The sequence below is a fragment of the Lepeophtheirus salmonis genome, chromosome 5 (genome assembly GCF_016086655.4).
Source record: "Lepeophtheirus salmonis chromosome 5, UVic_Lsal_1.4, whole genome shotgun sequence".
NCBI classification, from domain to species: domain Eukaryota; kingdom Metazoa; phylum Arthropoda; class Copepoda; order Siphonostomatoida; family Caligidae; genus Lepeophtheirus; species Lepeophtheirus salmonis.
This window is the reverse complement of record NC_052135.2, coordinates 22,906,405-23,028,300: the sequence shown is the minus strand read 5'-3', so window position 1 is coordinate 23,028,300 and position 121,896 is coordinate 22,906,405. Positions and strand designations below refer to the sequence as shown.

At 33.1% G+C, this 121,896-nt stretch overlaps 10 protein-coding genes and 1 long non-coding RNA gene across 33 annotated transcripts in view; 9 read left to right on the top strand and 2 right to left on the bottom strand.

The window, feature by feature from the left end:
- The first annotated feature begins 1,441 nt into the window (after positions 1-1,441).
- Positions 1,442-5,011, top strand: LOC121117094 (uncharacterized). Its single transcript, XM_040711390.2, has 5 exons — positions 1,442-1,579; positions 1,641-2,284; positions 2,361-2,794; positions 2,847-3,161; positions 3,246-5,011. Exons 2-5 carry the CDS (start codon positions 1,651-1,653, stop codon positions 4,896-4,898), a joined length of 3,036 nt encoding a protein of 1,011 aa, XP_040567324.1. The 5' UTR covers positions 1,442-1,579; positions 1,641-1,650; the 3' UTR covers positions 4,899-5,011.
- A 70-nt stretch (positions 5,012-5,081) lies between these two features.
- On the top strand, positions 5,082-7,216 carry LOC121117096 (triokinase/FMN cyclase). Its single transcript, XM_040711392.2, has 3 exons — positions 5,082-5,678; positions 5,736-6,455; positions 6,525-7,216. The coding sequence occupies exons 1-3, from the start codon at positions 5,232-5,234 to the stop codon at positions 7,164-7,166; spliced, it is 1,809 nt and encodes a 602-aa protein (XP_040567326.1). The 5' UTR covers positions 5,082-5,231; the 3' UTR covers positions 7,167-7,216.
- A 112-nt stretch (positions 7,217-7,328) lies between these two features.
- Positions 7,329-10,340, top strand: LOC121117095 (uncharacterized). The gene is made up of 2 exons (XM_040711391.2): positions 7,329-7,773; positions 8,106-10,340. The coding sequence occupies exons 1-2, from the start codon at positions 7,506-7,508 to the stop codon at positions 9,908-9,910; spliced, it is 2,073 nt and encodes a 690-aa protein (XP_040567325.1). The 5' UTR covers positions 7,329-7,505; the 3' UTR covers positions 9,911-10,340.
- A 1,937-nt stretch (positions 10,341-12,277) lies between these two features.
- btv (dynein cytoplasmic heavy chain beethoven) lies at positions 12,278-34,103 on the top strand. Its single transcript, XM_040712007.2, has 7 exons — positions 12,278-12,527; positions 13,273-13,455; positions 20,581-20,830; positions 20,895-21,097; positions 21,675-21,948; positions 22,003-24,920; positions 25,180-34,103. The coding sequence occupies exons 1-7, from the start codon at positions 12,303-12,305 to the stop codon at positions 33,877-33,879; spliced, it is 12,753 nt and encodes a 4,250-aa protein (XP_040567941.2). The 5' UTR covers positions 12,278-12,302; the 3' UTR covers positions 33,880-34,103.
- A 14,715-nt stretch (positions 34,104-48,818) lies between these two features.
- On the top strand, positions 48,819-57,714 carry form3 (formin 3). 4 transcript variants are annotated; one of them, XM_071888407.1, is made up of 15 exons: positions 48,819-49,142; positions 49,218-49,462; positions 49,532-50,646; positions 51,142-51,330; positions 51,422-51,772; positions 51,909-52,035; positions 52,112-52,385; positions 53,559-53,689; positions 53,779-54,203; positions 54,279-54,701; positions 54,778-55,056; positions 55,132-55,611; positions 55,679-56,712; positions 56,784-56,925; positions 57,000-57,714. In XM_071888407.1, exons 1-15 carry the CDS (start codon positions 49,076-49,078, stop codon positions 57,361-57,363), a joined length of 5,646 nt encoding a protein of 1,881 aa, XP_071744508.1. In that variant the 5' UTR covers positions 48,819-49,075; the 3' UTR covers positions 57,364-57,714. The 4 variants fall into 4 exon arrangements, with proteins under 4 accessions (XP_071744508.1, XP_040568629.1, XP_040568628.1 ...); XM_040712695.2 differs by having other exon boundaries at positions 56,781-56,925; XM_040712694.2 differs by having other exon boundaries at positions 48,831-49,142; positions 52,112-52,400.
- On the bottom strand, positions 57,556-82,984 carry LOC121118151 (C2 domain-containing protein 5). Of its 18 annotated transcripts, none has more exons than XM_071888418.1 (11): positions 82,925-82,984; positions 82,246-82,722; positions 81,951-82,167; positions 81,754-81,882; positions 79,925-80,091; positions 65,264-65,419; positions 64,203-65,188; positions 62,912-63,052; positions 58,709-59,038; positions 58,477-58,602; positions 57,556-58,112 (listed from the first exon to the last, which is right to left on the bottom strand). In XM_071888418.1, the coding sequence occupies exons 2-11, from the start codon at positions 82,697-82,699 to the stop codon at positions 57,900-57,902; spliced, it is 2,919 nt and encodes a 972-aa protein (XP_071744519.1). In that variant the 5' UTR covers positions 82,700-82,722; positions 82,925-82,984; the 3' UTR covers positions 57,556-57,899. The 18 variants fall into 18 exon arrangements, with proteins under 18 accessions (XP_071744519.1, XP_071744517.1, XP_071744509.1 ...); XM_071888416.1 differs by having other exon boundaries at positions 82,246-82,735; positions 82,925-82,964; XM_071888408.1 differs by lacking the exon at positions 79,925-80,091 and adding an exon at positions 80,683-81,470 and having other exon boundaries at positions 82,925-82,955.
- Positions 82,985-83,719: 735 nt separating this feature from the next.
- shu (inactive peptidyl-prolyl cis-trans isomerase shutdown) lies at positions 83,720-85,667 on the top strand. Its single transcript, XM_040712704.2, is given in 4 exon segments — positions 83,720-84,515; positions 84,638-85,053; positions 85,245-85,337; positions 85,339-85,667. Coding segments are annotated over 4 exon segments (990 nt in total). The 5' UTR covers positions 83,720-84,214; the 3' UTR covers positions 85,519-85,667.
- Positions 85,668-85,678: 11 nt separating this feature from the next.
- On the top strand, positions 85,679-93,501 carry Sbf (SET domain binding factor). Of its 2 annotated transcripts, XM_071888406.1 has the most exons (4): positions 86,082-86,214; positions 86,265-88,034; positions 88,098-88,380; positions 88,436-93,501. In XM_071888406.1, the coding sequence occupies exons 2-4, from the start codon at positions 86,401-86,403 to the stop codon at positions 93,083-93,085; spliced, it is 6,567 nt and encodes a 2,188-aa protein (XP_071744507.1). In that variant the 5' UTR covers positions 86,082-86,214; positions 86,265-86,400; the 3' UTR covers positions 93,086-93,501. The 2 variants fall into 2 exon arrangements, with proteins under 2 accessions (XP_040568639.1, XP_071744507.1); XM_040712705.2 differs by having other exon boundaries at positions 85,679-88,034.
- Positions 93,502-93,850: 349 nt separating this feature from the next.
- On the bottom strand, positions 93,851-95,850 carry LOC121117720 (uncharacterized). Of its 2 annotated transcripts, none has more exons than XM_040712201.2 (2): positions 95,704-95,850; positions 93,851-95,621 (listed from the first exon to the last, which is right to left on the bottom strand). In XM_040712201.2, exon 2 carries the CDS (start codon positions 95,552-95,554, stop codon positions 94,019-94,021), a length of 1,536 nt encoding a protein of 511 aa, XP_040568135.1. In that variant the 5' UTR covers positions 95,555-95,621; positions 95,704-95,850; the 3' UTR covers positions 93,851-94,018. The 2 variants fall into 2 exon arrangements, with proteins under 2 accessions (XP_040568135.1, XP_071744521.1); XM_071888420.1 differs by having other exon boundaries at positions 95,708-95,813.
- Positions 95,851-106,513: 10,663 nt separating this feature from the next.
- Positions 106,514-110,387, top strand: Mlp84B (Muscle LIM protein at 84B). The gene is made up of 10 exons (XM_040712381.2): positions 106,514-106,710; positions 106,759-107,563; positions 107,854-108,010; positions 108,160-108,462; positions 108,538-108,673; positions 108,731-108,891; positions 108,951-109,080; positions 109,151-109,359; positions 109,485-109,758; positions 109,824-110,387. Exons 2-10 carry the CDS (start codon positions 107,449-107,451, stop codon positions 109,875-109,877), a joined length of 1,539 nt encoding a protein of 512 aa, XP_040568315.1. The 5' UTR covers positions 106,514-106,710; positions 106,759-107,448; the 3' UTR covers positions 109,878-110,387.
- An 11,150-nt stretch (positions 110,388-121,537) lies between these two features.
- The window catches only part of LOC139905561 (uncharacterized), an 828-nt gene continuing 469 nt past the window's right edge, over positions 121,538-121,896 (top strand). Inside the window, exon 1 of the long non-coding RNA XR_011780428.1 lies at positions 121,538-121,896. This exon is cut by the window's right edge and continues 91 nt beyond it. This is a non-coding gene — a long non-coding RNA (uncharacterized lncRNA).

The following is a 121,896-nucleotide window of genomic DNA, read 5'->3' as shown; positions in this document are numbered from 1 at the left end:
CTTTGTCAAATTTTACTTTTAAACTTAAATAAATAGTATTCAAATTAGAAATAGTGTCAGCTTACATAATTTAAAAGAAGCGGCTATAGGGGCTCTAAAAAGTCAAGGATATTGACACAATTAAAACGCTAATATACTGAATTTGTATTAGATCTGGTACTTGGAGTGCCATTTTGTTATAACAATATTGGCTCACTGATGCAAGGTGACGGTATATATATACATATAGTCACCTTGTGCTGATGGTGTACACTCCTATATCCCCCCCCCCCAACTAAAATTTCCCTTTATTAAAAAGTTATCAAATTTCTTAGCTAAATTCCAAACAAAAAAATTCTGCAAGCAGACAGTACCATAATCACAGTTTTTGTCTTTGGAGGGGGTCTGAATAGAGTGACTATTGATGAGTCACCATTAATAGAGCCAATAAATACTAATAATGAAAAAATTATTCGGTTCCTGGGTAGTGCATGGGAATTGATCTGAAAGACATTTTCAGTTTTCATTTTTATAAGTCGAAAAAGTACTAAAAAATATCAAAATACCGATACCAATTTTGATAACGTAACCAGTATGAAAATATTGATATCGTGACAACACTAGTTGGTAGTTAGACAAATTTTCTCCAACTACCTATATAATTATTATTAAGTATGATTGTCATGAATTATTCCCAGCTTCACGAACGGTGAAAAATTTTATGTACTAGTAAGTTGTTAAATGAGTCTTGCAAATTTTGAAATCCAATGAAGTAGGCCAATAATTATCTTAGTCCTGGGATCTTGACACATTCTTTACTCATGAATCATTTATCTGACGTCATTCAGGAAGATTATTAGCATTACTCATGGATCCTAGGATTGGTTTTGTAAGTGTTATTATTCATGTACGTAAGAAATGAGTCATGGAAATGAACTTAGAGAGTGAAGAACTTTAAAGACAATCAAATAAATTTGAACGAATGAATCATTCTCTACATATTATTTAATGTATGTACATTGTATATACCTTTTTTAATAAGAATGGCAACACTCGGTCGTGTAAAGTACATTAGTGTATTTCTTATTAAAATGATATAAATTGGAGGCGTTATATAATCAATTAATCAACTCAATACCTAAAAGGATATATTAAATGTACTAATTGACAATCTCCTCTGTTTAAATCTACACAAGATATTGTGAATACTTCATACTTAATTCACTTATGATTTTAAAATTCATTATAAACGATTAAGACCAATCGACAAGTACTTAAATACATATTACTATTAGTTATATGTAACATAAAAAAAACTTAGATAATAATTGTTGCAACACTTTGAAGCATAGTTATACGTAAAACTTACTTTAGTACGTAATGAATGTTAAAATAGTATTCTAATCCAAATGGATTTGCAATGACAAAATGATAAGAGATGAATAATTACTGAAATAAATAATATAAATTTGCGGGATCTAATTACAATATAACTCCTCTACTATTATTATTAAAATGGAGTTTTATTGCAGATCGGTCTATTGCTCTAAAATATTTATGTAAATATAATTAATAACACTAGTGGATCAGCTTAATATAGGTAATTTTCCAAACATATATCCTCAATACTTTGCTCTTAATAACTTCAAATGATTGCACAGTTTCAAAAATATGAGAAGAACGGCTCAATTATTAATAACAATTTCTTCATTCTTCTGGACTGTAATTTTCTGTGAGCTTAAGTTCGATTTGGATGGAAATTTATTAGATGATGGGCTCTCAAGAGCATTGTCACATTCACCGGAAGGATTTGACATCGTGATTGAAGAGGCATCAGAGCCCTCATCTACAACAAATTCAATTCCCTCTATGTTTGCTACTGCTACTAATTCGAATTCTAATCTTTTTGATATAATTAAAGAAGACGGGAAATCTCACGATAATAATGTTCTACTTACAACTCCAGAACCAGAAAAGGTCCAGGGGGGATCAATAGTAAAAATTGTTCCAGGGGGAAAAAAGATTATTGTTCAAAATATTCATCAAGATAACTTAGTGAAAAAAAGAGAAAAAGAAATCCCACTTTCTTCTAATTCCGACGACTATCAATACCTTTCATACCCTCAAGATAATGATCAAGTTAGTGTAGCTGTCCTACAGGCTGACTCTACTCAGTCCATAAAATCCAAAATGAAAAAATTTATGAAGCAAGTCATTGAAGCGAGTGACACAACGCCGCAAGAAGTCCAAACCACTACGACTAAAGCGATGTCTTCCACGGAGCAAGAACCTACAACGACGACTCGTAAGATCTATATCAAACAAACCAAACTAATTATTTCTTATAATATATATTTTGTTTGTATATTCTGTTTTTCTAGTACTTTCTGACTCCAAAGAATCATCTGAGCCCAAAAAAGAACTCACAAAGAAAATGAGCATAAAAAAGGACCAAGAACATACAATTGATTCAATAATTCCATGTACTGATATAGATGAGGTTGCTTGTCAATCTTTTAAACCACTTTGTAAAATCGAAATCGAAATAGGATTTCGTCGTTGTCAAAAAACATGCGGTTTTTGCAAGGGGAAGAGACTTATTTATGAGGCCAAAATTTCAAACGGTGTTGAAGGACTTGTAGAATTTCAACAATTTTATCCGAGACAGCCTGTATATATGGCTGGTTGTTTTGAAAAATCTGGTATAAAAAACACAATTACTCCACACGCTTTTGTTATTCATGAAAGAAGTGAAGAACCTTCAATGAAGGATTCCAAATGCCCACATGCAGGAGCTCATTGGAATCCGTACGGGGTATGTATGTTTAAAATATATAGTGTAGTTTTAACTTCTTTTGTGCATTTAGTCTCTTCATGGGGATCCACATAGTCAAGGATACCATCATCAAGGAGATTTAGGTAACATCCTCATAAATCGATCTTCAGTGCCTCCACCACAGTCTTGGCCAGAAAATGGAGCAATTTGTTCAGAAGATCAAGCGTCCGCTTATCAAATATACTACCACCTGGATTTTTTCTTTAATCCACCAGAGGGGCTCATTCTTTCTATACATAGCAAGGATGATGATTTTGGTAAAAATTTCTTTAAAGCAGAAAGTCGAAAGACGGGTCAAGTTGGAAATTCTTTGGCTTGTGGGATTATTGAATATAAAAGTGATACGGTGTGAGCAAATACATATAGTTTTTAATTCGCTTTTATTTTGAACATAATTTGTAGTTAGATACGAACAATTATTTTATTTCAGGAAGATGATGCTGCAGTGAATGAACAGGACACGCCATCAACAAAGAAGGATAAGCCTATAAATGGAACATCAAGTATTGTCAAAATTGAGAAGAAAAATGCTCCTAAATTGGGTAGCAACGTGACCTCAGATGCTGTTCAATTTGAATTCCGACAAACGACAACCCTAAATCCGAAAATAATTTTGGAAAATAAAGAATTGCCCACAAATATCATTGACACACCTAATATAAGTGTAGACAATAATGGGATTGGACTCACAGCTCATCTAATCCCGAATGAAATCAATCAAATACGTGAAGAAAGAAGAATTTTAACTGACACAAAAAAAATCGTCAGTATGAACAAGAATAATGAACCGTTACAAATAAATGAAAGCCCCTCTCCTGAAGCAGTTCGAGAATTTCCTTTAGGAGGGTTTTCAAGGGGTAATCAAGTTAAAATATTGGAAACCATAGATAACAGTCAAAAAGATTCAAATACAAGAGAAAAAATCCAAGACATGTTGAATAATCTAAACGCTCAAAGATCCCTCAGTCCAGGGCTTACAAACTTTCAAAAAAATGATGGAACGAGCCTCAATAAGTTTATTATAGATCGCTCTCGTACTATAACATCAGATGATGCTACCAAAAGTGAAGAACAACAGCTTAGTGGCACAAAGATTATGAATAGTATTGTAGCCGATAATAAAGGCAAACACCTCGACATCATTGATAGTAATAACAATATGAATATAATTGATGGCCATAAATTTCTAGGGGGAGGTACTACAGAGCAAAATCAGTTAAATGGCAAGGTTTTACTGAGCCAGCAAGCCCTCATAAGTCCAAAAAATAATGATAACAGTTTCAGATTGAAAGCAGAAACACTTTCTGACATTGATCAGAAAAAAATAGAAAATGAAATAAATAATCCTAAATTAAACATATCAACTCAGAATAACAGTGAGATAATAGAACCAAATAATGACAACTTGGAAGTAAATGAAGAAACCAGTAGAATTAATCAGACAGCGTCAAATATACTCAATCAATTAAGAAATGCCAACATTAGAGAATTGTTAAACAATAGAAAAATAGATGAAAATGAAACAGAGCTTATCAAGGAGAATATGAATAATAAACAATTAGAACCGAGCGAAGATAAATTGAAAGGAAGTGATGAAATTGAAGAAGGAGTAAAACGCCAATTGATATTAAGTCGGGAGAGTGCGAGTCGTTCAGGTGGAGTTGAAGAAGTGGAAGACTTGGCCCTAAAAAATCATGCTGGGTCTAATGATAAAAGTATAAAATTTCTACCGGACTCTCAAGATATTGATCAAGAAACGTTAAACTCTAATAATATGGATGAATTTAAAAATAAAACTACAGAATTGCCACACAGAAGATCACCAATCTTAATCAAAAGAAATAATTTTGATGGTTCAAGAGAAAATGAGGAAGTTACAAATTCTAATGGAAATAGAAAGCCAATAATGCAAACAAAATTGAGAAATTCCTCAAGATCCAGTAAACTATTAATAAATGAAAATCCTAGTGACACCAAAGATAACAATGATACTAATAATAAACCCACTAGATTTTTTAGAATGAGGAGAAGAAAACAAAGAAATTTAAGAAATCGGCCGATTCAGAGCGTTGAAAAAGTGTAAAATAATATTAATAAATAATATTTTATGTATGTAATGCTTACATATATTCTCATGGATTCTCTCCAAAATCTATTGATTATTGAAAGTAATAAAACGTACTTTATTGAACTTAACCTTTATTTTGTGAAAAAAGAGAGAATGTTCTTTTATTTTTTTGATGAGGTAATGAAAACAAAATAGAGTAAAACTATTGGATGGATCGGAAACTAATTGAGCTCTCATTGGTGTATTCTGTCATTTCTATTTACGCTAGTTTTAAATCTCTCTATTACCAATTCTAATTAACTTAATAGTAAATACTAATTTAAAGTGAATGGAGGATTGCAATTGGGGATGAGCGCTCCTTGTATGCTGGGTTCGGATGGGTCAGTGGATGACTATTTGGACAACTTGATCCGTTGTTCTCGAGGGAGATTGATTCGAAATGAGAAATGTAGCCGTGTGGTATTTCGGGGGGATATAGGGGGAGATGATCTTCGTGAGAGGGTTGCATTGATATCTGGTGGAGGATCCGGACATGAACCCAGCTTTGCAGGCTATGTAGGTCCAGGATGTTTGACAGCCGCAGTAGTGGGTAATCTCTTTGCAAGTCCACCTGTGGATCATATATTAGGTGCCATGAGAGGTGTATCAACGGGAGCCTCTGGAATACTTCTTCTACCCATGAATTACACCGGGGATCGGCTCAATTTCGGAATGGCTCTTCAGAAGTTTAAAAGCTTGTTTCCTCATATTCCTGCAGAGATTATCCTTGTCGAAGATGACTGTGGAACATCGGAGGTAGCATATCATTAACATGTCATATAAAAAGTGTATAGTCATTAATGCTTCACTTAGGACAGGAGAGGTGTTGCTGGAACAGTTCTAGTTCATAAAATTGCTGGGGCAATGGCAAGTCTCGGAAAGCCACTTCAAGAAATAGTTCATTTCCTATCTTCAAAGATTCTTCCTAAATTGGGCTCTATTGGCCTAAGTCTTTCTCCTTTACGACTTCCAGGTCGAGAAGAAGACTCCTTTAATTTACATTATGGAGAAATGGAGTTAGGAACAGGGATTCATGGTGAAGCTGGAGTGAAGCGCTTGAAATTGCAGTCTGCAAAAGAATCTACTATGCTCATGTTTCAAAAGTTTATTGAAATAGATTCGATGAAAAAAAAAGAATCCGTTGTACTTCTCGTCAATAATCTTGGTGGAACAAGTCAGCTGGAAATAGGAGTAATGACTGGAGAAGCGATTAAATTATTAGAAGAAAAAGGAATGAAAATAGAACGAGTATATGCTGGAAATTTCATGACCTCTTTACGAATGGTTGGCTTTTCCTATACTTTGCTTAAGTTGGGAGTGAATCCTGATGAAGCACTGGGTGGTGTTTTTGCTACGACCAATCCAGAGGTTCTTAGGTATCTTGATGCTCCAACCTGTGTTTTAATGTGGAATGGTCCTTCGTGGAATTCTCAGTCCATGCAGTCTCATCCTTCTGCTAAAATTGATTTCGAAATAGATTATGAAAGTAAATTGGATTTTGGTCCGAAATTGAAGTCAACGTTAGCTATTGAGGTACTATACGAAATATCTTGATGACAAATATTATCATCATCCTTCGTAATTTATAATTATTTTATCTAGGGTTTGAAAACATCCTTATTATTTGCTTGTGAAGCACTATCTTCTTGTGATATACAATTGAATAGGATGGACACAGGAGCAGGAGATGGTGATACGGGTACCACATTAAAAAATGGCGCTGATAAAATTCTTCATTACCTTTCAAAAAATCAAATAGACTCCACATATCCCATTAAATTACTCAGAACTCTAAGTTCAGTAGCTGAAAAGGATATGGGAGGGACGTCAGGTGCTTTTTATTCCATATTTTTCTCAGCTGTGTCCCATCATTTTTCTACTAATGATATCAATGGTGATTATTCTCTTTCAAAATTAATTGAAGCACTTGATGAAGGGACAAAAGCCATTTCGAAATATGGAAAAAGTCATCCTGGGGATCGAACAATGTTGGATGCTTTGGTCCCCTATATATCGAACTTTAAGTCTTCTTCTGATGAAGTTAATATTTTGCTACGTTTTGATAAAGCAACGACGGCGGCTGAAGAAGGTGCAATGAAAACATTGAAAATGAAAGCCAAAGTTGGAAGAGCCTCTCGTGTTGCTGTGAGCGAGCTAATTCACTCAGATCCAGGTGCTCATGCAATTGGAATTATTTGCAGAGCTGTTAATGAAGCCTTAAAGAGGGTTTACTCTAAGATATAAATGTATTTATAATACTTGGCTTTAAATATATGATAATATGATTGATAAAATGTTATACGGAATACAAATGATTATTGCGTATTGATAAGTGCGCGGAAGTATTTGACAGTACGTAGACGAGTTGTTACTGTGCCATTCTAGGCATAGATGTCTCTACTTGTCAGTCCACTTTCATCATCTCAGCAGTAGCAGCACCGTCGCTAAAGAAAAAAAGACTTACTACATATTATATAGAATAGCAAGAGAAGACTGAAGAGGGATTGGATTGAAAGAAAGGGACATTTAATATAATATACATACATATATATAGATATATTAATATATACACTAATTGTAAGAATGAAGTCGTCGTCGGAAGAGATGCGATCTAAGCTCAAGGCTTTCAAATTCGATGACGCGGATCGTCGATCTCGTCCTGGAGGCTTTCCTCTTCATCATTCCAATAGTTCATGCAATAGCATCAATAACAGCAACAGTCACCTCCGATTCGCTTCTTCAATAATTGAGCAGGAGTCCAAACTCAATGAAATCATGAGTCATACGGGGCTCCTCCAGACCCCCGAAGGAAATAAAGTCAAAGCATACATCGAAGACTTTGAGTTATTAGGTTCATTCATTAATTATATTATTCATCATTTTTTGATACCCTCTAGATTCTAAAAGGTTGTCAACTTGAACTCAACGTACATTTAAATGATTTGGAATATCTTTTCAGTCATCCAATTATTAATGTAGGCTTGATTTTTAAAAAGAATGACTTATGAACTTCGTCATTTTAAATAAGGGTTAGGTGTATCCACGTATTTTTAGTTATAAATACCTATAAATCATTATTTGACTGTTTTTTTTTAAATGAACTATTATTAATGATTATTATCTGATATAGAGACTGTGAAGCATTCATATACATACTTATTTTTTTTATACTTTTTGTTGTAGGGGATTTGGGAAATGGAACTTGTGGTCACGTAGTTAAAATGCAGCATAGACCAACCGGTCAAATCATTGCTGTCAAACAAATGCGTCGTACTGGAGACGCTGACGAAAATAAACGAATTATAATGGATTTGGATGTTGTGCTTAAATCCCATGACTGTAGGGAAATTGTGCTTTGTTTAGGTGCCTTTATCACAGATTCAGATGTATGGATTTGTATGGAGCTCATGTCTACTTGTTTTGATAAACTTTTAAAACATATTAAAGCTCCCATTCCAGAGGACATTTGCGGCAAAGTCTCTGTAGCTACCGTTAATGCTCTCAATTATCTAAAAGAGAGACACGGAGTCATTCACAGAGATGTCAAACCCTCTAATATTTTACTTGAAGCTAGTGGATGTGTTAAATTATGTGATTTTGGGATCTCTGGGAGACTTGTGGACTCTAAAGCTAAAACAAGAAGTGCAGGTTGTGCAGCATACATGGCACCAGAGCGTATTGATCCTCCAAATCCATCACAACCGGATTATGACATTCGAGCAGATGTTTGGAGTTTGGGAATCACACTAGTTGAGTTAGCTACGGGATACTTTCCTTACAGGGACTGTAAAACAGATTTTGAAGTTTTAACAAAGGTCCTAACGGATGATCCTCCTCTTCTTCCAAGAAATGGTGGTTTTTCTCACGAGTTTCGTTCTTTTGTGAAAGACTGTTTGATGAAAAATTATAACGATAGACCCAAATATAAAAAACTCTTAACTCATCCCTTTATTCTCAAGTACGAAGAAATGGATGTCGACGTTGGAGCTTGGTATAGGAATAAAACGGAACCGCATGAAGTAAACTCAACTCAAAATGTGTCCCCTTCCACTGCAACGGTTTCCGAGCCCGTGACGTTTAAACCCCAACCTAGTCCAAGAGTTGTACGATCATCCAGAAGACCCCCTCAGTCTCCAAGTGGATATCCTTCTGCTATGAGTCGATTAACCGCTTCTCCGACTGTATCTACCTCGTCCATAACGACTTCTAACTCGGCTTTCGATCCCACTTCAATAAAACACCACTATGACTCTCGACGTTATCCTTCCAATGGTGGGACTTCTTCTTACTCATCTCTTCTAAACACTTCCTCTTCTTCTAATCGATCTCCTCAATATTTATCATCTTCTTCAGGCCCAACTTCCCTACCTGAAGTTTTATCTAGACCCTCTATAACTCCCCGCTATAGAGAATCTCCCAGGATGCCTCGTAAATTTGATTTCACATTCCCTACAACCCTTTATAGCAGTACTAGTAATAATCACACCAGTAGTGGTAGCGGCAGTGGTTCTAGTAGTAGCAGTAGTAGTAGTAATAAGCATCCCGGAGATCACCTCATGTCTGCATATATTTCCCATAACTACATGGGAGCCCAAAATAGTAGCACTGAGGATCGGAGTGGATATCCTAGATTTAGCAATAGAATGCATCATCATCATCGCCCCTCTCTTGGAGGAGAACAACCTTCCTCCCTATCCAAAAATAATCCAAGATCTCCGTCAAACGAAAGAGCTTCCACTACCCCAGGAGGAGGAAGAGCAGGCATCCATTCCAACGTACCATCATCCAGTAATACTACTACGTCTACTACTAACAGTGGGAGTGGATTCTCATGGCGCAATATCCTACAATCTCCAATGTCTCTACGGAGGCTTAGGACTTCTAGCACAGACAGGAGTTCAGCTTTCGATTCTGCTAGAAGATTTCAACCTAGTTACAGAAGTTGGAACAACGAAAAAGACAATTATTTCAGTTCCATGAAGAGATAATAATAAATGTTCTTTAAAAATTCCAATTTTAATCGACCCTCACAAAAAAAAAAAAAAATCCGCATTATCGCAGCGTGTTTTTTTTTTTTTTTTTTTTTTTTTTTGGATACATACATATTTACAATGTATTAATTAATTATTATGAATTAAATACCGTAGTATAAACGGTAACTCCCATAATTATTATTATTTATCATCTCTTTGAAAAAAGTGTTTTTAGTTATTATATCCTTTAATTAGTTATTGTTCCCAATTATTATTATTATTAATTAAATCCATCTCTTAAGAGTGCCTGGTCATAAAGTATCTTTTTATCATTATTAGTTTGTAATTAAATTAATTACTGTACACGCAGATAAATAGGTTCATATTTTTTTTACTTTTTTTTGCCTGGCTAACTAAAAAATTAATAAAAATAATAATATTCAAATTTCTTGATTATCTGATTATTCATATCTCTGTACATGAAACAAGGGATTCATACATAATCGTATGTTGGTACGGATAAATTCTTACTTTATAATATATATATATATCCTTCTTACACAAGTATGTAGGTACATAATAGTGCATTAAATTGAGTCATCCTCATCCTTCCATTCTTAGGAGGGGGTGAAGGATATGCTAATTCAATAATAAGACATCATATTTAATTTCTATAGAATCTGTGGGCTATTTTTGACTCAGAGCAAATTAGATGTTGTTCATCATTATTGTTGAAAACAAAAGTAGGTACTTTAGAACTCTTCATCATATTATGATGATATGAGATATTATTGCATGCACATGTATACATTTGAATATATTGGGTTAATTAATTTATCTTGACTCGTATCTTCTTCTTGCAGCTGGTTTCTTAACATTGTAAAATAACAATAATAATATTACGGCCATGGATGCTGCAAGGAGGAGTGGGAGCTAAGTAATATTATATAACAACATCATAATATCTAGGTCTCATGGCATCAATAAAGGGAAATTGAATGCTATGTAGTGTCTAATTACTTCATTAAACTACATAGTTTACAAAGAGCACTTAATTCCTTGGGAATAGTTGTAGCATTGTTCTACTACAGAGGTATAGCAGTAGTGACTGCTTCTAAATGGGAATTCTACGACATAGTTAAAAATATTCTTCATGAACAAATTAAAAAATTATAACAACTTATGTTTGAATCAATATTATATTGTGTAAATCATTTCATAGAATATTTTTTTTTTCTTCGAATCAACTGACGAACATGTGTACCAACTATATTTATGGATAGTATGTATGTAGACAATAGAAAACATTTGGATTTGTATACATATTTAAGGATGCACTAAGAATGACTTGTCATATTTGTTAATGAAATTTATAGGTACTTAATCTAATATACTATTAAATCCAAAGTTGGACCTGTACATGTACATATTTTAAGATAGTTTTCAGATCCCGAAAAAAAGTTTTAGCCCACATTAAACCACCGTCATCACCAACAGTGGCGACCAATATGTACCTATGTAATATATATTTTTGTTTTGTTTTTATTATTACGTACTTGATAGAAATTTTTTATGTTCGTTATGTTTATTTATAATATGAAGGTAATTGCTTCTCAGATAATAATATGAAATTAATGTGTGCATAAATAATTAATTGGGATATGCATTTGCTACCGTATTTAATGTAACCATAGTCAATAATTATATATATACTAATAATTATTGTACTTGAATAATTATTATTACCATCGCTAATTAGGAATAAAATGATCACTAAGTAGAAGTGCTTTTATTCGTTGTTAGTTTTATAGATAAGCATTTTCATCTGTAAGAAAAATTTGAAACAGTAGGAAAAGATTAAATTTTATTGTTCTTGCTTTTTGGAGAGAATGGATATAATGAGATATTATGCACTATACAAACCAAAATGTTTGTGATGACATGATAAAATATTTACGTACATACTTAAATGTGTTTAAGCATCTGTCAGTATTTTAAAACGAACAAACATTTCAAATTACGTCATGACTCTGCAGCCAATCAATGAGGACATAAAAAATTGATTGGTATTGGGTAGATATAATGAACACCTACGACATCTGTTGTTCAAATGATTGAGCTCTAGCAAGGTCTTGGGGCTTAGTCCTTGATCAAATGATAAAGTTTTTTTTTTTTTAAATTATCATTGATAAAAAAACAAGAATAAATGTATAATTAATAAAATATAGGACCTGGCGAGGTAAATTAATTAACTATGTTGCATGAGGTTATGCGAGGGATTATTATATCCCTATACATAGGTACAAATTAAGGAATATTTTACCTGCTTTCCAAAATGCTCTATTTTACCCCTCTCCCCCTTACCATTTATATATTAGTCTTTGACTATTACGTAGAGATAAAAAGTATGAAATTGGACTCTGAGGATCTTCGTAAAAATTACATTTTGTCTCAAATCACAAATCATTTTAATTTAGAGAATGTACAGGAATTAAGAGACCTTCTGTATCATGAGAAACTCAATGAATTTCTAGATGATGGGAATACCATGGTTCTCTCTGCAAATGCAGAGTCCGCAGATTCAAAAATATATTTGGACTCTAAACCTCATATAGACAATGACGGATCTCAAGTAAGATATTGTAAATACATATATTATTTACACGAGTGCTGAAAATCGGTATGAAAAAAGTAGCCGTCTAGGCAGTTATAATTAAGTGCCTTGGAGCCGACCAAATCAAAAAATTATATATGTAATAATTTTAAATGAGCGTTATGGGTAATAATAAACAAAAATATTGTGTAAATTTGCTAACACATATAATATTTTACGAATGACTTTAAGTAGCAAAATTTCTTAAATGCAGTTTAATATACAATCAGTGAGTGAAATAAATCAATTGATTAAAATTATCGTCAAAAAATGATGAGCATTTTTAATTTTTATTCTTAAGAAAATGCCAGATTATAAGTAGAATAAAAAAGTACTTCATATTGCATTCATCGAATCATCAGTAGTGATTGTCGCTTATAGGAACGGGCACTTTGTAAATTACAATATGAAGGCAGGAGTAAGACTGCACAATAGAGATGATACTTTGCATATAATATTCTATTATTATCTTCTGACTGGAGTTACTATGTATGACAAATCCTTAATTGGTCAATAATTACTTCAGCTGAAAACATTATGGGACATTATAAGGCCAAACACCCCTGGCCTTACCCAGTGATTATAGCTCTGAAATAATTAGAAATACAATAGATGTCTACAATTTTTATAATAGCCTGTAAGGCACTTATTTCTACTGAAAGCCACTGTGCGCCTTCCAGCATTGTTTTCAAACACTATTGATAACTAATTATTGTTCTTCCAGGTTCTACTATTTTTCAAAATGAAACCAACGGTGATCAATGAAGATAATTTAAAGAGTGAGGTATTTACCTCTTCCATGGTAAATTCACCTGTTTCGACTCTCTATTACACTTTGCACTCAGTATATAGTCCTCTTCTTCTCTCAGACTCTAAATGGAGCAACGATTTTGATCCTAAATTACAGGTTGGAGTCCATTTTTGTTATGACATTTCTATTACCAATTATTCTTTCGTTAACTTAGCCCAAAGTCGGTTTTAGGTAAATACCTTGACAAAGCCCCACGCTAGATTGCCTGCATATTATGTATCTACATATTAATATATCAGAGTTTGTTTGTCTGCCTGTCTTTGGAGGTCTCATTTTAGCTCAATATCTTAGAGCTGTGTTACTACTTGATCTAAAAAATAACACTCTAGCTACGACGCTCAGTGCGACATATTAAAAAAAATCAATTAAAAATATTCCAAAAGAAAATAGAAAAAATAATACTGTTCAGTTATTCGACGTTGGATTTCAAAAGTTGACAATAAAAAGAAGGCTATATATATATCTTAAAGTACTAAGACTACTGTTTAAAAAGAAGTATCTGTTTTTCCAATTTTGAATAAATTTTTATAATTTTATATTAAATATCTTTTTAATTTTAAAATGAAGGCTTAAATTAAAATTTATTCATAGATATCAAAAACATGAATTTTTTCACATTGACTGTATAACAAAGTTACTTTGTGTTATAGTTCAAAGAATAACTCCGAGAAATGCCCATACACCCTCTAGTTTTTAATAAAATTATATTCATTTTACATAAAATTCCTATAAAACAAATATTCGGTTTATATAAAATATAAATTTATTTTATAAAGAAACATCATTAAACAAAGAAAGTCTCTCAAAATATGTATCAACCAATTTTTTTTAAAAATACATCAATAATGTACTTTAACAATAAAAAAGAGATTTACCATTTTGTTTTAGATTAGTTCCCACACTTTAAAACTAAAATAGGGGCTCCATGTGATTTTTTAACTAAAATAACCACAAAATTCTAAATTAAATTCAAATTTTAATCGTTTACTGGCCGAATTGGCTTATATTTTGAAAAAAAAGTAATAATAATTACAGGAATGTTACCTTTATTGACTGTTTATTCAAAGTTTTATTTCAATTTTCCTAATTTTGTGACATCAGGATTTTATAAAGAAATGTATAAATTTTTAAAACATTTATTTGTACTCGATTCTGTACGTTAAATGATATTTGAATTACAAAAATTATTTTTGAAAGACGTTTATCTCACCTGAAAACGATGTGAAAAATGAAATGGTTTATCAAAAATAAATATTGTTCCACAACTAAACAATTTTATGCTGTTAACGAAATTAAATCTGAATCAAATGTGTACTTAACTTAAAGAGATGGAGTTGAAATGATTTAGCATAAGTAAACATTATAGTATTACTATTACTCTATCTAAGCTAGGAAATGTCTTTGCTTTCCATATACATAGTGTATATTTCCTTCTCTAGGAGCGACAGCAAATCATACCTACACACATTGATTTCAAGATTTATACCAAGTCCGGTGATAAAAAAAAGAATTCCAAACATTTAGTTTTGCTTTATGTCTCACTTACAATAAACTCGCCCTTGACAAAGTCACTTCCTATAGGTGTTATTAGGCGTCGAAGAACAGACATATAATTCATTAATAAATCTAATATATAACTTAACTCTCCAACAAATCATCAATGTTATTCTTCGTTTTTCATGAGCACACTCAGACATACATAGTAAGTAGATACTCAATGCTTAGATTTTCTCACATGAAGAATGAAATATTAATGAAAACAGCTTGAGATTTTTTTAAAAAAAACATTGATAAAATTACAACAACAGCAAAACTTGCACGCTAAAAATACTCAGGATTTATAACGCTAAATATGTACATGTACTCCCCTTTCTTTTTTTCTTTTTTTAATATGATGCCCTGACGTTTAGCTACATACGTTCATTGCTAAACCAGATGTAAAATCACATTCATTATTTTATGTTTTATATATGTTCTCCGCTTTTTTTTTCTTTTTTAATTTGAAACACTGAGCTTTAGCTACACACACTCGTTGTTAAAATGGGTCATTCACAGACAAACAGAAAAACTTTGCATTAATAATATACACAAATATTGAAGAATATTTTTTTAATAAATGAATAATTTTCATATGCATTAATTCTTACGTGAAATAATGGAATAAATCCAAAACCTAACCCCTTTATTCCACACAAGAAATACAAAATACTAGTATATTTAAGTATATATATATATATATTTAGTATATTTAATTAAAAACTTAAATACAAATATTTATTAAATTTTATTAAATCATTCATCATCGAGTAATTAGTCGTATCGATAAATATACATTTCATTACAGGTTGATTCAAATAATGGTTTATCTTTAGAATGCCATTAATGAATACTATTATAAGTAAACTATAAATCTATCTAGAGGGAGTTAGGAACTATGTAGTTGACACAAAATTCAGTTTTCGGGATATTAATCATCTTGGAATATTGATGTGATAGTGAGAATTGATTTTTTTTTTCAAAGTTCAAAACAATATGGAACTTTTGCCATCAATTTCCTACCTAAGTTTATGGTATTTTAGCTATAGTTTCTATTTTTATTTTGGGATGTCTTTGGTCTTCACAAGCTCCATTAATGGGGCACGTTGAGACAATAGCACTTACCACTACTTATAAATATAAAGTAATAGTGGTTATCGGTTTAATTTACACAAAATTTTATGTAATCAATAATATATTGATTCGTGATTTTCATATAATTTCTAAAAATGTCAACAATTAAGGTTAAGGGACTGTTTTCTAATCAGAACAAATTGGGGGAAAAAAAAATATAGTTCCTCTTTTGATAAATGTTTCAAGTGTGTATCAACTTGCTCCTCAGTTACTCTTTGACTACAAGCACTAATGTATCACCGAACACTTAACTGATCAACTTTATTTAACCTTAAATTAACCTCAATTTTTTTGATAATCCAAAACAGGTTTAATAACCTAAGATAATACTTGAGTTTCAAAAAAAATTTAAGCTCAAAAAATGAGTAAGAGTTCAGGATTGAGTCTACTCAACAGTCTTAAAAAGCAGTAGCTAGTGCAACACTCATAGATGGTTATTTTAGTATAAAATTGCTAAAAAATTGAATTGTGAGAACTAATCCGTGTTACAACTAGGACCTCCACATACTTATATAATTAATAAGCAGTGGTATATACAATCTTTCCTGCCGGTATGTAAAAACTATAAAACCGAAAATGAGTGTGATAATCCTCACAATTTGAAGAATGTTTGGAAGGAGAGCAGCTAATGACGTTTTATTATATCAACTGGAAGTAGTCGTGAGAGGAAGGAAATAAACACAAATCTGTCATTCCTTATATAGAAAGGACATTTAGGTTGGAATTACTATGGGGTCTATCATAAATCCTAATCCGATTCCAACAATGACTTAGACATATAACTCGCAAGCAAACCTTTATTGTTACTCTCTGTCTTTCATGGGCACACACTAGTTATTTCTGTAGACGTTCCCTTATGAAGAATTAAATGATAATTGCTTTAGAAGACGAAAAAGTCTCTTAAGGTTTTAGCTACAAAAAAACGCTCCCCTTTCTAAGACATATTTTATTCAACTCTACTTATAAGTTATATCTAGAGATGTGAATATTGGCTAAATAGCGGTGAGTATAAATATCTAAAAAGTATATATATAGCTAAGAGCAAAATAAATATGTTGTTATTAATTATTCCTCCCTATTTTGAAAATGAATTGACTCAACATAAAAATAGATTAGAACAAAAATCAAAAAAATGAGAAAAATCCCAATTTATGATTTTAAATGGATATATAAAGCTCAAAATTTCATAGACACATTTGAGTCAATTATAGGCTTTCCATTCAAATTTGTGGGATGAGTTGAGAAACTTAATCATTTTAGCTATAGTTTGAAACCTTTGTTTGATGTATGAGACATATATATATTGGCCCTGACATAGTCTTTCAACCATAAAATCTATCAATTTCTCAATCTTTTATTGTAAGGATTAATCTTGGGTACTTTAAGTGCAATTTGCGGCACACCCAAAGGGTTAGACGGAATAATTTGCATAGAAATTGATGATAATTTGTAGAAGAATTCGTTGAACATACAAACATTGCTTTAATAATATGGAAGAGAACTCCCCCATCAAATCTTTCGTGTTACTCTCCGTTTTTCATGAGCAAATTCACTCGTACTTACTCAATACTTAAATGTTATCTCCTCAAAAATAAAATAATAATAACAGCTTGAAAAAAAGTAATATTTTTGAGTCACATTTTGATGAGTAAGTTAGCTTGTTGCTAAACCTCATCCAAGGTCCCATTCGTTTTTCAAAAAATATAAAGTATATATTATCTACCATTGTTAGTCATTAAAAACGTATTTGATACAGTTGTATAATATGAGTTGACCTAAACACCTGCGAGATTTAAATCATTTTTACATAGCTTTTACACCCTTTTCTTTTTTAATATGACGCGCCTGCACGCTATTTTTACACCTATTTTGAAAATTCAAACGTATTTATATTTATCTATGTTAGCAGATATGTCAAAGTTGCCGAGATGTACTTTTCTTTTTAATTTCTACTTGCGGGGATACAATTTTCACATCCCTATTTATAGGGACCTCTATCAGCAGATATGTCGTCTCTCAAAGTCAAAGTTACCATATTTTTATGATATTCTCTTAGGCGTGGGTTTTACACTTAGCTCAATTTAGAAAACATTATCATCCCTACTTATAACTTCTAAGTGATTAAGTATATATACCTTTAGAAATGAATTGTAATCTCATATTGAATTTACCTATGAAATGTAATGTTAAGTTTTCTTAATTATTACAAAGGGGCTTTGTTTCTTTGCATGAAGAGGTGTACTACAACGTTCATATGTAGGTAGATATTAATATAAACTAATCCAATTCTCTATGAGACTCAGTATTGTTAATAATTGCACATACCTATTTATGTATACGAAAATAAATATCTATGTATGTGCATTCTAGGTACGTTGTTTAACTTAAACGTTATCAATTTATTAAAATTTAACATTATACATACTCGTACAGTAGAGGAAATAAGTATTTGATCCCTTCTCGATTTTTTAAGTTTGCCCACTAATATAGATTTTCTATGGGATTGAGGTCTGGAGACTGGGTAGGCCAATGTATGACCTTATGGGTATCTTCTTGAGCCACTACTTTGTTGCTGTGAACGTATGTTTTGGTTCATTGCTAGAAGACCAATTCACTACACATTTTCACAGCCTTGCTCTGAGGAAAAGAAGATTTTTGGCCAAGATTTCCCGAATAATGGACAATCCTCCCTTTGATTCGGGAAAGAAGTATTCATTCCCCTGTAGCAGATAAACACTAACAAAACAGAATGTTTCCACCCCATGCTTGATGGTTGGGATGGTGTTCTTGGGGTTATACTCAGCATTTTTCTTAGTCCAAAAACAATTTTTGTTCATATAATGTATCTCACTGTTCCAATAAACCTACCCTTAAAATCGGCAAGGGATCAAATACATATTTTCTCAACTGTACATGCAGTGCCAGTCTAGAAGAGTAGCCCCCCCCCCCTATATTGTACATAAGGCAGCGGCTGTGTGTCAAACTTTTAATACATTTGTCAATATAATATAGTTATGTTGTCTAAATATTTAACAGTAGGTCAAAAAGCTTTTGTAAAAAACTTTAATTTTTTTTTCCTAAAAAACGGTCAAATTTTAAATTTGTGCTTAAAAAAACCTTATACTTGTCCCATTTTTTGTCTTTACATCTAACTCCACTCTCGCTAAACACGCCCAGCTCATGTCATCTACACAGGGTGGGTTATCTTGAGTGAACTTTGGGCAATGATAAATGTTTCTTTTTTTAAAGAAAATAATTCAATATCCCTGTTTTTTATTTTCAAAATAATTTCACACAGTTACCTCAATTTTTTAAATTGTAGTGCAGGACCTAGGTTTTACAAAAACAAAATATTATGTCAGATTTTTATTGTCGAAGTGACATTTAAATACTATTTTATTACATTATATTTTTTATTTTTTTGTAATAGCATACTGTGCTCTAATAACATTTCTTAGAAAATACATTTCTAATTTTTCCCTATTGCCTTTTTTACAAAGAAGAATATTTTTTTTTAGAAATGATTTTTTAAAATAATATTATTCATTTGTTATTATTTTAATAAATCATGGATTACTTAACAGGTTAAGTAATCCATGATTAAAGTTACATTGTGCATGATCCCACTTTGTTACTATCAAGCGTGGGCCACAGAGTAAGTAATCCCATTTCCCCCAATATGCCTCTGTATAAGACCAAGACTGCAAAAATAGTTAAATATTTCAAAAAAGTGTGAATATATATATATATAGTTATTATCCAGGCTGTTCTCCAATTACAGAGATGCACCTACGAGTATACATATATGGTGATTAGGGCGACAATAATTTCAACTTTTTAAAGTAGTAAATAGCTTAAGTTAAAAAATGATTTTTAATTATACAAAAACATTTGAAAAACTTTGAAATGTTCCTAAAAAAATATTTAAAGGTAGTTCAACGGCCTTAAAGTCTTGAAAGTTTATTTTTGTAAAGAAAAAACTGATTATTTGCTTAAATACTGTATATATATTTGAATTAAACGTAGTTTATAATTTTGATATTTATCAGTTGGGAAATGTATGGAAAGAAAATAGATGAGGGGTCTGAGCGAAACTTCAATTGACGTTATTTTGGACATATAAGTATTATTTTTTCCAAAATAATTATACAATTTATTTTATTTTAAATTTATTAAGCTCAATTTATTATTTAAAAAAGCTTTAATTTTAAGTATATGGAGAGTATTCAAGCAAAGACTCGGTTTTTTCTTCAAAAAATGTAAATTTTCAAAAATTCTATTATGTTTTAAAACATTTCAAACTTTTTGAAACGTTTTTTGTACAATTAGACATCATTTTTTCTACCAAAGCCTATTTCATATTTTTTACCAAAAAAATTAAAAAAAGTTATTCTCGCCCTAATGTTGATATTAATAATATGTAGGTGTCCAGTGGCTACATTATTTATTTTCCATAAACTTAAAATTAGTTAAGCCTTTGCATTTACAACATAATTGCATTTCGTTTGTATTTTGTTATTGAATTACTCAATTCTCTCCATATCCCTTCAGAGCTTATTATCAGAGTTAGAGAAGGGCCTCGGTTCAATTGTGAGACAAGGCGAGCACAACTATAATAAAAATGATTCCCATGAAATCCCATCTGCCTCCATACTTAGTCCGTCTGATGAAATCCAATATTGGGAAGAGTTGAGCCAGTATGCCAAACGACAGGATCTTCGATCCATGGGAGCACACTTTCATGAAGTTTTGGAGCCCTTAGGTCGGGAATTCGATAATTTAAAAAACTTACAGATTGAGGGTAAGATGTCTTATATATTAAACATCAAGGTATAATAAAAATTACTATAAATTGGTACTTTTAGAGGCCATTGATGTTTTGGAAAGTTGTCATGCAGTCTTAGATGATTTGTGGAAGGTAGAACAATGGAATTATCCTCAGAAGAGAATGAATCATTTATTTGACATAATTGCAAATTCCATGACTCGTTTTATTCAGTTCAAAATATCTTCTAGTATTGACATCTGGAAGGATCCCTTCTCCAAAGTTGAAGCACTTCTTCAAGAGGTATTTTTTAAACAAATGCATAAATTTAAGTTAGGAATAGTATATGGAACGAGGATAGTTTTAACACTTTTTGCTTTTTACTCAATAACTCAGTTTTGGGTTGACTCAGACACGTCAAAATTTAAGAAAGAGCATCAACATGTGTCCCCTGTTTAATTATACAATGTAATCGTTTTTCCACAAATTGTATTTGTATGCAACCTAGCAAATGTTAAAACTGTCCCCGTGTAATAACTGACAGAAAAATAATCAGGCATTTAAATTATACACTTTACAATAGAAATAAGGAAAAAATGACTGCGGTATTACAAAAATAATACTTTAAAAAAAGTTGACTTAATATATATCAGTCAAAAAAGTTTTTATTCAATATCTCGTCGAAAAGTTGACAAAAAGGATTTATTTTACTTAAAAATAATCTGCATTAAATCGTACAATTTGAATGTAAATTTTGCGACTGTTACATTTTTGATGTTTTAGAAAAAGGGGCTTTTGTTACTGTCCCCATGCCTACCTTACCTTTATGCAATTATAATAGCATTGATGCATATGCATATATTGGTAATTTTTTTTCAAGGGAGTTAATATCTGTGATGAAGTCCATGATCTTTGTACAAAGTTAACAACCATCTATTGGCCAAACTATGGACCCTATCAGTGGAAAGGAGGGTCATATGCACCTGAGAGAACAAAGAAAATGAAGAATCGCCTGACAGAAATACTCTCACTGAGAAAAACGTATAAGCAAATCACTCAGTTACTCTCTGAAGATGAACGACTTGAGTTGCAAACATCGAATATCTTTGAGCATTTTGAGGGAATGAATCCTATCCATTACAACCCTTATACCGGTACTTAAGTGAGATAAAAATATGTTCAACTCATAAATTAATTTTCTTTTTCAGATTCTCAATGGCGCTCACGAGTTCAAAGATTTGAAGAGGGTCTTTCACCCACAGAAAACCTTGTCAGTGATAAGCTAAAACATTATTTGAAAAAAGCTCATTCCTCACATGCTATTCAAGCCTTACAAGAATTTAAACGTTACAAGGAACTCATTAAAAGAAAGTCGATTGCTAAAAATCTGGATGTTGAAAGGGAATCTCTTCTCAGTAAATTACAAGAATATCTACGCAAGGAGAAAGTAAACTTCAATGATGGAAATCCTAAGGTCCCTTCTCTGAAGGACGTTCAATCACCAACAATTAATAATGTATACTTTATTCGTCAACTTCATGCCAAATTAGAGGACATTCAAAGGACTGGAGAGACAATGCTCTTAGACCTAAGTTCCTGGAAATTATTTGATGAACAGCTTAAACAATTTATCGCGGAACTTTCAGAGTATCAAAAGGATCAATTCGATTCTTGGGTTCGTGATAATACTGAAGCGATAGAGGAGGAAGACGGCCTCTTCTTGAAGACAAGCCAACAAGTTGTTTATTTTGAGGCGGGAAAAGACATGAAAGTCAGTTATAATCCTCGACTTATTGGCCTTACACGTGAAGTACGCATGCTTAATGTTTTAGGATTTGCAATTCCACATAAAATACAACTGGCAACGGATTTAGCCAGGAAATTTAGTAAGCAAGCCCAGCAATTGGATCAAATAGCAGTTTTTCATAATACTATAGGAGATCGCATAATTCAATCTCAAAAACCAATGATGCTTGACTCTGCTATAGACTTGGCAAATTGCGTTAGAGATCAAAGCAACATGACGTGGGATAATTCTGATCTGATTCAAAGTTATATCAATACACTCAGAAGTAAAGTGGATGATTTTGCAAGACTCAATAATCGACTTTCCTCATATCACAAAAAAGTTCGTGATATAGTTATCAAACTTATGGATACAGATCTTCTTAATGATAACGAAATATGGAAAGATTCTCTTAAAATTATTCGACAAGTTTTTAACGATGTTGAGCTCTTGGGGTTGAACAATTTAAAAAGTTGGCGCTCACATTGGGATCGTCAGCTTTTTAAAGCCCTGGAACATCAGTACCAAATTGGACTGGAAGGACTTAATGATCACTTACCAGAGATTAAGGTCGAACTTACATATAGGCAAAGAGTTGTACAATTTAAACCATCTCTTGAGGATATAAGAATGAATTATTACAAACAACTAAAGAAGTTTCTTTCTATACCAAGATCTTTCAAGGGTGTTTCTCTTGAAGACTCTTCCATTTTTTCTATCATGGTAGACCAAAATGCACATCGATTCTCGCATTTATTTGAGAAAGCTGAAGAGCTTTTTAAAAAATTAGAACAGGTTAAGAATCGATTTGAAGAATGGGTGGCTCTTGGATCTATTGACTCCATGGAAGAATTTATTCAATCTCATTGTCATACTGCAGAAGATTTTAAGCGAAATTTTCAAGCATCAAAGGCCAAAGCCCAGGAAATTGGTCGACTTTCGACGAAAACAGAGGAGAAAATTGACTGCATTCTTATTTTATTTGGTCCAGTTCTTTCAGAAATCGAACTTTTAAATCGAAAATACTGGGATTATTTGAGCCTCGTACTTCAAAAGTCAGTAGTGAATGATATTGATCAAATTGAGACTTTTGCTCAAAATGCAATACAATCTCTAGGGAAACTTCCTCAAACTGTGGAAGAGATAGGTGAATGTAACACGAGGCATCGAGAGTATGTTAGAAAAACCCCTGAAATCATGGACTTATATAACTCGGCGGACACCAAGAACCGCATTCTTATTGCATGGACAAATGAGACCATGGATAAAATATCAAAGGTTGAAAACATTTGGAACAACTATTCATCTGCAATGGATAACTACGAAACCTCAGTTTCCCATCAAATGGAGTCTGTTAAGGCAAATCTTCAAACTCAAGTTGATAACATGAACCGTGAGATAGAGCACTTTAAGATACGGTGGAATCAATTTAAGCCAAGGGAGGATGTGATAGAAGAAGCAAATAAATTTCCAGATCGGGTTTCGAAGGGTTTGATTTTTATAAAAGAGAAAGAACAGGAATGGAATGCCCTTATGGAGAGAAAAGAAAAGTTACAAAAGGATTCTGGACATTTTGAATTAAATACAGAATTTCCTCTCTATGAAGAAATCAACAAAGATTTGGAACACTACAAAGGCATGTGGGCCCTCTATGAGGATTTTCATCAATCAAAAAATGAATTGGCAAATGAAGAATGGATTTTATTTCGATCCAAAATGTTCAAACTGGAGGATTTTCTAAATTCCTGGTCAGATAAGCTAACGGGTTCCTCAGAAGTAAATTCGATTAGTATACAAATTTTGAAGGAGATCGAAAATTATAATGCTCTCGTACCTGTTCTTAAATTTGTTAAAGGAGAGATATTCTCTGACATTCACTGGAGTGAAATGTTTAATCTGCTTTCCATGCCTCCAAAAAGCATCGAAAAGCTCACTCTAGGTGACTTTTTAAAAGTTCACCAAGTCATCATTGAGTATTCGGATGAATTAGCCGAGCTCAATAATCGAGCTTCTGGGGAAGTTATTATTCGACAAACTCTGAATGAGTTAGATATTTGGGAGATAGAGTCGAAATTTGCATTTTCTGAGCATTTGGCCTCCAATGGTGAAAAGGTCCCATTAATAAAGGATTGGAACGACCTTTTAAGTAAAGTCGGTGATAACCAAGTTCTTTTTCAATCCATCAAAGGATCCCCTTATTATGAACGATTTGGAGATCGAGCAACATCCTGGGAGATTAAATTGGCGGATTTGGATGAAGTCCTGAATAATTTAAATGGTGTTCAGAGGAAGTGGATTTACTTAGAGCCATATCAGGAACAAATGAAATTGAAAACATCTGTAAGTTATAATAACGGCTTTGTCTTTGAATAGTTATAATTATTCAAGGTTTTCAAATATTATTAAATACATACGTATATTGGTCCTTGCCAACAGAGTTCTTAACAACTTTATCAATTACTCTTGAATAAGAATAGTAATTAATTAATATATTTGTATATTAATTAATACATTATAAGTATCTATGTAGTATATATATGTATGTAAATTAATGTTTCACCTCTTTCCATTAATTTCCATGACTTTTTTTTGCTTCTAGGGTTTCAATTATAAGGAGGTATTTAGAAAAATTGATGATGACTTTCGTTTAATTATGTCAGATGCCATTCGAGATAACCGTGTATCCTCTCTTTTAAAAATCAGCTCCATTAAAAGCATTTTGAATTCAACCATCGATAGATTGGAAAAGTGTCAACGGAGTCTGAATGAGTTCCTTGAGGAAAAACGATCCCTTTTCCCTCGATTTTATTTTATTGGAGACGAGGATTTACTTGCCATTTTGGGTCAAGCCTCCAAACCTGAAGTGATTCAAAACCATTTAAGGAAATTATTTTCCGGAGTTCATAGTGCAACTTTTACTCAAGATTACGGGTCTATAACAGCCATTAACTCTTTAGAGGGGGAGGAAGTTACTTTGCTTAATGCTATTCAGATCTCTAACCAAGCTGAAGTGTGGCTTACACTTTTATCAAGAGAGATTGTGCATACCCTTCGACAGCTTTTATCTGAATGTCTCTTTGATTCTATTAATAAGGGGAGTAGTAGTCAGAAAGGACATGAAATGGACCCCCTCAAATATCCTTCACAGGTTCTATGCTTATCTGATTCCATTCTTTTTACAAAGAAAACTGAGGAGTCCATTCGGAAGCGCAACCTCGAATCCTATTTGAGGTCTCTCAAAGAGCAGCTTAATTCATATACGTCCGTAAAACTAAGAGGAGAGGATGATGCAGAAGAAGAATCATCTAACGTTGTTCTTGAATTAAAGCTAAAAGTCCTTATCCTTGAAAAAATCAATTCTATTTCGATTGTTGAGAATTTGATCTCTCAAAATGTAGATAGTGTTGATCATTGGGAATGGCAAAAACGTTTACGGTATTATCATAGCCATGATGATAAATCCGTGAGTGTGGCGATGGCTGATGCAGAATTCGAGTATACATTTGAATATCAAGGGAATGCTCAAAAGCTTGTACATACTCCATTAACAGAAAAATGCTACTTAACATTAACCCAAGCCATGAAAATTGGCTTAGGTGGTAATCCATATGGGCCTGCAGGTACTGGAAAAACTGAGTCTGTAAAAGCATTAGGAGGACTTTTTGGACGTCAAGTTTTGGTATTTAATTGTGATGAAGGGATTGACATAACATCCATGGGTAGGATATTTATTGGCCTAATAAAATGTGGAGCCTGGGGATGTTTTGATGAGTTCAACAGACTGGAAGAACAAACCTTGTCAGCAGTTTCCATGCTCATCCAACCCATTCAATTTGCTCTTAAGAGCAAGGATAGACGAGTTCATCTTATGGATAAAGAAGTTGAACTTTCCTTGAATACTGGAATATTTGTAACCATGAATCCTGCTGGAAAGGGATACGGAGGAAGACAAAAACTCCCAGATAATTTGAAACAATTATTTAGGCCTGTTGCTATGTCAAAACCTGATAATGAATTGATTGCTGAAATCACTCTCTATTCAGAAGGATTTCAAGATGCCAAAAATCTAGGTCATAAGTTAGTTAATGTCTTCAACATGTCAGAGAAGCTGTTGAGTAAACAGCATCACTATGATTGGGGCTTAAGAGCTTTAAAAACTGTTTTGAAAGGATGCGGAAGCACACTTCAAAGATGTGGGGGATTGTCTGAAGCAGAGATAATTGTTTCAGTTCTAAGGCTCAACACTATGTCTAAATTGACCTTTCACGATACAAACCGCTTTAATGGCCTCGTGGGTGACATATTCACCAATGTTAATATTAAACAGGAAGAAGATGAAGAACTGAAAGGAGCAATTCTGCAGAGCATAAGTGAAATGGGTCTTAATTGTAATGATACTCAAGTTTCTAAAGTAATTGAGCTAAAAGAGCAATTGAAGCAAAGAATGGGTGTTGTGGTTGTTGGGCCCTCGGGCTCGGGAAAAACGACGATTTTAAAAATCCTGTTACGATCACTAACAAAACTAGGACAGAAAATAATTAAGCATACAATCAATCCCAAAGCCATTCATAGAAACAAATTGTTGGGATATACGGATTTAGACACACGAGAATGGAACAACGGAGTCCTGACCAAAGCTGCCATTCAAGCTGTAAATGAACCAGTTGAAACTACATCATGGATTGTTTTAGATGGAGACATTGATCCTGAATGGGTCGAATCTCTTAATTCTGTATTGGATGACAATCGATTACTAACCCTCCCCTCCGGATGGAGAATACAATTTGGACCAAACGTCAACTTTATATTTGAGACCCACAATTTGATTTATGCATCTCCGGCCACGATTTCTCGACTGGGTATCATTTTCTTATCAGATGATGATGCCAATGTAAAGCTTCTTGTATCATCTTGGCTACGAACCCATAAGACTGAAGAAGATCAAAGGTCCAAATCTGCATCTCGCCTTATCGATGAATTATTTTTTAAGGCTTTAGATTGGATTGTAAAAAAAAATGAATACCTTATATGTACGTCTTTAATCGGAACCGTATTAAACGGTTTGTCTTACTTGACAGATAATGGAGCTCTGATCCAGAATAGAACCAAATTTGGAGTGGGCTTGATCAGGGGATTTGGAGGAAATTTAAATGAATCTTGTAAAGAGGTTTTTACAAAAGAAGTACTCAGTTGGATTGGAGAGTCATCTAGTTCCCTAAAATACAATACCATTTATTATAATGAATCAAGCGATCGAATTGAGAGCTATTTAATTTTAGATTCGGAGAGTCTAAATCTTGGTCCATCATTCTCACTGCCTCTCATTCATACCCCTGAAGTACAATTCACAATTTCTCAAGTTAAGGACGCACTATTAAGAAATGAACCTTTCCTCTTAGTCGGACCAGAGTGCTCTGGAAAAAGTATAATCCTTCAATATGCTTTTGACAGAATGAGATCCACTGTGGTTGCAACGATCCATTGCTATGCTAATATTACACCCAAGGATGTTGTGCACAAACTATCTCAATCATGCATTAGCTTATCTTCTTCCAATGGTTCTAAAATTTTCCGACCAAAGGAAGCGGAGAAACTCATTCTCTACTTCAAAAATTTGAATACAGTCAAACCAGACAAGTATGGAACATCGATGATTATTTCCTTTCTCATGCAAATATACACTTATGGAGGATTCTATGAGGAAGACAGCTTAGAGTGGATTAATCTAGAAGGTATTTTAATTGTTGCTAGTATGAGTCCCGGAACAGGGTGGGGCCGTCATGCTTTAACTGAGAGATTCACATCTATAGTACGGATAATTTCCATATCATTACCATCCAATGAATATTTGAATCATGTTTACAACTCGTATCTGAGTGAGATCCTTCAAGATTTTGATGATCACAAAACAAAAAAGTTAACAGGCTCTATGATAAGTTTATATGAAGGAATTAAAAAAATATTTTCTTCCGAGAATCAAAATCACTATCGTCTTACTCCTAAAGACTTGACACATTGGTGCAAGGGATTAAGTAGATATGAATGCAAAAATGTATCTGATATCATTGAAGCATGGCATCATGAAGCAAAAAGGATATTTAGGGACAGATTGTCTTCTTCAGAGGATATATCTAAATTTGATTCTGCTCTAAGACGAACACTTAACTCTGATTGGAGAGGTGAAAAATTTAATGATGAAGAAAATTTCTTCATAAGTTCAGGAAATTCGTTAACCAGAATATCTTTTTCTGACCTTGAATCTCTCATCAAGAAAGGAATACTCACATTTAGTCGAGAAAATAGAAACATTCAAGAAACAGTGATCATTCGAGAATTGATGGATCTTGTGTCCAAAGTTGATAGAGTCTTATCTTGCTCAGGTGGATCATTGCTTTTGGTGGGAAAACCAGGTGTAGGAAGGAGAACCTCGGTTTCAATATTTTCAGCCCTTCGCCAAATTAAGTTATTAACAGTAAGAAATGGTAATCTTAAGACTTTTAAGAGTGATATTAAGGCTGCGATGCAGTCTGCAGGACTTGATAATGAAGAAACCCTCCTTCTTTTGGAGGATCACAACTTCAATGAAAATCCCGAGTATTTGGATATTATTAATGGACTGTTATCGTGTGGAGAAGTGCCTGGTTTATACCCAGATGAGGAAATGGAACCTTTTCTACCTGTTTTAAGAACAAATGCTTCGAATGAAGGTTATTCAAAAAATATGTACAGTTATTTTGCCAAACAAGTTCGAAATAACCTTCACATTGTTATCATAATGGATGACAGCAATTCTAATTTTAAAAGTAATTGTGAAAATAATCCCGCTTTACTCAAGGAGTGTCAGGTTCAATGGGTTTCAGATTGGAGCGAAGCGAGTTTGTCAATTATTCCAAATAAGCTCATTGATATAGATGATGCCAATCTCCCTTCTCACTTTGTTTCTATACATTCAATGAACCCAAACAATACTCCAAGGAATTACATATCCTTTATACAGGCCTACAAATATATTTATGAAAGGGAAAAAGACAAAATCATTTTAAGAAAGAGCAAACTCTCCACAGGAGTTCACAAATTAATGGAAGCAAAAGAAGTCGTGGAAAAATTAAAGGAAGAGGCAGCCATTCAAGAAAAAGAACTCGCAGAGAAACAAAGAGAGGCAAATGAGGCATTGCAGATGATCACAGATACAATGAGAAATGCAAATCTTCAAAAAGGTGAAATGGAGGATCTCAGAGTTCAAACTCTAGAAAAAGAAAAAAATATCAACGAAAGAAAAAAAGTCATTGAAATAGAAATGATAGAAATCAAGCCTCTGATTGAGGAGGCTAAAAGGGCTGTTGGAGACATTAAAAGCTCTACTCTATCAGAAGTAAGATCTCTCAGAGCACCACCAGAAGTAATTCGTGATATTTTAGAAGGAGTGCTTCGTTTGATGGGTATTCAAGATACATCATGGAATAGTATGAAGAATTTCTTAGCTAAAAGAGGTGTGAAAGATGAGATTTTATCCTTTGATGCTCGACGAATTTCTTCTAAAAATAGAGTAATTGTTGAAAATCTGCTCCAACAAAAACAAAATTCTTTTGATCCTAAGACTGCTAAACGAGCCTCAGAAGCTGCTGCTCCTCTTGCTTCATGGGTACTCGCAAACGTCAAGTTTAGCTATATTTTAGAGAAAATAAAGCCTCTCGAAGCCGAACAAATGAAGCTTCATAGAAATTTAAAGATGGCCGAAGATCAAATCGGTGAATTAAGTACTGGCTTGAATGAAGTAGATAAGCAAGTGGCCGTTCTCAAGGAACGCTTGAACAAATTTACAAAAGAAGCAGCTGAAGTAGAAATTCATTTGGACAAAACAAAAGAAACTATATCCATTGCTGATGGATTGGTTCAGGGTTTACAGGGCGAATTTGATCGATGGAATTCTGAGGTGAAATTAATGGAGAAATCTCTGGATCAGTTACCTCATTTATCCCTTATTGCATCAGCTTTCGTAACATATCTTACAAATGCACCAGAAGATATTCGGAAAGACATGCTTGAGAGTTGGTGCTCTGCCCTTAATTTCGATAAGGGAGAATTTGATTTCACTCGATTTTTGAGTGGAGAGCGAGAAATGCTTGAATGGCGTTCTCAAGGATTACCATCTGATGTTCACTCTATCGAAAATGCAATTTCAATTCTCCTTCTCTCTCGTTTGTCTACACCTTATCTCATCGATCCAAACTACAGGGCCACAGAGTGGCTCAAAACGTATTTAGCGAAAACTGATACAATAGAAGTCACGACACAATCAGATGAAAGGTTTTTACTAACTCTGGAACTAGCTGTGAGATTTGGAAAAACACTCATCATACAGGATGCATCAAACATTAGTCCAGTTTTGTACCCTCTACTTCGTGCCGATATATTTGGTACTAGCCCATATCAAGTTGTGAAACTTCAAGATAAAATTGTAGATTACAATGATAACTTTAAACTGTTTTTGACAACGAAGATTAAAAGTTCAGAGATTCCACCTGACGCCCTCTCCATTGTAAACATGGTTAATTTTACAACGACAGTATCTGGACTTACAGGTCAACTATTGGCTTTAGCTCTTCAGTTTGAAAAGCCAGAATTGGAAGAAAGGAAATCAGAGCTTTTAAAGAAGGAGGAAGAACAGAAAATAGAGGTCGGGCATCTCGAGGACTCATTACTAGAAAAACTTGCTTCTTCTACCGGGAACATTTTAGATAATACAGAACTCCTTCGATCCTTACAGGAAACCCAGGAAAAAAGCTCTGCCATTACATCTTCTTTATTGGAAGCACAGTTCCTTCAAGATAATTTAGATAGGGAGGGGAATGCATATTTAACCCTTGCAGAATTTGCTTCTCAACTATATTTTTCAATCAAGGATTTGTCCAAATTGAATTCCATGTATCGTTTCTCCTTAAGTGCATACATCCGACTCTACCAAAAAACATTATCGGTTGCGTTATACAAGGATAGTGGGTCTGAGAGACGGATTGAAGCTTTAAAAAGATCACTACAAGATATGGTTTTTAAATATGTAACCCGATCTCTATTTAATTCTGATCGGGTTTCCTTTGCTCTTCATCTGGTAAATAAAATGCATCCAGAGCTATTCGGTTTTCTTGAATGGGAGGAATTTCTTGGAATCAATCTTCAAAAAGGGGATCATGTAACCCTTACCTCATTACCAGAATGGATTGATGAAGATCAAAAAGTACATGTTGAAAGGCTTAAAAATAACTTACCACAGATCTATGAAACTCTCACTCTTGATGACCTTTCTCTATGGAGTTCCTTTGCGAAATCACAACACTGTGAAGAGGATTTCCCAGTTCATTTAGTTAAGAAAATAACCCCATTTCAACAACTACTAGTGATTCAGGCTTTAAGACCAGATAGGCTATACAGAGCAATGGAAATTTTTGTGGCAAAAGCTTTGAAGTTTAAAGAACTTGTTCCACCAGCAATAATTCTCAATGACATATATGAAGAAAGCATATCATCAGAGCCCATACTTATACTAATCACTCCTGGATCAGACCCCTCAGATGAATTAAGAGAGTTAGCCAAGTCTCACAACAAAACTTTAAAGGAGATTTCAATGGGGCAGGGTCAGTCAGAATTGGCATTAATAGAGTTGAGCAAGTATGCTGATGAAGGACAATGGATTGTGTTGAAAAATTTGCACTTAATGACGTACTGGATACCTGAGCTAGAAAAAACTCTACGGAATATCAAGATTCATGAGGACTTTCGCCTGTGGTTGACATCTGAGTCTCATCCTAGATTTTCTCCTTCACTCTCAGAATCATGTCTCAAAGTTGCATATGAATCACCCCCTGGCATCAAAAGAAACCTTATTAGAACTTTGAGTCAATGGGGAAGAGATAAATTCTCAAAAAATGGTCTTTATTCTCAAGCTGTTTTTGTACTCTCTTGGTTTCATGCCATTATTCAGGAGCGTCGACTCTACATTCCACAGGGATGGTGTAAATTTTACGAGTTTTCAGATGGAGATTCAAAATCGGCACTTGGGATACTTGATCGCATTCAAGAGTCTGATAACATAAAAAAAGAATGGAATTACGTAAGAGGATTATTAAGAGATGCTATCTATGGCGGAAGAGTGGATAATAGTCATGATATGATCATTTTGAATTCCTACTTGGAAACCATGTTTAATACCGATATCATTTCTGTAAATCAAAATATGATGAGAACCAAGAGACATTTAGCCACCCTTCCCTCACTAGGACCCCTCACCTCCCTTCCTTCTTCCACAGATCCAGCTCAGTATTGGAATATAATACACGATTTACAAGACGATGATTCACCCTCTTCCTTTGGATTACCCAACAACATTAATCGTTCATACCAAAGAACAGCGAGTCAATTAGTGGAATCTCAGTTGAGGGCCCTTGTTCGAAACTCTCTCTCCTCTCACTTTGAAAGGGATAAATGGCAATCTGAATTGAGTCCTCTCCTTGGACTATGGAAACAGCTAAATAAAAACGGATCCCATCTACTGCAAATGAAAATGAGGCATCCAGTTTATGTAGAAAAACAGGATCCTATGGTGTCTTTTGTTCAATTTGAATCATATAATGGGACGATTGTCCTTCAAACTATTCACAAAACTCTTTCAAGTCTTTCTAAAGTACTTCGTGGAACCCTTTTAATCGATGATAGCATATCAAAATTAGCTAACTCTCTTCTTAACCGATGCACACCCTATGAATGGCAAAATAAATGGTCAGGTCCTCTTGATCCCACCGAATACATGAGGATCTCTGTTCGAAAAGCTCATAAAATACTAGAATGGAAGAATAAATGCGAAAATGGTTCTTTTTTTCAAGATGAATTGGATCTATCGAGTCTATTTAATCCGGATACCTTTTTAGGAGCCTTAAGGCAATGGAAAAGTCGCCTCAGTGGTTTATCCATGCAGAGCCTTCAATTCCACGTAAATTGGTCACAAGGACTGGAAACGGAAGAGGGAGCTGTGCGAGTGAGTGGTGTCATGATGGAAGGAGCTTCATTTGATGGTCTTCGCCTTATCGAAAACAATCATGAGTCACCAATTTCTTCAAATTCGCCCTCTTGTTCCTTTACATGGGTCCAGAAGGAGTGCGTAACCGGTCGGAGAGATGCTATCTCATTACCTCTCTATGATAACTATATGAGGGAGAAAATCATTGGACATATACGAGTTCCATGTGGAGATGATAGGGATAAGTGGCTTCAAGCAGGAGTTGTATTTTTTCTTAAAAGAGAATAAAGTTGCCATGTTAAGATCAAGTTAATGTTAGTTTAATGATTGATTATTTATTACAGGGAAAAAAATAACCCTTCATATTTATTATCATTATTTTTTTCATCAAGCCTATTATTTCTGTATAGTTTAAATAGGTGTTCAATTTCATAATTATTATCAATCATTATTAAAAATAAATAAAAAATATTGCAACGCTTTTAAGAGTTATTGCAAATGTAAGTATTATATATTATCATTGTCGTTTTTCTCATGAAAAATGTATCGTAGATCTTTGTAAATAGACAAATATGCATACATACTTCTAAGGCTTTTTGCTACTATGCATAGAAATGTAGAGACTACGTATGCATATTATGTACTTATACATATTTGCTTGAAAGAAGCATTTTTGTTCCTTTATTAAAGTTATTTATAATTAAGGATGGATAAATTAATTGTAATTATAAACAATTAACATACTAAATAATATAATTGCAAATTCGTAATCATCATTTATCTTTCATTTACGTACATACATAGATATGTACCTTTGTACATATATAAAATCAACTTTGAAGGAAGGCCTTAGAAATACAGGGAAACATACTAGTGTTGAGACTTGATCCGAGACCTACATAATTGTTTTCCGGTTCGGTCTTAAATGATTTTTTTCCATGTACACAGCATTACACTACTTACAGAAAAAATGTCCCCTCTATTTTGTTGTCAGCTAGTTATTATTATTCTTATCCTTTTCTAATCAGTATTCTGAACATTGTTAGGTTGTGAATATTTTTGCAGGAGAAAATGTATTACTGTTATAGATGATTTTCACGGCTGGCATAATTAAAGGAGATGCCATTTTGGGGGATCAAAGTTGATATTTTTACAAGATCAAATTGCGATATTTCCAATAAATCTTGATGAAACCTCATCAAATACTTTCAGAATTTAAAAAAACCAACTTAAAACACTCATTTAATACTACTTGATGTCAATGATAATCATTAGATATTTGAATTAAATTAAATTAATATGTACTGAAAACCCTTCAAATGTCTATATTTGTACATTTTTTTTTTTATCTATTAGGGACGAGAAAAGTAGTAGTATTATTAGAGAAAAATTGAAATTTTCTATTTTAATAGTAATTTTTTATCTACAATATATAAATAAGATTGTATAACTATCTAATAAGTTAAGATATATAATAAAAACTAGGTAATAGAGGGATATATTTTTGATAGACACTAAGATTTAAATCCTTATTTTTGTTGGTTCCATTTTGACAGCCAATTATTTATTATTTTCCATTATAAATATGGGGAAAAAAATCACAAAACATTGTTGTTTAGGACCCCAAAATGGCTGACGTCACGTTAAAACGCTCTATAGAGAGGAGAACCTTCATCATTTAAAATATCATTAGTCCAGGGAAAATATTGTAAAATTATATTTAAACATATATATTATTATTTTATTGCGCATTTTAAAAAATACGCAAAGAGTTCATACTTTTAGAAAGAACTGTTTTCCTTTTATAATCTTCAAACTGTTATTTTTTTCTACATTTTGTCCATACGTACTTTTTTCTTCTACGTGCAGGATTATATTGCGCTGTCTAATATAATCTGTATAATTTGTGGTTACTCTGTTGTCAAGTAATAAAAGCTTCATTTATGTACTCGTAGGCTCAATAACAAGTATGCGATTATTTTTTTCAAAGGAGGAATCGTCGAATAATAATTAAGTACAAGTAATAGGTAGTAGTACTACAGCACATACATACGATTACTACATGCTTATCAATGTTTGAAAATCTTTGGATTTTGTTCTATGGGATAAAGTTACAAGTTCAAAAATTATACGTACAAGTTAGATAATCCTGAGCATCAACAAAGACTCTCTGTTTTTAGTTACGTTTAAAATATTATTTACATACATAAGCAAAGCAGAGGGAAAGAGTACATTTTCTTGATATTTTAGATAATAATATATTGATCCAATCATTGAGATCATGAGTGCCGTCATATGTAGACTAAGATTTGATGAATGAGAGCCTAAGAGCAAGGTCATCATGTATTTATGACAACATAATCACGCAACTTTGTATTGTTATTATCTTGCTAAAGGTGAGGGGCCACATCACTCAGAAAGAAATAGTAGACATTAACTATGTCATATTTGATTAAAAAAGGGCTATAGATTCTTGAGAAACCGAAACCTTACAATATAAATAAATAATTACAGAATATTTTCTTGTTAGTCTACCTAACACTAATTTACTCATTTTCTTGACCATTCCCCTTATTTCCTAGTTTCACCGGTCCTCTAACACTATTCTGGTAGCGTTAATAAATTTGCAACATATATTCTCATACTAGCGGCAGCCTATCTATGGGGAGCAGCTTGGATTTCTGACTAAAAGTTTTATGATTGAACAAAGGTATCAACTGACAAAAGAGGTATAATATCACGCAGCATTTGTTGTTGTTTTTCGGACATTAATAATGGGTAATTCTACATACATAGAGATAAAAACACAGAAGCATGATGTTAAGATGAAGTTGACCCCCTAAAAAAAAGAGTGTAGTTGACCAAAGTATTCAAATTTATAGAAATCTATTCAAAGTATTACTTATAAATAAAAAAACTCTTTTTTTTAATTAATAAATTATATCTTGTTCAAGTTTTAAATTCAAAGTGTTCAGACTTTGGTAAATTGGGTAAATTACTTTTATGTACAATCTTCGTATTTTGTGAGATATGGAGGGTTGTAGATCAACACCATAATAATAAATAAACGATTTTACTCAAATTCATTTTTTTAAATTCACAACATTTATTCCAATAAAAACCAATAATGGTATTTTTTTATTAATACTATAATGTGTCCTCTTTTTAGAAATCAAAATATAGTCACCCTTAATAATGAATCTCTTAGTTATGGATCTAAAGCCTAATTTCTTGGAACTTATTTTTCCTATCCTTGTCAAGTTATTAGATAAGAATGAATTTAGGTATGATCATCATCATCGTTGCATTATATTAATTAATACACTGCCGTTAGATTCATCTTTCTGCAAAAAGGTTGAGAGGCAAGGCAAGGGGAGAAAATATTATAGAGAGAATTTGAATTCAATTATAGTGATACCAAGGTAGAATGTAAATGTTGTTATCTGGCTCATCCCAGCCATTCCTATCTTCTATTCATGCCTCCAAGTTTTGACAGGCTTTCATCCATATATGGAAGGACATGAGGAATATGTTTTTTTCAAGAATTACATCCATTATTATATTTGTCGTCAAGTCTTTGTTGCAAAATTCACTCGTACTGGCTCTGACAAATCATTATTATTTGCAGCAACAGCAATAGTAGTATGAGTCAGACAGGAGTAGGTCTGTAACTAATACAATTAGCGCAGAATCCCCCCCCCCCCCCTTTGAATTCTTTTTGACCACCAACTGCAAATAAACTAATAACAAAAATAAATTAAAAGCAACACCCCTAAAAAAAAAAGAGAAGCAAATCTCGTTAATAATAAAATCAAAAAGCCTCGGAGCAAATAGTAGTATATCAATGTTTGCAGATGTACATATGTCCATATATTATCTGTTGTGCGTCAACATAAATACAATCTTAGACAAAAATCAAGAAATAGAGAAAATCCAATTAATTTTTTTACCTCTTCATATACTTTGTATACAGAGTTGAGAACTCATTTGTAAGAACGAGCGTGTGTAGCTAAAGCTCATGTAGGAAAAAGAAAATACTCTTTTCTTCAACATCAAAATAGCTAGTGCTATAAAATTAACATTTGCATTGTATTAAACAATGCAAATTATTATTATGAAAAAAAATCAATCATTTTTGGGCCAACATTTCTTTAAGATATTGGCTATAAATCCTTAGGATTTTTTAGCGTCCAAGTTTTGTTGTTGTTGGCAGCCTAAGCAATGTCTTTTTGCAGTTTTCATGCTTTTATCGTTATTAGTTCCTTTTTGAGGAGAGCGCCTCTACCTATTACCCATTGAGTAACTACGTGTGAGTGTCTTCATGAAAAACAGAGAAATTTTAATATCTTTGGGAGTACATTCCTAGGAGCCAAGAGCTCCGAGGAATTCCGGGTCCTACCGCTAGTTACATATTATATAATAAACAATGAGAGGAAAATTGGAGTACTTATTGCAACTTTCCTCTTTGTACTAAGCGTTACAATATCTCTAATTTATCCTCACTTGTGAGTGAGTTGAATTTTAATAAAATGACATTGTCTTTTAACCACCACTCAGCTCACACATGTACAATATACATACACAGCGAAGAAGTACTTAATAATAAAAATCCTATGAATAAGTAATCTAAGTCATTTTTGCGTAGGCTGCCTGTGCACTTAAAAAGACTTCATATAGGCACATAAAAATATCCCATCTATAACATTAACAAAATGAAATATCTCTGTTAGATATTTTGGTAAGTGTGTGTCAGTGTGTGTGTGTGCGTGTGTATATGTCGAAAATAGTACATTTAACAATAATGTATTTTTAATGAGAGGAAATTATCAATTAGAAAAGGAGAAAGAAGTGTAGGTGGAGAAGGAACGAACAAACCAACTGGTTGTATAGAGGAAGGTGAAATGTGTAATTTGCACATCAGGGGTCTTAAACAGCAAGATGATTTTATTAGAGCATTAACATGCAGCCTAGACCAACAAATATTGATATTATGTAGTGGTAGGGTTCGGTCTGAAAAACCTAGACCGGTCAGAGACCGTTAAAGTGGATGACCACATCTATCATGCGTGTATACGCAATTTAATTCTAAGAACTTTGCATATTATAATCTTCAAACCTCAACAACTCTACCTGTCAAATTATTATAGGTTCTGTGATTTAAAATGTTTCTTGTTTGGACTTCCATAATTTAATTTATCAAAGCATTTTTACTCCTACAAACAAGATACACTTTAATTAGAAAACCTTTTCATTTTGATAGGGATAATTGTTGTGGCTTATTGATTATAATATGCAAAGTTTTTAGAACAGTTATTGTGTGAATACACATGATATATATGTGTACAGATCACGGTGTTACCTTTCTAAGACAAAAATATACAGATTTTTTTAATGTCAACTTCTTTCCCTATAATCAGTGCTCTGAACGTTAATTGGTTAAATTATAGTCAGCGCCTTTCAGGCTGTGAACAAATCCCAACAATTATTCAGTAACAGTTCCAAAATTTTGAAGAATTGCCTAAATACTAACATTCAGCATATAAAGTTAAATGTGATGCATAAATCATATTTATAAATCAGAATATGGCATCTTGTTACCTTCATTGTATCATGCAACCTTTCATACAAAAGAAACCTAAAAAAGGCACAAAATCAGTAGGTAGTTAGCCAATTCTGAGCTAATTCTTTCCAGCTGTTAAATTCTTATTTAATAGTTGTTGAGAACTATTCACAGCTGAATAAGAGCTAATTATAATTTAACCAATCAACCTTTACATCACTGATTAGGGGAAAAGAAGCAAAAAACATCAACAGCTGACAAAAAAATAAAATGTACATTTTTTTGTGTGTGAGGTAACTCCGTGAAGCGAGGATATCGATTGAGAGTGAAAAAATCTGCAATTTGAAAACTATTAAATATATGTCTATGTTCTCATTACACGATCTGGATCCGCAATATCGCTTCAAATTGGTCTTAAAGAAAATCCATAAGACCAAATAGAAAAACAAATTATGTCTTGGACCGTGTATCAGTGTCAGTTGTGTGGTGAAAAGGAAGACCACCACTTCTGTATTTTAAGATCCTTCTTCCCTGATTGGTGAAAATGTTCTAACGCTGTTATACTAACATACATAGATAGCTAATAGATAGCATTAGCTAGTCTCCAACCATAATAAGTATGCATTCATTAAGGTTATGCTTCAAGAGCTTCATCACAATCTAAAAGCCTGAGTTTATAATTATTATAACACGGACGCCTCTCTTGTTTATTTTTTTTTTTTAATGTGTACTTATACCTATATATTACTTATGTATGGATGTGTAGTAGTAATAATAATAATGTGTAGTTTGTAACTAATAGTAACTTCATATTCACTCTGGACACCTGCTTCCAATTATAATTAATTTATATTTTTTAAAAGAAAGGACCTATTCATTCTTGCTAACATAGATAGATTTTAATAACGACCAAAAGGATTTCAGTACGGAGGATGATGCATTCAATGAAAAGAAGGAACTCATTTTTGTTAACACCTGTTGCCACCATCCCTGAACGCACTGATGAGCCAGGGAATTCGATCAGTGTAGTGTTTAAAAAAAAATCCCCTTCAGCAGCAACTTTTTCTTCCTTCGCAGAGTTTACCTTGTTCATTCAATTAAAAGGGTAAATTCATGTAATTAGTTATGGAGTCATATTCAAGAACACTCCTAGCCGACAAAAAAAAGTCCACTACCTATTCATATTATTAATAGGTAGTGGTCTTTTTTTCGCCAATTGTTTATATCTTAGAGTTGATCAAAGAGGGGAAGGGAAGAGAGAATGGAGAAAGTTGTCTATGGGTGAAAAGAAAGGAAGAGCGAAATAAGAAACATAGAGAAGGCCCACAATCAGTTTGTGCTAGCCAATTCTTCCCAACTGTGGGACTATTCTTAATTCTATGATAAGAAAGCATAACAAGAGATATTTCAAGTTTAAACAATCAACGTTTCGGAACACTGATGAGTGTAGAAGTATCTAGTAGAAAAATCTACAACAGACAATAAAATAGAATGTATATTTTTATGTCAGTAAAGTATTGTTAAGACTTGGTCCAAGACCAATTTATTTTTCTGGATTCGGTCTTAAGTGATTGTTTATAGAACGATTTGGACCATTTTTTTTTTTTTTGTTCCAGACCGTAGATTGAAATTTAATCGATTTCAAATCGTAAACCAATTTTTTTGGTCTCAATCTACAAAACCAATTTATCTCCCATCCCGATTTATGTGTTGTACAAGCACATTTAACTCCATATAACATTAGTGTGACTCATATTTAAACATGAGGTCATCAATTATTCAACTTTAGAATTGGTTCAGACCAAACCTTTGTAAAGGACCGAATTAGCTCGGTACAGTAAAAACATAATGGTCTCAGACCGGTCTAGGATTTTAAAACTGAAACCCTACACTAGTAACACCGTGTGGTCTTTAGAGGAAAAAAAACATGGCAGAAAAATATCTACTCTACAGCTAATACTGTATAACAGTATATTTAAGTAGTGATCGGAAAATGCATGACTCGTGGGCTGCATGTGGCGTGTCAAAAAGCTTCTCCATTTAAAAAGTTTTGAAATATAAATCATTGATCTATATTAATGCAGCATGGTTTGTCTGGATGCTTATCGCCGAGTCATTTTTTATGATATAACAATTTAGCAAAGAGTGTGTGTTGTTAATGCTTATGGTGTAACATTTAAAAAAAAAAATATTTAAAAAAAAACTGTGTAGAAATCTCAGTGCGTTATATTAAAAAGGAAAAGAAAAGGGGAGTACATATCTGGTTCTTGTTTATAAATCAAAATAAATTTCAAAATGAAATTTATTTTCAAACTGTTTATAAAAAAGTATATATTGTCTAAAATATTCTCTATTTCTAGAATTGTTGAAATTTCAAATAAAGTATTAAAATTTATCAGGAAAAGAATTACAATTGGAAGATTTGCTTCATCGTCCTTCTTGAACGCTGCTGATAACGAATTGTATGAAAAATTGTTTAATTTCTAAACAAGATTCAGAATGATTACAATTAGATTACCTATTATACAAGCTTTGGAGACCATTTTCTCATAATCCTCTGAATACTCCGCCCTAAGACTTTCATGAGAGAGTACCTTTGTGGTAGACACTAGACGATCCTGGAAACTTTATGAAACGTTCCTTGTTTTCTTCTTATAAATATTCTATTCAGGATTTTTTGCATTAAATATTTTCATTTTTATTAAGTAAATATAATGTTTTGATATGCAGTAGAGGGTTTGTTGTTGAGTGCCTACTTAGCAGCTACTCCTCTGTTCCTCAATACCTATTATATGTCTCATTCTAATGTAGTAAATTAGTTATTAATGTAGTATTAGTCATTGCAGTACCAGTATATCTTTTATGACTAATCCTTCTTTATTTCCAACAGAATTATTTTCCTATCTCTCTCTCTCTCTCTCTTTTCATCGTGTAATGGAATGTGTCTATAAGAAAGACAAAAAAGGAGACGGGGTTAAAGATTCACATTTCCATCATTGACAAGATACGTCGTATCCATCATGCAATTGATCCAATCATCAACGTTATTTTTTATGGGGTTGCTTGTCTCTTCCCATGTCACTCAGTACTGGGTTATAACTTATAGATTTATATGATTATAGAGAGTATGTTTTGATGTTCTTCTTCTGGAGTGGTAAGAAGAAGAACATCCTCAATAATAACAACAACACCATTTTCTATTAACATATGGGGTGACCCAACACAAAAACAATCTTGAACAAAAATGAAGAAAAGGAGAAAATCCCATACTTCATAGAGCCCAAAATTTCATTGACATTTTTGAGTCAATTATAGACTTATTTTTCAAAATTTGTGGGTGGAGTTAGAAACCCAAGAATTTTAGGTATATCCTATTACCTTTATTTGATATAAGAGACTTATATTGAACCTGAAATGGTCTTCCATATGAAATCTGTCAATTTATCATTCTTTTATTGTGATGGTAAATTTGGCGTATGTAACTCCAATTTGAGGGTTATCCTAAGGAAATATAAGAATAATTTGTTGATCGAAATTGACGATAATTCGTAAAATAATACAAATGTAATCAATCCTCACTCAATTTTGAGAAGAATCATTCTAGCTTGCTTTTGTGTTGACATATTTATAATAAAAAAATTGAAGAAAAGACGAAAAAAGGAGTTGTTGAATCTCAGATTTCAAATAATAAAGATGATGATGGTGATATTAATGAAATCTAATCTTTATTACGTATGAACAGAAGTATGTTATACCTACCTATGTACTTAGGTACATACTACTGTCTATACATATTTATTTAAAAAAAGGAAGTAACTACGTATGATGGGCTATCTATCACTCAGTTGTACGTATATGATCTTCTTCATCAATCTCCTCTTTGATGTTACGAGTACAATATACCTACAATATAATAATCAAGTCAAACGGAGAGAGAGAGAAAGAGAGAGAGACGTAAAACTACATACAATTACAAGGAATCTATCTAGAGAATAACATAGTATATGTATATACAGACACAGTAATACCTTGACATACGAGTTTGATTCTTTCTTGAATCAAGCTCGTTATTCAAAGTAATATATCTCATAAGAAATACACACTGCAATTCCAAGTTGAGTTTTAAGTCTTTGCTCACAAGTACAAGTCCTTCATTATTTGCATCGAGTCTAATTAGAGTCCTCGAATTTCTTTTTCGAAAATGGCGCTTGAAATGGCTCTAGCCTCAACTTACCAACTCTGCTTCCGCTAGTATCTCAATTAAAGCTCGTAGGGCTTAACTTCTCCTAGAATGCACCTCGTATCTTAAAAAACTTTTATTTTAGGGTACTTGTATCTGAAGGTATTACTGTATAATAATAAATAAAAACAGTGTCGATTCTCTCAAATAACCAAAGTGTATCTACTAAGGACATCCCAAGTTTAAAGTCATTATGGCGCAAGCAATCCCATCGTATGTAGAATACAAAGTGATCATAATAATATGTACTATGTACATAGATATGGGTACCCAAAGTATGTAGATACTAGTACATAATATATTATAATAGTATTAATATATGGGACATGAGTGTGAAAAAAAAATTCTGTGTGAGAAGTAAATTCCTTCTTCTTCTTCGCTTCTTCGCTTCTTCATTTATATTTTTTATTTATTTTTGAGTAGGTCCGGCGTGCACATTTTTTGGGGCTGATGGCCTTGAATAAAAGTAACTTGCATTCTTCATCCTCATCAACATCATGATTCCACACGGCTTACATACACACACACAAGCAGTAACACATTTAATACTTTAGAGGAGTAACTTGTTTTTTTGTTACTTATAAATGTTGTCTTTAGAGCGAAAGAGGGAGAGAGAGAGAGAGAGAGAGAGAGTCGTCTCATTAAGCACTTCGAGGATTACATATTATTATTATATATATAAAGAGTCCCACCAAAGGGATGCCCTAGTAGTACCTATTTTGGTATTAAAGAGACATTTGGCCCGTCAACACGAAAGTAAGCTAGAATGATGATGTTTCTCCCAATTGAGAGGGAATTACATTTGTATTCTTATACGAATGATCATCAATTATCATCAATGAGTTATTCTTATCAACCCTTAGGATGACCTCCAAATTGCAATTAAGGTAGCAAAAATGGATCGTGACAACCCAAGAATGAGAAATTGACAGATTTTATTTATTTGAAGGGCCATACAGGGCCAATATAAGTCACTTAAATCCAAAACAAGGTTCTAAACTATGTTTAAAATTATTGAGTACCTTAAGTCATTCCGGTAATTAGAATACAAAGCCTATAATTGACACAAACAAACATATGTATCTATGAACTATTGGACTGTATGTATATAATGTGAAGTAAAAAAATAAAGTTGGATTTTCTCCTCTTTCTAATTTTGTTCAAATTATCATCCAGAATCCCCTTCATAGTTCGAAGCATCATTAATACATATTTATTTTGAGGAGGAAGTCTCTTTATTTAAATTTGCACAGGGCATGACCCCTATTTTGAGGTAATAATAGGTATCTACTCTTACTATAGTAGACTGCCTCATTCCTCGAATTATACCTATATATATAGGTATTTATTTTTCTTGTTCAAGGGGTTGACCTTGCAGAAGGCTCTCCCATTATTATATTATTGTTGTTGTTTATTATTGCTATAGTATGTATGTGTGTACTATTTCGTTGGTAGGACCCTCTACGACATTCTTCAAGTGCCCATTAGGCTCTTTTTTATTATTATTATTTTACTAGAGAACATATTTTTATATTATTATCTGAAGCACAATGACATGGAAGAACAATAATTCTGGACTTACATACCATAAGTTCCACAAAATAGTTCAAGAAAGATCTGTCCCACTTACAGATGGGACGTATCCATCTAAGAACACATAGATAATTTTCCCATCTGCAGAAAAACCGTAGAAGCTGCCATTGTAAAAAAAGTTAATTTAGGAAGGGTACTTTAGGGCTCTTGTAGCAGTAGTGCTTTTTAATCTGCCTCGAGGCCCCAACTGTATACTACACAACCCGTTGATCTGGAGCATAGACGAGTCTATAAGGGATTCTTTGAAGTGTCGCCCTGCTAATTTTTAAACTCTCTCGATGTTCTAGGGTTATTCTACAAAAATTATCTGTGTCTGGGGTACAATTTGGTTAATCAAAGGAATATTCCTAATGTCGTCTATTTGTAAATGGGAAAGGTATCAACGGATTCTTAGATGGGGCAGACTCATCTGTATATGAGACAAATTGGTAGATGAATAACTATAAATATATTATGTATAATTGCGGGCAAATTTCTACAGATGTCAATTTTTCAGGAGGGGTAGTTTCTGGTGACAATATTCCGGATGGGCAATCCTCCGCGTACGATACAACATATAAGACTATTAGTGTATCTCTTAAAAATATTATTTTATAATAAGGGCATGTCTTGAGAGTTGAGTGTCCCAACATACGATCATTCTGAGATACACGTTGGATTCCGAGTAAAAATTTGCATTGTCATCCTACAAGTTTTCAGAGCTTAAGACTTGGACTTGAGTCCATATTTTAATGACTTGGAACTCGGATTCATCAAACTGTCAAATACTAGGACTCTAATGCTAAGACTCGACAATCTTTAAAATATCTTTATATATTATCTGAATACTTGAACTGGACTCGATGAAAATGTTCAAGGATTTGACTTGGACTTGTCTTTAAATACATGAAACTCGACTTGGACATGCAGTATATGAACTTTTCACGACTTCTGCGAGTTTTTATTGAGATATAAGTTGGTCGAGAGTTGGCGAAAACGCACTTCATTTCATTTTTTTTTTTTTTTGTATATACTTACAGCTCGCTTCAGGAACGAATTAAACTCGTATGTTGAGATAACGATATGTGTATCAAAGGGCTAGCCATCACCCCCCTCACAATTTTCCCGCCTACAGCCCCTCCTCTACTTCTGTCCAGATGTATGACTATGTACATTGGAATACTAACTAACTTTTCCAACTACAAGTACATTAGTATCATCCTTCCTTTCTTTCCTCACAATGGGAATTCTAATTGAGTGAGAATTTTATATACACAATACAAAATAATATTATTTATTGTTAAATATTTCAGCCTATTATTAATGACAATATATACATTATGTATTTAATATTATAATATACTTAATAATATAAATGTATAATTACTATAAGAACTAGTTTTGTAGGACTTCTAAAGTATTTATCAATTTTTTTTTTTGGACTCTTCTTTCAGTGGGTAGATCTAATGTTAAATAATAATAAGAATAAAAACAACAGTAAGTAAATTAGAACTTTAAGCAATACATAACTAACTACTTAAATGTAAATATATATGTATGTTTATATTATGTTCTCACGGGAAAAAATAGAATTGAGTTTTGATAGTGGTTGCTCAAACAACTGCCTAGAAATGTAGCGTAGGATCATGTACCTACATACTTAATATTGAGCGGGGAAATTTAAAAACATATGTCTTATATCTATTGACTATAATTTTTACAAGTTTTTAAAATATTAAATGACCCTCGAGTAATGTAGTGTACTATTATTACGTAGAGATAGTGCTCTCCCATTCCTGTCCTCTTTTTGGGTTGCCCTAGATGTCATTTCTCGACATAGAACAACACACATTGATGATAAACATAGCAAAATAATACGTGGGCTTAACAAGAAATAAAATAACAATAAAAATGAAATGAAAATGGTCACCATATGTTTCATTATTATAATACATAATATTATATTGAAAGATTTTAACGGATTCAAATGAGTCACGTGACTTCTTGATTGTGGATGTAGGCGGTTGGCTGAGTTGGCTGAGTCATGGATCATCAGTTTGTAAAAGAGAAACTTTTTATTGGTCAGAAAGTTTATTATTGTCTACTACTAGTTAAATACAATAGATATTATAAATCACGACTAGCTATTTTTTATTTACTCTCAACCTCAATTGTGGAAAGGGAAATGATTTCTATTAAACATATGGTAGCTAGTCTTCTGTATTTTTCTTGTTGCCAACTTTTAATTATTATTTAAATAATCGTTTTCAATTATTATTCACATTGAATTGATAATCTTATCAATGACTGAGTTTAAACGAAGGCTCTTGATTGATATAATTAATAAATTAAATCCAAATCTTATGCAAGACCTTTTTAGAGTTCATAATAAGTAAAATGAGGTGCTTACAATCATACATACAAGAGTCAACTGATCAAAATTAATGAAAACAGCTGAAATAAAAATATTATGCATCTTTTTTTGTTGAAAGGAGCTAGTCGTGAATGGCCATATGCCAGTTATTCTTAACCTTTTCATCACTGTGGACCCTTATAGGCATCATACATACTCTATATAAAATATTCTCAACCAAATGTTTTATATATCATTTACGTAATCTCACGTGGAACACAATGGCTCCGAACATAGGCAGGGTTTGCAGGAAGGGCCCCTGACCTCTAAATTTTATGATAATGCTTTTATTTATACATTTAATATGTAAATACAAACAGTTTGTCCCCACAGTATAAATTTCAAAATCCGACTATGGCTATGAGATTGGAAACCAGTGTCACAGGCCATCATTTATAGGTATACTTAGAGCTAACTAGCTACTACATTACTTTATTGCATGCAAAATAATCTTATAATATTATTAGTTTAGTATGTATTATTTAAAAATTACCGGAAATTGTATTGAATTACATATTTTAAGGAAAGGGGGTAAAATGATGACCTCCTGGCTAGGAGAAGAATATGAAGAAGAAGAAGACAAAATTGAAATCTAAGCAAATACTCCTTAATATGATTAATCAACACTCAGTGCTTATGCTATTACCTTCTTATTAGTAAGATAATATTTGCTATTGAAATATGAGATAAGCGTCATGTCAATTAATAAATCTATTTATTTATACATAATATATAGCACTTTGTACGTATCTCTTAATTTTAAACACTTAAAAATGAGAGCTCCCTGTCGTACAAACCTCAATTATTAGGGGTTTAAAAAAATCTTTTTGGGCAACAACAATAGCAACAATTTGCGTATGGCGTCAAAGATATGCGTCCTCAATGTTAAGGAAGTAGGTAGTCAACGCGCCTTATTTTTATTTTTTATTATTATTACTTGGGCAGGGTTTATTCATTTACTATTATGAATTAACGGAGACTGGTGACTGATAAATACGTACATAGCATGATACTTCACAACACTCACATTACGGTGGTTTTTTTTTTTTTTTTTTGGGGGGGAGAGAAAAGAACAAAAAGGAAGAAAAAAATAATAGGAAAAATACAATGATAATATTATTTAAAAAATGTCAAAAATAAAATGGACTAATAAGGAACTGGGACAATATGAAACGGCCTCGTTTAATATTTCTTGCAAAAATCTCTTCCTTGCCATTATGAGTAATGATGTACAATCATACATTGCATTGTACATATTTTTCGACTTAAAGGTTTTTTTGAGGCTCATTATATGATTACTACTTTTTATTCTAAATACAATCCTATGTACGTATAAATATTGGGGGGAAATAATAAGTAAGAACCTTGAAGAGGGAGTGCGGCCACGAAGAGGGGGGCTTGCCACTTGACAATGGCGCGCGCACAATTTTTTGAAATCCTGCACAGGTTAAAATGAGTAGTTCGTAATGTCGTGTAGTGTGAGGAACACGGATCACCACCAATCTGTATGAAAAAGCCAAAAAGAAAAAAAAAATAGTGAAATTAATTAGAGTTTGTTGTGGTTCCTAATGTAATAATCAATAGAGGAGTGATTAATGAGGAGATTACTTTGATTTAATTAATATTCAATGAAAAAATCGATGACGACGTCAGAATTCAGTGAATTAAAAAGTTCCTCGAAAAGGTCATCTCTTTAAGGATGGATTCTCGAATTGGATTGGACTACATCGTTGAGAACAAGGAATATGCCACTAAGCTCGGCGCTGGTATTCAACACGAGAGTCTTTCTCACTTAATTACTTATTAGGACGGGATTCTTTGTAACGGGTATTTATTTTCAGCTTTGGACACTCGGGACATCAATGTGAAGCGTCAAGTGTTCGAGTTGCTTTCTGCTCTCTGTGTCTACAGCGGAGATGGATACACTCGAGCTCTTGAGGCATTGGAGCATTATAAAACCTTTAAGCACCTAAGGTATCGCTTCCAACTTGTTGTATGCGAGCTTCGTAATGCCAAAGGGGATGAGTATAAAACCGTGCTCATGGCTTTTATCAATTGCCTCGTTATATCGACTCCACAAATCAAAGTGAGAAACTTGGAGCCTAGCTCCCAAAGCAGGGCAACTCATAAGTCATATCTCCTATTTCTTTTCAAGGATCGGAATCGTGTGCGTAATGAATTTATCGGTTTAAAGTTGAGTGAAGTTCTTCAGAGTCTTCGAAATGATAAAAAATTGGACCCTGATTTAAAGGTTCAATTGGACGTTTACGAAGAGCAGAAGGCTAGTGATGAAGTCTATGTTACTGGACCTAATGATGTGGACCTCAACTCGCCTCTTGACGTATTCTATGCCATTTTTAATCAAGTCCTTGACACACCTCAAGAAATTCCTTTTCTAAATATACTACAACATCTCCTTCGAATAGATCCTAATGAACCTGTGAGTGATGTCATTTGGGACACAGCTGAGAGACTTATTCATCGCTCTACTCTCCTAGAGAATAAGGAAGAATCGGAGAAGCTACTTAAAGCTCCTAGTCAACATAAAAGTCTCCATAGACTCAAATCTATAGATGGAGGACTCAGGAAACAATCTGTTGATTCAGAGGCTACTCTTGGACCTCCACCTCCTCCTGCACCACCTCCACCTCCATCACTCGGAGGAGGAGCTCCACCACCTCCGCCGCCTCCTCCAGGATCTGGTGGGCCACCACCACCACCTCCTCCTCCTCCACCTCTTCCTGGAGGCAGAGGGCCTCCTCCACCCCCTCCCCCTCCAGGCGGTGGTGGTCCCCCTCCTCCACCACCACCTCCTGGTGGGAAAATTGGTGGGCCACCACCTCCGCCACCACCTGGAGGGGCAGGCCCAATTCCTCCTCCTCCTGGTCCTCCAGCAAACATTCGCCTTCCTCAACTAGAAACTCCTAAACCAAAACAAAAAATGAAAACCTTCAATTGGAATAAGCTTCCAGTTGCTAAAATCTGGGGGAAAAACAATATTTGGTCCCTTGTGGCTCAAAAAAATGACAAGCCTTCAAACAAGAAATCCAAAATTGATTTTAACGACATGGAAGCCCTCTTTTGTCAACAAGTTCCTTTAACACCTCAAAATTCTACAGGTGGTAGCTCTGGGGGAGTGGGTTCCTCTTCTGGGAATGCTAACATGGATGGGAGCTCCATCAATAAAAAACAAACTAAAAAAGAGGAAGTAGATCTATTAGATGCAAAAAGAAGTCTTATCATCAACATATTCCTACGACAATTTAGAAGGTAAATTCAATCATACAAATCATAGTGATAATTTTTTAGTACATTTTTGCAAGGGAACAATTAATCATTATTACAAGTATAATTTGATCGAATCTATTTTGATATATTATTGCAAGGTTATTGAAAATAGTAAACAAACCATTCGCTATTGTTTTTTTAAACGGAGCGAGGAGACAAATAAATTACGTTGTTGTATTAAATCAAATTTTGTTTTTTTTTGTCCATAAGTTCAAATTCATCGTTAAAATATGTTGAAATTTAATAATAATAATCTGGCGCCAGTAAATTACTTCTTTTCTATTGTATTTTATTGCAAATAAAATTATAAGTCAAGCATGATTTTGTTGCTCAAAAAGGATCCTTTAATTCATCACTCACGCAAATATATATATGGTATCCGTATTTTGTATAAACTTTTACTATTATTATTATAATTATTAAGGAAGTAACTACTGTGTATAACTCATAAAAGTCTAATTTTTCTTCCCTTTTTAGTTCCAATGAAGATATTATTCATATGATCCTAGATGGAGACTATGATGAATTTGGAGCTGAGAAGATGAAGAGTCTTATGAAAATCCTCCCTGAAATGGACGAAATAGAAATGCTCAAATCCTGGGATGGAGATCGTAATAAGCTCAATACAGCTGAGAAATTTATTTTACAACTTGCTGATGTTCCTAAGTAAGAGAATTACTGAATTCTACGAAATCATAGGATACTTTTTCTTAAAACTAAACTATCCCTTATGTTTGTTTTTATTTTTCTATTTTAGTTATAGATTGAGGATTGAAAGCATGTTGCTTAGAGCAGAGTTTGAGGCAAATATTGCATATTTAGAACCTTCAATTGAGGCCATGATTTCATCTTGTGAGAATGTAACCACAAATCAGAAGCTTCAAGATCTACTCTACATGGTCCTTCAGGCTGGTAATTTCCTTAATTCTGGCGGTTATGCTGGAAATGCTGCAGGCATGAAGCTCTCATCTCTTCAAAAGCTCTCTGACATTCGTTCGAATAAACCAGGGCTTACACTCCTCCATTATGTTGCCTCTCAAGCTGAAAGCTCTCATCCTGAGCTCCTATATTTACCTAATGAACTGAGTATTTTAGAAGAGGCATCCAAGTAAGTCGTGAGTCTTTTGTGTTTGTGTGTGAGAATAAAAAAATAAGAAAAAGGCAAAAAGAAAACGCCCATCTCTTTAGTTTTTGAGTTTATGTATTTCATTGTCTAATTCTATGCCATATGTTTTTGTTTGCAGGTCATCCATAGAAGAGATTAATGCGGACATCAATAAACTTCACAATCAAATTAAAAAAATCCAAAATCAAATGAAATCTCCAAACACAAAGGACGACATAAAGGAGCAAATGAAGGAATTTCTTCCCGTAAGAAACACGCTTTTAAATTGAAACTTTTTCCATGATGAAACTCTTCTTTTGTTTTTCATACGGATTCTTATAGTTTGCATCCAAGGAGCTTGAGTATTTTCAAGAGCAACTCAATATGTTGGTGGGCTATCAAAGGGAAGTAGCAGACTTTTTTTGCGAAGACTCCAATGTATTTAGAATAAATGAGTGTTTCAAGCTTCTTTCCGCTTTTTTCAATCAATTCAAAAAAGCCGTAAATGAAAATTCGAAACGAAGGGAGAAAGACGAATTAAGTGAGCTGAAAAGAAAAGAGGCCGAGGAGAAGAAACGATCCCTTCCACCTCTGTCATCATCATCATCTCCTCAAGGTCAATATAATTTAAGTACTACTATTCTTCTTATTATTCAGCAACCATTCTTATTTTTGGGGTCTTCCTGTTACATTAATATTATCAACCTCTCGTTATGTATATGGAGAATGAGAATAATAGGAATAATAATAATTAATCCATTTAATTCGAACCCTCCTTTTACTATTGAAATGATACAAACTAAGTCTGAGTATGATGGCTATGACCTTGATACTGAGCGTGCACTCTTAAAATTGGGCGCCCCGTTATGGTTTTTTATTCTTCTACTTTACTGTCGAAGGTCGTTTATTATTTTAATATAGAATGCTACATGTGTGAGTTTATACCTACGAAAAATCAAGAAACATATTTAAATAACTACGTACATACATATATATTTATTATTCCTATGTACCACTACCAACAGTAAATGAGCAACACTTTTCATACATATATATATGTAGAAAGAGTTCTTTATTTCTTCTTTGTAAAGACACATCCCATTACCCCATAGATGTTAGTTAGAATTATTAGTTATTGTTGATTGTATATACATACATACGTAGTCAAATCTTTTGTGACCTTGATTAGTAGGAGTAATCCTATAATAGGTTAAAACATATCCAATTTCAAAACCTATATCCAGGCTAAAATCAATTCATTTTATCCTTGTTTTTGTGCTAAGGAGATGGAAGATCTTTCCTTCCTCCTTTTCTTTAAATATGATGATGAAGTATGAACCGTTATGAAGAAGATACATTTAATTATACTGGATAGTACCTAGACAAATTATCATTATCATCATATTCATTATTTTTAATAAATAAGAAACATATTTGTTAACAGTTCCTTGGCAATCTCTTCTACTATGTAGATACCTACATATGCGGTATACTTCTATGTTGTACGTACGTACGTCTTCCCTCTTCCTTAAGGTTAAAGTAATAATAATCATCTCTGAGTCATATTTGATAGTACATACATATGTCGGTATAACATTTCATGTATTTGGGATATATTATGTATGTTGCTCAAAAACTAACAATCCTATCATAGGCTATGTATCAACCAATTTATGATGCGTACAAACAACCATTTACAAAATGATCCCTGCAGATGACAAACATAAAATAAAATGTACCTACCAAATAATAATAAAAATACTTATGCCTTTCAATTTAATTTATACAGGATCAAATAATAATAATAATATTAACAACTCAAATACTACAGATGACAATGAAGAACAAGTTATGAAGTATATATCTGATGATATTAAAGCCGGTTTTGTCCAAAGACGATTGCCCAATGGAGGATTTAAGGCAAGTGTTGTTCCGTGATTTTTTTTCACTTTTTTATATTCCAAATAATCTTTGTTATTAATGACATAATAAACTTTGTATTTGAATAGCCTCAATATTCACCCATGATCATGCGACGATTTAACAAGTCCATGTCTAATCCAGCAGCAGATTCAACCCCTGCTTCTGGAGAAGCCACTCCTACTGGAGAAGGATCTCTCTCTGCAGTTGGTTCATCCCCTAGACTTAATCGAAGACATCGTGGTGGCTCTTTTTCAGGTCCATCTAATGAAAATCTGAATGGAGATCCGTCTCTTGGTTCTCCTAGCTTGAGGAGAAGACGCTCACGAATTCCCTCCGAAGAAGATGACAAACTTATTAATTACCTTGTAAGTGGAGGACATGATGGTTCTCGGGAAAGAAATACAGGGATAGACTCTAATCAAACCTATGGTTCATTGGATCGTAATCTATTAAGACGTTCAAGGGGGAAGAAAAGACCAGAACTATTGAATCATGACTCTGATAGAGAAAGGTTTGTTCTCTTATACGTACATATTATATACTCGTACATAACTTTTGCATTTCTTTTTCATACTTTTTCTTTTAGATCACTACCCTTACCTTCCACATTTTCTACAATCCCAGCAGCCCCAGCTACTGGTAGCACTAACACATCTATTATCAATCCTTCACCATCAAAAAATAGCAATTCTTTATCTGATTCATCAGCATTAAATAAAAAGTCTTCAGATATAAGAGGAAGAATAGAGTCATGGCTCAAAGACTCCAATGAAGATGATAATAAAGCCAATCAATATCTCGATAAAAAGAAAAAGTTGATAGAAAAGTCAAACGAAAATCTTCGAAGTTCTCTTGGAGTTCTACATGAGGATAAACCTTTAACAAGTTTAGTAGCAAAAACAGATGTTATAGGTGCCATAGAGGCTGTGGAAGATGCCAATGCTAAGGAAATAGCGAACCGTAAAAAGACGCCTCCTTCATCCTATGATAAGAAGAAAGCCATGATCAGGTAAGGTTTACTTCATTAAATACACATAATTATATAAGTGTATATTCTACTGTTTACATTTTTTTAATTCTTTTAGGGAACTTGGAAGAAAGAATTCAGATGAAAGAGTATCCTTGTATGTTCGTCGTCCAAGCTTGTTGGAACAGGCTGGAAAAGTTCAAAATGAGAGTGGATCTGAAAGTCCCAAGGAGAGTCGAACTAAACAGTTTATTGACTCAATGACTAGACGATCCATGGAAGTTCCTACTGATTTTCTTAAAACCATCGAAGAAGAAAGAACAAAATCACCAGACAGTAATAACAACAAAAATAACAACAAATCAGACTCAAAACCCAAAAAATTTCCATTCTACAGGTAAATAATAATAACAATAATGATTGTGTTAACAAATAAAATACTAAAATTAATTTGAATTCTTATTTGTTTTAGAACTACAACACCTAATAGTCTAAGAGAACACTTGAAGGAAACCCTCACTAAAAATCTTGATGAAAGTGATATTGCCGAGACAATTGAAAGCTTCAAAAATGACGAAATCCTAGATACATTTAATATCGACTCTGAGAATATTGAAACACCCCCTATACAGCGAAGAGCTTTCCGCAGGAGTTCATTTAGAGACAAGTTGGAGCAAGAGCAATCAGGAGATGATACTTCTGCTCCAGCTGCAGAAACAATGTCTCTTCATGATGCGAATGACTTTGCTAATAGAAGACAAAATAGAAAATTTAAGACCCTTGGAAGCGAGGGAGCCAGACCCTTGGGTGATAGAGAACTTATTCTTAGAAGGAAAAAGGCATCAACAAACGACATTTCTTCTCCTCAAGACATAGATGATGACGATTTAGGATCAGGATTATTTGATAGATTCTCTAATGCCAGAAGAACGCTCACTCGAGGATCCATTCGGTAAGTTAAATAATATGGCTAATAACTTTCATATTTCATCATGTTAATAATTGTATTATTTATTTAGACGTCGAGAAGAGGACGAGGGGGATACCAAGAGTCTTAATGACATGTCTCCGGATAAGAGTAAATCCTCTAAAGCTGATTGGCGATCTAGGCTTGCATCAAAATTCAAAAAATCAAATGTGCCTGGAGAACAATACGATGTAGTTGGAAATAAATCTGGGATGAATGAACCTCCTTCTAAGTCTTCCTCCTCTTATAGACAAACATCAAATGAACTCCAATCAGTCCCCAGAACTGATCCTCTCAGACGTAAAACACTAGCTGTAGAGTCCGAGTCCCGCAAAAGATTGACTTCACGTGTCACCACTAGATCTAAGAGTAGTTCAAGAGCCTTAGATGAGTCCAAATTAAACGGGGGATCCAAATCTGTTAGAGATCCCTCTTATGGCGATTATAACTCTAAATTAGTTGATGGGAAATATGTCACTTCCGTACCTATAATTAATGTAGAATCCACCGATGAGAAGAATGGGATTAATGGGGCAGACAATATTCGTCCAGGTAGAGGTTTAAAGAGCCTCAAAAAACCAGTCGAAAGGAAAAACTCCTTGATCGAACGACTGTCAAGGAGTAACTCTACAAATCCTACGGTTAAGAGAGATGAAAGTGCTAGTCGCAGTGGTTCAATGAATCGCCGTCCTGCTTCTACAGCAAATGTATTTGATAGACTGAATGGGAAATCTCCTTCCTCGTCTCTCCGAGGTTCCCGAAGATCCCTCGCAGCTCCTACGGGCGAATCTAAAAAGACAACCGGAAGTGCTCTTACTAAAATAAAAGACTTGACAAAGACTCTGCGTAAGAGTAGTCGTGAAGAAGTCATTGCTCCCAGAGACTCCAGAAATCTTTTCCATGAGAATTCATTGTCGAGAAGGCCTATGACAAATTTAAATAAATTGGACAGTCCAAGATCATCTAGAGGGAGCATCAATTCTAGTACAAGATCACTTAGTAAAGCAGAGCACCTAAAATCCTCTTCGACTAGTCATTTGCGATCAAGCTCTCCTAAGTTATTGAGGAAATCAATTGCAAATCTAGGTACTATTCATGCTCTCAATTTTTGTTTGTTTTTCGTGATTTTAATATATTTTTTTAATTTCTTTAAGAAGGCAATCGATCCGCTTCCTCTGCTTCGTCAGCTATGAGAGGATCTCAATCTAATCTCAGGGATAATCATAACTCTTATTTATCTAAGAGGGCCAATAGCTCTAAAGAGAATCTTAGTCGTTCTAGCTCATCAGCATCTAATAGGTTATGAGTATTACTTCCTATATTTGTATATTCTTTTTGTAAAAATGAATGTTTTTTTTGTTTTTTTTTTGCAGTATCAATGGTAGTGTATCACGCAACGGTTCCCTACGAACAGCCCCATCTAATCCCAACTTGGTGAACAACAGCAACAACAACACACTAACCCTTACTTCAACAAATAATAATAATAATAATAGTAGTAGTAGTAGTAGTAGTAGTAGTAATGTTTTAAAAGTTGCAAACAGTCCATCTAAATCACGCCGCTCTACTCCGAGCTCAAATCTAAGTTTCATGAAGCCAACTGCTGCAAGCTCAAAAAAATTAAGTGCCATTAATTTAGCATCCGACTCTCCGACAGGGACTCGAAAAATTATCGGAGGAGGCTCAAATAGAGTATTGCCGGGAACTCCCACGGCCTCCAGACCTAGTCGAAGATGAATCCAGATCAAGAGGATTGTTTATGTTGGCAGGTGCAGCAGCAGTCAGGATATATATATATTTATGTATGTGTACATCTATGTATTACAAGTTCCAACTGAACATACATATATATAAATGTATATATGCATATATAATACGTACATACGTATATGTAAACGAGTTATCTGTGATATAATGTTACAAGAGAGAAACACATATTTTTTTTTATTATTACTAATATTGCTTGCTTGATTAAAACAGTCAATTTTTTATGTCTTATAAAAAAACTATTATTATTATTAATTTAAAAAAAAAAATTCTTCCCAACTATTCACGTAAAAAATATATATTTTCTTATTTCGTTCCTAACCATGTGTGTGTGTGAATTCTTTGATATTAGTTGCCTATTTTTTACTATGCTGTAGTTTTTGTTTTCCAAAAATGCGTGTTTTCTCCTTACATCGCGACGAGACATTAGTTTCGTTGTATTGTTGTTGTTGATGATGATAGTGACGGTGGTAGAAGTGTGGTAGTGATGAGCGATGATGATAAGCTCATAGGGTAAGTGTAGTATAATGGGCTGAAACAACATCCCCGCCTACGTGAATTAAACATTGAGCCTGATTCTTATGTAAACTATGTGACAAAACAAATTCCGACATGAAAAATGCGACGAGTCCATTGCCTCCAAGAGCATAAACGTGCGCTCTCACAATGCCATAAAACTCATTTATGAAGGATTGAATGAAGGTGTTGAGTCCACCACTCTGGAAAAGAGACAAAAAAGGTGTTAGAAATATATTTTACATTTATAAATATTATTGTTAGGTCGAATGTCAGTGAGTACAATATTATTATTATTATCTAAGTAAAAAAAAGAGGCAATAAGTTACTTAGTTAGTTATGCATTCATCTGTCAGTTAGTTGATTAGCTAGGTACTATGTATGTAGATTCATGTATTGTTTTTTTATTTTTGTTCGTGAGCGTGGGGGGCATTCCAGTTTTCGTATAGCTAATAATAATAATAATTAATTGAAGGGAAACCCACCACAGTTAAGTAGGAACATACATAGTACCTACATGGTCGAATAAATGGAATAATAATTTTATTCTAGGACAGAACAACCTACCTCTCTTAAACTTGAAGTTTCGCGAATGAGAAAGAAATTCAGATTCCCCATGTATCGCTCAATCCTGGCTCCAGGGATGTACGATAAAGGAGTCACATTCACGCCCTGGCCCTCTTTATTGGCAACCTACGTATAATAGTAATCATATTGTTATTATTAATAATACTACCAAATATGTAATCATAATTATAGCCAAAAAGTCAAGGAGTGGATACATAAAAAATAAGCATACATAGAATCTGCAGGGTTTGACAATCTTATTATGTGAGGAGGAATCACACTCGAGATTGAATATCATGCTGTTTCCACCTCCATTTAGCATGGAAGAGCTGGAGAAGAAGGAATCATCTTTTTTGGTTGTTTTGGAAGAGTTATCAATGGAAATGGCTGTGCCATTGAGAATAATTTGCATTTCGTTCTCATCGTCATAATTAAGTTGGAAATTCAATTTACAAATAAGACAGGGACGAAAGGATCGGAGTTTAAAATAGACAAGAGAGAGGAGGTTTTGGCATGCGATCCCATATTCCTTGGACGTGGGATGTACTTTTCCACGCCATACCTTAAATAATAAAATATTTACATATTATATTTATATCTATCTAGAAAAGATAAATTGTAATAATTAATAATCATATCATCTCTAGGACACAAGGTACTGACAGCTTCTGGCTCTTGTTTGAAAATTAAATCGACTCAAAAATTATCGAATCAGTTCAACTCTACTAAAGTCCTTTATGTTTTGAATTAGTCCAAACTATGATTCGATTTTTAATAACTCAACATCACTAAATAATCTTAACTCATTCAAAGTTTAATAAAGGTGTATACTTGTGTTGAGACTCGGTCCAAGACAAAATTTTATTTTCGGTTGAGTCTTGTGTTTTCTCTAAACCGAATTGGATCGATATTTTGCCCCATACCACGACCTCAGATTGAAAATAAATTGTTTTGAAACTGTGGACCGATTTTTTCGGTCTCAATCTATGAACCGATTTTCTCCCCATCCTGATTTATGAGTTGTATAAATATTATTTATACGACACATATAACTTCATATGATGCTATTGTGCCGTTTATTTGAATGAGACCGATATTTTTTTTGTAAAACCGATGATCCAGACCGAATTTTTCTTTAAGACGGTCCAAGCCGAACTTCTTAACAAGACCAAATTACTTATGCCCACTAAAAATCATGACGGTCTCAGATTTTCAGACCCGAAACCCAACACTAGTGGGTACCCAAAATCACAACATGGAAGGTTCCCACTCGTCGTTATCTATTTATGATCATGTTTAGTCATAAATTGATTCAAGAAACTATTTGATTCAATTGATAAAATAAAGAAATAAATTTATTTAAAAATTAATTTTTTTAATAATTCGCGTTGGCACGCCACAAAACCCGTGGGCCGTAATATCAACCGGGGTTACAGTAGATAGCGTCCCTGATTATATTAGATGAGTTGGTGGTGGGTTCCAACACGTTTGTTAGTCGTCCTAGCACGCAAAACAGCCCGTGGGCCATAATATTAAGCAGGTTAATATCGGTTAAGTTAAGGCCTTACTTAATGAAATTATGGGATTTTAATTCAATTCTGATGTAGTAATTCATACATTCGGTTTACTGGGGAGGGTGACAAGAATAAATACTTCCTTAAGGGTTTAATGGTTATAGCTGGGCTATTCCTCATATTAGTATTAGAGTCAGGAGTGAGGTTAGTTCAGAGAGTTGTTTTCATATTATGAAGGTCCTTATACGTGTTTGAGACTTAGGCTAATTGAGTAGTTTAAGAAAAGCATAAAATTGTAAATTTAAAAATAGAATTTCTCTTAATTATTGAGGCTAAGACCTGCAAACACAAGGTCAATATAAAATATTTTTATAGAAACTAATAAGAGGGAAGTGAGCAAATGAATTACCCTTGATACAACTATTGCAACAGTCATCTTTAATATTTTCTATTTTAAAATATATTAAAATTGAATTAAATGCGCTCATTTTACAACACTAATGAATACAAAAAATGCATAACAAATGACTTCAAGAGGGGGAAAGACTCATTTTAAACCTTAAATTATATGTGGAAGATACATTTATGCTATAATATATGTATGAGGGCTAAACTTCTACAGGGCTAAACTGCCTGGGGCGTAACATCCTAGAGCCTTATTTTTTACGTCTAAGTGCGGGTTCTAGAAATGTCGATTTTACCAAGAGCAAAGGCAAAATACGAGGCTCTTTTTTTTTTATTGTCAAGAGGAAATTTATGTTGTTTTTTTTAAAATTTGGTGTGCATTTTTATTCGTCCAATGACTTTTTTTTTTTTAATAAAAAATAATATTTTTAACACGTTTTTTGTAGAAAAAAACATTTCCCTTTTTTTTTAAAATAAACTTATTTTTTTTAACAAACGAAATATTTCTTATGACGTTTTTTTTTTAAAAAAGAACAAAATTTAAATAATTATTTCATCAAATTTGTATTATTCTATTAAAAATATCTAGAAGTCCGAGTTCCTTGATTTTTTTTTAAATCAAGCGCAGAGCCTAAGGTAAGTACTCCAACACTCTATAAATTGTCACTGCAGCCAATAACTCAATGGTCTTGTCCTACTCTTGAATATTTTCAACATCACTTATTGATACAAAAGTCTTTGGAATATATTTACACACTCATAATCCTAACACTATCCAACAAAAAGAAACTTTGTCTGTTGCACATGAACGAAATGTACTAAATTTAGTAGAATTTGATCTTCTTATTCCTAATATGGCCTTATTTTTTTTATTTTTTTTTGTCAATCCGTCTTTCTTTCTCTCTTTTTATAGGCTACTAATAAATTGATTTTTCTTATAAGATCAATTCAAAAATGAGCTTTATCCTAGAAATATTGTGATGGCCTGACCTCAAATTGACAACGATATAGATAGTTTTAAAAATGAGTCTTTTTTAAAAAATTGTTCAGACTTTCAGCTATCAAATGAGATACTTTTACACTTTCCGAATTTATTATTCTTAAGAGCTATGAGCCTCTGAAGAAAAAATACCCATTTTCCACTTTAAACTTGAGTTTTAAACATGATAAATACATTTTTTAAATGATTTTGGATTCTTTTGAAACTAGACTTTGAAATATATTCAAACCATGTATCCTTATTTTATATAGGAAGCGCTTTAAAAAAACCTTTTAATCTTAAAATAGCGAAAAAGGCCAAAAACTTTTTGGCCTTTTTCTGAAGGCTATGAGGCTTATAGTGACAAATTAAGCATATATTTAGAAGCAAGGCATCAAATTCTATTAAGTTCAATTTCTTTCTTTCTTGTGACATTTATGGTGTTGAACAGTGTAATTATGTATTTATATTGTTTTCAAACGAATAAATTGGCAGTAGAACAGAAGTGAGGCTGTTCGAAAATCATTTCTATTTATTTCTTTTTCCAATTTATAAACAAATGGAGTCAATATTTAACAACTCGAGTATATTCGACCTGTTTTCATGCTATTAAGTAGAATCATTATTCATTGTAGGTACATAATTCTAAAAGGTACAAACAAAAAGAATAATAAACATAAAATGAATTAATAAGGGGACAAGGTGGAGGTAGATTGTTGTAACTGCCTGGACTCTTTCTCCCTCTCTCTCGACCCACCCACACAAAACCCGTTTTATTATTACTACAACATACATACTACGTGTGTCTGTGAGTGACTAGAGAGAAAGAAAGAAACATTTTCTATTTTATTACTTATGTAGGTAGTATGTACTTACTTAGTTAAAATCTATAGACTACTATGGTTTCTCATTTCCTGAGAAATTACTGTTGAAAGAAGAATATTTATTTCTGGGAAATTTTGTAAATAGCAAGTACTGAGTAATTTATGTATTTCTTTTTATACTTAAAGGAAAAATGTGTCCCGTCAAAATTTTAGCAAGCTAGAATTTTTTTTGTTTAGAATGTCAAAATTGATTGTGTATTAAATTATCGTCAATATCTATCAAAAAATTATAATTATTATCCATTTGGGTTATCACAATTAAAAAATGAGAAATTGATATACTTGATTTGAAAGGGGCCATATGGGACAATATAAGTCTAGCTCTATAATCAAATATGGCTAAAATTATAAGGTATCTTAACTCATTCTAGTAATTTGAATACAAAACCGAGCATTAACTCATATATGTCTAGGAAATATTGGATTTTATGTACATAATATGAAGTACAAAAAATTGGGATTTTCTTGATAATTTTTGAAGGTCGATTTTATATTGACGCACAACACTTATATCGTGAAATAACTAAATGTGATAATATTTAAATAAATATTTTCCATAGGTGTAAAACCCCGCGAAAATAAATTATCACAATTGTGTAATGTAAGTATGAATGTATGTAATGCACTTTTTAAATGTTGTAGTTGTTGTTTACCTGTGTAAAAGTTTGACATGAAGTTATGATATGGCCTGGAGGAATGCCCACAGGCTCTTCTGTCGAATATATATAGAAATCCTTGGGTGGTAGTGGGTCCAGAAGACTGTTAAGAATGTCTGCATCTTCCGAGTCATCTATCTATCCATCCATTCACGAGAAATAAAGAAATAAAATTAGATGAATATATTACAAAAATATATATAATACGGCGTCCTTTAAAAATCAATGTCTTACTTTAACTTGTATCTCCCTTCCATTGTGTTCCCTTCTTAATCAAACTTAGCTGTGCAAGCTATTTTTGATTTTAATTAACATTTAATGATGCCCCTCGCTTCATAATAAAAATTAATCGGAATAAAATTGATATTTCCAGTTTTTCTAATAATATAAAGTTATGTGCAATACCAACTTTGTTTGTAAGCATAAATAAATTTCATACAAAAATCAATACAATACTTTTACTGGTTTAGTAGTTTTTGTAGTTAGAATATTCAATACTTTTGAACATGATCAATAAGATTATTTAATATTGATTGTTTTACAAAGTACTGAATCCACATAAAGAACTATTAACCTGTGCATTCTTATTTTCTCTTTTGGTAGTGGTCATTTATTTATTTATTTAAAAATAAAATGTCAGTTAATGATGATAAATTTACAGTTTTAGTCAAAAAGGGTCACCACCTTTGAATGTCGCTCAAATGTTACAATTTTTGGCACAAGTATATATTTTCACTATGTGAACTCATGGAGAGGGTGGGTGATGGAATCAAAATAAAAACATTGATTTTTAATCATACACACAATAAAAGCCACCCTAATCTGTAATATATTATATATATATATGTTTTAATCAGTGAATCAAAATGATGCAAATAGAAAAAAACATTAAACATATAAATAAATAATTAATTATTATTAATAGCTAAATATAATCAGGGACAGATTTTACAGCAGTACCTAAGGCAAATGGAAATGTATTTTCTCTTTTAATTATTTTTTTAAGAAATAAATTTTGAATCTTTTTTTAAGAATATAATTTCAAAATGCAGGCCTTATTTTTTATTGTCGAGGTGAAAATTATAATAAATTTTATTTGGCTATTATTTTTACCAGAATGGCGCTCTTGTATGACATTTTTTAACACATCTAAAAAAAATACATTTAATAATTTTTTTAAGGTCTTTATTTTTTTAAATCAGGCGGAGGACCAAAAACGCCCTGATAATAAATAGTATATGTGTCCTTCTTTTTGCATGTGCTTCTCTATTCTAAAAATAATAAATACCTCAAGAACACAGGCGTCTTTATTTCCAGCAGAGAAATCCACTTCAATTTCCTCATTTTCCCGATCCGGCACTTCTTCTACATTATTATCTGTCTGACCTTGTTCCAGAACTGACTTTATCTGATGAGACGTTATATCATAATGCAATATATTAGAGCTCACTTTCTCCTCAAGTCGTTTGGTCGTTCTGTCCAAATGGTCTTTTTCAATCAGTACAGAGCTTGTGTTCTTGTGTTTGTCGTCCGAAGAGGAAGAGAGAAGGAGACGGGGTTTATCAGGGATAGGGAGAGCTGAAGTGAAAACAGAGGTGGCAGATGCAATGGCACAAATGAGGCGGCTACTTATTGAGATTTTGATCTTTAAATCAAACAAAGAGTTCATGCCCTTCACTTTGAGTTTATTGAGGAGTTGACGATGAATCTCATACTCGAGAAAGGGAAGAGCATCTGAGATCTCCTTGGCGTTGTTATCTCCTTTCAAGTCCTTCTTATACTTGACAACTTTTGCTTGAATGAATGAACCCCGTCCTACAAAATCAGATGAATTGGAGGGTTCAATGGTTGTGATAAGAACATCAGGGACTTTTTTACGTCCACAGACAGCACAATTGGTCATTTTGACTGGAAAGGGAAGACTTCCCTCTGCATATGGAACATGGTATAATTTACAATTGGAGGCATGATCTGACTGGACTTGAGTAAGAAGGGGTCGAACGGCATGAATGAAAGGAGGTCCGAAATTCCCAGCCATATCCAGATCCAACATCATTCTCATATTACCCAGGGCCGCAGTTCCTGAGGCATAGAGGACAACCACGTCTTCCCAAATCGTAATTTCTTCCGAGTAGCCAACAATGATGGAACAACCAAGAGCACGAGCATGAGATCGAATTTCTCTTCGTATTTCCTGCCACCATCCATCACGAGTCACGGAATCCTCTTCTAAGTCATCCAGAAGTTTAACTGAGCGAGTACTGACAAATCCACCTACATAGTATAAGAATGATCTCATTCATACATATTTTAATTAATATTCAATGAAATGAGCAATCCATTTCCTACCCAAATGAAATAGAAATCCAGGAGGGAACTTGGTCATGGTTATGAATGGATATTCTAGAAATTCTAAGGAGTCTGCAGCAAGGCCATGCCGATTCATGGATTGTTTACTTGCGTAAGGAATTGTTGGTATGGAATTAATGCTGTTTGTGAGTGTACCTAGTGATAAAAGATAAAAATAGTCATTTACATACATACAAAATAACTATATAAATACAAAAGAGCCTCAAAGGATAGATTGCACAGAAAAACAACGATATGGGGTTTGTCTTCTTGTCCTAGCTTAAAGACACTATATTATACTCCTATTATAGGCATTGTATAATATGTACATTATTATGAATTTAGATAAATTAATAATTAATGATTAATCCGAAATTAGTCAACACAGCAATCACTCACACACGCAGCCAGTCAAAATGCATGATGGCATCTACACATAATAACAAGTACTTTGAGCATATCTGATTATAATTATTTATAATCATGATCATCTCATTTATGAAATATCTACGCAACCATATAAAATAATTTGTACAAAAATAGTACGAGTATGTAGAAGTATACCTAAATACGTAGAGAAACACAATACAACAAAATACAAAATCAAGCTATAATTATTTTTCTCAAAATTAAATTTAGATTACATTTGTATCCTTGGATAGCCAAAATTGATCGTCACAATAAAAAATGAAATATTTTATTTGAAAGGGGACATAAATCAAATAAAGGTTAAGAAACATACCTAAAAATCTAGGAATATCTTAGCTTATTCCAATAATCTGAAGACAAAGCCTATCCTTGACTCAATATGTCCATAAAATATTGGACTGTATGTATACATATTAGACTCTACACTAATAACAAAAGTTGGGAATTTGGTATATCCGGATATTTTGCATTTTGCATTTTTTCCCTCTTCCCTTATTTTAATCTTTTTCTTCATTTTTAATACTCAAATCTCGGTTTTTTGATAACGAGTGCCAAATATACTTTTAGTCTTCATTTATGCCAAATACAACAAACACCCTATTGTACGAATGTATAATTTTGGACTACGACAACTCTCTTATGTAACTCTTACTACGACCTTTAATGATCTATATATATATGATTGATGTCAGCTTTTCAACCACTATTATTGATTGTTTATTAACATAAATAATAACTTTTCAAATATATTGCAATTAACTTTAAAACCGTTGTAATCTAAATAAAGGATTAACCTGTAAATATTTAAAAAAAAGTAATCATGCAAGATGGAATGAGACAAAGAGAAACAAAGAACATTTTAGTTTGTAGAAGAATTGGAATATGACGTCTAAAAAGTGCTATACATTTGCTATTGTTGGCCCTTCTTCTGAATTACCAAAATCAGATTTGCCAACAACTCTTCGGGACATATTGAAATGCTGTCAGCTACTTCGAAAACTTATAAATAAGTACAATACTTCATCCATTATGGCTGACGTTCTTCCACTTGTACTTGCTGCGTGGAAACAAGCTAATATTGATTTTATCGGCATCCCTATCCAAACAACTAACTCTTCAATCATTGGAAGAATAAAACAAACATGGGATATTCTTAAAAAATCACTGGTCAAACAGGGAAAATTTCATCAAAAGTTTTGGAACATTTTGAGCATGGACTTGACAGATTATTCCACATTCTCAAATGTAAATGTCCTTATTTATCCTGTACAAATTCAAGTTGTGATGTCAAAAATTGCCCATCAATTAATATATTATGTATCAGTCATCGAGAATTTAAGATTCCAAGGGTAGAATTGGCATTTATCACAGATCAAAGAGAAAAGTTTGGAACAAAAGGAACCTTACAAATAGGAAATCAGGATGGTACCAAATTAATACGTGAATCAAAAACAACGAAATGTACAAAGCAAGAGAAAAGTAAAGAAATTGAGTTGTTTGAATTGCAACATAATGAAGACAAACAAAATATAAAAATGGATCAATGTGCAGAAGAAGATAATATAAAACATAGGGATCCTATATACATACATAAATGATCGTATTGAACGAAGATTTCGGTCAGAAAATACTTTGCAAAATCGGATTCAATTTCCTACCTTAGCTCAACAAGTCATTAGATATGACATTTCTGTACGAACTGCGGGTGCCATTGCTTCAAGTGTTTTATTTGATTACAAAGTTATAACACCAGACCAAAAAAATAGAGTAATACCAAAAGGTAAAATTGCTAGAGAAATTTCAAAATATATTGAAGAAAATCAGGAGCTAAAATTAAATTCAAATAAGCCAATTGAGTTTTCTTTTTTCTTTTTTTTTTCATGGCCGATGAAATATAACAAATGTCACTGTATCTGATAATATTGACAAAAGATATCCTTCGAAAGAGAAAAGAGAGCATATAACTCCGAACCAGGAGTTTCCTATATTGGTCATCTTCCTCCCGAAGGAAAAGATGCCAAATCAACGGCTAGTTCTATATTTTCATTTTCATCCGAACATGGAATTGATAAAACATTACGCTACATTGGAGGAGACTCGGGTGTTGTAAACACAGGGGCTCATTGTGGTATCATGCAATTTGTGATTTGTGGTAAGGTTTAGGACTTAGAATTTGATCATAAATTCAGAAAAATAAGCATAATTTTCCCCCTCCATGAAATGTCAGAAAGTGTAATTGATGATGTGTCTAATGATCAATTTTATGCTTATTGCATTACGAAAATGGTAATCTCAGGAATTGTAGATGAAGATCTTCTTACAATCAAGATTTGCAGTGTTTCATATTCAAGATGCCTTACAACAGTAAGTCGTTTCGTAAGACTCTACATCTCAAAACATGGGTTGAATGGAGATAAGCAAAAACGTTGTGCATTATTGTCGAGTTCATCGTGAATTTTTACTTTCATATGTGGTTCAAAATTAAAGTAGATTCCAATATTTTAAATGGTCCATCACATATTCTGCATCAATTAAGAATATGAAGGAAAAAAAGATGCACTTTCAACAAAAGTAAAAAGTATCGTCATGAAATTTGTGTAGAAAAGTGCGTGGCATGCTCACTCTGAGCATGTTATAATCTTTATTATCAAGCTGTAAAGTAAGAAGATATAAAATTTGGAATATCAAAAATAAAAGATGGAAGTGATTTGGGAGATATCAGTGTACGCCCATACTGTTCACCTATACTCAATTGGGATGCTACGTCAATTACTAATATCCAGGATTGGAACAACGCCACTGATCCTTTTATCACGGCAGTCATTCCTCAAAGTCAACTAATTAGTTTTGTCTCTTCACCGCTTCGACTTCCTAAAATACCATGCCACACACAAAGTTATGAACGTGCAGTAAAAGAAGTTACTGACGCTTCAGCTCAAGTTTATGGACAAGCGAGACTCAGATATATCAGAGCAAAATTAAAATCGCGTTTTTTATTAGAACGTATTAGAAGCTATAATTCATTCATAGTGAATAATGAAAAATGTGAAACTTTTGAAATATAAAAATGTAAATATGCTTAAATAAAACAAATCAACCATAGAAATTAAGGGATGATAAATAAAAGGTCATATTTTTAAGAGTTTAATAGATTGTTTTCGTAGTCCAAAATTATAAATTTGTATAATAGGGTGTTTTATTTGGCATAAATGAAGACTAAAAGTATATTTGATACTAATATATTTGACACTTGGTATAAAAAAAAACGGGATTTGGGTTGTAAAAATGAAGGAAAACATCAAAATAAATACGCGTAATACGCAGTACCAAAAGACAGTATTGATTTATTAGCAGTATGTTTGGACTTGCCTCATATAATGAGGCAAGTTAGAGAGAAGATGTTAAATTACTGTTGAAGAATATAGTTTTTATCTATAATACTTAATAAAATTAAAATCCTGTAACTTGATTCAAATCAATAATTTTAAAGAAACAATGTATATATGTATTATAATATCAAAGCTTAATAAAGCAAACAAAGGTTTTTGTTTGCTTTATATTTGGCTTTATAAAAAAGGGTTTGTCGAATCGTAGCATCTTTACCTAAATAGTATGTAGTTAGGGAGTATTTTTGAAACCGATTTGGTCGGATTTTTCGTCACAGACCACAATCTGAGACCGTAGACTGAAGTTCAATCGTTTCCAAATCGTGGACCGATTTTTTTTATCTCAATATATAAACCAATTTTCTTTCCTATCTGCAAGATTTATGAGTTATGCAACACCTTTAACTTCATATGACGTTATTGTAGCTCGGTGTTCACAATTATGGAACAAAACTGACTTCATTAAAACTGCATCTATAAAATGGTCTAAAGCCAATTTTAAATGAAACCAAACCAGACTTACATTTATTTTTTGGGATTGACGTAGACCGAATATTTCTTTGAGACAAGTCCAGAGCGATCTTATTTAAACGACCAAATTATTTTGGTTAACTAAAAATTGTAAGGGTCTCAGACCGGTCTAGGATTTTCTGACTGAAACCCAAAATATAGATATATTGTCTACACAGGATTGTCTCCTCAAATACATACATATCAATATTTGTAATAAATAAATCAAGAGTAGCTAACTAAGCCACTCAGTTATTTAATATAATCTTACATAATCCTAATTATTGTTATTACTTAGGTAGTATTTGTAGCAGTGTCTAGAAGGTACCTACTTTTTAATTGTCAAATCAATAAAATTTTAACTATTTTTGAGATTTTGCTTCTGTTCGCATACTTCTATGTACCTAGCCTTGAAAAACAATTTTACTCAAAGCTCCTCTTCTTATATGTACCTACAACCTACTTATATGTTCAATTTGACATTACAAATTTTTTTGATAGAGGTAATTTGTTTTTTTTTTTTTTTTTTTTTTGGCATCCTACATCAATGAGGAGGAGTTTCCTGGAGCTTAATAGTATGTAGAATATATATTAATTATTATTTGACAGATAAGTAGACTACAAAAATCAAATTGAATTATAATACTCTCTAAATGATATATGAGCAACAGACTCTCCTGTTTTCTGGTAATATTTTTATTCGTCTGCACAAAGACTTACTCTGCTGTGGATAAACAAAAAAAAAAAAAACTGACTAAAGCAAAGACACAAGACTCTCAGATCATTTTAGTTTGAATAAAAGAAATTGTTCAAAGACTATTACTTCAACAGGGGTATAACAAAGAAATCTGGCGCTTTTGATGGATCTACTTTAAATTCACATCAATTGGTCATTTTTAAGAGCTATTCAAAAGACAAAAACTGAGGAGCAGATAAAATAATTAAGAATATATCTTATTCGATGTAGCCTCCGTTGGCCTCAATAACGGCCTTTATTCTGGTCCTAAAACGTGCACAGCCCCTAAAAACTAGAGCCCGACCTAAATTCTTCCGTTCCAGGACGATGGAATCGATCAGGGACTTCTTGGTGGTGTGAGGGTCTCTGAAGACCTTTGACCCAATATTATATCGTAAATATGCTCAGTCACCTCTTTTTCCTGTCGATCCTTGCCATCTTTGAGACCGCAGCAATGATAATATCTTGATCGTTGTTCTCCAAAATCATCACAAAAGCGTAATTCAAGTATTAAATTTTCTTCAAAAAAACAAAATTCCTTATTTAGGGGAGGGGACTACAGCCACCCATGAGTTGTATACTCCTTGTAAAATATTCTTTAGAAAGTATTGTTTTATTATGTACATTAGTGTTCGCTATTCTGTAAAGTTGACCAAATTCGAAATTTTCATGGATCACTAGATGTGTTTAGGTGTTGGTAATTACCTATTATAGTATTCAAATATTATTTTTCAAGTAATTTTATTCATGGAGTAAAAAAATAAACAACCTCAACAAAAAAGGAATCTTAGAAAACATACGATCAAGTGAAAAGACACAAAAATTTAAATGTTACAAATCACTCAAGATTGGTTTTTTGAATTTTTTCGATAATCCTTAAAAAAAAAATTTTTTTTACCTATATTATATGTGCAACTTTTTTTCATTCTGAGGAACAAAAATTCTAGTCAAAACAGAAATTTCTTGATATACAGACGACCTGATACTTCAACACCTGAACTACGATGTTATCATGTTTTTATATCATTTCGACTTTGCCCAAAAATGTTATCTAATGTTAAAAACCTGGCCTTCCAAAAAAATTGTATTTTATTAAGAATGTGAACATTACGTCCTAATAAAGTTTCGAGACAATAGGGTCATTCCACGACAAATCGATCACTCGTCAGACAGCACCATCTCCGATTTTCTGGAAATTTTGCATATAGTTTAATATTGAATAAAAACTCAAAAATCTAAAATTTTAGTCTTCTTTGACCTCCATCTCAGGAGTTAGAGGCTCCCCAGCCTCGAGACCAGCATCCATGTTTTTAAACAGCTCTTTCTCTTGTGTTTTTAATTATATTTATCTACTTTAAACGTGATTGAATATATATTTAGACATTTATTATTCTGTATTTATATTTTTACCCAATAAAATTCCTTTCTGACCTTGAGGTCACGAGGTCAAATCTTTGATGTTAAAAATTTCAAACATGGTATACTTCAATTTTCATTAAACATCAGTCAATATATATTAAATAATTTAAAAAAAGTTTTGAGTCTGCATTCAAATTTGGGTCAACGCTATAAGCGAAATACTAAAAACGGGATGTAAAAAACTTGATTAAAATATTAGAAAAAACAATAAATTTAATAGTTATAAGTGTACAGGTAAAAATATTTTTTTATATTCAATAGTCTTAAGAGATAAGAGACAGAGTAACAACTTCTACACTTCATGCCTCCCTAAGGGTTGTGGGTAACCCTAAAAATTTCCCCTGGTTTCTCCCGATTGGTTCGCACATTACCATTAGGCTGGTAGGAGTTTAATACAAGGTTGATATGAAAGAGTTAGGAAAATAAACAAGAGCAAGTACTTTATTGCAACTAATAATTGGGAATACTATAATTGGTATTAGCAAACAACTGTACAGTTACTGATTTAGTTTCAACTAGAGCCCGACCGACATAAGGCATTTATCAAACTATTCGGTATCGGCAAAATAATACCCGATAAATGAATATATATATATATAAAAGTATTGGTGTTGCATAGTTTGCGTTCTAACGTCCCAAACCAGCTGATTTAGGCAGAGTGAATGACGGAGATCGATGGAGATCATCGGTGTTGTGTTGTTCATGTGTGCAAGTGCGTTCATAGTAATTTGGCAACTGTCACGAAACATACATTGCTTGAACAACAATTAAAATAACATCCCCATCAATTCTCTAAAGTCGATAAGCATCTTAATCCCATGCCCAGTTTTGCCGTTTTAGATTATTGGATTTAGCCAATATTAATTGTTAAAAGTTGACTGTCTTTTTTGAAACATTTTTCTTTAGTAGCATTACAGCAATGAGACGTATCATCTCTCCCCGGCCCGTTATTTGGAAAACTGTCTTTTTTTTAAACGTCTTTCTTGTGTGGTTGCGCAAGCACTTTTACAAAGAAGATGGATGAGATGTATACAGGAGTCGTCAGCAAAATACAGAAACTGCTGTCAGTTGAAAATGCAGGAAAGAGCATTTCCTTTACCACTGACTGTTGGTCAGGTTCAAACGAAACACTCATGAGCTTGACTGATCATTTCATTGACAAGAATTGGAAAAAGGTCCAATTGGTCTTGAATGTTAAATCCTTGACATAGTCCCACACAGGACAGGACATTGGAGAGACATTTCTGTCCATGCTTCAGGAATGGGAAATGATGTGGAGCAGGAACATGTGGGGAAATATGGGGCAAACCTTAGTGAGTAAAGACCTGAGCATGCAGTGCTCATATACTGGACCTGGTTATAAATGATGGCCTCAGTTCTCAGAGAGTGGCGGTGAACATTATGGCAAAGCTCAAGAAAATTGCTACAGACTTCCACCACTCTGTTACGGCAGTACAACGCCTGTCTAAAATTCAGGAGGAGCTAGGAGTCCCACAGGATTCCATCATACAGGCAGTACAGACAAGGTGGAACTCTACACTACACATGTTAGTGAGGAGACTCGAACAAAAAAGAGCCATCACTGCATATGCTAGCGACCATGGACATTTCTCATGTCTGTCAGACGAGGAATGGTCCATTGCCTCGAACCTGGCAGAGACCCTTGGACCACTTGAGGAAATGACACTGGAATTTAGTAGAGAAGACTCATCTACATCCTTCATCCTACCATGCCCAGTAGTGTTGCATCGTTTACTGGAGTCAGAGGGACCAACCACCAGGAGTATTCAAACCATGCTGAATAACTTGCAGAAAATGTTTTCAAAAGTGAAGGACTCTAAAGAGGAGGTGCTTGCCTGTGTCCTTGACCCACGATACAAAGAGCGTCCTTTGGTTCCAGAAATCCTGACAAAAGTGAAAACTTGGTTGGAAGGGGCTATGGAGATCAGTCCACCAGATTCTGCCACTGAAATATCAATCTGAGGAGAGCAAACCCAAAAGGCTAAGAGCAGAGGGCCAAGTAAACAGTTTCTTAGAAACTCTTCACAACACTGTGCTCCTTCCTTCAACCGGTGAGGCAGTGGAACCAGAGGGTATAATCGAAGATCTTCAACGGTACCTTAGAGAGCCTCTCATTCACAGAAAGAGCAGAAATCCATACGATTGGTGGAAACACAGCACCAACCGTTTCACCAGATTGTCAGCCTTAGCAAGGCAGTACCTCTCCTGTACATCCTCCTCTGGGGCGAGCGAAAGAGTGTTGAGCACCATCGGGAATATTTATGAGGATAGGCGAAGCTCTTTGAAAGGAGAGAATGCAGAGAAACTTTGATTCTTGTACTACAACCTACCTCTGCTGGAGTGGTGCTATTGAGGACTGTCTGTTTTCAGTTCAGTTTATATTTGCCTTTTTTATTTCTTAGAAGTTATTGAACTTAACAGAATATTTTTTCCCAGTTTTGTCCAAAGTTATATTTAAGAAGCTATTGATACTTGTTATTGTGTTTTTGTTCCAACACTTTATTCATCAGAACTTTAATATATTTTGATGTTCTTTTCTGTTGTGCCAATAAAACAATAAAATAAAGTTTATTTTTAAACTGTATTACCTTATTATTTTAGTGAGGACTCATAAATACATACAAATAACCAATTTTAGGGTAATTTTTTAAATTTATATCGGCTTTTTAAATCACCAATATTCGTATCGGTATCGGCCTTAGAAGTCCTATATCGCTCAGCCTCTAGTTTCAACATAATAAATCATTTTCAAAATGGAACATCAGTGTGGCAGCTATTTAAATGAATTTAAAAATTTTAATGGTCCATTTAATAAGCATAAAACACGAATCAGGAATAATATTCGATCCGTTCCTGAGGATTTGGTCTAAAAATGGTCGTTAACATCAAGAAATATTTGCCGCCCTTGAGAAGGAGAAGCTAAAAAACGAAAAATCTCACCAAATAGATACTGTCATTGAAAACGACACATTGGAGATAAATTCTTCCAACAAAAGTTATTTGGACGACCCTAAGAATCCCGAACTTGCAGTTTTGGACTTCAGGAATGTTTTTCTGTATTAGGGGAAAGCTTTACGCTTTACAAAAAGGGTTAGTCACATGACTTCAAAACATCACAGTCACAGAAAAAAAACCACAAAAACATCCAAAGCCATTCAAAACAAATTAAATATATTTATGGAGGGATTAATTTAGTTACGGATATAAATGTTGACGGAAAAATTATAAACGCATTAAAAGCTCGAGAGTTTGATCAACTGATCATGGACTTACAGGATAAATTTAATAACTCTACAAAAAAAATAACACGAAAAAATCAATGTCATGACTATCGTTTCGCATATTTGGCCTTTAAGGTAAATCCAACATACTTTCAACACAACATATCATTTTCCCAATTTCCCACGAAGTTAACCATTAACGAAGGAATTTTGGTGGATCCAAATTCAAAAAGGGGCTCCAGAATTGATGAACATGCTGCTCAAAACGTGATCAACTTTTACAAATACGAAGATGTGAGCAGGATAATGCCAGGACAAAAGGATACATTTATTGAAAAATTGAATTCACAATATCCTATGTAAATGTCGATTTGGTAATTTTTCATAGAGTGTTTATAAGAATGGAGCCAAGATCAAAGAGCAAAAGCACCTCATATTATTTAATCTACGAGAAACTCATTACCTCTTTAATCAAACATATCCCTAATACAAAATTAGTTTTTCGAAGTTTGAATAGTTTAGACCTATGGAATGTATGTTAGTACAAAGTTATGGGACACATTCTATATTCGTTTGCGTAATTCACAAAAATATGAAGCTCATCATTCATGGAGATAAATTTAATAAATTGTGTTGGATGGATAATTCAGAATATCATAATGTTGGATCAGCGTTGTTCAGAAGGAAATAACTCAGAACCAATTTTGCCTCCTATGGAATGTTATAAATTTTGTGAAGAAAATATTAAGAATATCAATTTTGCATATTCCAAATGTAGTGAATACGATCAAGAATTTGTACTCTTAAGCGATATGGAAGAGACGGCTACCACAATACCTGGAACTCAAATATTTCACTCATTTATCCCTGTGTCAAAATTTTCCCTGTGGGAATTACTTTACTCCTTCTGATGTATCGATAGTAAAAAGTAAAAAAAATATTTTGAAATTATATATAAAATACAGGGGCTGTAGGGAAAAAGATTATTGTGTGCCATTATAAATTATTTATGAATATATTATAAAAAAAGAAAAGTTGGAAATTTATTTTGTGATCTTTTCAATAGTTTGTATTTTATGGAAATGGTAAATTTGCTTAATAAGCTTTATTTTTTGAACTAGTTACTAAAATTTGTAGCAGTTCAGGGCTTATAATACCCTACTATATATGTACAAACACTTAAGGTCATTGAAGTGCACTAAATCTATAAAACCTAGAATATAAAAATGAGTGTAAGTTTGTATCCCCACAATTCTACATTAATTCTCTTTTCTAATATATTAACCAAGTTTTTTATATCCCGTGCTTGGTATTTCGCTCATAGCGTTTACCCAAATTTGAAAGCAGACCCAAAACTTTTTTTAATTATTTAATAAACTTTGATGTCCATTTCATGAAAACTTGAGAAAATTGAAATATAACATATTTGAAATTTTTAAGGTCAAAAAGGCATTTTATTGGGTAAAAATATAAATACAGAATAATAAATGTCTACATATCTATCCAATGACGTTTAAAGTAGATCAATATCATTAAAAACATCAGAGAAAGAGCTGTTTAAAAACAGGGGTGCTGGCCTCGAGGCAGGAACTTTAGGAGCCTGTAACTCCTGATATGGAGTTCAAAGAAGACTAAAATTTTAGATTTTTGAGTTTTCATTCAATAATAAGCTATAAGGGAAATTTCCAAAAAATCGGAGATGGTGCCGTAAAAAATGTCCATTTTTTGATTGCTTTTGTGTGAAATGATCCAATAGACATTTAATGAACCCTAAGACAGTTTATGTCTTTAGGGAACAATGAAATAATTTTTGAACCCATTAATTTTTACATGCTTGAACAAGTCATATTGGAATTCATTATTTTGATGTTTGGCAGAAAGTTAATACTTTTATTGTAACTATATTAGTTGAACATAGGTAGTGATGTAAAACGTATGTATTTTTTAACTGGTCCGTTTTTTTAGAAATTGGTAGTCTCAAGAATGAATTTTCTTTTCCTTAGCAGTTGTAATTTTTATTTAATTTAGTAGTGAACTTATATTTCTACTAGATTCAACTATATTCAAAGCCTGATTGAACATTCGTGTGTGCTCATAAAACGCGGAGGGTAACCTTGAGGATTTGTTACGGAGTTATAATTGTAAGTCCTTGGCGGAGTCAGAGTAAATATAAACTTTGCTTTGAGCTTAGATTTTTAAATTTTCATAATTTTCTCAATCATATTTATAGTTTAAAGTCCTACTGAGTTTTTCTGTAATACAAGCGCATGGGCATCTGCAGACAAGTCATGCAGGACCTTAAATAGCCCCATCAATTTTTTATTGCCTTGCATAGTTTTGAAACTTTTGTGGTATAATTTTTGATACCAGGAGTCCATGGAGGGAGGTACGATACAACCGTCATTCTAGTGTTAAAGTCCTAACCTATGATATAATATATTAAATTGTACAAGTTGCAACCAAAAAATGAGATGAATATTTTAAATGAAAAATTTAGAATTCTACTTGTGATTATGATAATGCAATAATTGAATATTCGTTCGATAGCAATATGAGTATTGGGTTTCGGTATACTAATTATACACCAGTCTGAGACTATTCTAATTTTTGTAAGAACGAACTAATTCGGTCCAAGTCCGTTATAAAATTCCGTCTACACACACACAAAAAAAAAAAAATAATCGCTCTGAACCGGAGAAAAATGTTCTCGAGTCCAGTCTTAAAGGTAGTTAAGATATTAATTATGTAATTTTTGACTATTTTGATGAAAATTACTAATTTATAATAACATTATATTCTTTAGCACATTATAAAGTTCAAATGCCCACAGTTATGTTGCTTCTAAATATGTACATAATTACCAAGTAATTTTAGTATTTCAGAATAAAATGATGGTGTTAATTAGTAGATGGTAATTAAAATGACTCATTTCGTAATTGAAGAGGTCATTTCAAGACAAAGACATTGCAACTTGTACACAACACATACTATATCAATATTAATCTTTATAAAATTTGAAATCTTTATCATGACTACATATTTATGTAGTCATGGCTAAAAATAAACACAAATTATTATTTTTGCATGACTTTAACAGTCTTCGCCATGAGTATTTTAAGTCATATCAATAACAAGAAGTAAAACCTCAGGAGAGTAATAAAAAATTTGAGTGGGACCCTCAATGCATAATTGCATCCTCTTCATTTTCTGAGGTCCGTCAATAACCAGGCTTTTTGAATACAAAAGGGTGTTTGCATGGTTATAAACATCAAGGACAGGTAGAATTATGAATAAATTACATTTTTTAGTTTTTCCTTTTCTACATTCAGTACGATGTTATTTAAATTTGAAGCAATAAACAAGAAGTTAATATATCCACATTCATTACTATTGACACAAAGCTTGGTAATTCTAGAAAATTCATAATATATGTTGTGTCAACATAAAAACAATCTTTAACAACAATCAAGAAAAGGAGAAAATCCCAATTACTTCATATATAGAACCCAATATTTCATAGATATATTTCAATCAATTATCGGCTATTTATTCGAAGTAATGGAACGATTTAAAATACCCAATAATTTTATCTATAGTTAAGAACATTTATTTGATTAAAAAGACACATATTGTTCCCCTATGACCTCTTTCAAATAAAAACTATCAATTTTTCATTATTTTATTGTGACAATCAATTTCGACTATTCAAGTGGAATTTGCGACACATCCAAATGGTTAATAAGAATGATTTGTAGATGGAGATTGACGATTATTCGTACTATACGGATAGTAATCCACACTCAATTAATATAAAATTTATTCTAGCTTGCTTTTGAGTTAACAGGCCACATATCCAAATGGTGATAACACTATAGTCTACATACTTAATATTCAATTGCAAATAGTCATATTTATGGTTCCCCCCAGTGATGAATAAATATAAATACGGGGGCAAATAGAGAAGAAAAAATAAGATCAATATTTATCGTTTCTAAATTTATAATTTCTCAACACCAAAAAAAATGCAAAGAGACAACAAATTTTGTAAATTTAGGGGCGGTAATATTTGAAAATTGCTCTCATTTTTGGCAAGCCAAACAACAATATTTTTTTTTTTTTTTGTTCATTTTTAAATCAATTTACACCAATGATAGGCAAGAATTCTTCTTTCAGAGGGAGATGTTAACACCACGACGGTCTATTACAGAATGAATAAAAAAAAAGACCAAGTGTTTTTTCTTTTCTAATTGCTAAACTGTGTTTATTTCCTACAAAACCCCAATCCCTAACTATGAGTGAGAAGTGTTAAGACTTGGTAAGAAACCGAATTTTTGTTCAGTTTGATCTTAAGTGACATTTTCTAGACTGATCTGCACCGAAATTTCCTTTTCTAAATAAAAAGGTCACAAATATAAAAAAAAATATTTTCTATAAGACAAAAAAAAAAAAAAAATGACCGGATGAAGACTGATAATTTGTTGACCTAATTTTACTACCAGTACAGCCCAAATTAATTAAAATTATAACAGTCTCAGACCAAAACTCAAAACTAATTGTCAGATATATTAGGATGATATGAAAACTATTTTTTTCTTAATGAAAGGAAGACATATTAATATTATTAGATTTCATAATTTAGTAATTAGCCCCAAAAAGTATTTGGAAAAGAAAGGGGGAAACCATAACAGACAATGCTATGCACCAACCTTAAAAGCATATGAAAGCGGAGTAAATAATGCAAGTGGTTATCACTTTTTTTTATGAATATTAAACAATCTAATTTTAAGAAGTTACCTGAGTATACTAATTTTAAATGAATTAAAAACTAGATCGATCGGTTAAATTTTAATGCCATTTTGAATGAGCATGCACTTGTAATCAAAATGATTGTTGTGTGTGTTTATGAAAAAAATAATAAGACCGAAAATAAATGTTATACCTCTCGGCGGAGGACTCCCTGACTCCGAATCAGGAGAGCAGTGCTGATTTTGTTGTTGCTGTTGTGGAGCCACTTGATCGACATTACTGTTGTTGTTGTAGTTGTTACCGGTTGAGGATTTTAGTGTTAGTAAATTGTGCACTTGGTCTACTTCTGTCGATGGAGATCTATGAACATGACAAGAACTCAAAACGGACACATAAGCAGGAAGATTGATTGTTCAAAATGGATTACATTTTTCAATTTTGGAGAAAGAAAAGAAAAGTGAAAATTGTTTCTCAGCTCTGCTTCTATTAAAAGAGTTGATCATTTTAATGTAAGGCCGATCATTTATTTAATTTAAATGAAAGAAAATATGTTACATTTTTATTAATATTGAATAAGGGATATTTATATCAAAAGAAAATGAATAGAATTCCTTTAAAAATGAACATATCCATGTTAATTGATTACGACACATCAAACAAATGATAATAATGTCTAAAAAATTAATGTTTATTTATTTATATTGCTGATTTAAAATATATATATATTACTTTTGCAAGTAAACTTCCGTGCTGCTGTCATCCAAGCTATTAACATGCGTAAAGATTAAATGATATTAGGATGTGATTTCAAGGTCACTATTAATTAATGTCTCTATTATTTGGGTTCTAATGTGATTAAATTAACACTATGATTTTGAGTGAGGGTACTAGTAGTCTTAAAGCAAAGTTATGATAATTATAATTATTTGGAGATAAAGAACACTCTCCTACCGATTTCTTTTTTTCCCTCAAAAACCCCATTTGCTCTTGACTCGTCAACCATTCCATAAGTAATTCTCTCAGCTTCAGCTTCAAATATCAAGTGAGATTTGCTTCCTCCGAGGAGAGCATTAGCCGTAGTCATATCTGATATAGAAGAAACCCAAAAGTCTTGACACTCATCCTCAGACTCTTCTTCATCAGAATCCATTTGGAAGAATGCTCTTTTATGATCAGAGAGGACAGAGGTGGAGAATGAGGGAGGATCAGACAATTTGTGCATAGAAGACGACGGAGTTGTAATTAATTTGAATTTGTTCATAACACTTTTGAGGGAGTATTTACGAGGAACCAGTATATCAGGTACAAGAGAAGAATTTCCTTCTTTGAAATTTGATTCCAATCTAAAACTATAGTCCCTATGTGGAAGGTGAGCTACAGTGTTGAGTATGGGTGATGACATGGTTTTCGTACAAGTACTTTGAGATTTATTTGAGGTACACACGTTGAGTTTACTGTCGGAATGGAGGACCTCATTAGACTTTTTTAATTCATATAATTGATAATCATCATCATCAGATGCATTCTCCTCCTCCTCTAATTTGTCGAAGACAGGTTTGATTTGCTTTTTCTCGATGTCATGGTTCGAGATGTGCGTTGGGGTTGAAAAATTACTAAACGTCGAACGTCTAAGTGGGTTGAAGAAAGGAGGAGAATTCTGAGATACAGGAGAAGCAGGGGTTAATTGTAAACGAGGAATAGAATTAAAAGACGGACGAGATTCACTTCCATGTAGGCTTCTTAGGTTGAAAAAACATTATGTCAAACATTGGGAGGGTTTCAAGAGAAAGAAAATTTTTAAAATATTAAAAAACATACACGATGAAGAAAAGAACAAACATTGTTTTCTCCTCTTCAATTAATCAAAGACAGATTGAGAAAATAAAACGAATATGAGATTAAGCCAAAAATGACAACAGCATAGTACAACATAATTATTACTTCTTTAGCAGAAGTGGAATAAAAACAGTAACGAAGAAATTCAAAATTTCAAAACCATTTAATATGAATATAAATACTTACTCAGGACATATGGTTGCTAAAACATTACTGGGAGGATCATTTGCGTTTGGCTTCTGTAGAGTAACAGCAGTACCAATTCCACGTACAACTATCCCAGTATCTCCTTCAAAATCAAATCTCTGATGATATCTATGAATAAAAACATCAAAATATTTTTACTATTAAAAATCAAACAAACAAAAACTTGATTCAATTACCCAACAACAGCATTTGCTCCCAATTCTAAAGCTTTCAGTCCAATTTTCCTCTGAACAGCTCCAGATAATTTCATAAATAAGGACTGACGTGCTTCATTTGAAGCTCTAGGAGTTCTAATTTTGTCAATCCATTGATATTCAGGGTCGTCATTCACGACTAGTTCCTCCACAAACCCATTTATACAAACAACTTGGAAGCCTTCTGGAATTCCAGACGCTATAGAAATCAAGAATTAGATTAGTAAATAATAAATCTATATTACAATGTTCATAACATAAAACGCTTGAGTCTTACAACAATAAAACTGTACGCCACAGGATGACTGTCGAAATTTGTTTAAATCTGAGAATAGCTCCACCTTCACAAGTATTTTAATTTCTCCTCGAAGACCTTGCATGGTATCAAAGATGGGTAGCCAACCTGACATAGTGCCAGAGGAAGAATCCTCTGCCAAGAGAAGCAAGGGGTTCAAATCAACATACACCTTTCCAATGGCATCATTAGCTGAATAAGTATCATAGTCCATGACTCTGATTTGAAGAGGCTCATCTTGAAGCTCTCTATCGTCTGCATGAAAACGAAACCAATCAGAGTTCCACTCAGGGTTTAAAGACTTGCGAAATACTTCCGTCTTGAAGGTCGTCTCAGAGAACTTAACCTCAGCGAAGGCATCCGTTGTCTCCGCTGAGCGATCCATGATAGGAAGATTCCGACCACTCAATATTCGAACTTTAACTTTACCAGGCATTGTCTTATTCAGTTGTAAGTATTCTATATTATATTACTATTACTTATTAGTTATTAATCAGCACAAACATTAGAGTTGATCATTTAGATCTAGGATCAATGGATAAAGTTATAATAGTTAAAATAATATTAATATATTATAATTATAAAATAAATACGATCTATCAAGCAGAAGTCAAGTTGAACTTAGAAAGCTGCCATTTTTATTTTACTTATTAGTTATTACCTTATTTTGAGAACTATTTTGTACATATTTATGTTTGCCTACATTTGGGGAAAATAAGCTGTAAATGATCAACTTTTTGCTTCTTGTTGTGAACGTCAACAGGTGATCCACATTCCTCAGTGATGCAATATTAAATATAGCTGCTGAATAATTGTTTAAAGCGACATCTATTTTGTAATATTTTATATTTCTCATAATATTAATTTAATAGACATAGTCAAAAATGTTGAATTTAAAAAAAAAATGGAAATTGAAATGAGCTATAATTTTGTGTTGAATAAGTTGAGGATTATGTTAGTATATTAGTTATTACTAAGTATGTTAAACGATCCAATTTTTTTTAGATTTAAAGGTGATCATTATGATCGTAATGATGTAGTTTCTTCTCCTGATTGGATTTCCTATATTTATTTGACGCGCGACTGAGTAATTAAAACTCTTCGATATAAATTCTTACTTTCTTTTCTCTACTCCTTTAATTCTATCGTATGATTTTTTTTTGCCATACAAATGAATATCATATTGATGGTTAATGTCAGTTCCATGAAATTTCCTCAAATGATAGTTGAAAATTTTTAGTACGTGAATAAATTTTAAAAAGTAAGTACTTTCAGTAATTCAATAATCATCATTCAACCCTTCGATCTTCCTTTTTCTCTAATTTTCAACTACAGATTTACGTAATATATAGTTCATCCTTTGCCAAAAAAAAACAAAAAACTCTTAACTTTAACAGATAAAATGTTCGATCTGAACTTTACTTTTGTTTATAATTGACTTGTCGAAAAATGTTTTAGGTAGTATTTGTATCACTATCAGATTGAAACACTTACTCTACGCAAGTTTTTTTAATCAAAAACATTTTTATTTCAGTTCAAAAATGTTGTCTTGGTGTAAGAAGATATATTAATTATTGCACGTGACTTCACAAAGATTTTGTGATTTTGTTGAATTGAAATAAAAATAGAGTAATATTGTACAAAGTCAATTAGGTTTTGCCATTTGATTTTTAAGCATAAAAAATTCCCAATATGAGGTTAAGTGATTGACCCTTGCTTCACTCCAGATATTAGTAGAACTCATCGATACTACTTATTTATTTTACTATTGAGTATTAATAATATTGTTTGAAATGACCGCTAGATGATGTCGTCTGAGTGTGAATGAATTAGCCGGATTGAAGGGTGGAACAGCGCGAGGCGTTCAAAATGAAATAATATCCAATAGAAATAATACTGAAATACGAAAGTGAATACTGACAAGTTGGAAGAAGCTTCAACTCACTTGAAGATGGAGGATATACTCTCTTACGAGTTCGATGATCCCAGCAATGGAAAAGACTCCTTAAATGATTTATCAAGTGCTTTAGGGTCCTTGGATATTCATGAGGTGGAGGAATGGACTCCTTTGGAGGATGTGGAGGGAGTGGAGAAGAAGGTGCTGGATGCGGGAACAGGAATAAGGGGTATTGGAGACAAAGATGTTGTAGTATGTCATTACTCCTTTACCATCGAGGGCGAAACTGAGCCTTATGATTCCTCTCTTCTCCGGAGTAAAAGAGAAAGGCTAAAAATGGGACATGTTGTTCCAGGTTAGTTATACTTAAATTTGTAGCGATTCCGTTCATGGATGATGATTAATCTTCGTCTATTTTTTAAATTAATTAATTATGTACCACTCAAGGTTACGCTAATTTTTTTTTCCTTCCTTCAGGAATTGAATTTGCACTACGTTCCATGAAGAAATCCGAGCGCTCTGCATTCCGAATTCAACCTCACTTAGCCTATGGACCCCTGGGATGCCCTCCTCGAATCCCTGCTAGCTCTGTTATTCTGGCTGAAATTAGAGTTTATGATTTCCTGGATAGTCGAAGCTCTAAAGAACTTTTGCGCCGACCTCACGAACTAGCACAGAATTATTCCTTCCAATATATATATGACCTAGTTCATAAAGAGTATTTAGAAGCTAATGACAAGGTGAAAAGGGGAGATTTTAGGCCTGCTGCAAAGCTCTATGAGTCAGGCATTAAGTTATTGGAATTTGTCGTTGTGGCCAATGACGAGCAAGAGGAACTCAGAAAAATACTGCTCCACAAGCTAAGATTAAATGTTGGTCTTTGCTATCTCCAGGTAATATTATGTTGGAAGGTGTCGTCATTTCATATATTTATTTTTAGAAAAAGGACAAAATTTACAGGAAAGACAACTTGTCTTTTATCTATAATTATATTTTCGTCTTTTTCAAAAGTAGTTCAACCAGATATTTACTTCGCCATTAATTTGACGACATTTTCCATTATATGACCTAAATTTATGAATAGACTGGAAAGCATGCACTGACTTGTGCTACCATGGAACAGGTTTTACTTGATGAGCCAGACAATGTAAGAGCTCTTTACCGTATGGGTAAAGCAAAAAAGAATTTTAGGAGGTGAAGATCATGCAAAACATTATCTAAAGAAAGCTTATTCGTTGGCTCCTAGTGATCCGGATATTCGAAGGGAGCTTATAAATCTTAAAAAGGATATAGATTTGAGGAAAAAGTATGAAAAAACTATCAGTGCTCGAATTTTTGATAATGGAAAGTTAAAGTGATAACTGGAATTTTTAAATTCTTGTTACTAATTCGTTTTGGAAGTGAATTACAAATATATCAGTCATAATATTCGACTTGGCGATTTTTTTCTGTATAAATATGTATTACGTTGTCATTTTGTTGTATAATAAGATAGTTCCTCCTATTATGATTAGTACAATTATTGCATAGGATGTAACTAGGATATGTGAAAATTATAGGACACTGATTATAGGTTTCATAAGTCCGGGATACACTTATCAAAAGTGAAATAAATTGATAGAGTAAGGGGTTGAAGTTGGTGCATGTATATGCTGTTTTATTTTTAGAATTATTAATTAATATTGGATGGATCCTCTGTTGATAGTCGTAAGTGTGAGAAATGAATACAGTAATGTCGTAATTGGGAAGGATGGGTAGGGTCACAAATGCGCAAGAAATGGAGATCTAGCGCATTTGCTGAAAAGAGAAGCCAATGAGATGTCGAGTTGATGCTGAGAGTTGGGGTGTTGTTATTGACTAAGCATTAGAAGGAGAGAAGAAGTAGAGAGAGAATTAAAAAGAAAGAGTTTGAGTGCCTGTTCTAGCTGTATGGAGTATGATGTTAGATGTAGTAGTTGTGGTCCCTAGAGGGGGAGAGGGAAAGAAGAAGAGAAAGAGAGAGAGAGAGAGAATGAAGTTGGTATGTGTGTGTGTGTGTGTGTGTGTGCTGAGTAGTAAGTAGGAACTATTATATATATATAATTTACTAGGTGATTTTATAAAGAAATAGGATGAAGAATGAATATTGAATACCAAATACTAATTGAATCCAATTGATTGAATCCTATCCCAAGGAAGGTGAATACTGTCTAGTGATTAGGACTTGGAGACTTTGTGGAGAAAAGGTTCGAATAATGTAAATGAGTCGACTGGTGGATTATTTCGTGGTTGCTGGGTACGATGAGGATGGATGTGAGGAGAAGAAGGGTTTTTCTTGTCGGGGAAAGATACTGCAGCGGTTCCCGGAAAAGGATTGGCCTGACTGTGGATTTACAGAAGGGGTTGAACTGTTTTGTCAACCTCGGGGATGGCGATTGAGTTCCCTGAAGGAGGATCCCACTTTTGTGGTCTCCGTGTTTACGGATGTGGAAGGAAGAAGACGGTTTTGTGGGTGTTTGACTTTCTATGAGGCTGTGGTGTGGAGGAAGGATGGAGAGGACAGAGAAGAGAGTGAAGTGGTCTTTCCGTCCAACTCCTCTTCTTTCGTTCCCGGTATTTCAGTTCCTGCGCTGCCCGCAGATACCCTCAAATTTGCCCCCAAATGCCTTGTTCTCATCTCTCCCCATGAATACCCAGACGTCTTTAGAAATATCCTTGGGCTCATCTACACTGTGCATAATGAGTGCCTCACGTCCCCCGGAGGAGAGCGCATCAAAATAGAGTCCCTCCTTGGAAACCTTTTAGGCTCCGTCTATGTTCCACACAATCACAATCAACATCAAGTGAGATTCTCTCTCTCTGGGCTGGACAAAATGTCCCTTCAACCTCCTCTCTACCCAGAAATTCCTCTAACATCAAATAAAGTCGCTCTGCTTTTTAAACAATTAGGAATTCGATCTACATTGACGCTCTTTTGTAGTGCTGTAACAGAGCTCAAAATATTATTCCTCTCAAATTCTTTTTCAAGACTTACTGATTCATGTTTAGCTCTGATATCTCTACTTTATCCTCTCAAATATTCTCATGTCTTCATTCCCATTCTTCCATCTGCATTGATTGAAGTCCTTTCAACACCAACGCCTTTTATCATCGGTCTCCATGCTTCACACCGGCACGAAGTTTTGTCTGATTTGCTCGACGTCGTTGTAGTTGATTTGGATGGTGGATCCGTTTCCATTCCTGAAAATATCCATCTTCAAGATATTTACGAACCTTTATTGTCTAAAGTGCGTCATGAACTGTCAAGTGTTCTCAATCCCGATTTAGGTTTAGCTGACCGGGCCTTCGTAATAAATGGAAACACAAAACATAAACATAAACCTGATACTACCCTCGATAAAGAACTTCGCTCTGTTATGCTTCGTCTTTTGGTTCAACTCTTTGCAGGATATAGATCTTGCTTAACCTTAGTTAGAATTCATCCTAAGCCTTACATAACTTTTCATAAAGCTGCCTTTCTTGGTATGAGAAATCAAACAGACTCAGTGTTCATGAAACGTATAGTAGATTGTATGTTTTTCAACGCATTTGTTGGGGAACGTGGTACCCCTTGGAGGAGAACTGACATATTTGATGAGCTTTATGCAGTCTTTGGAGAACAATTAGCATCGGAAGTCAAGGATCCGTCCAAAGTTTTAAGGAATATACAATCACTCGCTGAAGAATTATGGAGGAATGAAAACCCAGTCACATCTTCAAATCAACCCTATGCTCAAAAAATTCCCCAACCTGCAGAAGGTGCTTCTACCCGTATACATCAGCCTGTTTTCCCCATTTTAGATGAAACATTAGTGGACTCGCTTATTAAAAGAGGAATTGAAAAGCAAAAGTTAGAGTAAGTTTTAAGATGTCAATCCAACCATAATAATATAATCCCTTATTTCGAATTAATTTTCAGAGAACTATCTGCTTCAAACAACGCCACTGTATCAGTTCCTCCTACTGCCATAATGAAATTAGTTCCTATGGGTCAACATATAACTGAGGTTCTAAGTCCTCACAGTATGCTTCCTAATTCGGCCCGTAAACTTGAAGTTTTGAGAAATTGTATAATTTCAATTTTTGAGAATAGGATTTCTGATGCAAAAAAAACATTCCCGGCGGTCATAAGTGCCCTTAAAAGCAAGCAAGCTCGAATTGCTCTTTGTGAAGAATTAGATTTTCAAAAAACTGGCAATCAAGTAAGAATTTTATAATTTAGCTTTTTATATGGATTTTCATCATTTTATTGTTTAGGTTACTTTGGAACATCCTCAATTTGACATGGTAGTTCGATTAATGAATGCAGCATTACAAGACGATTCGGATATGGATGAACATGGAATTGCAGCAAAAATACTTCCTCTTTCAACTGTCTTTGGAAGAAGACTTACTAAAGGCGTTATTCAATATGTTTATACACTTATTCAAGAACATGCAGTTTGGCAAAATCAACAGTTTTGGGAAGCAAGTTTTTTTAATGATGTTCAAAGAGGAATTAAATCTCTTTACCTTAGTATGAGAAAAGACGATAGGAGAGAAGTTGATTTTTCACCGTCTTCTGAAAATGGAGATATTAATCATTCATGTCCCAGAGAATTACTCTCACATAGAAGTCGAGTTGAAAAAGAAATACGACGTTCAATGGTCGAAAATCCAGCAGATCGATCTGTGCTTGAGTTAGCTGCCCAAGAAATTAGGAGATGGGATCTTTTAGATCCAGCTGCTCAAAAGGAATTGATAATGGCAGAAGAATCTACTGTTTACAGTCAAGTCTTTGATTATACTAATCGTATGATTTGTCTTCTTTGTCCGTTGGATGGAAACCTGAATCATAGACATAATCGTAGAAGTAGATATAACGAGGAATTTGAAAATCACAGCAATTCAATAACTAATTCAGTTGCTGAGTCAGATTCCATTGATGCAGAGTCTGGATTTGAAGATCAAGAAATATCGGATATTGGACAAAATGTTATCAAGTTTGTTACGCGATTTGCCGACAAAGTTTGTTCTGAGAGTAATGTAACCGAAGAACACATTCGTGCTGTTAATCAAATGATTCCTGGAACCGTTGCTATGCACATTGAGACTCTGGAAAATGTTGCTACACAAGCCAAGCACCTGCCTCCTATACAAAAACCGAAAATACATCTCCCAAGTCTTCTCCCTGGGGAGGAGCTACTTATTGAAAATGGACTTCGAGTGTATCTTTTGCCAGATGGGAGAGATAGATCTAACAATGATCTCTCGCTTCTCCCAGCTGGAGGGGCCCTTTTCTTAACCAAATATCGTCTAATTTTTAAAGGATCTCCTATTGACCCTTTTGCTGCTGATAAAACTGTCATTCGAACTTTCCCAGTTACGAGTATTATGAGAGAAAAACGATTTTCATTTAATGAATATCTGGGTGAAGTAGACCAACAGCTCAAAGAGGGTATTCAGATTAAATCCAATACCTTTCAGATAATAAGAGCAGGGTTTGATGATGAGGTTACAACAGAAGAAGTAGAAAGTTTTCGTCGTGAGCTTCAAAGACTTCAATATCCTGAACATATATTCCATTTTTTTGCTTTCTGTAGTCAGTATCATGTACCTATTAGTGGAAGTGGCATCAAGAAAGAAAAAGCAAATCAAAAATATTCTACCATCCGTGGGTTTGCATCAAAGACTCTTAAAAATGTTTCAAGAGCTGCTGGAATTAAATCCACTAGTACAAAAAGAAAAGCATCATCAAAATATCTTCTCCCGAGTGTTATGCCTACTATGCATGGTAGACTATCTCTTGCAGAAATAACTAATCACGACAGTAGGATCGAGTTTGACGATTCTTCAACTCTCGGAGGTGCTGTAGGAGGAGCGCCATTAGTAATAGATGAATCAGGTGCATCTCTTCCATCATCAGCCGCAACTTCACCAGTTGTTCATCATTCTATAGTTAATATTCCAAACAATTATAAAACATTAGAAAGACTAAGTGAACGAAGTTATTTTAAAGATTGGGTTCGTTTAGGAATAATTCCATCCGACTATAATATATCAATGAACAATAAATCGAATCATCATAATTCCAATACTTTAAATGGACGAATTAATAACGAGCTTCATTATGATGTTTCCGAATTTCGTGTTAGTACTGTTAATCACCGTTACACCATGTGTCAAAGTTATCCAGCTCTTCTATTAGTGCCTGCAAAAATTTCCAATGATAGTCTAAAAAGATATTCACGTTGTCACAAGCAAGGGAGGCTTCCAACGGTTACATGGAGGCATCCAAACACTGGAGCTCTCCTTCTTCGTGGTGCTGGTTTTCACGGTAGAGGAGTAATGGGAATGTTCCGAAGGCATCAAGAAGGTCAAGGTAACAGTGGAAATAATTATTCACAAAGTGGACAGTCCACTTCATCATCTTCCAACCAAGCAGAGTTGACTAGTTCACTAGAAGCCGAGCAATACATTAATTCCATTATTCAATTAACTCCTATAAAATCTCTTCCTATTTCTAATTGGAGTGGGTCTGAGTTAAGTGTTAATTCACTCGCTTTGGCCGCTGGGAATGGAAATAGCACTAATCGAACAACAATTGATCATTATGCTACTCTTACTCCTAATATGGCCAGGAAATTTAACCCTATCACAAAAGCTGTTGATACATTAACCAGGAATACTCAAGCCCCAAAATTTGGACGTATGAATATGTCAAATATTAAGTCAAGTCATAGAGGATCACAAAATTCTCTTGCTGTGCCTACCATTTCTTCGTCTCAGCTTCCTAGAAATAGTATTGGAACGGATTCTGGAGCTGATCATGTCTTTCTCCACAAGGCTTCACTCTATATTTTTGGTGATAAAATTAAAGGAGTCAAAGTTGAATCTCATCCAAGGACGGAGTTTATTCCATTAGAATTTCCTGATACTCGACGTATACGTGCGTCCTTTAAGAAATTGATGCGGGCTTGCATCCCATCTTGTCCAACAGATAATTCAAATGATCATCAGTCATTTTTGAAACAAGTAGAGGCATCGGAGTGGTTAAATGGTCTTCAAACTCTTTTGCAGATTAGTGGGGCTGTGGTAGATTTAATAGATATTCAAGGAGCATCTGTTATGCTTTGTTTAGAAGATGGGTGGGATATAACCGCTCAAATATCTAGTATTGCACAACTCTGCATGGATCCATACTACAGAACAATAGAGGGGTTCAGAGTGCTTGTTGAAAAAGAATGGCTTGCATTTGGCCATAGATTTAATCATAGAAGTAACTTGTCAAATCCAAATCAGGACTCTGGATTCACCCCCTTGTTCCTCCAATTTTTGGACTTGGTAAATCAAATTCGAATTCAGTTTCCAATGGCCTTTGAGTTCAACGATTTCTATTTAAAATTTATCGCTTACCACCATGTTTCGTGTAGATTTAGAACTTTTCTTTGTGATTGTGAGGCTCATCGCTATGAAGCTGGTCTCCTCGATGACCGTTCTTTTGATGATACTCCAAGCATTCCTCCTCCTCCTGAGACTTTAGCTCAATCTGCAGATGTAAGTTCGGATGAAGAAATATATAGTGGAAGCAGTCGAATGAATCCACCACCTCCTACTTATGAAAGTGCTAATCTGGGAGTGAGCATCTTTGATTACATAGACAGACAGCATGCTAAATCGCCAATTTTTTATAACTTTTCCTACTCTACTTCCTCCGAACTCCATCAAAATATTTTGCGCCCATTTTCATTCATTTCTAATTTAACCATTTGGGATTATTTCTTAGGAGAAGAGTTAAAACATGGTCCTGCGTATGATATGGAATTATATGACCAAGATCTTAAGTTTGAAGAAGACGATTTGTTCTCTGATCGAATTTCGTTAGCATCAAGTATCCACACATCAATGCGCAAGGACGTTGGATCTTCCCTTACTTTTGGGTATGATGCATTATCACAAGTTCATCTTGATTCTTATTCGCAATTATTGCGAGACATAAGTCATTTGGAAAACGAGTTGGGTCAACTTGGAGGATATCATAGGTGGAAATATCATTTAAATCGGGTGGATCTTCCTCCTGTCCTGCCTTCTCCGTCTGACTCTCCCTATGATAAGAGACAAGGAAGATTGATGCATAAACGTTCCACTATGGAGTTACTTTTGCGTGGTCGTGTAGGTTCTGAAAGATCTTCATCAACTAGTTTCCAGAGCGGGGTTCATGGAGCATCGAATTCCAATGGCTTGCCCCATCGCTTCGAAAAGCACCATTACTCCACTCCAACGTCATGTGATTGGTGCAACAGTTTACTCTGGGGCTTGGTTAGAACGGGATATAGGTGTTCTGACTGTGGGTACAATTGTCATGAAAAATGTAAAGACTTAGTTTTGAAGACTTGTAATAAGGGAAGCGGATCTTCCTCTAGAGTCCCTCGTGATATAACATCGGATAACTTTGATCAATTGTTGAGTGGATACGGATCTGCGGAGACTTCAACTTCGGGTAAGGATATGACGGCCATTTCCTCCAATATATTCAATGACCAATGTGGCGAAGAGGAACCTCCGCGATTCAGCGTCTTTGATTCGTCTTCAAATGCTGATGAGCATAACAGTCAAATCATTTGTCAGGGATATCTTTATAAGCAAGCAAACTTCCGCATCAAGGGCTGGAAACAAAGATGGTTTGTTTTAGATTCTACAAAACATCAACTCCGCTACTATGACACCAAGGATGACTTTCATTCTAAAGGTTATATAGACTTGAGTGAAGTGAAAGAGGTTAACGAAGGGAGTCCACAGCAGAATGCTCCCAAAAAATGTGTTAATTTTTTCGATTTGCATACGCACAAAAGAGTTTTTTGCTTTGGAGCGGAAAGTAAGACCGCAGCTAAGGAATGGATTAACAAAATACAAAGTTGCCTTCAATAATAATTATAATATGGACAAAACTTACGCAATCAAAGTTTGGTTTGTTTATTTTTCACGCGATATACATTTAGACTTTTTTTTTTATTTCTTAAGGACATTTTTATTTATTATAATATTAATAATATAATTACTACCTAGTACTATTACTGTTCGTCTTTTTATCAAAATATACTCCCCATGAAATAAAAATATATGTATGTGATATTGTTGATGATATTATTTCGTTTTTAAGGGGAAAAAAAAACACCATTAAAAAATTCAAATCAAACTCTAAAATTATGCTTTTTAAACATTTTTAATTTTTTTATATCGTCTATTACCTTTTTCTTTATTATTACTATTATTTTTTTGTGAATCTTAATTTCAAATATAACATAGTAAAAATATGCAAAAAATAAAATCCGTTTATATGCTTACTCTTATATTAATTATATTATATTATATATATATATATTTACCACACAGTTAATGAAAATAATTATTTTAGTCTTTTTAAAAGCTGTATAGTAATTATAATTTACAATTATTATAATAAATATAATTTGGTTATGATGAAAAGAAAAGAAATAAAGACAAATTAATGATATATCATCAATAAGTAATTAATGCTGCGTTTCTGTTTTGCCTTAAACTTCGACTATTTTAGGAGGGAAATGATGATTATCAATCTAGCCTTATTGTATGTAAATAAAAAGTACTGCATGGCACTTGATTTTAATATATTAATGACATATTAAGTATATATATGTTCAATAAAGAACTAGCTTCAAAATAACTATTTTATTGATCTAAGGTTCACGTCGTATGATAAACTCAAAACAGTGTACAAATAAAGTTATACCCCTCAACATAACATAATTTAAAATAGGTACATAAAAATAAGAAATCCATGACAGATGAAAATAAATAAGCGTCTATTAGATGACTTCGCTACTATAACTCAACTTTGTCAAAATTTAGCTCCATTTTATTCTTAGACCCCTCTTCTTGCCAAGAGAGTGCGACACAGTCTTTCAAATCCTTCATTGGATACTTGGTATCGCATTCAAGTGATATTCCATTCCATACAGCTTCATAGTACTTCCAAAAGTCGGCATTTATACTATTCTCATTCCAAATCCAAGCTGCTACCATACTCATCACGGAAGCCCCAATCTGCTGAGTCTCTTTCCCACTCTTTTTGGCTTTTTGCGCTTCAAGACAGAGAAATCTCTCAATACAGTTCCATTTATTATTCTTGGACATGTAGGAATGCATGGACCAGAGATCTCCTATATGCTCAGTAACTTCATCGTCAATAAATCTTTGTATGGCTGTGACCCTTTGCACTTCGTCAAGTGAGAAAAATAATTTCCATTGAGCGGACTCAGTTAATTCTTTAAATAAGTCTTCGATTGTACTAATATAAGGACTTACATCGAATCTGAAGGTGGTAAAGAGTTTGATGGCTTTATTTACGGCAACACCAAGAGAATAAATAGGTCTTTTGGTATTATAAGCTGGAATTCCTTGAGAGAGTAAGAGACCATTCATTAATAAAAGCCCTCTTTCTGAAGGCGAACCAAAGAGAATTTCTCCCTGTGCAATAATTTTGGCAATCAGAGAAGACAACATCTTCAAAATACCGTTTTTATAATCCGAGTTCTCCATGGAATCAAAAAACATTTGTGCGTTCCACTCGGATTCTTTTTTTAAAAACTCTACAACCTTATCCACTGATGGATTTTTGATGATTTCAGGAAATTGTGATACGATTCGTTCTCCGCTTGGAGTTCGAAAGAAATTCATTGTCATGTTATAAAAACTATCAACATACTCAGAAGCCACGTCGGATTCAAAAATGGGTAGAAAATTATTGTGAATAGATTTTGATGTGTGTCTAGTAATGAAGCCAAACTTTGTTGCAAGCTCAACAGCTTTGGTGACGGCGAAAGTAGGATTATCCTTTACAAAACTCAACACTTTGTCAACAAATTTAAGATCTGTTTTTCCAGATAGAACATAGCCCATGAGTTCCATCATAACTACATTGGGGTCTTTTTTCTTCTTTTTACCCTCATTTTTAACTTTTCGCTGAAATGTAAGCTTGTGCATAGCAATTAGGGCATCTGACAATGGTACGCCAAGTGGAATGGCTTCTCGAATATCCCTAAATGGAATTCCATTTTTAGTCAAAATGAAAAACTTATCCAGGAGTACACCAAGCTTGGAAAACTTGTTATTTCCTGGCTTAGTGAAATCAATAGTATGTATCAGCTCTAAGACCTTATCCTCTGGAGGAACATCATACAGATTGACTTCTCGATATTGCTTCACAAATCGATGAACATCCTTCACACCAGTGGAAAAATTGCTCTCATCCGTTTCAACAGAATCTATGTTTTCCTCTACTAATGAAATGTCCAACTCTTCGTTGGAAATACTTCCGAAGAGACAAACAAAAATTATGGCGTATATCCTAATTGACATGATCTCTCTTCACTCATTCACCATGAACTGTTCAACATGAGACGTGTTATTCTATTCAAATACCGGTCTATAGTTTATCAACAGTTATTATTAGAAAAATATCACCTTTGTTTTCTTTCAATGTATATATATAACATAAATATACGTACCTACATAATATGTATACTTCAGGTAGAAATACAAGAGGTGAGATAAAAGTGAAGAAAGAAAGAAAACCTTAACCATATATTCAACCTGAAACACAAAGTTTCTCTTTTAACATTCATTGCGCTAGTCCACATCATCTTAAGGTGCCCTCGAATTCTTCCTTTGCTGTCTGCTGCTAAACCATTTTCCTACTCTCTCTCACACACTCTTTAACGTTGCAATGATTCTATCATTTTCTAAGAATTATAATATCTATGTCTAAGACATATTGTAATTTTTATGTCATTCTGCAGTTTACTATCTGGTGCAGGTAAGTACAGCCCTATGGGTCATGACTCATGACCCATGTCATAAAGTCATACAACTGTTTGTCTTTTTGATGCAAATATCCATTGAGTCATTCCATTTAATTGAGCTAAATTTTGTTAAGGGGAAATGTATAAGCTCTTACACATATCAAAAATTAATCTTCAATGTTTTTTTTTAGGTAAAATATGATTTTTGTTTTAAAAAAAAACGTATGAAAGGGAGGAATTATAATAGAAATTACGATAAGAGCTTCAATTAGGGTACATTAGGTGTATTAAGTAGGTAGAGCTAGAATCAATGATAAGAATTTTTTTTTGTTATGCTTAGTTAATAAATAATAAATATCTACTAATTTTTAGAGGTAAAGTATGTTTTTAGAAAAATATATTCGTAAAAACAACCAGGGTTGTGCAATCTGCAGCCTTCGAAACCATTTAATTTGTCATTTTCTACAAATAAATAAGTTATAGACGAGGTCGGGAACCCATGGCTCGCGAGCCAGATGTGGGTTCCTTTGATGACTGCATCATTTAAAAAAAGGAAGGTAATTAGGGCAAATTATGGAGCAGAGAAAAAATTGTATTTTGTTTAAATTTTTTATAAAAAAAATTCCAAAAGCAAACTTTCCTGTTTATAGTTCTGATTTCCTTTTGTGTAAATGAACCATTTTAGAAAAAAAATGGCAAGGAAAAAATTGCAGTGGAAAAAATGGCAGGAGAAAAAAAAAAGGAAACGTGTATAAGTGGAAAAAATGACAAGATTCTTTTAAACTGATATAATATCCGTCAGTATCACCAATATAATATAGATTACGTTGAAAGAAAAATAAATGAACAATGGAAGAAGTCCTAATGACTTAATTTTCCGTTATCAATTATAATATCATTAGACATGATAGATTATTCATATTTGACAAGACTCTTGGATTGACGGACAAACATTTGCATAAGATAATACTAGGCAAGAGCAGCGATTTCCACTTCGTTATGATCCAGGATGTGTCGGAAGAAGAGGCGGTTGGCTATGGCGCGACAAACCACTGAGAGGATTCGGTCAGGTAGTCAAAAGATCGAGTGTTTGGAGAGTGCGAGGAAAACTTTAAAGCTCAGTACAGTTGGAGCAATCTGAAGTTGCAATAGAACGATGGTCTTCGTCTCTTAATAAACCTTCTTGGTGATACTGACGGATATTATATCAGTTTAAAAGAATCTTGCCATTTTTTCCACATATACACGTTTCCTTTTTTTTTTGTCCTGCCATTTTTTCCACTGCAATTTTTCCCTTGCCATTTTTTTTCTAAAATAAGCTGCATTACATAGTTACCTAAAGGACTCGAAACTGTTTATCTAGGACTTTGAATTCATACTTCCAATGTATCAAGCCAAGTTATGGGAACCATAAAAATTGACTTATAGGCTCTTTCAACGAATTATTATTTGTATTTTTCTCGTATGATACAATTGTATTTGAATATGTAACTACGTTTGTAATAAATAATAATGGTCCTCAGTGATATTTATCAAATAATAGGAATATTACAACTCTAAATATTCATTCATTTCAACTTAGAATGAGAATCTGGCTCCAACTTCATTAACATGTAAAACAAATATTACTGTAAATTCCTTTGTCAGTGATTAATTCTATCAATTTATTTATTTATTAAATAAGTGTAAATACATATGTAATGACGACAGAAATGGTTCTTAAAAAATGTATTCAATACTCATGTAATTATTTAATTTCGTAAATTTAGGTACGTATGGTTGAGGCCAACTCCATGGGAATGTTTCAGGCCCTCAAAGATTTCAGGTGCCTTATATTTCTCTTAACAGTATTTGTATTTTAAAAGTTTGGCATTTGTGAAACTGTTCTGTCTATTTAAATCTAGGTTTACGTTTCAATTACAGAGAAATAAAATCTTTCTTATTTCTTTAGATCATTGTTGGTATTATTCCATTTCTGGTGATCTTACATACACTAATAATTTTTCACAGGGCGTGAAAATTTTCGTTTTTTAATAAAATACGTATCATCAAATTAGTGATTTTGATCGTTATTTTCGGCTTATGGATGTTTAAAAAATGCTTAATTTTCAACTAATTTAGATCAAATATATATCCATGGGAAAAAATCAAAAAAGTTGCTAAAGAGGATTTAGATAATCGTAAAGGTTACATCTATCAATTTGTGACAAAATATATATGTTTACATCTTAGCATGAATATGATACGTTAGTTATTATTTTAATGTTGAAAAATATCAAACATAATACACACAAATAATTGGATAAATGGAGCGACATATTTTTAATTTATATGTTTTTTTCATATTCTTAGATCGATTTTCATTAATTAAAGACAGAAATACTTACATGTTCTTTAAGAATTAGGACAAAAAAAGGGATCCAAGATACTTTATCCTCAATAAGAGATGCTCAAATTCTAATATCTACGGGAATGATGGCAGATTGAAACTTTATCTGAAGAAGAAAATCAAAACAACTTGAGCCTAAAACAAGTAGATTTGACTCCTTCCTTGGGTGGGGAATCTTATCAATCTATTTGTAACAACTGAATAGATTCAAGAATTGAAACTCTGAAGGAATCCGTTCACGGAGAGCTTGTAATTTAATTATTTCAAATATAGGATTATTTATTACAGGATCATTATGAGATATTGAAATCATATCCAATACAATAATCTTGTTGTGTGTTTGCATTTACAGCCTGATAAAATGTAGGATCACTCAAGAAATAAAAAATCGAACAAAATCTTAAAAGATGCATATTTTTTTAATACGGTTTTTTAAAATAAAATATGGAATAAATTTATGATATTCCTTATGAATATTATGCGTTTTTATTAGCGGACGGACATACAAACATACACGTACTTTAATATTATATTATTTATAGACAGTAGATGTCTGTCCGTCCGACTTTGGTTTAGCAAGTGTATCTTACTAATTCTTACTATGTGTATAATAAAATAATTCGTACTAAAGGGAAAGAAGAAAATTAGCGAGATTCTCTTCGTATTCTTAGTATATACAAAATAAAATAATTCGTAATAAAATATATAATACGGGTACATCCTAGTCTACTATAATATAATATTATAGTTGAATGCCTGTCTGCTAATAGGGTATTTATTTCATAAACGGAGACAGACACAGGTCTTAAACATAAAATAAAAGTTGGTCAAAATTATGAGTTACTTTTGAAAAATAAGCAATGTAAGGTTGCGTGAAAAAATGTTCCGAAATTAAATATAATTATATATTTAAGAAGATTAAACTTAAACTTGAAATACATTAAATAATTATTGAATGTATTTTATAGTAAATATAATTGATTAAGTCATCTTGTCGACTTATTTTATACTTGATTTCAGAACATTTCTTTCACCTAACCTTGTTTATTGCTTATTTATTACATACTCCATAAGAAAAAAGTTAAACTGAAAAAATCAACTTTTTTTTGACAACAAATCTTTTGAGATTGTTATATAATGTTAATTTTTTAGTTTTAGCTTAATATAATGCAATTGAAAAAAATATGCAAAAAATATTAGCTTCCAAATAAGATCACTCATTTTACTTGATTTTTTTTTAGGATTGGATAAGTTTTGTAGGAATTATATTGAAGATAAATTAATAAATATTTTATTTTTTGAATTCTGAAATGTTATTTAGCAAATGTTATTACCTTTTCATATATATAGTTATTTCACATCGAAATCTGTCTTTTTCGTATTCTACAGATTACTTAACAACAATAAATGTGGGTTTTAGCTAGCGGGCGTTCCAAGACCTGAATTTTGTGGCATAGTGAATTATTCAATAATTGTTTGGAATTGTTCACAAATTAACAAGAGATAATTCGAATTCAATCAAACAATGTTGAGAACACTGACAGTAGGAAATAAGTGGACATATCGACAGCTGTCAACAAAAAACTGTGTAACTTTTTTTATTATTGAGGTTTCGCCATGCTCAGGTGGAAAAACTACGTTCACAACTAAATCTACTCACTGGCAATAGAGCAGGTTCTAAAAATTAAAAGGTTAAATCATAGTGGTTAGTAGTGTTGAGACTCGGTCCAGCAACGAAATTATTTTTTGGTTCGGTCTTTAGTAATTTTTGCTATACGAATTTGGACCACGGTCTCAGACCGTAGACGGTTTTTTTTCGGTCTCACTCTGTAGATCAATTTTGATTAGGTATCATTCTATGGACCGATTTTTTTCGGTCTCATATATTATGAGAAACCAATTATTTTTTTTCTAGATCAACTGTCATTCATTTTTTTCAAAAAAAAAAATTCAAAAGTGCACGATCAGTTCTACACGTAAGTATACTACTCTGTATACATAGAAGAGAAAATTAATCTGAGCTATCTCTGTTTAAAAAAAAATATATAACCAGGACTTCCGGACTGAAGCCCAACAATAGTGATTAGAGTCTCTATTTCCCTCGTTTTATAACTTTTAAACAGTTTTCTAGCCTGCTTTAACTCCCTTTTTTATTTGTTAAATTTAAATAATAGGTTTTTACAAGTACATATTCAAATAATTTCTTCCTATAGAACATACCTGTCTGTATGTCACCCTAATATCATTTTAGTATACTACTTCTAAGAGAAACGTTTCTCCGTCCCAGCAATGATCGTGTCTATGATTGAAAGGAATACGTCAATCCTATATGCCCACATATTGTCGATTCGAGCTTTTTGTCCACGTGTGCATAAGTAGAAATAACAATATTTTCTAAAATATATAAAGCTTGGGTCAAAAGAACCATAATTCCGTATGTAAACTATATAATCTATGTAACACAAAATATTTTATTTCTAACAAACTGCCACTATTTTAATCCTTTCTTGCGACGGACATACATATCTTCATACGGGAATAATGCATGTTATTCTAAAACATGTCCCTATAGTAAGTTCCAACTTGTACAAAACCGCTACTTGTACAGAATATTGTATATATCTCTAAGCAGTAAACAAAACATGCAATATCATACATTATTTATTTTCCGAACGTTTCAGCTGATGTTAAGAGTAGTGTTCCAATACTGGAGAGTATTTATAAACATTTAATATGATATCATTTGAGGTGGCCTTTGAATAAGGATTTGAATTCATAATCATAATAACTAATTGCATTAATATCATCCTTACCTTGAAAAGTAAGAGAGAAAAAGAAGGAGAAAAGTCATAATCACGTTAAATCAACACTCATCTTTGCAAATAAAGAGCATAACTTTTTTTTTGTATTTGAGATGCTTTTATTTACTATATTAAATGTTTTATACAATATACGAATACACATATTAATAAATATTGCGTCATTCATCCAAATAAATTTCCTTTATATATTTTAATTCTAATGAATATGCTTGGACAAACCCCTAAATATTCAAATTCCTTGTATTTTTCTTAACTGTGTTGTTGTTGGTAAGCAACTGTAAAACCCATATGAAGTGCTACGTAGTGATTTGAATGCCAAATATTCTCTCTACATTTTTCTTTTCATTTTTAAACAAATAAGATGGGTTAATATGATATATTAAATGTTTAAAGATTAATTTAATTTTAACATTAATTCCAAAAACACATTCTAATTTTGAGGGGTTGATTATCTTTCCTAGAAATTGATCATTAATCCTTTAGATTAAAAAAAAATATAAAATAAATGCAAGTAAATGCAATTTTCAAAGAGAAAAAACTCAATATTTGTATCCTGTTGCTCTTGATCTTATAAAAGAAAAGCCAAATCCAAGGAACGTATCTTGTTTATGACCTACATACGCATTATCACTTAGCCTAGAAAAACAAGCACTGTTTATATCTTTTTTAATGACATACCTTTGAATGAAGTTGATTATATGTAGTATTGATTGGTATATGGGTGCTTTACTGGTACTATCCAAATTGGTATTAGAACCATGTCAAATAAACACAGACCCACCGATAACGTAAATCCTCAAATTTCATACAATATTACCCCAAAAATTTTGTCCGCAACCTTTTTACTTAAAAATTATAAATCTCATTTTTAAGATGTTATGTGGAGAAAATCCTATATTTTTTAAACATCTGGAAAAAGAAATCGTTTGCTTATTTTTTAATTTAATTAAATTAAACCTTTCTTACCAAAACTCAAAAATCGTCGATTTTATCAACTTTTGAAAAAAAGAAAAAAAAAAAATTGGTTCTAATTTCAAAGAATCAGAAAATTATGACCGTGAATGAATCTAGTAGGCGTTATAAGTAGGGTAGTAAATTCTAAGTATTTTGATCATGTAAAAAAAGAAAACGAAAAATAACATGGTAGCCCTAATAATTTGAAGAATGTTTGAGAGTAGCTGAGTTGTATTGACGTTTCTTTATATAAGCTGTTGAATGAAGGAAATAAAAACAAGTTCCACATCGTAGCAAGCAAGTACATAAGGAGAAATTACTTTGTTTTAGATCTTCAATTATACTCAGAGTCCAACAAGGACCTTCACTTATAACTAGAGTTGACATATTTGTAATGAAAAAACTACCTTTAAAAATTAAAAAAGGAAAAACAATTATTGCGTGTGCGTCATATAACAGGCAGCTCATATCAACTATGATCTTAATTTAATAGTACCATATGTCTCCCTCCCGCATTCCCCTCGCGTGTTTTTTTGTTTTTTTTTCATTACAAATTTATCAATTCTACTTATAGAGGGCTTATGCTGGGCTACCTTTCATCATTCAATACCACACACTCTCGTAGTTACCCTATATACTTATATGTTCTCTCCTTCCTCAAGAATGAAAAATAATTACAACAGGTTTAGAAGAAAAAAACATTGTTCATGTTGCCAAAAACAAAAAACTCGCACGCTAAAAAGTGTTTATGATCTACAACCTTAGTTATAGGGTTAATCTATCAAATCATTTTCTTGTCACTTTTGCGTACATTTATTTCCTTACAATTTTATAGTACACTTTATTTGAAAAAAAGTCAAATTCATATTTTTATTTATATTTTTGATTAAAAATCAAAAAACTATAAACGCAAACATCTATGTATGTAGGAAGGTCTGACTTGATATTTAGACAAACACGTAATTTATTTGCATATATGTAGATTGTAGGTATATTTAAAGTCAGGTAAATATCAATTATGAAATTATTATGTCATCTAAACAATAATTTTCACTACTTAATTTTTACTGAAGGAAATAGATAAAAAATAGTAGTGTGTGCCATTCAAGACCCCTTTACTCTAGACCCAGACTAAGAGGGATCCAGATGAAGTTTATTATTTTTATTTTTTAAATGAATATTTGCAAACTGGTAGCTTTAGTCTTGACAATGATATGAAGAGTCTATACAATGACTATGGATTGGATTTTTGTAGAGAAAAACCCATTTTTGTTATTCGAAAGGGAAAAAATGGTTATTGTGTGTGCCCTTTCTTCTTATTTGCTCATTCTATGATAGATCACCATAATGTTAACATCTCCCTTTGAAAGAAGAATTATCGCTTATTAAATGCAAAAGATTTTCTTCTCTATAGGAGTAATTTATCCCCCCCCCAAAAGTCATATATCATGAAGCTGATGTTAACAAGAGTCTTAATTTAGTAATACTATAAGTCTCGCTTCCGTTTTCTCCTCGCTCTCAAAAAAAATACAGTCCTTCATCAAAAATAAAGTAGTACTACTTTTTCTTATGATTATTAATCTAAAATATAATGAATTGATATTTGAACTTTAAATACTTTACATTGGTGGGCCTGACATGATTCGAAAAATGCCCCGAATGCAAACTTCACCACTTGTGTCTCCCAAAAACAAGCATGGTCGATTAAAACGGAAGAGGCGAATTTAGCAATGGCCACCTTCCTAGGTTCTATTCTTCGGATGTTGAGAACTGGTTCCGGAGAATTTAACTTGATTTTGCGTTGAGGGGGATTTGTCATACCAAAGTGACAATAAGTGAAGTGAGGTTTTTCAATATTATTACTATTAGTGAGGAGAATCTCACTTATGAGGGAGCAAAAAAATCCATATTAGTCCTATATGGGCTATCTAGAACAGGGATATTTGAGAGCACAATCAATACTTACAACTAAGAATTTAGCAGATATGTGTACGGCTGCGAAGGAAGTCACAAGCACTTCCATTTCTACTGTTCAGGATCCATCTTCTTCTCCCAATGTCGCACCTTTGATTAAGAAGATACTTAGTTGAGCTTTTTCGAAGTCCTCAACATCTGCAAAATTTAAAAAAGTATGTTATTATCATACAAAATTTGGATTGAATGCAAAGATTATAAATAAACAACTATCAATACGCCATTTGGGTTGTATGAGTACTTGAGAATACCGTTTGGGCTTAGAAACGCTGCCCAGAACTTACAACGACTCATTGATTCTGTTTTAGGGGAATTAAAAATGTCTTCGAGTATTTTGATAATATATTGATTGCTTTTACGACAAGGATGAACATTGGCAGTACATAAACGCAGTTTTGTTGCAGGTTAAAACTTCCGGCTGGGTACTTTCTCTTAAAAAATACGAGTTTTCCCGAGACTCTGTTGAGTTCCTTGGACATTATATTTCACCGGAGGGTTTTAAACCTCTTTCATCGAAAGTTGAAGCTACTGCAAGAATTTCATCTCCAAAATCAAAAGATGATTTACAGAGATTTTTAGGCATGGCTCAATTCTATTCACAATTCATCAAAAATTTGTCAAAATGGACAGTGATGTGATATCCAGGTTTAAAGAAAAAATTTAAATTCATATGGAATGATGAATGTGAAAGTGCTTTTCACGGTATAAAACACAGTTTATCCTCAAGTACTCAACTTTCATTCCGGGAGTTACTTCGCCTTCAGGCTTCTTCCATTTGTTTTCAGGTAGATGCATTCTTCTAGACTTCTCTTCTTCTTGGAGAAGGTGACTCTTGTTCCCCCAGGAGTAACCCAGAGGGAAACGTTCAACAATCGTCTGAGCAAGGCTGATTACATTTTCGTTAAAAATAAGCTAATCAGAGAATCTCTTTCTCCAACCTTCTTGGGTCCTTTTAAAATCCTGGGAAAATACGATCGTCATTTTAAATTGAACTTGGGCGCCAAAGTCGACAATGTCTCCAAAGATAGACTCCGTCCTGTTTTTGGAATCGCCAGGATCCTACCAGAATCTCCAATTGTGCGCTGTACAAGATCCATTTTATAAATTAATACTGTTAATTATATTGGCTGCTTGATTATCTTTTGCTTATTTTCTTTTGTACTAGACGATAAAAAAAAAGGAAACTTTTATTTTATTTTTCTTTCGTCTAAGGGGGAATACTGTTGAAGTAGATTTGATCAACTTTTCCTTCTCCTTTTTCTTATTATTATTAATCTAGAATAGAATCAGTAGATATTTGAACTTTAAATACTTTACAGCTATATCTTGCCTTCCTTGACTGTTACTGTTAGAGTACCGCTATTATACTCTATGACGTCAAAATATGTCTGCCTTGCCTAGCAGTCGGTACAGTACATCAAATTGGAAATTCTAGTTAACCCGATTACATGGTGGTCTAACCTTGTATTTCTAATAACCTTGACCTAAATAAAAAAAATGTTTTTTCAATTGAATATTTTTAATCTGGTAGCTTTAGACTTAGTCCAAACGGAAACGGATTTTTTTTTCTTTGTACATTCATCTGCACGAGGCTCACGTTCCGTTTAATCTAAAAATATATTTTTAGATTAAACGGCTTATAAAGCTTAAAATAACTTTTACAATAAGAAAAGGCGTTAGTTTTACACCCGGAATGCGCTCATTTTTCTCTAATAATAAGATTCCCATTTACATTTTTGAATGACTCAGATTAAACATATTTTTAGTAATGTAGACGCAGAACTTTTTAAATCCGAATAAAAGGACTACAGCATGGTTTTGAACACATTTTGAGCATTGGTATTTATAGGTGCTTCAATGGGAATTATTTTTTGTCCAATGCATATTTTTTGCACTCTAGTCTAAATTCCCGAAAATTATATCTTATCGGAATCTTCAATATGTGAATACATGAAGGAGGCTTTTATCATAAAATATTGAATTAATCACGGTAGATTTTTTTCCCCGGAATTTTTTGAAATCCATCATTAAGACTGACTCAGTCAAATGCTACATACAGTATAAAATTATAAAAATAATGCAAAATTTTATTTATTTATAGAAGCATGATTCATCACTACATGTGTAGACGTTCAAAATCCATCTTAACTTTCAAGATGGAGATAATAAATGTGTTTTGTTGTTCTTATTTAGAAGTAAATAATCTTCTGTCTTAAATTTGAGGAAACTTTCCAGAGTCATTTAGATTGAGAAGCGTTTTTGTAACAAAGAGAATAATATTTTATGAAAGTTTGTAACAATGATGTCAAAAACAAGGGAATCCATGGGACAAATAATGCGAAAAAGTTAGCTGATCTCCCTTGATGTATGTATGTTTCAGTTGGGTGATTATTGTGTATAGAACTACTACCTTTTACGTAGATACTACAAGTAGTATGTAGTTAAAGAAAAAAGAAAGGAAGATGAATTACAGTACTAGAAGAGGATGATGTTTTATTTTAAGTCGTATGACGTTGACTTACAAATATGTATTTGATGCCAAGAGAAAATTGTATTGAGTCTAATAGAAACAACGTATATATGTATGTATGTAGGTACATTATTACATATTATTATTTACAGCATTGAATATGAAGACTCATCAAGAGAAGACTATAAAGGAAGAAAAAAAAGGAAAAATAATATGTAGTTTAAAATGGAAGATGAAGAAAAGAAGAATATCGATTTAAAAATTTCCCGCCTGATGATCTTTGAAAAGACGAAGAGAAGGAAGGAAGAAAGCTTCCATCTTGGGAATCTGACTCACAATGTTTGACATTTAAAAAATATTCTCTCACTCACTTTTTCATGGATTTATTTGAGTTCACGTATTGAAAGGCCTCATACATTGCTTTGATACCTTTCATTGATTTTTAATCAATCAACTGAATGTAAATCTTTTAGAATTATTTATTGATACATAGACAAAGAATTTAATTGTTAATTCAAGGTTCAACTGTCCGTACGTAGTAAGCGCCTGATAGTCATTTATTTTATTTTTCTTACTAAATAATAATATTCTTAACAGTAATTTGCTCTTTAAAAAAATTAAACTGAAGAAAGGGCGATGAGGATTTTCTAGAAGTATCCGATTTTTGCCAAGGTGCACCTACTACTTATTTCTCTTATTAGGTAGAAAAACCTGCTCAGGAGATATCAGTTCATCATTAGCTTTGCTACAGTTCATTTGTTATATCTTGAAATTATAAATTTGATTTCATTTCTTTAAGCGTAAATCCGATTTATCAAATTAATTATTAACAGAGTTTCAAAATGCCTTTCAAAGCTCCAGAGTCTCCCAAGTGCCCCAAATGTGGACGATCCGTATATGCTGCTGAAGAAAAAGTAGCTGGAGGTCTTAAATGGCACAAGGCTTGTTTCAAATGTGGTAAGTAGATGAATCATTTAATTGTGTACGGGTCATGCTCTCTACAAAAAATAAGCAGAACATTAGAGAGCAGGTCAATTCATTGACCTGTACACAGTACATACTTACTTATAGGTATATATTCTTCATCTCTTTCTTGTTATTATTATTATTATTTTTGTAACTCATTACTTTAAATCTCTTTTAAATATAAAAATGAAACTTTTAATCATTGACCTTTAACCTTTTATGTTGTATTTATTTCCCTCTTTCAACTTATTCATTATTCTAATTATAACTATTAATATCAGAAACATGTAACAAATTATTGGACTCAACAACATGCGCTGAGCATGATAAGAAACTTTATTGCAAGACATGCCATGGACGACACTATGGTCCTAAAGGTTATGGTTTTGGAGCTGGAGCAGGAACACTAATGATGAATTCATCTGGTGGACCCGTTCAGTAAGTATTAGAGTATGTACATTGACGAATATCATATGACGAGTCAAAATGAAGATGAGACTTTCAGTATTTGACCCTCATTCCATTCCCTCACCGTATTACCCTGATAAGTGATTATCATTGCTCCCATAAATGAACTTCTATTTCAGAGAAGAACCACAGATGGCCTTCAATAATGGAGCTTCTCTAAGTCAAGCTCCAGAAGGGGAGGGATGCCCTCGTTGTGGTGCTTATGTATACCACGCAGATCAAGTTTTCTCTAAGGGACGCGCCTGGCACAAATTCTGCTTTAAATGCTCTGCATGTAGCCGAGTGTTGGATTCTCTCACTGCCTGTGATGGCCCAGACAAGAATATATACTGCAAGGTATGCTACAGAAAAAGCTATGGTATTCAGGGCTATGGGTTTGGACAAGGAGGACCAGCTTTGCTGACTGGGGACATGGCTGAGAAGTGAGTCTTAATTTGGAAAAAAAAAAAAAAAAAAAAAACTCAAATGGAATTTTGATTAAACTTTTTTCCCGACAGTGGCAACAATCCGAAGAAGTCACAGGGAGTAGATACAACTTCCATTCCTGCAAAGAGTGGGGAAGGATGTCCCAGATGTGAAGGAAAAGTTTTTCATGCTGAGCAAATGTTTTCTAAGGGAAAGATTTATCACAAGGTGTCGTACAAGCATGAAATCCATTTTTATTATACTTATTAATTTTTTTTTCTATAGAAATGTTTTTCATGTAAAAGCTGTAAACGCCCATTGGATTCGATTCTCTGCTGTGATGCTCCAGATGGAGAAATCTACTGTAAAGGATGCTACGGCAAAACCTATGGTGCTAAAGGATACGGATATGGGGGTGGAGCCGGTGTTTTGCAATGCGCCGATGTGTAAGTCCTCGACTATATTTTACTTTAAACTATTTTAATACCTGCAAATAAATTTGAAGCGATAGTCGAAGCAATGATCGACCCAATCTTTGTACAAACACTGCAATTATTACTGGCACTGGGAAAGATGCCTGTCCCAGGTGTGGAGGACAAGTGTTTCATGCTGAAAAAATGCTTTCAAAAAGAAACGTGAGTTGTAGTTTTTTTTTTTTTTTTGCATTTCGAGTAACGACTACGGGATTTGTATTGCCACTTCCAGACTTTTCATAAAAGCTGTTTTTCGTGCTTTGAATGTCGTCGTCCTCTTGACTCGACTTGTTGCTGCGATGCTCCTGAAGGTGAAATATTTTGCAAGCAATGTTATGGAAAGAACTTTGGACCCAAAGGCTACGGCTACGGAGGTACAGGATCAGTTCCCGCTCTCATGGCCCCTTCAACCGTAGGAGACTTTAATGGAGAGAGAATACAGTTGAGTATTGTTCAAAATTGAGTTTTGACTGCATCTTCATTTTGAGACTTTGTCAACGAAGTATCATGACATTGCATTTTTAAACAATAGCTAAACATTATTTCCTTTTCTTCATTACATACAGAACCGACTTTCACCCTCAAGGACAAATGACAAAAGGGACTGATGGAGATGGTTGCCCTCGTTGTGGACATTCTGTCTATGAAGCAGAAAAGATTCTTGGTGCCCAAAAGTGTTGGCATAAACGCTGCTTCACCTGTGCAGTTTGCAATCGGCATTTAGACTCCTTCACAGTCAATGATGGCCCTGATGGAAACATTTACTGTCATTCGGATTACTCTGCTAAATTTGGTGTTCGAGGATATGGATTTGGAGGAGGAGCTGGAGCTCTTCAAACCGTGAGTAGTCACTTTGCCAAGACTGCATAACAAACTAAGTGTCATATATTTTCCTTCATTTCTAGGAGGGATCAAACATGTCTCAAATCGTAAGTGAATGCGCTTTCATGCTCCCTTGAAGAAACAAATTAAAAAACCAAACAAGGCCTTTTGCATTGAAAAAGACTTCACAATACATAACATGCTATTATTATTTTTTGTTTTTTTGTTTATCAACCATCATTTTTTGTTCGTACTTACACACCTCTTCTTTATTTCATTGAGTCAACACTTTATTCATCATTGCAAGTGGGAGATTTTCTTTATATTAATCATACATACGTACAGTTATTCTTTTTCTTGAAACAGAAGTATTCCTATCCAAAAAACAAACAAACCTAAAAAAAATCCGTTTCCTCTTTACCTATTTTCCTTTTTTAATACGACTACTATTTCTACTCTTTATTCCAACCCTATTTTTATAATCTAAATTTTATTGAAAATTGATATAAACATATACATATTATGGCTCTTGAGAAAAGGACCCAAAAATTATACATTATTCATTGTTATACATACATAAATGTAATATTAAATAAATAGGATGTCTCACATTACATTACAAATTTAATAAAAACAGTACAAAAGAACCAACTAAACAAATTATTAGTAAAGCTTTGAAGTAAGCATATATCGAGGTTAAGTCCCCCCCAAAGAAAAACCAAAAAAACAGCAACAACAAAAATGATGTTAGTGCCCTCCTCAACTCAGCCCCTTGACTTTCGGAGAGTTTGTATTGGGGGGAAGAATAACATTTTTCTTAGTTCAAATTTTGTCTTTTCTAATAAAAATGTAATTATTTGTCCAACTAGATAAGCAAAAAAAGTTCTTATCTTCTCTAAAAAAATTTAACTATCAAAATAAATAAATTCTTTTTTCATGTTTTTATTTCTAAAAAATGTATTCAAAATTGTATGAGATTTTCAAAGATAATTTAATAAAAATTTCATCTTAAATTAGTCAACCCTTAAAGAAAAACATCCTTGTCACGACCCTAGCCTTGCCTAGAATTTAAGTGTTCCTCTTTGAATATGTGTCTGGTTACAGGAACGCATCCCAGTAAATAATTTTGATGCCATGATTCACAATAGATACCAAAAACAGTCCAAGTACATTATATAATTAAATGTGCCCCTATTTTAGAATTATAAATTGTTAATGGATCGATTCCGAGTACATATGCTACTCCATAAGGGATGATCCCATGCTTTCATCAAGATAATAGATATAACACAACATTAATATTACAGAGGTAAAAACTTGATTCTGAACCATTGTTTTGGTAAAGAAACACTAGTTACTTCTTTTAGAGTCTAACAACACCACCAGTTGATAAGCCTTGATCAATAACTTGATAATCTATTTTCCATCTAATTTATCAATAATATAAATTTTCTCTTAAAACTGGTTACTGTTAGCTACAGTGGCAATGATATTTATATATTTATTATAACTGAAAATAGACTACTAATAAGAACACTCTTTCATAAAAAGGATATGTTTTTTCCATCTCTGTAGTAGGGACTAGAGATCCCTATAATTAAAACCATACTTGAAATAAGTATGTTTAATATTAATTAGATATACCATTAGAGTTGTAAATACTGAGTTGTATTTTTAACATTGGATTATTTTGGTTGTTAGCAACCTGAACAGTGTTTTTATTTTATTTTCTAATGCTGTTCTCAGTTTTCTTTAATTCTGGAAGAGATAGGGTATACTACCTAAGTTACTACAAGTGTGTGTGCTCATTCATAATGGAGAGTAACTTTGACGATTTGTTGGGAACTATAATTGGACTTACGAGAGTAGATTTTATGATCGTCAACGGGGAGAATCCTGCCTAATGTCCTGCTTGATATAAAGTGACACTTGTATTAAATTTCTTCTGGAAATAGCAGCTTGTTGCTAATCAAATTCAACATGCTCTCCTCCTCCAAAACATTAGTGAAATAAGAAGGTGGATGCGAGACATTGATAACATCAGTTATGTATATTGTATGATTCGGGAAAGGATATGAGCAAATGAATTAAGGATCGAAAGATGAAAACCTTCTATAATCTACATTTGTATTAACATTATTCCAGAGGAAATGTGCTTGTTATATTTGAATATATATTTTATTTTAGTGTTTGTTTTTAAATACACTAAAGGAAAGTGATAATTATTTTTATACATAGAGAGCTGTAAACACAACTAAGATCTATTACAAATGAACAAAAAAGAAACAACAACGATGGCAGCTACTTTTTTTCCTCTTCTAATAACAAAACGGTTATTTTTCACTACATTTTGCTCCTACATAACGATTAAATGTCCTTCTTCTTTTATATTGTGAAGATTTATACTTATAACGTCACAAAATTCTGAGTACTTTTCAATTATTTTTTTTTAATGAAAAAAGTGTATCAGACAAACCTTGTAACATAGACAGTAAATTAAGCTCATTTTCAAATTTTCGACAAGTGTCAATTAATATGACTATGGTTGCAGCTTTAAGGAGACATAGGTGAAATTTTCCCCAGGCCCGCGCTTGATTGGGTGCCCCACTAAGAGTAGATTTTTATATATTAATAAATATTATATTTTAACTTAGAGGCACATACTCCTTGAGAAAGGTCCATTGAAGAAATAATGTAAATCAGGGAAGAACATATAATATTTCTGCTCCTAAAATTGTCATTTAGGATCTAATAATATATTTTCCGAAAAAAAACCCTTTAAAAAAAATCATTCCGAAGGTCCCCGCACTTTATTTTAGAGAAAAATAAGATTCAAAATTGATTTTCTAAAAAAAAGCAGAACTTACATTGAAATTTTTAAAAGGGGAAGAAGGAAATGGGTAAGTGTACATTAATCTTTGCCCAGGCGCAGCTCATGCTAAAATTAGCTCTGCAAAAAATTACTCTGAGTATCAACTGACAATACATTAGTTTTTGTAGGATGATTCCTTAATGAAGAAATTACCTAATTATTGAATTGTATCATATGGGCATTTGTTTTTGTAAATACACTAAAGATCTTTTTATAATTATATTTGATTATCAAGTTTTCATATGATTTGATTTTTCGTGTTGTGGTGTTAAAAACAAAACAACTTTTTGTGTTGTATGTATTTTATTTGTTTTATCTATTCAAAATATCTGAAGAATGTTTAAGATGAGAGCAGCTAAACTGTTATGACATTTCATTGGATTAGGTGCGAACTACAAATATAATCCAAATCTCCTTTCCCGAAAAGTATTTTCTTGTCCATGAATGCGTATTTTTTAAATCTATTTTCAGAGTAATAAGAAGAAACTCGAGAATGTCATGATCACTAAAGCCTTTTTATGCTTAAAGTAATAGTTATATAACATTTTAGATTGTTAGAAAAAAACCCGAACAAATGAATCGGTTTTGTGATTTGATTCTCGTATGGGCGGCGAAGGCTCTCTTTTGTGGCTTCTCTTTTAATTGTCCCTCAGACTCTATCCGCTGGCCCTTTGGCATGACTAGTAGCGAAAAAATGCCACTCAGCAGGGATATGAAAATCCACTTTGTGACATATCAGGTTTCAATTTTTTTACAATTTTTGTATAGAACTGCACAGCCGTAGGAAAAGTAATACATCATTTTTATAAATCCGAACGTGACCTTCAAATATCCTATTAGTTTGCGCCGGAACAAATGTACTATAACTACATTATGGCAGTTGTAGTCGGAAATAATTGTGAATGAGTCATGGCAAAAATTCCCTTTTATTTTATTTATAAAAGACCAAGGGGTGTATCGTCGCCTGTGAGGAATTCCAATGAAAACCTTGAGCAGCATCCTGTACTACAAAGCTGTAATTGTCTGAAAAGTCTCCAATAACAACAAATTCACCTTCCATAATTTCACATTTTTTAAATTCAAAAAATTAATTTGTGCCTTAGCAATGAAATCATGTCGTGCCAGCTTTTCTGTTTTGTCATAAAATATTTATACGAAATTTTGGATTAGAAGTATTATGCTAGCAAGCTCTGACCTATCCGTTGATAGCCACCGCTAAAATTGTACTTCATCAACACTATTTTCCTTAAAGTGTCCGAGCAATTTATCCTTGAGCAAGTCAGTTGTTCTGCAATTTTCACATTTACGTAAGAAAAAATAGGACAATGCAGGATTACAAACTATAAAAGCTATTTAATATGCTTCTATAAAATGAGACTTTCGGTTATTGGTCCCTAGGTGTCACCAGTTAGACATTATAAACCGGTCCAAAAATCTAAATGCTTATTTCGACATGTATCAACAATGTTTATTTCATTGTTTGTCTAGTTTCATTCAACAGTACACTTTTTTCGCTCGTAAAAATGTCTAATTTTGTGCCTACAAACTACGATGTACAGACATCATTGATTTTCTGTTACCAATCGAAGAAAAACGCTTCTAAAGCACATCTAATGCTGGTGAAAGCTTACGGTGGATATGTTCTAAGCAGAGCAAAGTGTTTCAGGTGGTTTGAAATATTCCAAAGTTGTGATTTTGACATGAGAAATGAAGAAAAGAAGGAAATGCTGTATGTGTTCTGGGGCCAGTGTGGTGCCATATTGTATTACCTTATACAACACAGTCAAACCGTTAATGGTGATTGCTACCAACAACAATGGGCCGATTTGAACCACCATGATATACGCCAAAAACGCCCGAAATATGAAACCAGGCAACACAAGTTAATTGTCCTTCATGACAACGCACCACCGCATCGCTCTATAGCCACTCACCAGCTTGTTGAATCGTACAACTGGGAATCTCTTGCTCATGCGGCTTACTCACCAGAGCTGGTACCTTCCGATTATCACTTGTCTGTATCGATGGGCCACACACTCAATGATTTACTCTTCGATTCTCATACTGAAGCCAAAAAATGGATCGAGGGCTGGTTTGCAGCCAAAGACGAAACTTTTTTTTTTTTGAAAAGGCATCCATAAATTCCCTAAAAGATGGGGGAAATGTGTGGCTAGCGAAGGGGCATACATTGAAAATTAAATTTGTAACCATTTTTTCACAATAAACATTCAAAAAAAAAAGTATCATTTCATAGTATTAATATAGTTATTCTGGTATTATGTAACGGTAGGAGTGATATTCCGATATCTCCAGCATTCTCGATCCATGATCATAAACTTTACTTTCTGGTGAATAGTAAATAGTACAAACACATACACTGTGTGTCCCACTTGTACCAGCAAGAACAAAGGACTGAGAGAAGCGAATTTCAAAAACCATATATATAAATCACGGTTACTATCTTTAAAATTACAAAATAGTTCTCTCAAATTGTTCAAAATTAACCGTTTCTGTAATGTAGTTTTACCAACCTGTTTCCGTACAACGAAACTTTCCTTTTCCCCGGGTAATATCCTGCTTGATTCATGAGAATGATAAAATTCAATTACTTTATTTACTACAGTGTTCGGAAGTAAAATGTGGACTGAATGACTGATTTTAGAAAATGTCAATAGTTTTATTTTTATATAAATAATTTTGAATTTTTTTTTTAAACGAAACCTTGAGACACGACCTTTGTCAAAATGTTCACTCAATATGGCCGCCCTCAACAGCAATCACAACCTCCACAGGGCAGTGGAAAGCCTTACAGGAGTTGATGATGAACTTATCAGACAAGTTGTTCTACTTGTCTGATCACAATGATGGCCTTCAGGAAGTCCACGTTCGGGTGAGATGTCCGGTTAGTCTCCCTCTCCGAAGTGCCCCACACAGCAAAGTCCAACGGGGTCAAATCTGGCGATGAAGATGGTCACATCCCCTTGGACCAAAAATCAGCCATGTTATCGGCGCAGAAATTCTGGCATTTGGCCGATGTGGGTGAGGCTGTACCATCTCGAGTAAACAGATAGTTGTCGTCTAGGTAGGTGGCCTTGAGCCGTGGCAGTATGGTGAACCTTAGCACATTGTAGTAGGCCGCCTGGTCGATTTTCTCCCCAGCCTTAAAAAAGAAGGGAGGCATCTTCTTGCCGTCGGACGACACGACCCCCAGGACCATTGTTTGGGCCGGATGTTTTGTACTGAATACCCCATTGACCTCCTCTGGTGATCCTCTCAGCCAACGGTTGTTTCGACGGTTGTAGACCTGGTCCACCGTCAAAATCTTCTCGTCAGAGAAATTTTTTAATGTGGATCCATTTCCCTTGATCCACGCACGACCTTTCTTGCACCTCTGCAGTCTCCTTTCCTTCAGAGTGTCTGTCAACAAGTGGCGTGGGGTACTTGTGTAAGAGGACAACCACAAGTCTTCCTTCACAGCCCTTCTGATTGTCCTGTCGTCCACGTCAAACTCGTTAGAGAGGCGATTCATGAATTTTGTGGGGTCCTCCTTGATCTTCTTCTTCAGATCCCCCAGAAACTCAGAATCCCTTTTCAAGTTGTGTCCCCCACTTCCTTATTTCCTTGAGAGGTCCTTTCCATCCTTTTTCATCTTGGCCAACTTGAAAATGAGGCTCCTGGAGCACTTCACAATGTCCATAATGTCTGCCACCTCAATTTTGGCATCCAGAAGGTCTGAGATCATCTGCCTTTTTGCTTCTTGCTCACTCATGATGAAAGATTTGAGAAATGTTAATTATTGTTTACTTATAGAAAAGATTCGGAATATGCATGAAAAAATAACAAACCTTCTCTATTTTAATTACATAATTAGCATTTATTAACAGTCCACGATTTGCTTCCGAGCCCGGTACATCAATTAGTATTTATTTTCCCTACTTTGGGTTAGGAGATGTCAAAATACCTCTCTCGTTCAGCAATTTCTTTGCCTGTAATGCCATGCGTTGTGAGTAGCTAAAATACTGTATCATTACTCTCATGCTCATTGTTGCAGCGAATTTTGTCAGTATCTGAGTCCATTCGGTATTAGTTGAATGCTGATATTTCTCCTTGAGTCCTTCAATCACTTGAGACATCCAATTTTCCTGACATAATGTAGTACTTGGGGTATCTATCACACAACGGTAAGGAATCAAGTCTAGTCTCTTTTTTACAGATTCATTTACTCTGTTTCGTTTTGAGATTGCATAGTTTTTAGATCTGGTAGCTTTTCGTAGATCTATTTGACTTTCTCCCAGTATAGACAATGAACAGTTTAAAGTTTCAATTTCAGTGCTCTTCTCAAACACTTCATCGTCTGTAGAAGAAGTTTCACTTGGTGTGACTGATATAGCTTCAGGGAAGCTAATAATTTCCAGCTTTGGTGTTGGTGATTCCTGTTCGTCATTATTTTTTATTAGGGGAGCTTTTTTCTACATCCAGGGCAAAGCTTGTTTCCAGGCTTTAGTAACAAAGGAAATTGTCTCAACAAAGGTTTTGAGGCTTTTCGAAGATCTTTTCCGTAATATTTTTTCATGTGAATGTTTGTGGGATCTACAAAATATTTTCTAAAATATCTTTCTTTTACCAAAACCATATTAACTAACGATGCAAGTAAGCAATTTAATCCAATTATATTCTCACAAATTATTCACTTTATATCAATCTCTATAATGCTGTAAGTTATTACTAAATTTCAAAGTCGAATGAGTCTATATGTAATCAACAAAAAAGGTAAAAACATATCAACAAGAAAATACAAGTACTCTATTATTTTCAACCCATTAGTTCCAATAAATTATCAAATTCACGTTATACATCCAACCGGATCATGATCTAACAGGATAAGACAAGGGAACCCCACTCAAATACGTGTATATACCAGGAATACTAAAAACAAGTGTAAGTGTGTCTTAAAATCGCGCTCACGTTTTTTCTACACGAGGAGGTTGACATATTCTTCCTTTGTTATGTGGTTCACAAAAGTGAATAAATATTTTTTGTTATTACTTAAAGGATAATGGTGTAGAAGTGTTCTGCTCCTGGATGCAAGCAGGGCTATGACGGCATTACTAAGGATCCAGATGTGAGCTTCCACAAATTTCCCATTTAGGAATCCAAAATTCTAACCAAATGGCTTAGGGACATTCCAAGAGATACGATTTACTAGACACCACCAGCGACTTCAAGGCTATGCAGTCTGCATTTTAAAGTCACTGATTTTATTATTGAATCTTTAGATCAATCCCGTGATAAAGGGAAATCACTCCAACGAAAGTAAGCAATGCTCCCCAATACTATGAATATTGCTTGTGAATATCTGAGACGGCTCGTTTTTTGCTAAATTTCCTTTCAAATATTTTTAGAAGCACTGTCCAACACTTATCAAATGTCTGGACAACAAAATTATAATATAATTCAGAAGCATTCCCTTCAAATTCTAAATTATGCACTTTAATATAATATTGCAATTTCTTCCCTTGTAATTTTAGTAATCAATAATAATTATAAAGGATATATTCAACAGGTGGTTGAAAGAGAAAGCCATCCCATCAAAGTGGCCGAATCTGGTAAGCTATCTGTAATCCCCATCACCACCTCCAAGACCAACACAGGCATCAACTAGCACCAATAGAGTGCATTTAGTGAATGAAAGACAAGGAGCTCTGGAGTATGCAATGTTTATGGAAGAGACCGCTCTTTCGGCAAAAGGTCTCTATGACAAACTCTCTTCGGAATCATTGCCCTCGGGGTTCTTGTTGCTTAAAACTCCAAAACTTGCACTTGTCAAAATCATACATTCAGATATGAAAGGGCTATACATTACTTCTTGCCTGAAGGTGGTGGAAGGAGACCTCTCCTTCAGAATTTTCTGTAACAACATCGAGCTAAATAAGATCTTAGTATCACATTGCATAAATTCAGAAAATAAAATTAACTCTGTCACTGAAGCCATCAGCATTGCCGCTTTTCTGGGTTCCACGGACGGTCAGACAGAGCAAGAGACGTTTGACAAAATTTGTGAACAGCTCCTTAACCTTTCTAACTCGGCGGAAATGGACCAAATTCAACCTTCCAAGCTCCCTTTCATAATAGAGAAAATGTCTCATCTCTTCAAACAGCCTAAATGTAGAAGATATTCTTCTGGACTCCTTTCCATTGCTTTGATATGGCACAATGTTAGTTCTGGCCTCTACGAGCAAATATATACGTCCAATGCTCTGTGATTTCCGTCTCCCAGATATCCTAGGACCGTATCCAGTGTGATTACTGTAGAAACAGGATTACCTTCATCCACGACAAAGTACTTAAAAGCACTAGTTAGAGGCTTGAAGTGCAGATAAAAAAATGTAACACTGATGATCGACGAAATTTATTCGGCTCAAAGAGTAGAGTTTGTTAGAGGAAAATTTGTGGGAACTACAAATAATCAAACTTCTGAAACTGTCCTCACCTTCATGATCAAGTCATCCTCGGGTTAATGCATGGATGTTGTTGTCCTCATCCCAGTGGTAAACTTAATAGCGGAGTTCCTGTTTAATCAGTATAATACCATCATGAGTACTCTTTGGGAAATAGTTTTCACTGTTGTGGTATTATCTGTTGGCAGTCATACAGTAAATATAAAATTATACATCCATAATCTGTGTTGAGATAATCTTCAGTCCTCAATTCCTCACCCTCAAGATAGTTCAAAGCGAGTTCATTTCCTCATCGGTGAGGACCATATATATATCACAAGGATTATCCAAAAACTTGCTATGTCTGCACATCTCTAATAATATATGACTATGATATCACCTTAAATCAGGAAAATAATAAAAGTAAATACTCAACTACCGTTAGTTATCATAATACCTTCAACTAGAAATGCACTTCTTAGAAACTTATGTGGAAGTGAGATACGTTCAAGTCTTTTAGCAATGATCCTATTATGTGGATAGTTTTATTTAAACTATGTGTAGTCATCACTTTACTTTCAGTTGAGGGTATTATTAAAGTTTTTAATAGGTATTAGTAATTGAATATTTACCCTGTATTTTATCCAATATCCTGTGAAAAACTATCAACAACTTGCAAATCTGGTCACTGTTTTTCTACCTATATTCCTATAATATCGACAAACTTTTCAACGTTGTGGTGAAGAATTCTGCGTTTCATACTGAAGATAAAATATTTGCCATCATCAATACAACAAAAAAAAACATTGCCAAACTGTATTCGAACTAACAGATGATTGTACTTCCAATATTATATTTTTATTATTACATACGAAATAAAAATTATTTTTATACTTATGTAAAAAAAATATATACTAAATGAATGTCGAAAGTAATATAAATAAAGTTTTTATTTGTCTGGGTATAAAATTAAATTATTAAGTTAAAGGATCAATATAATTTTGGATACGTTGAGAAATTGAGTAATTTAAGATTGTGATAAATTGTTACGAGTCGGATAAATTTATCAATATTCATAAATCATACTAGTCATTTCTCCTTTTTGTAGTTACAAGAAAAGAGAGAGCCAGCCTTCTTTTGTGGGCGCGATATTTTTGTTTCCTTTCCAGTAGTTCTAGTATTCCTTGGAATATTTTACAATAATACAATTTGTAAAAATTGCAGTAGACTTAAATGTATTACAAAACTTGTAAATATTAATATATTTATATCCTTTTTTTAGTAAATAAGACAGAATTTTATTCATCTAAAATTACAGAAGTGAAATCAGTAATTTATACATAGGAAGTGGATATATATATTTAAAGGTATTTTTACTGTTTATATGGTATTTATTTTCGACCACATCTATTTTGATTGATTTTCAGAGAGCTGCCTTTTGAAATCTAACACTGAAAATAATAAAGATTCTTTTCTCCTTAAGGAGCTCTTCCTTCAAGTATTAAATATCTACTTCTTCATATTAATAATATTCATGTATGTATTTGTGAGAGATTTATATCAAAAGTATAAAAGTAGGAAGACATTAAAATGGAAATCTCATTTTGATTCCAAACTTGAGACAGAAATGAGGTCTTTCCATATTTTGATCATTTTTTTAGGATCAAGCTTCACCTTTGCGCTTGCATCAGACTATGCTTTTGACTGCAGGTAATAAAAATTTCTTACATATATAGTTCTCCTATTTAAAAAAATATTGAGAGTAAATTTTCTTTTAAAAAAATTTAAATTCTTGTTAAAATTTAAGGTTTAAAAAATAATACCATTTTAGAATCCTACTTATTTTGTTCTTTTAAATATAACCTGAAATCCTTAAATTTAAGCCTATGGGGCTATTTTGATTATGTTAGATAATCGTATAATCTTTTAAATTATGTATAGTATAACATTGCCGAATGAACGATTTTTTGGATATGGGTAGTTTAGATATTGCTAGAAAGTAAATAATTTTAGAAGAAAGTTTTATATGTATATATATGATGCTAATGTAAAATAAAAATGTTTAAAAGTAGTTCTTTTGTTTCTCTTTTGGTTTTCTATTTTTTTTAAATACCTAAACAACCACTACTAAAGACTTCAGATTAATTATTCTTTAAATACATTGTCTAAAGAAAATATTAAATTTTAGTAATATATTTACTACTTTTTTTTTTTTTTACAAAAAAAAAATTCAAAAATTTGCTCCATAACTAGATGTAAAAATATTTTGAAGTTAAAAAGTTGTGTTGGTTAATGTACTATATAGACCAAATCAGCATTTAGAACCACTGTGGAGTAGTTCATTAGAAATCTTGATTTTTTTTTTTCCACCAACAAAATTAGCGATTGTTTATGGTGATGTTTATACGATCATTAAATAAATTTTCTTCATTTAATACCTATAAAGTCAGAAAAACTATTTTTCGAAAACTTTTGACGACATCTATGTTTGCAATATTGGAGAGTGACTCATTACATCCATGAAGTTTTGAAGCAAATTGTTCAATTGTTCTAATGGATGTTTCGTATTTAATATAGTATGTGTGACACTGTGACATTAAAATTTATTGTATTAAAAACTCTTTACAGTTCCCAAAATTTATTCATTTATATTTAGAATCTTTCCTTTTCATCCAGCCTGTCGAGGACATACTGGCAAACGGACTCCCTTCACTCCATTGTCTCATTGTGAAACCATAACCCCATCACGGAAAATGAATCCAGATCCAAGAAACTCCAAATGCCATACCGTATTCACTATCTTATCATCCAATTCTACTCCTAAGGCAGGGTTTGAAAGCATAAAAA

Coding starts and splice junctions, on each gene's coding strand:
- LOC121117094 (XM_040711390.2), top strand. CDS start 1,651: ATGAGAAGAACGGCTCAATTATTAATAACAATTTCTTCATTCTTCTGG. Junction 2,285..2,360: donor AGAACCTACAACGACGACTC/GTAAGATCTATA, acceptor CTGTTTTTCTAG/TACTTTCTGACTCCAAAGAA. Junction 3,162..3,245: donor TTGAATATAAAAGTGATACG/GTGTGAGCAAAT, acceptor ATTTTATTTCAG/GAAGATGATGCTGCAGTGAA.
- LOC121117096 (XM_040711392.2), top strand. CDS start 5,232: ATGAGCGCTCCTTGTATGCTGGGTTCGGATGGGTCAGTGGATGACTAT. Junction 5,679..5,735: donor ATGACTGTGGAACATCGGAG/GTAGCATATCAT, acceptor TGCTTCACTTAG/GACAGGAGAGGTGTTGCTGG. Junction 6,456..6,524: donor AGTCAACGTTAGCTATTGAG/GTACTATACGAA, acceptor TATTTTATCTAG/GGTTTGAAAACATCCTTATT.
- LOC121117095 (XM_040711391.2), top strand. CDS start 7,506: ATGAAGTCGTCGTCGGAAGAGATGCGATCTAAGCTCAAGGCTTTCAAA. Junction 7,774..8,105: donor CGAAGACTTTGAGTTATTAG/GTTCATTCATTA, acceptor TTTTTGTTGTAG/GGGATTTGGGAAATGGAACT.
- btv (XM_040712007.2), top strand. CDS start 12,303: ATGAAATTGGACTCTGAGGATCTTCGTAAAAATTACATTTTGTCTCAA. Junction 12,528..13,272: donor TAGACAATGACGGATCTCAA/GTAAGATATTGT, acceptor TTGTTCTTCCAG/GTTCTACTATTTTTCAAAAT. Junction 20,831..20,894: donor AAAAAACTTACAGATTGAGG/GTAAGATGTCTT, acceptor TGGTACTTTTAG/AGGCCATTGATGTTTTGGAA.
- form3 (XM_040712693.2), top strand. CDS start 49,076: ATGGATTCTCGAATTGGATTGGACTACATCGTTGAGAACAAGGAATAT. Junction 49,143..49,217: donor TGCCACTAAGCTCGGCGCTG/GTATTCAACACG, acceptor ATTTATTTTCAG/CTTTGGACACTCGGGACATC. Junction 52,036..52,111: donor AAATGAAGGAATTTCTTCCC/GTAAGAAACACG, acceptor GGATTCTTATAG/TTTGCATCCAAGGAGCTTGA.
- LOC121118151 (XM_071888408.1), bottom strand. CDS start 82,699: ATGCCTGGTAAAGTTAAAGTTCGAATATTGAGTGGTCGGAATCTTCCT. Junction 59,039..62,911: donor CATGTCAAACTTTTACACAG/GTAAACAACAAC, acceptor TTATTATTTAAG/GTATGGCGTGGAAAAGTACA. Junction 58,603..58,708: donor TCAAACCCTGCAGATTCTAT/GTATGCTTATTT, acceptor TATTATACGTAG/GTTGCCAATAAAGAGGGCCA.
- Sbf (XM_040712705.2), top strand. CDS start 86,401: ATGAGTCGACTGGTGGATTATTTCGTGGTTGCTGGGTACGATGAGGAT. Junction 88,035..88,097: donor ATTGAAAAGCAAAAGTTAGA/GTAAGTTTTAAG, acceptor ATTAATTTTCAG/AGAACTATCTGCTTCAAACA. Junction 88,381..88,435: donor TTCAAAAAACTGGCAATCAA/GTAAGAATTTTA, acceptor TTTATTGTTTAG/GTTACTTTGGAACATCCTCA.
- LOC121117720 (XM_040712201.2), bottom strand. CDS start 95,554: ATGTCAATTAGGATATACGCCATAATTTTTGTTTGTCTCTTCGGAAGT.
- Mlp84B (XM_040712381.2), top strand. CDS start 107,449: ATGCCTTTCAAAGCTCCAGAGTCTCCCAAGTGCCCCAAATGTGGACGA. Junction 108,011..108,159: donor TCATCTGGTGGACCCGTTCA/GTAAGTATTAGA, acceptor CTTCTATTTCAG/AGAAGAACCACAGATGGCCT. Junction 109,081..109,150: donor AAATGCTTTCAAAAAGAAAC/GTGAGTTGTAGT, acceptor TGCCACTTCCAG/ACTTTTCATAAAAGCTGTTT.